The sequence below is a fragment of the Hypanus sabinus genome, chromosome 14 (assembly GCF_030144855.1).
Source record: "Hypanus sabinus isolate sHypSab1 chromosome 14, sHypSab1.hap1, whole genome shotgun sequence".
Lineage (NCBI taxonomy): Eukaryota > Metazoa > Chordata > Chondrichthyes > Myliobatiformes > Dasyatidae > Hypanus > Hypanus sabinus.
Window position 1 is genome coordinate 53696119 of NC_082719.1, and position 144179 is coordinate 53840297.

The 144179-nt window shown below is 40.4% G+C and overlaps 1 protein-coding gene across 3 annotated transcripts; it reads right to left on the minus strand.

Moving 5' to 3' along the window:
* Nucleotides 1-25651: 25651 nt before the first annotated feature.
* Nucleotides 25652-99353, minus strand: kdr (kinase insert domain receptor (a type III receptor tyrosine kinase)). 3 transcript variants are annotated; one of them, XM_059989219.1, is made up of 30 exons: nt 99111-99353; nt 83304-83385; nt 80466-80671; nt 77195-77316; nt 76676-76844; nt 72085-72224; nt 69801-69972; nt 68983-69100; nt 68166-68335; nt 66436-66592; nt 62357-62489; nt 61974-62082; nt 55909-56259; nt 54124-54270; nt 51996-52127; nt 50656-50762; nt 50066-50201; nt 49466-49570; nt 44931-45044; nt 42602-42690; nt 38869-39025; nt 38501-38598; nt 37731-37853; nt 35340-35451; nt 35115-35214; nt 34104-34209; nt 33863-34008; nt 32199-32292; nt 30885-30970; nt 25652-28306 (listed from the first exon to the last, which is right to left on the minus strand). In XM_059989219.1, exons 3-30 carry the CDS (start codon nt 80623-80625, stop codon nt 28108-28110), a joined length of 3852 nt encoding a protein of 1283 aa, XP_059845202.1. In that variant the 5' UTR covers nt 80626-80671; nt 83304-83385; nt 99111-99353; the 3' UTR covers nt 25652-28107. The 3 variants fall into 3 exon arrangements, with proteins under 3 accessions (XP_059845202.1, XP_059845201.1, XP_059845200.1); XM_059989218.1 differs by lacking the exon at nt 99111-99353 and adding an exon at nt 87959-88497 and having other exon boundaries at nt 69801-69969; XM_059989217.1 differs by lacking the exon at nt 99111-99353 and adding an exon at nt 87959-88497.
* Nucleotides 99354-144179: the final 44826 nt, after the last annotated feature.

The following is a 144179-nucleotide window of genomic DNA, read 5'->3' on the forward strand; positions in this document are numbered from 1 at the left end:
TGGAAGGACTGTTTGGGGCCCGGAATTGTGGTAAGAGAGGAGGTGGAGGGACAGGTGTAGCACTTACGGTTGCAGGGGTAAGTACCAGGTGGGAGATCTGTGGGGAGGGACGTGTGGACCAGGCAGTCGCAGAGGGAACGATCCCTGTGAAAAGCAGAGAGGGGTAGAGAGGGAAAGACATTCTTAGTGGTGGGGTCCTGTTGAAGGTGGTGGAAGTTGCAAAAGATAATAAGCTGGATTCAGAGGCTGGTGGGGTGGTAGGTGAGGACAAGGGGAACACGGTCCCTGTTGTGGTGATGGGAGGATGGGGTGAGGGCAGAAGTGCGGGAAATGGAGGAGATGCGGGTGAGGGCATCATTGATGACGGCAGAAGGGAAACCACGATCCTTAAAGAAAGAGGATACTTGAGATGTCCTGGAACAGAAAGCCTCATCCTGGGAGCAGATGTGGCGGAGATGAAGGAACTGGGAACAGGGAATAGCATTTTTACATTTGGCAGGGTGGGAAGAGGGATAGTTGAGGTAGTTATGGGAGTCAGTGGGTTTATTGAAGATGTCAGTGGACAGTCTGTCTCCAGAAATGGAGACCGAAAGGTGGAGACAGGGGATAGAAGTGTCCGAGATGGACCAAGTGAATTTGAAGGCTGGGTGAAATTTAGAGGCAAAGTCGATGAAATTGATGAGCTCAGCATGGGTGCAGGAAGCAGCACCAATGTAGTCGTCAATGTAGCGAAGCGCAGCATGGGTGCAGGAAGCAGCACCAATGCAGTCGTCAATGTAGCGAAGCGCAGCATGGGTGCAGGAAGCAGCACCAATGTAGTCGTCAATGTAGCGAAGCGCAGCATGGGTGATATAACACAGAATGATCGCAGGTACTGCAGACTTAACCCTAAAAGGATGGCACTACAGTTTTAATTTTAATATAAACTGTGCTTTCTGTTGTGTGATTAATGACAAATTAAAGCTAGGCCATGCATCACCTTGAATGCAGAAATTTGATATTGGGTGATTTATAGAAATTTGAAACACTAGTTCAGAGAACTGTAACAGAATGATATCTGAGAAAAAAAATTTATCAGAAAGGATAATGCTCCCAAAACCCCAGACCTCTAAAGAAGATGTGAAACTGAGGTTGTACATATCATTCCCTCCAAAATCCAGATTCAGTGTACCCTGTATTAAACGTACAGTTGACCAGCCTAACAGAGAATCGGAAGTTTCCACAGCCCCTTAGATACTAAATTAAGATAAATGAATTAACCCAAAAGTGCATTGCCAGTAATCCAAAGAGTTATAACCCAGTTTAAATGGGTTGCATGATATTCACAGGTCCTCTCTACAAAAGACAAACTGTCTGCATCCAGTCTGAATGTCCATTTATGAGATGTGCTACAACTGACATGGCAAGTTGAGACCTTTTCACAAACTGCTGCTGTGAAATTATTTCCAAATTAATTTTTTTTAAGTAGGGTGTTCCAAAAGTGAAAGAACAGAAATATATTTCCAGTCTGGAAACCATATGAAGGAGGTGAGGCTGCATATGGTGGTGGCCAAAGTTACTTGCTGTCCTTGTCCTACTAGTCGGTAAGATTCACGTTTTCTAGATGCCATCGACAAAGCCTTGGTGAATGGCTGTCATGTATTTTGGAAAACTGGGCACTACTGATGAATCGGTTGAATGTTTAGGATGGAGAATGTGGCTGTTACCAAGGTGGCTGTTTTAAACCGAATAGCATCAAGCTTATTTATTGTTATTGTATGAATGCTATGTTCTGAAGCTTTTTGCTTACTAGAACTGATACACCTTTTTAGAGTTTAGTCAAACATCTCTTAAACTCAGCCAAACTCTTTCTTCTGAAGTTAATAATATACCAGTAAAGAATCATAAGTAATCAAGAATATGTTACTAAAAATTAAGCTCCAGACCAAGGGGCACTTTAGTGGTGGGGAATAGTATGCTGGGTTAATGTCTGTGAGAGTATAACATTCAAGTATAGTAGGGATGGGTACAGATCCGTGGCTGTATAACATTGGAGTCCCGTACAGGTAAGGCTCAGGTCTGAGACTGTGTCACATTGGGATACTGTTTGGTTGGGTACAATACTGTCATTGTATAGCATTGAGGTACTGTACTGTTAGAAGTAAGGTTGTGATCCACCTCTCCACCTGCCATCTTCTAGATGAAATGCCGCACAAGGGCATTGTTTCCTGTTCAAGTAAAAGTCCAATATGACTATTTCAAGACTCCCCTCCCAGCAAAATTCACTGAATATCTATGCATTCATTTATTTGAGGTTAATGGGAATTTGTCATATACTCTTACATTTTTCGAAGTATCAAGCTCAGGTAAAGGGAATATTCACAATATGGTAGCCTTAGAATGTGAAAGATGTTACATGAATGCAAGGTGTTTTTTATCTATTCATTAGTTATAATTTAAAAAACCTGGAGTAAATTTAAAATAAATTGCACAGTAAACATATCATATATTTTAAATTTCAATAAAAGCTTTGTTATATTTCAGTAGGTTTGATCCCACACTGACCCAAGTAATTTATCTTTATTTTCCACACCTAGCTTTAGTAGCCTGAGTTATATGACTTGTTGACTGAAGGAACACATGGAGTTAATTCTGAGTTTGTCGGTGTCTGAGTGCAGTACGATGACATCCTTTGTGCACAGATTTTAAAATAATCTCCTCATGAGAGTGATAAGGTGTTTACACAACCCTATCTCGAACATGCCAAGAAGTACTTAGTGGCCTTTACTGCTCGTTAACATTGTTCCCACTGAAAAGCTGAAGGAAAAATTTATATTCCTGTTCTGTGTCAATGGGTACAATCAACTCGGCAGATTATCGTACATTGAAGTGATACAGAAAAGTGTAAAGAATTGGCAATTAGCCTCAAACAGGGTGATAACATAAATCATTTTCAAGTTCTCCATTTGAATTCTAAAGGTGGAAGTTATCTGAACTGTTGTGTAGGATGTGGTGGAATAATAAAGTTGTCCAAAGCTATCTCTTGATCAGGTGAAAATGTTTACTTCAATGTGGATTTGACATATGCTGACATATGACAAAATCTCAAAGAATTTTCAAAGACACAGAACATTATGTTAACTATCTGTTAGAATGCCTTGAATTTCATATAAACATCTATCAGCCATAGAGACCTATTGAAAGACTTGTATAACCTTGAAAAATATAGCATTTCCAATGTACAGGAAAAAATAAGAGCAAGATGGATTGTTATTCCCAGATCAAACTTCGGACGTGGATTGAAAAACATGGGGTAAATAAGAATAGAATAGAATATAGTACAGCACATTACAGGCACTTTGGCCAACAATGTTGTGCCGACCCTCAAACCCTGCCTCCCATATAACCCCCCACCTTTAATTCCTCCGTATACCTGTCTAGTAGTCTCTTAAATTTCACTAGTGTATCTGCCTCCACCACTGACTCAGGCAGTGCATTCCACGCACCAACTACTCTCTGAGTGAAAAACCTTCTTCTAATATCCCCCTTGAACTTCCCTCCTCTTACCTTAAAGCCATGTCCTCTTGTACTGAGCAGTGGTGCCCTGGGGAAGAGGCGCTGGCTGTCCACTCTGTCTATTCCTCTTAATATCTTGTATACCTCTATCATGTCTCCTCTCATCCTCCTTCTCTCCAAAGAGTAAAGCCCTAGCTCCCTTAATCTCTGATCATAATCCATACTCTCTAAACCAAGCAGCATTCTGGTAAATCTCCTCTGTACCCTTTCCAATGCTTCCACACCCTTCCTATAGAGAGGCGACCAGAACTGGACACAGTACTCCAAGTGTGGCCTAACTAGAGTTTTATAGAGCTGCATCATTACATCGCGTCTCTTAAACTCTATCCCTTGGCTTATGAAAGCTAACACCCCATAAGCTTTCTTAACTACCCTATCTACCTGTGAGGCAACTTTCAGGGATCTGTGGACATGTACCCCCAGATCCCTCTGCTCCTCCACACTACCAAGTGTCCTGCCATTTACTTTGTACTCTGCCTTGGAGTTTGGCCTTCCAAAGCGTACCACCTCACACTTCTCCGGGTTGAACTCCATCTGCCACATCACAGCCCACTTCTGCATCCTATCAAAGTCTTTCTGCAATCTTCGACAATCCTCTACACTATCTACAACACCCCCAACCTTTGTGTCATCTCCAAACTTGCCAAGCCACCCTTCTACCCCCACATCCAGGTCGTTAATAAAAATCACGAAAAGTAGAGGTCCCAGAACAGATCCTTGTGGGACACCACTAGTCACAACCATCCAGTCTGAATGTACTCCCTCCACCATGACCCTCTGTCTTCTGCAGGCAAGCCAATTCTGAATCCACCTGGCCAAACTTCCCTGGATCCCATGCCTTCTGACTTTCTGAATAAGCCTACCATGTGGAATCTTGTCAAATGTCTTACTGAAATCACATCCACTGCACTACCCTCATCTATATGCCTGGTCACCTCCTCAAAGAACTCTATCAGGCTTGTTAGGCATGATCTGCCCTTCACAAAGCCATGCTGACTGTCCCTGATCAGATTATGATTCTCTAAATGCCCATAGATCCTATCTCTAAGAATCTTTTCCAACAGCTTTCCCCCCCACAGACGTAAGGCTCACTGGTCTGTAATTAACTGGACTATCCCTACTACCTTTTTAGAACAAGGGGACAACATTCACCTCCCTCCAGTCCTCCGGTACCATTCCCGTGGACAACGAGGACATAAAGATCCTAGCCAGAGTTTCATCAATCTCTTCCCTTGCCTCTTGGAGCAGCCTGGGGAATATTCCGTCAGGCCCCGGGGACTTATCCATCCTAATGTATTTTAACAACTCCAACACCTCCTCTCCCTTAATATCAACATGCTCCAGAACATCAACCTCACTCATATTGTCCTCACCGTCATCAAGTTCCCACTCATTGGTAAATACTGAAGAGAAGTATTCATTGAGGACCTCGCTCACTTCCATAGCCTCCAGGCACATTTTTCCACTTTTATCTCTAATCGGTCCTACCTTCACTCCTGTCATCCTTTTGTTCTTCACTTAACTGAAGAATGCCTTGGGGTTTTCCTTTACCATACTTGCCAAGGCCTTCTCATGCCCCCTTCTTGCTCTTCTCAGCCTCTTCTTAAGCTCCTTTCTTGCTACCCTATATTCCTCAATAGACCCATCTGATCCTTGCTTCCTAAACCTCATGTATGCTGTCTTCTTCCACCTGACTAGATTTTTCACTTCACTTGTCACCCATGGTTCCTTCACCCTACCATTCTTTATCTTCCTCACCGGGAAGTTTTACTGACGGTTCTTCAAATGGATCCTCTAATGACTTTATATGCAGCTGAACTAAGTTTGATACTGCGAGCACATCGAAGTTCAAAGTTAATGTATTATCAAAGTACAAATATGTCACCACATACAACCCTGAGGTTTTTTTTCTTGCAGGCATACACAGTAAATGCAAGAAACACAATAGAATCAATGTAAGGTAGAGTGAACTTGGCCTTTTCTCCTTGGAGCAACAGAAGATGAGAGTTGACCTGATAGAGGTGTACAAGATGATGAGAGCCATTGATCGTGTGGATAGTCAGAGGCTTTTTCCCAGGGCTGAAATGGCTAGCATGAGAGGGCACAGTTTTGAGGTGTTTGGAAGTAGGTACAGAGGAGATATGGATAAGCCTAGGCAGATCTAAGGTAAGGACATATTCAGCATAGCTTTGTGGGCCAAAGGGCCTGTATTGCGCTGTAGGTTTTCTATATTTCTACGAGAGGTGATTGACAAGTTCCTGGCCTAAAGTAGCAGGAGTCAATTTTAGAAAACCTAGCACATTATTTTTCAACATAGTCCCCCACTACATTTACACACTTAGTCCAGTGGTCATGGAGCATACGGATCTTGGACCTCCAGAAAGTGTCTCCAGGGGTGATTGATAAGTTTGTGGCCTAAGGTAGAAGGAGATGAGTTATACAGCTCTCGTTACATGCACATGCAGTTCAACTCTTTGAGTGATTATGCAGAAAATTTAAAGTTTATAACCCATCAGTTAATAACACATCAGGGTGATTGATAAGTTTGTGGCCTAAGGTAGAAGTAGATGAGTTAATAACTTCAAACTTTCTGCATAATCACACAAAGAGTTGACCTGCATGTGCATGTAACGAGAGCTGTATAACTCATCTCCTCTACCTTAGGCTACGAACTTATCAATCACTCCTGCTGTGGTCACATAGGTTCTATTACTGGGCAGTCAATATACGGAATCTTACATTTTGGTTATATTATATTAATCAAGAGAACTGGGTTTCTTTAGAAGCTAATTCTGTCAATAAATTTTCTATCATTTCTCTTCTCGGATCCTCAATTCCTTTATTTTTAAGTAATTTAACATAATTTTGTAGCTAAACACACTTTGAGGATTTGGGTACAATTCAGAAAATATTTTGGTTTATTGAGTTTTTCACTTTCAAGTCCCATTTTTTCTAATTATTTTTTAAACCTTCTTTGACTTATGTAGTTTTCAAAGAATGGAATAGATAGGGTATTAAATGTTTTCAGGATTTGTTTGTTGGAGATAGTCTCTCTTCATCTGAACAACTGTCAGCTAAGTCCAGCCTACCCAAAACCCACTTTTTTCGATATTTACAAATTAGAGACTTTTTGCATTCTCAAGGACATACATTTCCTAAAAGCCCAGATAAGAATTTTCTTGATACAGTTTTTAATTTGAAACCCTTCCATAATTGATCTATATCTAATATTTATGGTTTGTTGTTAAGGATGAGAAATATTCCTTTAGACAGAATTAATAATCTCTGGGAACAAGATCTACAGATTCCAATTTTTGAGATTACTTGGAATGAAACTTTTAAATTGGTTAACATTTCAATTATGTGCCCATCATTCCCTTCTACAACTTAAAGTGGTTCATAGGGCCCACATGACTACAGATAAGCTGTCTTATTTTTATTCTGATATATCTCCCTATTGTGATAGATGTAACATTGGAGAAGCTTCACTAATCCTTATGTTTTGGACTTGTCCGAGCCTTGAAAAATATTGGAAGGCAGTATTCCAAACTTTATTGGTGTTTTTTAAAGTAAATTTTAAACCTAATCCTTTGACAGCCTTATTTGGTGTTGTTGGAGGAAAAGATATTATCTTGGAGACACCTAATTTGCACATTTTGGCTTTTATTTCTCTTACAGCCAGGAGGGCATTGTTGCTTAGGTGGAAGGATGCCACTCCACCTACTCATACTCATTGGCTACATGACGCTATGTCTTGCTTAAATTTAGAGAAGATTCACTGTTCAGTTTCTGAACCTAGACAAGATTCTTTAACATTGTGGGGACCTTTTTTGAATATTTTAAGCACAGATGTTGGCTAATTATACATTTTACTATATGTTAAGGATTTTTTCCATTCCTTTTTTTTTAACCAAACAGCTGTTTTTTTCTGGTAGTGGGTTTAGATTTTTTTGTATAATAAAATTACCTTTTTTTCACTATTATGTTTAAATTGATATGGATATGGGGTAATGAGATTATATTTGTGATTCCAATATATTGTAATTGATATATATTATATATCCCACTGTACTCTGTATTCTTTTATGTAAGAAATCAATAAAAATATTGAAAAAGAAAAGTATTTTGTAGTCACACTTCGTTTAAGTAATTGTTTGCTTTTATCATTTTTTGATTTTTCTTCTAAAATAGATAACCAAACATTTTTCACATTACACTTCATCTGTCAGCTTTGTTTGCACTCATATAGCCTATCTTTGAGTACTTTTCCAATTTGCTAACTCAACTATGTTTACATTATCAGCAGATTTTGTTGCTTTGCATTTAATCCCTTCAACAAAGTCAAACTAGAGGAAGCCCCTGCACTGACCTCTGCAGCTCACTAGTTATTGACTACCACTCCAGAAATGATGCACTTATCCCAACTCACTTCATTAGCTGCTCTATTACTCATGTCAATATTTTGCCTCCTATTCTTATCTTGCGCAGTAACCTTTTATGTAGCATCTTACCAAGCACCGCCTGGAAATCCAAATACACTACAACTATTGTTTCCACCCAATTTTTTTTGCATCTTCAAATTCTAGTGAATTTGTCAAATATGACTTGCTTTTCATAAAACTATGTTGATACTGTGTGTGATTGCCCTATGATTTCTTACGTCCTTTCTGCCCACCATTGAGGACTCCTTCAAGAGCCAGTGTCCTGCTTGGTTGTTGCTTCCTGCTTGGCATTGCTGTCTGCCACACTTCCAGCAGCGCCCTTCAGTCTGCTGCAGGGTCATTAGCCCGGACCACTCCTCATTGATGCTTTGCTCCCTTAGCCCCGGTATATCTCCTGGTGGCAGTGCCACACTCTGCAGTTTCTAGTGGGGTTAGATGGTCCCCCAATTTCTGTCTTTCCTCCTCAGCCACAGCCCTTTTCTGCCTCTCTCTGGTGGTCCTCCTGAACCTCGCTCCAGTCTCTGCCATATTACAGAGTAACCCTGTTGTCAATGTGCCAATGAAGCCCCGTTATCCTATCTCCACAGGGCAGATGATGGTCCTCCGCCAGCTTCATTACACTCAGATGCCAGGTCTGAGTACTTCTGCTTCTTCCACTCATTTCCGCTCTTTCCTACCATGGGATGGTAAACTCAATGAAGAGAACTGTCTTGGTGGCCGTGTACCACAGTACTATATCTGGGGAGAGAGATGTGGTGGCGATTTCCTTGGGGAACTGTAGCTGTCTGCCGAGATCTGCCCTCAGGTTCCACTCGTTGCTTGTGGAGTGGAGTCTTGCCTATGCAGAAGTTATATCTGTGTGTTATTTCATTATTGGTTAGTATATTCTCATACTCTACCTTCTTGCTCTTCATAATATTTTTGCCATTATTTACTGATGCATAAAAATTTCCATCACTTTGGCCTACCACTAACGTTAGCAGTATGGTGTGCTTGTTCTTTCACCACCCCTAACTTTCTTAGTTTGTCACAGATAATTGCATTATCTCAGGGATGGCTTCCTTCCACATTGAGTTAAAACAGAATCCGGCATACATCGTGAAATTTGTTGTTTTGCTGCAGCAGTAAATTGCAATACACAGTAATAAAAGCCATAAATTATAATAAGTATATATAAATTTATAATAAAGTAAATTAAATAATTAGTGCAAAAAGGGTGGGAGAGGGGAAGTCCTGAGGAAGTGTTTATGGGTTCATTGTCCATTCAGAAATCTGATGATGGAGGGGAAGAAGCTGTTCCTTGAACATTGAGTGTGTGTATTCATGATCCTGTGCTGTGAGACGGGGGTCCTTAATGATGGATGTTGCTATTTTGAGTCATCCCTTTTTGAAAGTGTCCAAGCTGGGGAGGCTGCTGCCCACGATGAAAATGACTGAGTTTACAACATTCTGCAACTTTTTCCAATCCTGTGCAGCTGCCCCTCCATAACAGATGGTGATGCAGCCAGTTAGAACGCTCTCCATGGTACATCTGTGGAAATTTGGAAATATCTTTAGTGACCTACTAAATATGCTCAAACACCTCAAGAAATATAGTCTCTGACGTGCCTTCTTTATAATTGCATCAATACGTTGGGCTTATGATAAATCTCAAAGATGTTGGCACCCAGGGAACTTGAAGCCCACAATCAATTGCTGGTTCTTACTGACAATGAAGGAAAGGCTATGCTTTGAAATATTCCTTGGTGAAATTCATGAACTTCACAGGTCTGCACTAATTTGTTATCTTGCCCATCATATCAGGTTTGTTTGCATGAGGTGGTAACGTAGGGAATTTGGTACAAGGCAGAAGTTTAAAATAATTGGAAAAAGTATTCATGATTCAAAGAAGATCCAAATGCAGAAAAAGATTAGAAATTTTTGCACTAATCTATTGCAGATTAATAGGTTTCAATAGGTACATTTACTGTCAGAGAAATATGTACAATATACATCTTGAAATTCTTTTTCTTTGCAAGCAACCATGAAAACATAAAGAGTATCCCAAAGAATGAATGACAGTTAAAAGACCCCCTAGCTCCCCCCTCCTATGCACAAGCAGTAGCAAGACAACAAACCCCAACCCCACACCCACCAGCAAAAAGCATCCGTACCCTCCACCAAGCACTCAAGCATGCAGCAAGCATCAATATAGACACAGGACTTGCAATACCCCAAAGACTACTTAATCACCCAGTAATTTGGCATACCACAGGTTCTCTCTCCCTAATAAGGGGAAAAGTGTCCCTGTTTCACAGCGAAAAAACAAACAATTCGGTGATTTATGATGTTAAAAGTCCGTTGAATCACTTTTTCTGAGCCTACAGAGTCGGCCCCAGAAAGGCCCAGGTCTCTGGACACACAACCAATGGCAGCTAACTCTCTGCTCCCGATGTTCTGTTTCTCTCGTGACGCCTTAGTCAGGGGCACTGGCCTAGAATCAGCATGTCTCCAGAGCCACGAAAATCTGGAACCCTAAAGGTGCACTAATCTTCCAGGCCTCGTTCTTGGGATATCAAAAAGCAGCCGGTCGTGAGGCCCTGAGAACGGGTCCTATTCTCACAAAGAACTGAAGTCAGAGCATAACTCCAAATAGGGTCTTCAAGAGAACCTTGAAAAAAGGAAAGAAAGATAAATCAAAGATAGAAATAGAGCTGTTTCCAAAGATGCAAGCAAAGGAATCACCATTTAGTGCCATCTTGACTTTGGTCCACCCTTCTGAGTCTGTAATTTCTTATGGAAGTTGCTTAGAAACATGAAAAGAGGAAGGTATAAAGGACATAGGGAGTCAGTTGGAGAAGTCAATCAAACTTGAAGATTCAGGAAAACAAATATTGATTCAGATTTAGATTTTTTTTAACTGTGGTTCAGTATCCCAAGTATTAAGTTCAATCCTTGCTTTGCCATGAATTAGGTAATTTCATACAAGATGGCATAGATAAGAACTTGATACTAAATTGTTGGACTGATGAAGTGCTAAGCAATGCAGAAACATTCCTGTAGTATGCTTTGCAGTAGACCAGCAAGAGTCAAACCTTCTTGATACCTCAAAGCAAACAAACAGCTTTATAGATCGCAAAGGAAATTGTTTTCCTTGAGAAAAACTATTTTTAACTGACATTAATTAAAAACTTCCTCTTGCTTCTTCGTGACTGGATTCACTATGCAACAGATCATTCCAAAGGAAGTCACAGGCTGGAAAGGAAGGTAAACTGGGGTCGAAAAATACTGAAGCTCTGTTATTTATGTAAAATTCTTGACTGTTCACACGGATATCTAACTAAATTGCTAATCTTGCCAATCTAAGAAAGATTGCATCAATTCATTGAACATGTTTGAAAATCCCAAAGTGCACCTATTATATATTGTATTAATGCAACTTTTGTTAATTCCTGCTCAAAATCAATTTGTTGTTTCTTATACTCCACATGATCCTCTTCTCACCTAACTTCAACTTATAAATATCAGAATATTTCCAAATTTTCTGAAGCCTCTACAGGGCAGAAAATAGTTGTTGGGTAACATTGCAGATCAGTAGTGCTGACATTTAAAGAAATAATTCTCTGAAGTATACTTCAAAGTGGAAAATGTCTGCATCACCCGTAGCCAGCTAAGAAAATTAGGGACGGTGTTAGATTGAAACCGGAAGGCACATGATATTGCAAAGGTTTGCAGAGGCCAACTTAAGGAGGGTGATGTTACAGGATGGACTTCTGAGAGACAGGTCCTGTCTACATTTGGAAAGACAAGGACAGATGAAGGATAGTCACAGTTTATTGCATGGGAAACCATGATTCACAAAGTTGGTTGAGTCTTTGAAGAGATTACCAAGAGGATTGATGAGGTTAAGGTGCTAGGTGTTGCTTGCAAGGGCAAGGTCCCACATGATAGGTTGATCCCGTTGGTAAGATGACATGTGCTTGGTGAAGGCTGGAAGGGGAAGATAGTTTTCCAGGTTGGAAGCCTGTAAGTCATAGTGTCCTGCGGAGATCAGTTCTGCATCCCTTGTTTGGCTTAGGAACGTGTGGCATAATTAGTAAACTTGTGGACTACTGCAACAGGACAATGAAGTAGTTTGTCTCAGGCTACAATGGGATCTACCATATTTCAACTGGGAAAATGGACTAAGGGATGCAAGAGGGAAGTTAAAACAGATACGTTCAAAGTGATGCACTTTGTGAAGTTAAACCAGGGCAGGACATATACAGTGGATGACAGGCTTCTGAGGAATATTACACAGCAGAGGGGAGTACAAATCCATAGTTGAAAGTAGTGACAAAGTTAATCAGGCTGATGAAGAAGGTGAATAAGGCCATAGGAGATCATAAGATATATGAACAGAATTAGGTCATTTGGCTGATCGAGTCTGCTCCACCATTTCATCAATGGCTGATCCATTTCCCTTTCAGCCCCAATCTCCTGCCTTCTCCCCATATCCCTTCATGCCCTGACTAATCAAGAATCTATCAACCTCTTCCTGAAATATACCCAATGGCTCGGCCTCCACTATCTCCTGTGGCAATGAATTCCACAGATTCGCCATGCTCTGGCTAAAGAAATTCATCCTCATCTCTGTATCAAACTCAGGGAATTATGGGCTTTGATAACTGGCCAGGCATTGGATGGGAAACTGGCTTAGCCAGATTTATCAAGTGACTGAAGATATATCAGCGGCTGTTTGGTGGCCTCCTGCTTCTATTTCTCCTACTGTATGTTCTTGTATCAGTAAAAAAAAATAATTTAACTGAGACATTTACTGAATTCCTTCCCATAGATACTGCCGAGTTGCTGAATTATTCCAGCATTTTATGGTTTTATTGTCAAACTGCATTTGCCATCAAGCCATGTTAGGTTCATAGCCAAGTTTAATTGAGGAACTAGGTTTTAAGCAATAACATAAAGGAGGAAATAGAGCTGGCAATGAGGAAAGCTTTACAAAGGGAATTTCAGACCATAAGTTTTGGCAGCTGAAGCATGATCACCAAATGTGGAACCATCCAATTATACAGCCAACTTCTATTGCTCATTATCAATATCTGGTTTCATTGTTTTATACATTCTCTTTATACATCCTCTTAGCATTCCAAAACATAACTCCTACACAATGGAAAGTGGCCAAGCCATAATTTTTGTGTTAAGGTGCAAAGCAGAGAACAATATAAAGTAGAACATTCTGATTGCCTCCTGAACTTCTCTCCTAATCAAGAAAATCACTTTTGGGATGACCTAGGTGTCCATCTCATTCTCCTACCCATCCCCATAATTCTTGTTTCCCCCATACGTAGTCCAAAAATATATCTCAGCCTTGAATAAAAGTCCTCTGAAAGAAGAAATTCCTTCTTATCTCAGCCATAGGTGACCAATTCCTTGTCGTGAGATTATACGCAACAGGTGCCATTTTTAATATTCAAGACCAACAGAGATATTACCAGATTGAAGTTTACTATTAAAAAGGTGGCTGGGGGAGGTGTGTTTGCAGGGGTAATTTTGTCATGAGGATTTGGATCTCATCACAAGCCCGAAATTCCTGGTACAAATAAGGTTCCATGCCACCACTAAAGTCTGGGTAAAAGGCTTATAAGCTTGCACATATGTTTGCAATGATCACTTCAATGGACAGACAAAATAGATCTGCAAGTAACAAAGATTAAGTTGAACTTCTGGCCAAAGCTTTTCAGTACTCTTACAAAAATGTTCTGCACTCCAATTCATTTTGAAATATTTTGTGCATATTTTAAGTATTTTTAAAATTTTAAATTAGGTCACCAATTAATGGCAAATGAGCACTGATTTAAATTTCATCTCTTCTGCTAAGAACTATTTCCAGTCATTTTAGTCAAATATTATTCTGTTACCACTTGCAAACATTTCTAGTTTCTTTTATTTAGCATTTTCTTTAAGTGTTACCTTCTAAAACACCATATATTTAGATATAATAGACTGTTTTGCAGTCAGTGATGTTCAAATAAAATTTGAACAGTAATTAGGGATTAAGATTCACTCTTCAAACAAGGCCATTTTTGAATCAATTTGTTTTAGGATTACTAATTCTTTTCAATACACCATTACCTTGGCATTTTACTGTTGACCTATCTTAAATTTTCATGTAGGGAAAGGGTATGTACATCTTCACTATTCTTTTATATTTAAGCAGAGGGTCAAACTCTGAAGTGTGATTATAACTGTGTTAACAACCACAAGTCAAAAAATTCTGCCACAGTTTCAAACTATCCATGACAAACCAATAACTCATAATCAATGCACCACGTCGTGGTACTATCAATATTAATTTGAATAAATATGATAATTTTAAAATTAGAGGCTTGCAGCACCTTATCTGAAAATCCTACTGATGAAATAAAGCCAAGAACAGGAACAATGGTGTTTTTGTGGTGGCGCAGTACAATAAATGCTTAAATCTCCCTTAGTTCTAACAGATAAGATATGGGTGCCACTGATAAATGCAGGGTAATTTATTTTAATTAGTAAATGGTGGTAGTATTAGCTACAAGAATTCTACCTCCGTATCTTATCCAGCCACTAATATCCTTCAGCCATTTAGGAGCCATTTCGCACTGCTTCTAATCACTGATCAGGAAAGCAACCACTTACTTTAAACTTGCAGACTCTAGTTCAAGAAGGTGGATATAGATGTTAATGTAGTGTTGAAGAAGTACTCAGGCCAAACTGAAAAAGAAAACTGAAGTTTCTGTTATAAAACTGCAAAATTAACTTTGTTGGCATTGTCAAATCTTATGAGGGCATGGTATTATTTGCCAAAGCCTCCTAATCACAGAAGAAGGTTAAATCACAAATAATTCGGTTGGCTCTGGGTTGAGATTTGTTTGAAGTGTCTTTTTCTGGCTTCAGCACACTAGCTGTCCAGATCAAACTAATGTTGACTTAGCCAATTTGCTGTTGTCAATAAATCTGCTCCTATGCCAAGTCAAGGTCCAGCAATGGGGACACAATTGGAGTAGACACACTCAAGGGTTTCCCCTACAAAATGGAAGAGCAGTTTCAGACCTGTTGACAAAGCAGCCTTACCTCATTAACCGCAGCAGCAGCAAATGCGGCTGAATCATTTGCTGACTTGTCTCTTGGGGCCCAAGACCCAATAATGCACTAAAGCCAGCTATCTAGTATGTCTACTCCTCACAGATAAAACTCTTGGAACATTTTGTAGAGCAAGGATTGGATGATGCAGAAGATATGGCCATTCTAAAATAAAGAGCTGGACAAAAAGAACATCATGCGGGCTAATTCCAACATCCTTGTGCTGATGTCATTCCTGGTGGAATTGCCTTTGCATGGAAGGTACATGGAGACACACAGTATCTGTCTTACTTTGTACTCACCTCAGTAGTTTGATTACACATAGCATTGTATTTTATATGCCATTTACAAAGACTATATCCTGAGGCAGGTTCAATCAATGCTAGAATACCAGTCTTTAGTGAACGCTTGGTGATTTTCGGCAAAAACAAGTATCCATGACTTAGTGTTTCTAACCAACACTTTCAACATCCAGGCATACTGTACGTGTTTTCCAGGGGAAGACTAGTTTGGAATATCACCTTAGCAAAGCTCCTATGTAAACATATATAATGTCTGAGAAGCCAAAGTTCAGGTGGTCTCCTCTAAAATAAAATTAGTCAACTCTATGTAAGACTTTTAATGTGTAAATGTAGTGCATTAAGGGTATACAAATGCATATACACATTTGTTCGTGGTCTTCTGCTGCTGTAGCCCATCCACTTCAAGGTTTGATGTGTTGTGTATTCAGAGATGTTCTTCTGCATGCTATTGTTGTAGTGGCTGGCTGTTTCAATTACTGTCACTTCCCTGTCAGCTTGAAGCAGTCTGGCCATCCTCCTCTGACCTCTCTCATTAACAAGGCATTTTCATCCACAGAACCGCCACTCACTGGATGTTTTATGTACCATTCTCTGTAAACTCTGGAGAATGTGCGTGAAAATCCTGGGAGATCAGCAACTTCTGAGACATTCAAACCATCCTGCCCGGCATGAACAATCATCCCATGGTCAAAGTCACTTAGATTACATTTCTGCCCCATTCTGATATTAGGTTTGACCAACAACTGAACCTGTTGACCATGTCTGCATGCTTTTGCATTGAGTTGCTGCCATGTGATTGGCTGAATAGATATTTGCATTACAAGATGTACAGATGTACCTAATAAAGTGGTCACTGAGTATATATTTTTCTGTGGAGGTATTGTCTTTGCAACAAAGTATTGCTTTAAGAAATATATAAGAAATGCAGATGCTATCCATTCAGAGTTCCTGCTTTTATGTTATTTTTGTCACCAGGTTTGGATATGGCCCAAGTGCAAAGTGAGAGACACTGACGCTGGTCGATAGTTTAGATTTTAATGTGAACGGTGTTATGGGGAAAGAACACAATAAACATTAAGCCAAACGGGGCCATTAACTAAAACTCTCAAATGGAAAATGAAGCCTGCACTGCGGCTGAAAAGAACAGCTAAATATAAAGCGAATACCGCTAGTCTTCAGTCAGTTGACTCAACAGTCCAGTTCCTCAGGCCAAATGCAAGCAGGCAGCGAAGCGTTGCTGTGTTCAAGTCTCGACAAATACTATAACGGAATGAATGGAATTAAATACTATCACAATGAAATAATTAGCTGACATGTGCATATGAACAAGTTCAATTGCCATATCTACCATGCTGCTGACTCCGTGGTTGTGACAAGGCCCCCCCCCTCTAGGCACAGCCCCTGAGGCGCCACAGACCCTTGTCCAACTGGGTCATGGTGCCATGGTGTGCACCGCCAATATCAGAGCCAAAGACTTTCATGTAGAGACGGAAACAAGAGTAGCTCGACCAAGTGACACCATGCGACAAATCATTCTCAAAAATGAGGACCCTCCAATTGGAGCTGATCAGGCATCTGTTTCAATAATAGAACTAACTCAGAATCCCTAAGCCTATCAAGCTAAACTTCAACAACTTAGAAAGCACCGGGGAAACTGCATTACAAAGAGTGAGTCGCTCGAAAAAAAACACAGGGAGCTCTTAACCATTAACACCTTGTTAATCAACAATTAATCAATTCAGGTGCTCTAAAAACCTCAGCGCCCAATGCTCTCTGGTGCCTCACACAGGCCTGAAGAAGTTACTACAGCACTCCGCCCCTCCCTATAGCTCGCATGTGATGGCCCAGGAAGACCTGAAAATTCAAGATCCAGGGATGACTTGAGAGACCTGGGGAGCTTGAAAGAGAGGTATGGGGAACTCGAGAGGCAGGTAGACAGGGATCCAGAGAGACTGAGAGACCAGGGAACCTTGAGTGAGATCAAAAAACCTCAGGTGGGACTGGGAGGGAGGCTTGGGAGTCCTCAAGATGGCGAGGGTATTGAAAAATCCTAAACACATTTAATAAGCCTTGGAAACGATTGGGGGAAAAAATCTTGGGAACAGAGAAAAGTCCTTGGCAACCTTGAAACCATGAAACTTGAAAATCAGGGAAGGAACCTTTTCAAATCTTGCTCAGTGTTTTATCTTTCAGAACTTTTCCAGAGGCAATTAGGAGATACTCTCGATTTTACAGATCAAGGCAGCATAGACATGTTCCTTTCATCTCTAAACCAGCTGGTTCTCTGTGGATCTGTTTAATTTGCTACATGAAAGTTCAATTTTCCCAGTCTGTACCATGAATTTCATCAAGAGGTTAAAAATACTCTTGATAGGGCCACCCCACCCATACACCTGCACACTCCAGCCAGGGAATCAGCTTTTGGAGGAGGGCTATTCCAGAATTTACAATGTTGAATGATGATTTGTTGAATCAATTGATAAGCTTGCTTGAAGTGCTCATTAGTTATGCAGACCTGAGTCACGGGACCACAATGCTGGGAACCTGTGTACTTGTGACTTGAAAACCTTGGAATGGATACTGGAGAAACTCAATGTAGACTAGAAAATTTCGGTATATAGACTCGGGACTCTCAGAATGTAGAGTCAGGACATGCACTGGGAATAGAAGACACCCTCTCCTCAAGCCACCAATGTCAAAACGTCACACACAACACGCTGGAGGAACTCAGCAGGTCGGGCAACATCTGTGGAAATGAGCAGTCAATGTTTCAGGCCGAGACCCTTCATCAGGACTGAAGAGGGAGGGGGCGGGGGCCCTATAAAGAAGGTGTGGGGAGGGTGGGAATGAGAAGGCTCGCAGGTGCCAGATGTGATTAAGTTGGAGAGGGTGTGAGAAGATTCACAAGCATGTTGTCTGAGATGCAGGATAGACTGGGCGTGTTTCTCCTGGAGCACAGGAGGCTGAAGGGTGACATGATCGAGGTCGTATACACTTTTTAAAGGCACAGACATCCAGAGTTTGTTTCCCAGCTGAAGGGCGGAATTTAAGATGGGAGAGAGGAAGTTTAGAGGGATCTGAAGGGTAATTTTTTTCACACAAAGAATAGCTGGTTTCTGGATTGAGCAGCCCAGAGGAGATGGTGGAGGCAGGAACATTAACAAAATGTCAGAGTATGGAATATGGAAGTGGGATTAGTATAGATGCGGCATGAAGATCAGCATATACCCAGTTGGCCAAAGAATCCGTCTCTATGCTATTCAACTTGAAGACTTAGCAAACTTCTGCCTTGTTACTTTCTAAGTTGACTTCCATTGATAGCATTACTTTCAATGCACTAATGTACATAATTATCACTTAATGTGAGCCAGCTCCATGTTCTCTGTGTCTAATTAGTAACCTCTGAAATGTGATACACTTTTAGCTGGAATCTATAATGAATCACTAATGATTTATTGGATAACATCTGCTTTTCCAACTGACAGCCGGCATTATGGTTATTGCTAATACGCGGTTACAACAGTAGTATATTAGGTGAATAAGCACATGTTTAACCATCTTTTTCTATTCTGGACGCAGCTATCAAGAATTTTTGTTTTGCAAATGAAAATGGCTTTTTGTCATTTCAAAAGAACTTGGATTGTACTGCGACCATAAGCTGTTACATTAAAATAAATTTATAGGGTAGATATATATGAGGAATGTGTCCACCTTCTGCTTTTTGAATGAGTTTAAAAGCAAAGCCTTAAAGCAGGGAAGGATGTTACATTCTGAACGGAGTGTATGAGTCAAGACTATGCCTACAGTTCCCCTGGGAAGTTCCTCACTGGAAAATGCTTGCTACCATGCAAGATGAACTGAAGCCAGACTTAAAGCATTGACTGCTTATTGCTCATTACTAGATCTCTTTTCTTTTTAATCTCTGGTTCCACTTCACCTCCCTGAGGTATATCAATGGCATCAGCCAATTTACAGTCCAGGTGCAGACAATTGATCCCTTGTCTGGGGAATTCATTTCTCCCCTACTACATCTGGAACTTGAAATATAAGGCCCCGTAGCTCATAGGATAAAGGATTCCCAATGTTATTCACACCAATATCCAAGGAATGCTGCAATCAGCATTGTCTCAAAGACATAAGTTCTATGTGATGGCAGGCATGCATTACTCATGTATTCCTGTTTACCTGAATGACCTCTATGTACATGAGACACGATACATACAGCATGTGTTGGCACATTGTTGCTAAGAGCACAGTGCAGATGAGGAATAAGACGGACACAAAAGGATTTCCTGATTACACTGAAGAAGGATCTTCTTCTGTCAGCTATGGTCTTACTGTAGCGATGTGCTACACGCAGCGCTGAAATAACGACACGCAGTCGGTAAGTCATTTCGAGACTAATTTATTCAAACTTCGCGGCGCTGGCAGTTAATCCCTAGCGCCCACCCTCTCCAGGCGGAAATGACATCAGAGGTGCATTATCAAAGTCTCCCCCCGCGCGCTGGCTATTTGTGAGCCGGTTCGCCTGCGCAGAAAGTGGGTTGCCACATAACACCCCCCCCTAGAACCAGCGATACACCCCCCCCCCCCAATGTTCACAGTCTGGATCAGCCTCTGTTTGGGAGGTCTGCTTCTGCGCCACAGTGCCTGAACCTCGACCGGCTGCGCCAAGTCCACATGGGCTGGTTTGAGTCGGTCCACCGTGAAAACCTCCTCTTTCCCCCCCAATGTCCAGAATGTACGTGGACCCGCTGTTGTTGATTACCTTGAATGGCCCCTCGTACCGCCGCTGTAGCGATGCCCAGTGTCCGCCCATTCGTACAAACACAAACTTACAGTTCTTCAGGTCTTTGGGTACATGGGTCGGGGTCTGTCCATGCTGTGAAGTTGGTACGGGGGCCAGGTTGCCGAGCCTTTCGCATAGTCTGTCCAGGACTGCTGCGGGTTCTTCCTCTTGCCCCCTTGGGGCTGGTATGAGTTCTCCTGGGATGGCCAGGGGCGTGCCGTACACCAACTTGGCCGATGAGGCGTGCAGATCCTCTTTGAGCACTGTACGGATTCCAAGCAGGACCCAGGGAAGCTCGTCCACCCAGTTAGATCCTCTCAGGTGGGCCATGAGAGCCGACTTCAAGTGACGGTGGAAGCGTTCCACCAGTCTGTTCGACGGTGGGTGGTAGGCAGTTGTGTGGTGTAGCTGCGTTCCCAACAGGCTGGCCACAGCCGACCACAGGCTGGAGGTAAACTGGGAGCCTCTGTCAGAGGTAATGTGGGCCGGTACCCCAAAGCGTGTTACCCAGGTTGCGATCAGTGCTCGGGCGCAGGAATCGGCAGATGTGTCAGTGAGCGGGACTGCCTCTGGCCACCTCGTGAACTGGTCTACCATAGTTAGGAGGTACTGCTAACACTGGTAGGGGGCCCACGATATCCACATGAATGTGGTCGAATCTCCGGTGGGTGGGTTCGAACTGCTGTGGTGGGGCTTTAGTGTGCTGCTGCACCTTGGCTGTTTGGCACTGCGCGCACGTTCTGGCCCATTCACTGACCTGCTTGCAAAGTCCGTGCCACGCGAACTTGCTGGAGACCAGCTAGATGGTTGTCCTGATAGATGGGTGCGCCAAACCATGTATGGAGTCAAAAACTCGCTGCCTCCAGGCTGCCAGGACGATGGGGCGAGGTTCGCTGGTAGCCACGTCGCACAGGAGGGTCCTCTCACCTGGGCCTACGAGAAAGTCCTGCAGCTGCAAACCCGAGACTGCGGTCCTGTAGCTGGGCATCTCGTCGTCTGCCTGCTGCGCCTCTGCCAGTGCTGCATATTCCACCCCAAGGGACAGGGCCTGGACAGCTGGTCTGGAGAGTGCGTCCGCCATGACGTCGTCCTTTCCCAAGACATGCTGGATGTCCATCGTGTACTCGGAGATGTAGGACAGACGTTGCTGCTGGCAAGCTGACCAGGGATCGGACACCTTCGTGAATGCAAAGGTCAACGGTTTGTGGTCTGTGAACGCGGTGAATCTAAGAAGTACCTGAAATGCCAGATTGCCAGATACAGTGCCAACAGCTCCCGGTCGAAAGCACTGTACTTGAGATCGGGTGGTCGTAAGTGCTTGCTGAAGAATGCCAGGGGTTGCCAGCGCCCCTTGATGAGCTGCTCCAGCACCCCACCGACTGCTGTGTCAGATGCATCCACCATGAGTGCAGTCGGAACGTCCGTTTTGGGGTGCACCAGCATCGCAGCATCTCCCAAGGCTTCCTTGGCTTTAACGAAAGCCGCCGTGGCCTCCTCATCCCAAGTAATGTCCTTGCCTTTACCCAACATCAGGGTGTACAAAAGGCGCATGATATGGGCTGCTGAGGGAGGAAATGGTTGTAGAAGTTCACCATACCAACGAACTCCTGCAGGCCTTTGACCGTGTTGGGCCGGTCAAAGTGGCGGATCACATCTACCTTGGCGTGCAGAGGTGTTGCCCTGTCTTTGGTAATCCTGTGTCCCAGGAAGTCGATGGTGTCAAGTCTGAACTGGCATTTGGCCGGGTTGATCGTGAGGCCGAAATCACTCAGGCGTGAGTAGAGCTGACGGAGGTGGGACAGATGCTCCTGATGACAACTGCTGGCTATAAGGATGTCGACCAAGTAGATGAACGCAAAGTCCAGGTCGCGTCCCACCACGTCCATTAGCCGCTGGAACGTCTGTGCGGCATTCTTCAGGCTGAATGGTATTTGGAGGAACTTGAACAGGCCAAACGGGGTGATGAGTGCTGTTTTGGGGATGTCTTCAGGGTGTACCGGGATTTGATTGTATCCCTGGACGAGGTCTACTTTGGAAAAGATTCTTGCCCCATGCAGGTTTGCTGCAAAGTCCTGTATGTGCGGCACAGGGTAGTGGTCTGGAGTGGTAGCCTCGTTCAGTCTGCGGTAGTCGCCACATGGTCTCCAACCCCCGGCTGCTTTGGGCACCATGTGCAGGGGGGAGGCCCATGGGCTGTAGGACCTCCGTACGATCCCCAATTCCTCCATCCTCTTGTACTCCTCCTTCACAAGGTGGAGCATTTCTGGGGGGAGCCTTTGTGCGCGGGCGTGGAGGGGTGGTCCCTGGATCGGAATGTGGTGCTGTACCCCGTGTCTGGGCATGGCTACCGTGAACTGCGGTGCCAGAATCGATGGACATTCGCCAGGATCCTGGTGAATTCGTTGTCCGACAGCGTGATGGAGTCCAGGTGTGGGGCCGGCAACTTGGCTTCACCCAGGGAGAATGTCTGGAAAGTCTCGGCATGTACCAGTCTTTTCCCTTGAAAGTCGACCAGCAGGCTGTGAGCTCGCAAGAAGTCCGCCCCCAGGAGTGGTTGGGCCACCGTGGCCAGTGTGAAGTCCCACGTGAACCGGCTGGCGCCGAACTGCAGCTGCACTGTGCGGGTGCCATAGGTCTGTATCGTGCTGCCGTTTGCGGCCCTCAGGGTGGGTGCTGGCTTCCTGTTGCGTGTGTCGTACCCCATCGAGGGCAAGATGCTGATTTCCGCTCTGGTGTCGACCAAGAAGTGGCGTCCCGATTTTTTGTCCCAGACGTACAAGAGACTCTCCTGGTGGCCAGCCACCATAGTCATTAGTGGCAGCTGGCCCTTGCAGGGTGGGTGACAACAGTGGGCTTTTGTGCCCTACCGCTGGTGGTAGAAACACCACTGTTCACTGGCCTCCTCACTCCTGCCTCTGTGTTGTGTGTGCCTCCCTGCCGGGCCTGGTCTGGTAATCTGACCGACGGACGCCACGCTCTCCCTCTTGGCTTTCCACAGCATGTCTGCCCGGGACACCACCTTCCGGGGGTCGCTGAAATCTGTGTTGGCCAGCAGCAGATGTATGTCCTCGGGCAGTCACTCTAGGAACGCTTGCTTGAACATGAGGCAGGGCTTGTGTCCGTCAGCCAGGGACAGCATCTCGTTCATCAATGCTGATGGCAGTCTGTCTCCCAAACCGTCCAGGTGAAGCAGGCGGGCACCCCGCTCACGCCGTGAGAGGCCAAAGGACCCAATGAGCAGCGGTTTGAATGCTTCATATTTGCCTTCTTCCGGGGGCGACTGTATGAAATCTGCAACCTGGGTGGCCGTCTCCTGGTCAAGGGCGCTCACCACATGGTAGTAACGCATGGAATCAGAGGATATCTGCCGAATCTGGAACTGGGCTTCTGCTTGGCTAAACCACACGCATGGTTGCAGCGTCCAGAAAGTCGGCAGTTTTAGCAAAACTGCGTGAACAGATGAACAGTCGGTCATCTTTGGTCCAAATCCCGTTTGGCCCGTCGGGGTCACCAATGTAGCGATGTGCTACACACAGCGCTGAAATAACGACACGCAGTCGGTAAGTCATTTGGAGACTAGTTTATTCAAACTTCACGGTGCTGGCATTTAATCCCTAGCGCCCGCCCTTTCTGGGTGGAAATGGCGTCAGAGGTGGATTAACAAAGTCTCCCCCCTGCGCACTGGCTACTTGTGAGACGGTTCGCCTGCGCAGAAAGTGGGTCACCACATTACTATGTTTAAAATGGTAAGAATGGAAGAAGATAACTGTAGGAAGTCATGTTGGTGGGAAGATTCAATGCTGTCAAGACATCAAGTAGGACAAAGAGGAATGATGACTTGATCATAGTCACAGTGAACATCATATTATGAACAGGCATTTCACTTGGAACGCAAACACGAGGAAATCTGCAGATGCTGGAAATTCAAGCAACACGCAGAAAATGCTGGTGGAACGCAGCAGGCCAGGCAGCATCTATAGGAAGTACAGTCGACGTTTCGGGTTGAGATGCTTCGTCAGGACTAACTGAGAGAAAAGATAGTAAGAGATTTGAAAGAGGGAGGGGGAGGAGGAGATCGGAAATGATAGGAGAAGACAGCAGGGGGCGGGATGAAGCTAAGAGCTGTAAAGTTGATTGGCAAAAGGGATACAGAGCTGGAGAAGGGAAAGGATCATGGGACAGGAGGCCTAGGGAGAAAGAAAGGTGGAGGAGAGCACCAGAGGGAGATGGAGAGCAGGCAAGAAGTGATTGTGAGAGGGACAGAGAGAGAAAAGAAAAGGAAAATAATAAATAAATAAACAAACAAATAACTAGATAGATATAGATAGATAGATAAATAAATAAAAGGATGGGGTAAGAAGGGGAGGGGGGCATTAACAGAAGCTAGAGAACTCAATGTTCTTGCAATCAAGTTGGAGGCTACCCAGCCGGTATATAAGGTGTTGTTTCTCCAACCTGATTGTGGATTCATCTTGATGGTAGAGGAGGCCAGGGATAGACGTATCAGAATGGGAATGGGACGTGGAATTAAAATGTATGGCCACTGGGAGATCCTTCTTTCTTTAGTAGACAGAGCATAGGTGTTCAGCGAAACGGTCTCCCAGTCTGTGTCAGGTCTCACCAATATATAGAAGGCCGCACCGGAAGCACTGGACATAGTATATCACACCAGCCGACTCACAGGTGAAGTGGAAGCAATTGTAACAACAAAGTAGTTTCCTCTCACCTATTACCTGTCTCAACCTGTCTCCTACTAACCATTGTCTCTCAACTCCACCTGACCACTCCTGCAGCTGCACTCATCAAGGCCCAGGCAGGCCACCAGGGTAATAAGGCCTAACATATTATGGAAGAAAACTGGAGGATGTTCTTTAAAACACCCAAGTAAAATATGCAAATTGGACCGCAGCTTCTGTTGTCCATATTCAAACAGTTAATATGGAAACCAGGAAGCTTGGTTTCAAATTATTCTGTTCCAAAAATCTTGCTCTTTCAAATTCGTTACTCATATGCATAGCGACGTGCTAAGTAATCATTAGATCCTAGTGAACAAGACAGAGAGTTCATCACAACTCAAGTGTAAGTCAATTTAATTGCATGATTATAATTAGTACTGCCAAACACCTTCTTAGGCATTGATTATTTACTCTGAAAGAGTATTGGAGAATTTTGAAAATTAACTTTATTTTCTACATTCTTTTTTTCTTGCTTTCTTTGCTTACGTGTTGTGAACTAAGTATTTTAGTTTGTACTTCTGGACCTGAACTAAATTGATTAACAATTGAATGAATATTTGGAATTCTATTCACAGGAGGAAAGGACATATACCATTTCCATTCAAGCAGTTTGGGCTGTTTGACTGTCATATCTTTGAGAGTATTTAATATGTGTACTGGGATTCAATTTTTTAAATGTAAACCCAAAACTGAAAATGCAGGAATAAGTCCATAACCACAAAAAGATACATGAAAAACATTTATTAAAAATGAATTAAATCTTTAATACATAGTAATTTCTAAGAACTCTAAAATGAATTAGATATAGATTTATCTTACATTCAACGTACATTCATATTTGAGATTTGAGTTGCATTTAGTGTGAAAATATTCATCAGCCATGATACTGTTATCCTTCAAGGATGAGATCAGTAAATGATCATGGACATAAATTTTAAAAGATGTGTCCATTAGCCCCAAAAATTTCAATGGTAGACCAAAAGTTGGTGAGAATGGTCAGCTGCCCATTGTGCACCTGCCAGAACTCCCTTACCACGGAGGTCATTGTGCAGCGTCTAACAGGGGGTCAAGAGACACATTACTTCAACAAAACAACTGAAATAATTATTCATTAAATGTCAGTATTTTTATGGAAGTGTTCATTATTAGATTTGTTTCCTAGGCAGTGACACCTTAATGTTAAATTTAGATTTGTGTTCAAGCAAAAATACTCAAGGATATGAGGCCTCCAAACTACAGTTGCTTTCCTCAATACTGTTTAGCTTAATTGATTTCTTTTTGGGATACCCTCATTGAAGACAAGTAGACATATATTACAAAATGGGTTAGATGGAAAAAAATGAACCCATGAGCATACAATTTCAGCTACTGATGGATGTGCAGTAGCACCCTAAAAAGATATATATCCTTCACTATCTCATCCGTCTGATGATGGAAACACTGTCCTAACAGTCTGCCTGGATGAGGGGTGCAGATAACAATCTGATTTGCTTAGTTCTCTGAATTTAAGGGCCTGGCCAGCAAGCAAATTTTCTTTAATAGTGACTAATTTTTTCATGACCATATATTGATTTTCTATAAAATTATTCTTGACAAACTGGATACAAAGCTAACAAAGTACAAAAGCTATATTAGTGGTGGCATTCATCGGTCTCGAGAGACCATGGATCTGCGCCTGGAGTTTCCAGGGCGCAGGCCTGGGCAGGGTTGTATGGGAGACCAGCAGTTGCCCAAGCTGCAGGCCTTCCCCTCTCCACGCCACCGATGTTGTCCAAGGGAAGGCACTAGGACCCATGCAGCTTGCAGCTGGCATTGGTGACGTCACAGAGCAATGTGTTGTTAAGTGCCTTGCTCAAGGACACAAACACGCTGCCTCAGCTGAGGCTTGAACCAGTGACCTTCAGGTTACTAGTCTGATGCCTTGCCCACTAGGCCACGCGGCAACACAACAAAAGCTATATATATATAAATTACATATACAGCATGAGCTACCTTGCAAAACTGTTTATTAACTTATAACATCATATGTCTTTTAAAATAATTCACCTTTTGAAAGACAAAAGGCAGAATCAGAGAATTAAACTGAACAGCTCAAACATTCTCACTAAACAATGTAACTTTGTAATAAAGTGTTGTATTGTTCATTTATGAAATATTACATTGATCTCTTTGAGGTCTTTTCTATTTGATTGTACAGCTCATAACTAAAACTCTGTAGACTCACATTCAAAAATAATAAAGAGATGAATTTGATCAACATATATTATATACAGCACATTACAATCTTTATAAACTTCCAGTTAGATGCTTACATACATTTGTGTGGAAGTGATTTTATTGTTGCTGAAGAGAAAGAGTATGTACCAGCTGATAAGCGGGTCAATCCAAGATTCCTTTAACCATGGCAGTGAAAACTGCTCTGTTTACAGTATTCTCATTCAATGAAAATGTTTATACCTGTGTTCAATATATTAGATGTATTAGTGAATCTGCAGACATTCAACATTCAGCTGCTATAAATAGATGCCTACCTATACGTCCTTTCTCACACTTCCTCTGCACACACTCTGATGTCTAGAATCTGGAAAGGTATCCATTGGAGAGGTTGAAATGTACTTTGCAATATGCGATATATACATGCAGATGGCTTTGTCCTGTGTCTGGATCCAAGTCTTAGATGTCAAGTAATTTTCATTGTACAGTATTTCAGTCAACATTACTTCTGCCTAGAGATGCTTGAAATAGGCAACTTGATGGAATGCCTGATTGTGAAGAAATGTTGGCCACCTACACAACAATTGATGCTAGCCACTATTTTTCCAGACAGTGTTCTGACTTCCTTGTTTCTTCTTTGTATGCTGCATGATAGAGCTTATACGTTGGACAATCAAGGCCACTGGATCTGAACTCAGAATGTAGAAGACAGAAATCAGTTCAACCCTGACAAATTCATCATCAATAGGTTAAAGAGCAGATAATGGATTCACTGTGAATTATTCCAGGGCCATCTTCAGCCATATGAAGATATATATATATATATATTGTCAATGTTCATAATGGTTCTATTATCTAGAACAGTTAAAGTTCATTTTTGACAATATTTTACAAAATATATGTGGTAACTTTATACAATTGTGGCTTAGATGAAGCTGCTACAGGGTGGCGTCCACTGCCTTCGGTTTGGATTCCTAAACAGGTGGCGCACTGTATCGACTCACGTGGTTGTAATCAGCTGGTGAGTTGCAGTGGTTTTCCTTTGGCTGTGCTTCCTCATTGCTGTAAGGAGCTGTGTCTGTGTCGTCAGAATGGTATCCCGACTGGTAGCCACTCGTCTGGTTAGAGACTTCAGATGACACAGATTCTTTGCTCTTGCTTGGAATTAAGGCACTGTTGATGACAATAGAGCAAATGTTTAAATTCTTCCGGAAATACTGTAGATAGGAAATTGCATTTAATTTTTGTGTGGCAAGTCACTTTGCATGCAGACCAACCTGATGGGATAAAAGAGTCATCTATCTAATGGTCATAAGAGCCATGTGAGTAATGGGTTTAGTGAATATCAAGGATCTGCCTAATCTTGTGTTGCTAAGTGTGAAGCTAGCTTTGTTAATTAAACTATTAAGAAAATTCATATCAGTGATGCTAGTTTCTTTGCTCTAATGCAAATAAGTCATCCAAAGATTTACATTCATATATTTGCTGTTTGTGCGTTTAAACAAATATACAGTGCGCACCTTAATTCTTATTGGCTGCAAATTGTCTAGGTATGCTTAAATGATGCATTATGTTATTGATAAGATATTTGCTAGTCCCTTAGGACCGTGGAAAACATCTTCTTTTAATCGAAGATCCTTGGTGTTCACGACAAAGGTGATGATACCAAAGGGGTTACAAGCACATGTACTATCCTTGATGAAGTGAATTTGTATTGTCTGGGTAGGTGAATGGATGTGGTTTCTGCAGCTTATTAAATAAAACTGGACAATCTAAATGATCACTGGGACATCCTACAATCCAGCAGCATCTACCTCTGGTTTCCACACCTTGCTTCCCACAAGGGCAAACAGTTCACCTGCTCTCTACAGATTGCCTTAGATGTCTACAAAGTGAAACTTAAATTCAAACAACCCAAGAAAGATAAGTTAAATATCCAGTGAAAAGAAAGTATGGAACCAAAACTACAATAGAAATCGATAAAAGGTTCAAAATCATAGCTATTAAACTACTCCAAAATGTCTGACAGCAGAGTTTAGGAATTATTCTGGGGGTTGAACACATTGCTTTTGGTAAGTCTAGACAGGATATAGCAAGCCAAAATAGTTACATTCAAACAAAATTTCAAGGGAAGGAAAACAATTATGGTAGAAGTTATAGAAGGGAAGTTTATTCAACATTGTGATGAATGAGCAGAGCAGTTTCTATAGTAAGTATACCATTAATGTTGACAAGACTGTTGATATCAAAACTAAATCAAGGATCAATAATTGAGACATAGATATAGTACGTCAGAGGAAATGAAGATATAACAAGTGCCACTAGTGAAAAGTACTTCAAAGTTACAAGCATACGTTGCTGAGAGCATGCAGCATTTGAGCAAATGAAATATGTGGATCTTTATAATAGGCAGAAGGCAGGTTCACCGATTGTGGTGGCTGATTATGTTAACAGAATGACCTTGCAAAGAAGAGGCTAGTTGTAACAATTGGTTACGGATTATAAACACGCGTGGTAAAGGAGGGTATGGAATTTCAATTAAGCACAACAATAAATTTTGGCCTGTAGTATTTCTCTGAGCTGTTAAATCATATCTCACTCCACGCAGGGTATATTCTTGCTGAGCCTTATCAAGTGAACTTTGGGGTGGGGAGCAAGGAGTGGCAGAGATGAAATCAGAATGGAAGCTAAGTAGGCATCATGACTCAAGGTGCAAGGAGAAGATGGTAAGTTTGGCTGATGGAAATTATGCTTTGCAACCTCACTGCAACTCAGCGAAGCAAAGATAAGATATCTGAGAGATAGTTGTGTACTAGGAGCATTGGTGCATCTAGGGAGATTTGGCAATGAATTCCACAAAACTTATGTTAACCATTTAGTCCTGGTGAACAAAATCTGACAGAATAGCAAGAAGGACTTTCTGATCAAAGATGTTTCTGAAATAAGTTCGTTAAGTGCTCAAGAGATAACAGATGAAACCAAGTGAGGAGAGAGATGAAGGGCATGTGGAGCCAGGTGGAGGAGATGTTGGTAGACAGTAAAATTATGAAAACAGTGGTGGGTAGCCCATAGGTAGAATCTGATAAGAAGGGAGACGTTTTGCAGGATTTTAAGTAACACACTTAACAGGTCAAGTCTATGAAATATATAGAAGCTTGTTTGTACAAAAATATCACAGTCGTACTGTTTCTAACAAAAAGCTGGTCTAAGATAGAGAAGTATTCTCAAAGTACTAGAAGATACCGATGTTTCTTATGTTTAGTTCATTAAGGGTAGAAGTTAGTCAGTGATATTACCAGATAAACTTAAAAAAAAATTGCTGTCAGCTCATAATGGGCTGATGATTTGCCTTCACTTGATCTTTTTCCTGTTGAAAAATGCTGAAGTTAATTTTAATGGGGGTAGAACTGAAATGAAATTTTAAAAATGAAATTACGGGGTACTCAATGCTTTGTCTATCAGTTTGACCCTCAAGCAGTGGAAGTGAAAATCACCAGTTGCAATCAAAAGTAAACATGGCATAGGCAAGCTCCATCCCCAAAGTCAGTAATACTACCCAAGGGCAAGATCAAGATAAATTTTGGGATCAGTGAGGACCAATATTCTTTAGTGTGTGCAGTCTGTAAAAAAAAATCTCATTTTCAAGTGTATCTAGTGGCAAAATCAATTAAGTCTCTTTGAAGTATCTTCTCTCCAGCTAAAGAAAATATTTTTTTAAAATACCTATCACCTTTACTTATCTTAAACTTACCTAAATGCCATTGACTGACTCTGTCTGGAATCCAATGTCTTAAGTTCCTCTGATGCAAGTATCATGCCACTGTCAGTCTGGTTATCCTAGTTAAAGAGAAGAACTCAATGAAGGCAAGTAATACATTCTTTTGAACTCTTTCCTATAATAGCATACTGTACAATAAGGAACAACCAAATCATTTGTCAAGCCCACTGTTATCATAGATTGGAGAACACCATAATGGTCATTAACTCTATTTCACTAATTAACTACCATTAAATGTATCTTGATTTACAAAGGTAGTTAAGAAAAACCACATATTGCAATGTATTAACATCTCTAGTACAAAATTCTAACGATATTACTATAATTTCCTATTAATTCCCTTGAATATCAGTTCTCCACAGTTTATATTGCTTTGACATTTCAAGCATCAATTTAGGCAGCTTGTTCCACACCCTGTTTAATACAAGTTGTTCAGACAAGATGGTGCACATTCTCCTTGATATATTGGAGTCACTGTGTTGACAACACTGAATGAATGGTGTCAAGTTTGTTCATTTTGAAACTGCCTCTCATTTCAATGTTCAAAATTTAGTTTCAATGTGTCTGCTTAGTTCGGAATGAACTGTTTTATCTTAAGCCACTTAAACAATCAAATGATGGCCTCAATTTTGCACACAGTGTGCTGATGATCTATGAATGAAATTCAGAACTCTCAGATGCACATCCCTGAGTAGCAAAGGTCTCTGTGAGTAAGATGGTCACGCCAGGCAGGCCAAATCAAGCTCCGCTCACAAAGCAGCTAAGACAGTTGGCAAATGCCAAAAGCAGTCTAATTACTTCAAAAGTTTCTAAATACTTCTGATGATCCAAAACAAACATGCAGAAAATGTGATCAGCTGTGAAAGATTAATTAAACTATGGAAATATTGAAAGAACCATTTCAAAAATTAAGAAAAGATTACTTGAAATCTTTAAAACATTCAAACTAACTCAAAATGTGTGATCCTTCATCTTGCATAAATTATCTCTTTTATTGTAATGAAAGGATTAAATCTGTCTTTGCTATCTGACCCAGCAAAGTTTGTTTGAGCAAATTTCCCCACGTGTGTATAATATCTATAGCCAAATGCTCCTGCTCTGACATTTATGAGGTATGTTGGGGCATTTATATTTGCACAATTATACATGGATGTACTAAACTTCCTGATATTTCTGTAAGAAATTACCTACAGTCACATTGGAGACTGCTGGTAGCTCCCTTAAAATAGGACTCAGTTATGGCTGACTGTATTCTGCCTGGAAAAGTAACACTTCATCTATACAGACCTCTTGCACATTGATAGTTGCTTTTTGTACTGTTTCTTCATCAAATGTCTTAACACCTTCCGGTCTGCCTCGATTTTTGCTTCCATTAATGTATCTAAAGAAAAAAGCAGTCATGCCATGCAGCATTAAATAACGATCTCCAAAAGGCTGTAAAGAATGAATCATATCAAAGTGATTGCTTAGGCAATATTCCTCCATAAACTTACTCAAGTAAGGAATGATTTTAGAATCTTGTACTATGGCAAGATATGGAATTCAAAATAATTTTAAAAGAAAATGGATATGACTCTCAATATACAAACACATGGGCCTCAAATTTCTTAAGGTTCTGTCATTTGCTATCCAATGGAACACCAAATCACTTTATGAATCATAAAAGTTTCATGTCATTATATTTGTATGATTATAGGTATTAGTAATTAGTGGAATGCTCATAGAAGAAACCAAAGCAAAATGATTTCACCAATCTATGTGGCTAATACTTGGAAAAAAAAAAGAAAATGTTACTTATCTACAAAACCTATTTGTTACAACATTCCATGGAACGCAGTGGGGTAACTACAGGAAGTCCAGTTATTTAGAACCAGGAATTCCTTAGTTGGAACTTCCTTAGGCCCAGACTCCAGATTATAAAACACCTGAGAGGCACACTAAAGCTGGCCCGCTGGCTTGGCAAGTGTTGAAAGTAGGGTCCATCAGGGGCGGAAAACTATTGGAATTCTTCTATAATGGTGACTGTTTCACGCCTACAGCCCTATTACTAGCCTCCCTCTGTGGCTGGATCCAGTTTCTGCTGCCTTCGTCTAATTTTTGCACAAAGCATCACAGGCATCCACTAGTTGCATTCAAAACCAACAGCTCCACCTGATCTTGAATGCTCCTCTGAGTCGTGGTAAATGTCTCTTTCACTGGTGAAAGGTGGCTGAAGATTTTCCACACCTTGACACTTTATGATATCTGTGCCAAATGTTGAAATGCCTACATAGAGTTGGCGTGGAGTGGGGGAGTTCAGGACCAGAGGGAACAGCCTCAGAATAGAAGGAAGTCCCTTTAGAATGGAGATGAGGAGGAATTTCTTTAGGCAAAGGGTGGTGGATTTGTGGAAGTCATTGCCACATACAGCTATGGTGACCAAGTCATTTGCTATATTTAAAGTGTATGTTCATAGGTTGTTGATTAGTAAGGGTGTTAAAGATTATGGAGAGAAGGCAAGAGAATGGAGTTTAGAGGGAAAACTGATCAGCCGTGACTGAATCGCTGAGCAGTCCTGATAGACTGAATGGCCTAATCATGCTCCCATGACATTTGAGTAGTCATCTCATACTTCTGAAATTTTTTGAGTATTCATTTTGTAGATTTTTTTATTAGCTATACCAGTGAAATATTTTATTATTTATTGCCAGCTATAGTGACAAAATTGTCATCTGGTGCATGGCTTTATTTCTCTGACACTTTCAAGTTTAAATTTTATCCACTGCTAGATTTTTCTGACAAGCTTCCAATTCATTGTCACACCCCTGCAAGTTTGAAGTCTAATTGTCTGCTCTAGCTGAAGGCCAGAAGAAGCAGCTGAGCAATATTTCCTTTTATTTCCCTCTGTTCATTCACCTCTTATTCCTCTGCACTACCCTGAGGATTGGTAGGATGTCCATTAGGGTAATTACCGTATTCTGGCCGTGTTGTCATAATGAAACTTTGAATCACTCCCTTCCTCTTCCTCTGTACAGGAAGTAGGTGAAGTTGGCAGAGAGAGTCCAGAATCATCTTCTATAGTCAGTGACATATTAAGTGGAATATAATCCTTGCCATCCTGAGAAATGCAAAATATTTATCTAATTATTACTTATGCTGCTTCAAGAAAAATACTTTGAAACACATTTACATTTTGACAAAGCCCAGCTTTACCTGTTGAGCATTCGTCTGGAGTAAGTTCCCCAAGTGTTCTACTAATTCAGAAAAGATTGGTCTCATTTTGTAGTCTCCGTGCCAACAATCCAACATTGTATGATAACTGACAAGAGAGAACGATTGTCGCGTTCAAAGATTAAATAAATAAAACTTGAAGCAATTAATTTGAAGCGGAATTTTCACTTTATATGTTTTGGGTACGCATATGCAAACACACATGCCCGCAGGTAGAAAAAGACAAGAAACTGAAAAATAATAGAAGCTGTTTGAGGTGTCAGCCTGGATTTCGTACTGTAGTTAAAAGCATGTGGGTTTGTGTGACCTATATTAATACTGAGGGAGTGCCAGTTTAGGTTTAAACTTCTCAGATGAAAAGTTTCAAAATTTAAATGTGACACTAAAGAATTTGCTAACATGGTCCACTAGTATTTAATGTTTAACACCAAGGATTTCCTCAAACACTCATTGGTTCCAATAATCTCATGAGCAAGATCATACAGTTCATATTGTCTGACCATAGCACCCACTAGGACAGCAACATGCTGTGTTAAAATTCTTAATTGCTTAGTAATGACATATTTTATAAATTATAGTTAACAACCCAAAGAATAATATATGGATTTCCTCTAACATAAAGGCAGTTGCAATTTGGAAGTATTTGACTGTAAATGTGGGGAAGACAAATTCAGTAATAACTTTTAGAAGGGTATTACATATGTACTTAGAGGAAGAGTCTGCAAGGCCAGAATCAAAAGCAGGCACAAGCAAAAATAGAAAAAAAATATTTCCTTCTGTTTTCACCCAATTTTATGAAGAAAATAGTCATGGGAGAATAAATGGTCTTGCAGTTTTCTTATGTATACAAATTTCTGAATTGTTTGCCTGCCTGTAAGGAGATGAATCTCAAAGTTGTATACAATATACATAGTTTAAATATAAAAGTACTTTGTATTTTCCAAGCATTACATTCTATGAAAGGTATTTTATGTGGCATGGAAACTGAATTACATTTCTGTTGTTGCATATTGAGGACATCGCATTCGAGTCCCTTCCTTGAGTCGCTGACAAAACTCTTCATCAATCTGAACACCAGGATATGGAGAGGCACCTGGGAAGTGATTAGAAAAGGGTAAAAACATTGCAGTTATCTGGGAGCTTCACTTCACCTTTTATCAAATCACCCACCAAACAATTTTCTGGCTATTCATTATCAAGGTAACTGAAGATACGTACCTAATGAAAATATTTCCCAAAGTAGAATTCCAAAAGACCAGACATCACTTTGTGTTGTATAAATTTTGTCAAAGATGGTCTCTGGCGCCATCCATTTAAGCGGAAGCAGTGCCTAGAAAAAAATACATTTTAATATACAATACAAACATTTAGCTTTATATATAATTGTGCGACTCAAGGATGTACACTGGATTCCAGCTAACTGGGAAATCGGTTAATTGGAACAGCCACTTCTTTGGGATAACACTTAAAGAATTTGGGACACTGTCACTTAATTGGGGCAGGAGACTGTTACTGAACAGGTTTTAACTAGTGTCAGTCACATGCACTTTCGTTAGACACTACACCGTTCTTAGAGCAAACAGTTTTTATATAGCATCAGTTAAGTCTATTTGTGTTTAAAGAAATAAGGATTTTTGTCACTAATAGTTGAAAAAAACCAGTAAGACAATTCAGAACTGTTTTGCTGACTACAAGTTTGAGCATTCAGGCTTGGAGATACCAGAAACAGCCGGGAGTGAAAATGAAGTAATGTCATTGTTACAGCAAGTTAAGAATTTGAAGATATCAACAATTTGAATGTTACCATGAAAATAAAGATTTGGAGGATGTATTCATTGAAAGCACTGAAGGCAGTGCATTATCTGCACTAGGTGTCTGCACTGAGTTTGTTCATTTACAGTCCATCAAAAGAACATGGCAATGAACACTGGACAAATTCCTCCATTGATAACTATTAAGAACTACTACACAGTTTTATACTACTGTAATAGTGTCGGTAGTGTTCTAATTTGTTCAGTATTTTCAGCTTTTAATAATTTTTTAACTATTTCCACAAAACTTCAGCTGGCTGGGGCACCACTTAATTGGCCAAAATGTACTGATACCAACATCTCCCAATTAACTGGAATCCACTGTATTCTCTTACTTCATAAATGAAAGGCCACAAGATTTAGACACAAATATGTAACATACACAAAGATAATCAATAAATACAAGCAATTTATTTGTTTTTTTCTTTTGACCTGCTATGTATGGGTCAGAGGTTCTGCATTAGCATTTCCAAGAACAATCACAATAAAATATACTTCTCTCTGCCGAAGGGAGAATACATGGTACATTCATGGGCAAATATCCTTGTGCTAAATTTAGAACTAAAATTTCATAAACCATTACAAAGCTTGAGTTTTCTTTAAGTATTCTCTTGGATTTCGCAATGTTGGTTACTGTCTTTGTAGTCAATGGGATAGAATTTAGTTAGACTACAAGACATGGGAGCAGAATTAGGCCATTCGACCCATCAAGTCTGCTCTGTCATTTTACCATGACTGATGCAAATTTCCACCTCAGCCCCAAACTCCTGTCTTCTCCCTGTATCCCTTCATGCCTTGACTAATCTATCAACCTCTGCCTTAAATACACATAAAGACTTGGCATCCATAGCGGCCTGTGGCAATGAATTCCACAAATTTACATATCTCTGGCTAAAGAAATTCCTCTTCATCTCCATTCTGACAGGACTCCCCTCTATTCCGAGGCTGTGTCCTCTGGTCTTAGACTCCCCCACCATAGGAAACATCCTCTCCACATCTACTCCATTGAGGCCTTTCAACATTTGATAGCTTTCATTAGGGTCACCCCTCATTCTTCTAAATTTTAGTGGGTACAGGCCCAAAGACGTAAAACACTCTTCATATGATAAGCCTTTCAATCCCAGAATCATTTTCTTGAACCTACTTTGAGCCTCTCCAATGTCAGAACATCATTTCTTAGTTAAGAAGCCTAAAACCGTTTAGAATATTCCAAGTGAGGCCTCACTGGTGCTTCATAAAGTCTCAAGATTACATACTTGCTTTTACATTCTAGCCCTCTTGAAGTTAGTGCTAGCATCACATTTACCTTCCTCACCAAAGACTCAACCTGCAAACAAAACTTTACAAGAACTCCCAAGTCCCTTTGCACCTCATCTTTTTGAATTTTCTCTCCATTTAGAATATTTTCTAAATGTCTTCCAAAGTGGATGACCCTTCCTGATACTGTGTTCCATCTGTCACTTCTTTGTTCGTACTCCGAGTCTGTCTAAGCCTCTGTCCTTCTGTAGCCTCCCAACTTTCTCACTGCCTGTCCCTCCACCTATCTTCATTTCATCTGAAAACTTTGCAACAAAGCATTCAATTCCATCATTCAAGTCATTGGCATATTTCTCAGCACATAGAAGGCAACGGAGGGATCTTTCCCATTTCAGATTTTCCTCCATTTATTTCAATGGAACTTAAATCAGTCCAGCTCCATTATCATTCAATATCTTAATTTCAACATCTGAGCCCATGATTCACTTTCTGCAGGTTATTGATTAGGAGATTCAAAGCAAATTGATCTGCATGTACTCACATCTCCTTTCCTGACATAATCCGGGTCCTTATAAACGTCTCGAGCCAAACCAAAGTCACATATCTTCACCACATTGTTTTCTGACAAGAGTACATTACGTGCAGCCAGATCCCTATGGATGCACTGAAAAGAGAAAACAGAAAATTATTATTGCAGTTACTTTATTTTATCTTTTTCTTTCAAAATGCATTACTGGATAGATCACATCCTCACATGATACACTGGCAACACATTGTGATTTACATGAGATATGAAAATACCCATAGATGATCACAGATGTACAGTATTTTAGGCAGGAGTCATAGATCCTTTAATTGAAGACAAAGTACCTGATAATAGGTAATAGGTACATAGATAGGAAAGGTTTAGAGGAATTTGGGTCAAACACAGGTAACTGGGATTAGTTTAGATAAGAATCTTGGTTGGTGTAGACCAATTGGGTTGAAGGACCTGTTTCTAAGCTGTATAACTCTGTAACTCTAATAGGTAGATGAGGAAAAGTGTGTGCAACTGGCTGTAGTAAATCTAAGGTAGTAACTGCCTTAATTCTCCCTGCATTTTCATTTCCCATAAATGCAAAATAGAATGCTTATTTACTCTCACCCATTGTCCAAGTTAGAATGTATTCCAGTGTATTTAAGAGAAGCTGACGAGGGTATGTTTCAAAAAGAATATATTTTCAAAATGACTGCATAATTTATGATGTCACATTATTTAGTGATATGTTTAAGATAAAGGTCTCTGCTTAAGATAAAGGTCCGGTCCCTCACCTTGCGTGAGGCCAGGAACTCCATCCCCCTGGCTGTCTGGAAGCTGTAGGAGATAAGGTCCTCCAGTGTCAAACAGTTCTTGTAGAAGTCATCTGCAGCTGTGAAAAGCAAAACGTGTGGAAATACAGAGCTCAGCCAAAGGCATCGGTCACATTTCAGAGTACATTTACTTGCATCTTTTATTACATATTGCAAATCTTCCTTTGTTTTTCACCCCAACATTAGTCCCTACTGGACAACTGATCTATCCAAAATCATGGAAAGAAACAGTTAAATGTGGAATTAAAACATTTTCATTCTTTACCATATTACTCAATTATCCACCAATGATAGCTGTGGAAAGTCAGTGACGTTTGTCATCACATTACCTTCCTCCTCTTCCACATCACTCAGTGATTTGTCTTCTGCAAAGCCAGAACTGGTAGAGCTCTCACTACTTGCAATGCTGTCCAAGCGCCGTTTAAACTCACTGTCCACCTCACCAGGATCCTTCTCTTTAATCTGTTTTAACCTCATTGCTTTATTCTACAGTAATAGAAAAACAAAACCACAAGTAACATTTAATTATATGAAAATATTATGAACAGTAGAGTTGTACAATATATCAGACATGTGATTACATCATCAATTTAGGTGAGTTCCCAGCAGAGTTGATGAGCTCTGATGAACCTGTTCATATAATGAACAGGGAATTTTATGGGGAAATTGAAATGGATTCTGCACAAGCTATTTGTTCTGCTGTCCCGGAACATCACACAGAGACATTACTGATAATACTTTCTGTAAATTTCAGCAGCTGAAATCAACTTTTATGGTGGTGTTAGCAACTTGTCATAATTGTTTTTGTGTCCATAGAATAATAATTTCAATTTCATTGTTTAAGATGACTCATCCACACAGGATTTCTTTTGGCATGGTTTTCATTTTATTAATGCAATAGGTTCAGATGAGGGTCTGAAAGACAGACTTGTGTGGAAACACCTTCCTCTTGTATTCTTCTCTTACTGTTTTCAATGGGACACTGCCAAATGGATTGTTTTACTCTAAATTAATAGCTTGTTAGATTTATATAATAGGCTTCTCTCTTCAAACTTTGCACACCCCATTGCTCATTCTTATTATTAAATCAGACAATGAGACCGGTGTATAATTAGCTTGCATTTATATTGCACCTTGGAAAGCAGGTCAAAGTGGCCGAAGTTCTGAAAGAAGGTGTTTGAAACTGAAAAATTAACCCTCTTCCTCTCTCTCTGTGGTCATTGCCTGTATCTATTGTGTATTGCCAAAATTTTCTTTTTCATTTTGAAGACCTAAGTCACCTTAAAGCAGTAAAAAAAAGGTGAACAAAAGAAGTTTAAGCCTCTGAATGTAGGGCCTTGGCACCTGACCCAGCAATGTCAATTATGGGTTCACAAGAATTCAAGAAAAGGAGGTGCACAGAAATCTTAGAGGAGACGGTAACAGCAGTGGAATACAAGAATGAGAATTTCACTTTCAATATTCAGTAAAATGAAAAGTCTAATATAATTATAGATTGAGTAAGTATATCTTTTATTTGGATCATTATTTGACAGATGCTTCAGCATCCACCCCATTGTAGAGTATCATCAGCAAATCTTATCAACTCAGACTGTTTTAGTCAATTCTAGATCATTTATACAGGTCAAAAGTAAGAGGCAAGTATGATTACCACAGAGTATGTTTATTCAAAACAAGCTCACTCTCCAATTATTAGTTATTGTTACTTATGATACTTTTTATTCTCCAAGACCATGCCTTAATACTTCATTGTGCACTGAACACTTCATTTCTTCATTTGCAGACCACAGTCAGTTCAAATTGGCAACAACATCTCCTCCACATTCACCATCAGCACAGATGCATCACCAGGCTGTGTGCTTAGCCCCCAGCTCTACTCACTTTATACTCCTGACTGTGAGGCTGAGCACAGCTCCAAAGCCATAGTTAAGCTTACCGATGACACCACTGTCATCGTCCGAATCAAAGGTGGTGATGAATCAGCATATGGGAGGGGGATTAAAAATCTGGCTGAGTGGTTTCACAACAACAACCTCTCACTCAAGGTCAGCAAGATCAAGGAGCTGATTATTGACTTCAAGCGGAGGAAACCAGAGATCCATGAGGCAATCCTCATTGGGGAATCAGAGGTGCAAATGGTCAGCAACTTCACATTCCTTGTGTTATCATCTCAGACAACCTGTCCTGGGTCCAGCACATAAATACCATTATAAAGAAAGCATGAGAGCACCTTTATTTTCTGAGAAGTTTGCATAAATTTGGCATGTCATTTAAAACTCAGACAAACTTCTATAGATATGCAGTGGAGAGTATATTGACCGGTTGCAGCACAGCTTGCTAAGAAAATACCAATGCTCTTGAATGAAAAAGCCTACAAAAATTAGTGATACAGCCCCAGTCCATCATGGGTAAAGCCCTCCCCACCACTGAGCACATCTGCATAGAGCACTGTCACAGGAAAGCAGCATCCATCTTCAAGGGAGCCCCCATCCAGGCCATGCTCGCTTCTCTTGGATGCCATCAGGAAGAAGGTACAGGAGCCTCAGGAGCACCAGGTTCAGGCACAGTTACTACCCCTCAACCATCAGGCTCTTAACCAAGAGGGGATAACTTCACTCAGACCAACACTGAACTGAGCACAAGCTATGGACTCATGTTTAAGGACTCTTCATCGCGTTCTCGATATTTATTGCTGATTTATTAATTATTATTCTTTTTCCATTTCTACAGTTTGTTGTCTTTTGCACACTAATTACTTGTCCATTTTGTTGTGAGCAGTCTTCCACTGATTCTATTGTGTTTCTTAATATTTATTGTGAATGCCTGCAAGCAAATGAATCAGTGTTGCTTATGGGTACAAATATGTGCTTTGATAATAAATTCACTTTGAAGTTTGAGCCTTTTAAAGGATTTCAAACAGGATTACAGCCTCATGGTTACCTAGCAGACTTGTAGAGTACTGGTGGTCGATGTGCTATACACACAATTGAGTGGGATCCAGGATCAGTAGACTTAATGGGCTGAATGGCCTAAACCTGCTCCTATGTCTTATGGTCTTGTGTATCAAATGACTTCTTTCTTTCTTCTACTGAACAATGCTGTTTGTGTGAGGCAAAAGGATATCAAATTCAGTTTTCCCTTAAATAATCTTACACAAAGTTCTAAGGAGTATGGTTAAGCAGGACAAAACAGTTTTGAAACTGCGATCGATAATCACTGATTTACTTTCCCACCAGCAGTCTTAAAGAAGATTTAAGGACAAGTCTGCTATATGATTTCCTCCTCTGTGCAACAATCCCTTGGTGAAGACAAAAGAACTGTCCAGTTCAACTTAATTACAATATGGAAGAGATTAAGAGTTAAGTAGGGCTCTGGTATGAGAGAGAGAAATTATCACAGGGCCACTTTTGTTTTATGGTAGATGTAATGGAAAATAAAATCTAGGGTACATATGGGGAATAAAATTACAGAATATGAAAACCATATGAAAAATATTTTCTCCAGTCAGTACATGAACCATAAATTCAAGAGGTGAATGCCATTTACTCAATAATCGGTTCTTACTGCACCAGTAAAAACCTATATTTCACATCTGAATCTGGTTGCCTGGATTAAGCCAGTCAGTGAGGATTTAAATATCAACATAAAGGTCTGGTTCACTCAGTGACAATCCCGTCTCTGAACAAAAAGATGTGGGTTTGCAATGTAGAGTCTTGAGTAACTTTTCAGAGCCAATATGTAATTCAATGGAACAGAAAGGGTACTGCATTCTGTCCTGTCATTTGGATGAGATGCCTTCAATAAGTGTAATAGATATCATGATTACAGCACTGGAAATAGGTGACTGGTTATCTAATGTGGGCAATTTCTATCATGTTTTCCCACATTACCCCAATGGATACTCTGTAAGTATGATTGATTGGCCATGAGGCATTCTGAGACCATGAGAAACTAAGTACATGTACGTTCATTCAATTAATCTCAAATTTTTGTGAATGAGTGAATTGATTTCTCATAGAAAACTTCCTAGAACAGCAAATATAAAAAGGAGTATAAATCTACCTTGTAAGGAACATAGTCATTCCTCTTGCTTCTCAAGTAATTTGACAGGTTACCATACTTGCAATATTCAACAATCACCATCAGTGGACCTGTAGAGAGGAGAGTAGCAGTAACAATATGAAATACAGGATAGAATTGCACAATAACAATAGACATTCTATTCCATCATGCAACACAACACAAATCCAGCCAAACAGTAATATTCCAAGTCCAGTTTAAAATCTATGAAAGAATATTAAATGAAGCAACAATTCATATGAAATTATTAATTTATTGCTGGTTGTCATTGACCAACGCTTTACTAGAATGAAGTTTCAACGTATTTACTTTTTGTTTGCTGATGCTATCTAACCTAAAATATTGAACACTGTCAAGATAAGTATTATCTGACACAGAGGTATGATAAGGGGCACAGGCGAGACAAAAGTATCTCATCTTCTTTCTTAGGAAGGAGGTGCTAAAGACAAGGGGGTATAGACTTAAGATCAGAGGTGAGAGATTTATAAAGGACATCAAAGGCAGCTTCTTAACACAAAGGCTGGTGCCTATTTGGAATGAGCTGTCAGAAATAGTGGTTGAACATTAGCAATATTTAAAAGCCATCTGGATAAGTACTAGTTATGAGAGGTTTGGAGGGCCATAGGCCAAAAGTGGACCAGCTCTCTGAACAACACCGTTAGTACTGATGAGTTGGGCTGAGGGGCCGATTTTAATGCCGTAAACCTATGATAAAGATAATTCTCTTCTCCAATGAACAGGGGAAGTTAAGCAGAGATTTAATGATGGGCTGAAAGTTTTGAAGGGTTTGTCATAGTATAAATTGTTCCAACTGGCAGGCAATTAAACAACCAGTTGGCTTAGATTCAAAATAATTGGAATAAAATCTACAGGGGAGATGACAAGAGTTTTTTGTACTCAGTAAGCTGCACAATCAGAAACATTCTGGCTGAATTTATGCTGGAAGCACATTCAATGATTATTTTCAAAAAAGATTAGCATGATTTATTTGTAATATTTAAATATCAATAATTTCATCACACATATTCATGATGTAAGTAGCATGTGGTGGTTTGAAAAATGTATGCCCCATTTCTGAAGGTTAACAATCTGTACTTTAAAGAAAAGAAACTACCTGCAATGTTGTGGGGAATGGCTGGGGCAGTGGGTCTAAGCATTTGTTTCTAGGAGCTACTATAGGCATGATAGACCAAAGAACCCTTTGAAGATAGAACATAAGATATTACAGCACAGTACAGGCACTTGGGTCCATGAGGCTGTGCCAGCATCTTAAGCTCCTCTAATATCAATCTAACCCTTCCATCAGCCAGTCCATGATGGAGAATCAAAGGTAGACAAGGACAGCAACTTTAAATTCCTTGGTGTTATCATTTCAGAGGGCCCGTCCTGGGCACAGCATGTAAGTGCAATTACAAAGAAAGCACGGAAGCACCTCTACTTCCTTCAGAGTGTACGGAGATCAGAACGTCATCTAAGACTTTGACAAACTTCTACAGATGTGTAGTCGAGAGTATATTGACTGGTTGATTACCTCACAGCCTGGTATAAAAACACCAACATGCTTGAACAGAAAATCCTACAAAAAGTAGTGGATACGGCCCAGACCATCACGGGTAAAAAGTTCCCCACCATTGAGAACATCTACATGAAACACTGTTGCAGGCATTCAGCATCCACCATCGTGGACTCTCCCACCTCCACCACCAATGCTCCTTTCTTTCTGCTGCTATCAGGAAGAAGGTACAAGGGCCTCAGGGCTCATACCAACAGGCTTGGAAACACTTACTATTCTTCTACCATTAAGTTCTTGAACCAAAGGGGATAACTTCATTCAATTTCACTTGCCCCTTCATTGAAATGGTCCCATTACCAATTGACTCACTTACAAGGGCTCTTCATCTTCTGTTCTCGATATTTATTGCTTATTTATTTATTATTATTATAATTATTATTATTATTTCTCTTTGTATTTGCACAGTTGTTTGTCTTTTGTACTCTAGTTGAACACTCAAGTTGGGTGATCTTTTATTGATTCTGTTATGGTTATTATTCTATGGATTTATTGCATATTCCCACAAGAAAACTAATCTCAGGGTTGTATATGGTCACATATACGTACTTTAATAATAAATTTACTTTTAACTTCCACAGGTGGATATGTAAGGTGATCCAACACTACATAGAAAATACTGTAGATATTATTAAGATAGATTAGCTGCTATGATTTATTTATTTATGCTTCATAAGAAAGAACCATAAACAACCTACAATGCCAGAGCGATTTGTCCATGGTGACAGAGCACTGACTCACCTCCCACTTTTGTGCAGGCTCCCAGCAGATTCACTACGTTGAGGTGATGGCCAATGTGAATAAGAATCTTCAGTTCAGACATCAATGCCCTTTGTTCACCGAATGTTGCCCCTTCTAAAACAGTAGTCAGATAAATGAATATTTCCATCTCTGATGCATTGCAGATGATATGCATCCTTCATCAGAGATATGTATGCATTGGCTTTTACAGGTAATGACATACTTCTACAAACTTGAGCAATTAACATGAGTAGAAGTTTAAGAACAATGCCATAATCTTTGATAGTTACAAAGCTGTAGAGTGTTAACTCTGTGTGCAATCTACTGAATTTTACTCATGATAATTGTTCCCCCTTTTGAGATTCCCAAGTAAACCACATGTCATTTTTTATTTTATTATGAAGATTCATTATATATCTTTGAAGCAATTATGATAAGCATCTAGATGTGTGCTCAATTGTTTAAACACACTATATACCAGCCAGTCTTGGACTGGTTGATTATAAAGAATTATAGTGCAGGCAAACAACATTGTTGAAGATTCAAAGAAAGTTAGCGATCAAGTACATGACAGATTACTCAGAAGTTACTATTTGATACTTTGCTGTGACTGTCCTACAGTTATAAACTCTAGCCTTGTTATCTGCACACCAAAATCTTTATCTTAAAGTCTAAGAACTGTGAATTTGAAATAAAATCAGAGAATACCAGAAATACAGCAAATTGGGCAGCTTCTGTGGAAAGTGTGTCAATTAAAATTTAACTGTTGGGGTCTAGGCTGGTCCCCTTTATGAACACATTCATTTGCCTGGTTGAACATTGTTCTCTCATTCAAAAACTTCTTCAACTGCACTCACTTTCTCCAGATCAAAGTACTTCTTGGGGCACTCATATGGACCTAGACCTCACCTGCTTTTCAGTGGAACAGTGTTTTTCAGCCCTTCACAGACTCAGTCCATTAATTCTTTCTCCAGTACCTCAATGACTGTACAGGGCTGCTTCCCACACTCACATAGAACTAATGTTTTTATCACTTTTTCTATCACTTTCTACCTTCACATCGTACATGCTCTACCTTCATCTCATTACTAGGCTAGTTCCAAGCATCCCGTGAATCCTGCTTCCTTTAAGGATTCCATTCTATTTTTCCACTTCTTTCCATCCCTACATTTGCTCCAATTTCACACTGACGTGTTTTTCATCTCCCTAAGTCATTGCTTTCCACATTAGTATAGTGGCAGAGGATGTCAGCACATCTCATCTAGTCCTTTGGCCATTGCTCTCAACACTCTTCTCCTGACCTTCTACCCTGACGGCCTCCACAAATTCAACAGATCAGCCTTAGCAATTTCCACCAGCTCAATAATATTTTTCCACCAGACACCTACTCACCCCACCCCGCAGCATGTTGAAGGATTACCCCTTCGTAATTCATTAATCTATTCTCCACCACTCTTTGCTTTGTTGCACTTTCTCCTGCAACCGCAGGAGCTGCAGGCTTTGCCTTTTCTCCTCTTCCTTTCCTGCCATCAGGTAAAACAAAGACTCACTTGTATTTCTTCTAATCTAGTACAGATTGATGTTATAATGCAGCCTCCTCAACATTATTTATTTTTGCACTATTTATTTATTGTTATAATTTATAGGTTTATGTCTTTACACTGTACTGTAGATGCAAAACAATAAATTTGACATCATATATCAGTGACAGTAAATCTGATTCTGATTCATCCTTCTACATTTCCATCTGTGGCTTCCAACACTATTACAACAAGGCTAAACAACATCTCATTGATCAAATAGTCACATTGAAGCCTTCAATACTTTGTACTGAATTCCATAACTTCTCATCTATTATTTCTGTCTGTCATCATTTCGGCACGGTTACTATTTTTCTTATTTGTGTAGTCTGGCCCGCTGGACATACTCGATTGACTTACTGTCAGCATACATTGCATCCAACAAATCATAATCTGATCTCAACCTTGTTTTCAGACTACAGGCCATGTACTGCAGATGGAAAAAAATGTGCTACACAACATACAGTGAGTTAGTCGGTGTTGATGTACAATCAACACAAATACCTCGAATGCAACATCCATTTTGAGACTTTTTTCTGTTTTTTAAAACTTTAACTGGAAGGATCTTGAACTTTTCTAAAACTTCGATTTATATATCAATAGTAGCTTAAACTCTATCATGCTTGTGCTCATTTGGATTCAGAACTGGCCTGCCCACAGAAGGCAGAGGGTGGTAGCAGATGGAGCACAGTCAGCCTGGTGGCCCGTGACCAGGGATCTGCTCTCGGACATCTGCTCTTTTGTAATTTTTATTAATGACTTGGACAAGTAAGTTTTGTAGATGACACAATGGTTGGTAGTGTTGTGGATGGTGTAGAAGAGTGTCGTAGGTTCCAACAGGACAATGATAGCACGCAGAGCTGGACTGGGAATGGTAGATGGAGCTGAATCTGGAAAAGGGCGAAGTGATTAACTTTGGAAGGTCGAACTTGCAGGCAGAGTACAGGGTTAATGGCAGGGTTCTGTACAGTTTAAAGGAACAAAGGGATGTTGCGGTCCACATCCATTGATACATCACTGTTGCAGCACAAGTTGATAGGGTGGACTAAGAAGGTGTTATCTTTCATTAGTCAGGGTATCGAGTTCAAGAGCCAGGAGGTAATATTGCAGCTCTACAAATTACACTTGAGATATTGTGTTCACTTCCGGTTGCCTCATTATAGGAAGGATATGGAAGCTTTAGAGAGGGTGCAGTGGAGATTCTCTTTGGAGCAAAGGAGGATGAGAGATGACTTGATAGAGGTGTGCAAGATGATAAGAAGGATAGAGAGAGTGGACAGCTAGAGACTATTGCCCAAGGCAGAAATGACTAATACAAAGGGGCATAAGTTTACGGTGTTTGGGGGAAGTATGGGAAGCATGTCAGAGGTAGGTGCTTTACACAGAGATGGGTATGTGGTGAATGCTGGTAGAGGCAAATGCATCAGGGACATTTAATAGACTCTCATGTAGGACCTCGAATGAAAGAAAAATGGAGGGCTATGTGGGAGGAAAGGGTTAAATTGATCCAAGTAGATTAAAAGATGGACAAAACAAAGGGTCTGTATTGTTCTATGCTCATTTCCTACAGTAAGTTGTGATCAGTATCTGGAAATTTGTGCTCCAGTGTTCATCCAAAAACACTCCGGTAGTGAAGTGCAGTCCTCAACATAGAGAAATTCTATGTGGCATCTAAGAATGTGAATAAAAATCTGCACCACCCGCATTATGCCATCCTCTCACAGCTACCCTTGGGTGGGAGGTGCAGAAGGTTATAATCTCCCACCCCCAGTTACAAAAACAGCTAATATCATTCAACAATTTGGTTTTGGGATCAACTAGCATAATTCAAAATCATGAAAGTTTAGCATCACCTTGACCATTTGGATCAATTTGTAATAAAACAGATGTTCTGTTCAATTTGTATTCATTCTTATAATGATTGTTCTTAATTTTGGTTTAATTTATATATTTTTTTCTTGTGAAGCATGGATTTCACTGACAATTTCCCATAAAATCCTAGTCAACATAAGGCAACATTCATTATTGTGTTATTGTTGAATTTCTATGTTTTCTTAACATTATGGAATAATTGTTATGAATTCACACACTCAATACTAAACTTTAGGAATACAGAATATATATTAAGGATTCAAATACAAAGGTCCAGCATAAATTATGAGATTTTAATGAGTAGGAAGTCTTCAAGTGTCTGATGAATTCTCCCCTAATGTTGCACATATGCAAGGAAAGAACATTGTGAAGGAATTTACTTAGTTTTATAGAACTTATAAATCTGTATTCACACAACACTTGGATTCTTGTCTGCATCCATTATCAGAGGGATGTGGAGACTGTGGAAAGGGTGCAGAAGAGGGTGCCTGGATTTGAAGGCATGAGCTATAAGGAAATGTTGGACAAAATTGTGTTGTTCTCTCTCGAGCAGTGGAGCTTGAGGGGACAGATGATAGAGATTTTTTTAAATTCTGAGAAGCATTGATCGCGTAGACAGCCAAAATCTTTTCCGCAGGCTAAGAATTGTCAAATACCCGAGAACATGCTTTTAGAAAAAAATAAATACAAAGTAACATGAAAGTCAAGTTTTATGTGAGGAGAATGGTGGGTACCTGGCGTATTATTGGAAGTAGGCAGTTTACTGTAGTTTAAAAGGCTTTAGATAAACACTTGAAGATGAAGGGAATGGAGGGATACAGGTGACACAGAGGAGGAAAACATTTAGTATAAATTGGCATCAAGATTGGAGGAGTATTATGGGCTGCAAGGCCTGTTCAGCGCTGTTCTGTGCTTTGATTGTTCTATAATTTACCTTCATACATTAGTTACACTAATAAAATGTAAGTAGATTAAAATCTTAAACATAATAAAATCTTAATCATGCTGCAGAAACAGTCACTAGAGGTAGAATGACCTTAAAATTACATACTTTGGAAAGAAATATTTCTCATTTTAATTTACCTTTCAACATCTTGACAGCAACAGTTGTGCATGTAGAGTACTTTTCGATATTAAACGCAGCTGCTTCAATCACTTTGCCAAAAGCTCCACAACCTAATGGTTTTCCTGATTTAAAATATTAAAATAATATGAAACAATTAATTAGGTGTTTTGAATGTTCTTGATAAATGCTGCAAGTAATACAATTTATTCATATAATGGCGCATAGGATTAAGAGAAGATTTGATGACAACAGCCCAGTTGTTGCTTTTTTAATGGTTATCATTCAGTAAATAATTATAGAATTTTAGCACAACTGCAGCAATAAATCTTCTACAAAAGAGCAAGTCTAAACAAATTGAATTGAGTGAAGTATTATTACTGCCCCTGAAATTTGATAAGTAAGAAAAGATGCAGGATGTAAAAGTGCTTTTTCCTATTTCAACCATATACTTTGTGGCTTTCTCTACTAGAAATTTGAGTAGTCACAAAGAAGTTGTAAATTTTATTGCTCCATAATGTTAAGTTCTCCATGCATTGACTATGTTCAAAAGTTTAAATGCAAGTTTATTCTAAAGAGGGGCTAAAACATGACAGCATCATCAAGGTGGGGAATCTCACCCAATTTAAGCCTGTCCCGAGGAAACTCCCATTTACTGGCATCATATGACAGCTGTTCATACTGTTTATCCATGGGTACTTCATCGGGGTCCATGATGATTGACAAGTAGCCTGTTTTCAGTTCTGCATCACTGGGCTGGATAAGAACCACAACTCAAAGTTACTTAACTGCTCTCATTGTATGAACAGAATAACCGTGCTCCTTTTAGTGATTTTTGAGAAATGACACAGAACAGTCAATGATCCAGAATTAAATGTTGCCAAACAAACAAAAGCAGGCAGCGCATGAGCTAAACTGAACATGCCCGCCTCACTCGCAATTACTTCAGATTTCTTTGTAATGCAGTTTGGCGGGCCTGAGCATGTAGGGTGGACAACAAGGGTCTTTCTATCCGTGAATGACAATTCTAATTAACACACATTTAGTCATTCCTTTGTTAAATTATGCAGCAGCATTAATAGAAAGAAATAAAAGCATGTGCACGTTGTTTTAAACACAAAGAAAACAGCAATATGAAAAAGCAATGGTCAGTTTTCATTTGTCATGCAGTGCAAGCTCCCCCAGGACAATGGTGGGATTGTTTCATTACCCGCTTTATTTTTCGAATGATGATTATTAGAAGCAGCCAAAAGAACGTGGCAATTACTCCAGTGCCAATCAAGATAATCAGCTCAACGTTTGTCTTCTCGTCAACTCCTGGCACAGAAGAAAAACATCTTTTCAGTTTTGTACTGGTGCAGGTGGGAGTTTATTGAGAAACAAATAAAGTACACAGATTGATCCTGCACTAGGATTGAAACACCTCAAAGTAGATGAAACAAAGTGAGCTTGAAATCTAAGAAATAGATTGGATATTACTCGATGATATTAGAGGATACTTTGACTGCCACAATACAACGTAGTATATGAATGCACTAATATTGTAAGAAAGTACAGGACACAGTCTTATATAATATATTAAACAAGTAATACATGACAGTCATTTGATTTAAAAATAATACTTAAAAATATTTCCCAAGTATTTCTCAGAGGTAGAGAAGTATGAATAGCCTGGGCAGGAGTTGGGCAAGGGGTTGAGGGGAGGAAGGGTTGTAAGGAGGACATCAGAGAAGTTGGAGATTGTAACCTTGCATGAGCATTTTGAGGGAGTTATAGTTAGCAGATCAGTGCCTGGTGGTAGGTGATCAGAAAATCCTCATATATATTTTTAAAACATTTGGCATAAGTCCTGGTGCCTGAAATGGCTATTTTTAAAAGACTATACTGTGTTTCTTTTTATAACCTATATAACACTTATAATTTTGGAAAATTGCCAATAAATAAATTAATAGTAAAACATACTAAATTTCTACTTACTACCCATTATGCCACTGGCATTTAGGGCAGCAATGAAGATCCTCCATCGCTGTCTATATAGAAGGATTCTTCATCACTGTTTCCATAACAGTTGTTTTTTGACCAGACAGTTGTTAGCCCTGAGCTGAGTCTGCAAATCTGGAGGACGAGTGGGGCACTCTTAATCTGGCCTCTACCCTTTGACCTGTTTGGCATGAGTGACCCTACCAAGAGCACAAGGCCCTGACTCCAGCCAACAGAGATCTCCAAGTCATTGAGGCACACAAGCCTCCAGCTCCTACGAGAAAGTTGTGGTCCCCTTGGAGGAGACGAAATTCAGTGAATAGTTAATTCACTTTAGTTACTGAAATGACTCGGCAATTGATTCATTAAACACTCCAGTTTAATATTATTGCCATTCAAAAATTATTACATTTTGAATTATAAGGGCAAATGGATTTGCATCTTCCTGATAGTATGGCACGACAGTTGCTCTTTTATATAAAATACCGTTCATTGCTGTGTGCTACAGGATATATAGATATTTGCAGTATGCCATGTGGATACAAGGAAGATTGCTTCACTTCTTCTAACCTTCAACAGCAATTGCTGCATACGTTTCTGCACAGCCCTGCATATTACAAGCCTCACACTTGTACGTCCCTTCATCTTCCTTCTTCAGTCTCTGGATAGTCAAGGTCCTGTTCAGCTTGCCAAGAACAATGCCTGGTAGCACAGAGACACAAGGTGTTAATCAATAAAACTCCATTTCCTGCACAACTCACAAAGTTTCAATGCAGTGTTGGCAAAGCTGAAAGGATTTTCTGAGTAAAACAATCGTACAGCCACATTGCCAAGTGTTGCTCTTTCTACTGATACTTACCGTACACTATTTGAAAACTTATACTTAATCATGTATAACTCATGAACAAATCCTTGTTAAAGGAAATCAAAAACAAACCGCAGATGTTAGTCATCCCAAATAACAATGCTGGAGACACTCAGCAGAACAAACGTTTTTTTCTGATAGGTCAACCATAGCAATGGTGTTGCTTCCTTTAATGATACAGAACCTGAAAATTTCATTTATTTTCCTGCCAATTGCCCTATAATCATCTTCACACAGTGTAGCTCATTTCTTTACAGATCTGAAGGGATAGTTTAGTGGTCAACATCCACTATGTGCCTTCATTTGTAAAAGACACCACATCAGGGGCAGTGGATACAACAGACAACCCCAGTAGATTCACAGGTGAAGTGTTGTCTCACCTGGAAAGACTGTTTAGAGCCCTGAATGAAGGTAAGAGAGGAAGTGAAAGGGCAGGTATAGCATTTATATCACTCGCAGGGATATAAGGGGGGAGAGATTAATGGACAAGGGAATTATGGAGGGTGCAATTTCTATGGAAAGTGGAGGGGGGTGGAGGGAATAAAGGTGAGTTCGGCAGTAGGATCCCATTAAAGATGGCAGAAGTTGCGGAGAATGATGTGTTGAATGTGGTGGCTCATGGGGTGGTAGGTGAGGACAAGAGGAATTCTATCCCTGTTAAAGTGGCAGGAAGATAGGGTAAGCGTGGACATCCAGGAAATGAAGAGATGCAGATGAGGCAGCTTCATTGGTGGAGGAAGGGAAATCCCATTCTTTGAACAAGGGGGACATTTCTGATGTCCTGGAAAGGAAAGACTCATCCTGGGAGCAGGTGCAGTGGAGATGAAGGAAATGAGAAAAAGGGAATAGCATTTTCCCGTGACTACCCCTTGAGTTTTGAGAAAGTGGGAGGAGCGAAAGGGAAATGGTTGAGAGTGAGGACCAGTTCTGCTCAACAGAGGAGGGTGGTGGTGGAGGGGAACTGCTTGGAACTTCTGTTGAGAAAGAATAGGAGAGTTTTATTACCTTCTTGATGGGGTGGGGGGGTGGTTAGAAGTGTATTGGGACTGGTCATTCATGGTGAAAACGAGGTGGTCAAAGCCAGGGAATTGAAAGTTGTTGAGGAGATTGAGAGCATGTGAAGTATGGGTGGGAAAGGACTGAACCAAAGGGGATAGAATGGAGTAGAGGTATGCAGATACAAGTTCACTGCTTACACATTACAATACCTTCATAAGCATTCTCTCTTTTGGGCTGCCTAACAACAGCATGTCTTCGCCAACAGCTTATCACCTGAGAAACTATTGCCTGATGTTATTGGAAATACACCCTTTGTCATATCCATCATTCCTTCATCATCCCTACACATAAAATCAACTCATTGTCTCACCTTCTGGCATTGAGAAAGAGTCTCCAACCTGGAGCATTAATTCTGCTTTCCTTCCCCCAATTTTTTTCCTGACCTGATGAGTTTTCCTGGCAGTGTTTGCCTTTATTTGTTGTAAAGTTTCATCTTAATCCTTTGACTTTTAAATGTTTCTCCTATACTTGAATTTTAATCTCAGTCATCGTTTCTTAATATAATTTGGAGGGCATCTCCATGGGACATCGCCAGTGTGAGATAGTGAGCCACATTATTTGGTTGCATGAGTCTCATCTGAAGAGTCAAGTACTATCTTTGGCTAATGTTGTACACATTTCACAAACAGTAATCAAAAACAGAAATAATCTCTTATTAGGCAAGAGGAGTGTGAATTAATGGTGCTACTTCTTATAAGTCTTGATAAAAAGATTATCACAGAAAAATTGACAATAATTTTTGGATATAACATTGAACAACTATGAGCACCCTACCTGATGCCTCCAGAATCTGCTTCTCATTCTTGTACCATATAATGTGTGGCCTTGGGGCACCAGCTACATCACATTTCATTTCAATAGACGAGCTCATGTTCACGGTTTGGTCTGTTAGGTTCTGAAGCACCAAGGGAGCCTGTTGAGCTGCAGTCAAAGCCAGAAGAAACTTCAATCAACCAATGATTTTGATATTTGTCAGAAATAATTTTAGAAATGCTCAATGATAGGATCTGATAACCCTAATTGAATGTTGAATGGAGGTAAATTAATTATAATGATATGCCCCGTCCGAAATGGTGGAAGGACAGTGGCATTGAAGGGTTGTATTACAGACTGGATATCTGCATGAGCTCAGTGGCACAGTGCATGGATTGGTGATGGGTCCACTATTTGTCTTATCTACATGTACATTATTGATTTGCATGAGAATGTAGATCACATGATTAGTAAGTATAAGGAAAAAGTTAAAGGAGATTCTTCCTTGGTATATGCTGAAATATAACAGTGTTAGCTTGGAGTGGGATTGTTTGGAGAAAGTACAAGGGAACCAGCCCACAGCAACGTTTTGAGAAAGTCAAGTCCACAGCAGTAATAGTGGATAACGGTTAAAAGTATGTTTGTCCGGGGAAGGTGAGATCATTGTTCAGGGGCAGTACTAAATGAATGGAAAAGTTCCAGCAGAAGGGGTTTTGAAGGGTATAAAAAGGGGCAATACCTTTGGGAGAGTGAACAGTAGAGTGAGAAAGAGAGAGAGAGAAAGAGAATCCTCTCTTAGGACTAGTGTTAGTGCTAAAGTTGGAGAAGATAGGGACAAATATGTTGTGAGGGTAAGAGTATGTCTAGAAGGTAAGTTAACGTCAAAAGAGAGAGAGAGAAAAGGCTTTATGTAAGTTTGTCAGTATTCTGCAGATCAGTTCATTTAGTGGATGATACGTATTAGTTTGTTTTCTGTACTTTTAATTCATTAACAATTTGTTTTTCTGTCTGCATTGCATGTTTTACATAACTCTAATAAAGCAACTTCCTGTGGTTTTACAGTGTCTCCTTTGTTTGTGAATGCCTCATGCTAAATCAGGAAAGAACACAAAACATATTTCAAAATATTTTTTGTTTCAGTAAGTTTGCAGATGACAGCACAATTGGTGATGGTAGCTGACAGTGAGGAAGGCTATTTAGGATTACAACAATGAGATCTAGTTCAACTGTGCCAATGATCCAAGGAATGGCAGATGGAACTTAACTCAGACAAGAGCAAGTGTTACATTTTGGTACTTATATACACTGGAGAGTGTTGTAGAACAAAGAGACTGAGGCATACAAATACATAGTTCCCTGTAAGTGCAGACATGGGTAGGTAGTGTGATTGAAGAGATACATGGCATCCACAGACCTGAGGTGCAACATTTTCGTTCAGGGGTTGGTGGGCATGTGGAAAGCACCGCCAAAGTAGGTTAATAGACATGTGAACGGGTACTTGGATTGGAAAGGATTAGAGGGATATGGACCAAACTGAGGCAAATGGGACTTGCTCAAGTAGGCAACCTGGTTGTCATGGTTGCTTCGGGCTGAAAAGCCTGTTTCTGTGCTCTATAGCTCATTGGCTCAATAAGTAAATATGTATCTGAGCAAGGCCACTGTTATTATCATATTGTAAAGATGTTAAAAGTGGATGCCCAAAATAAAAAATAGAAGATCCATTGGCAATGTCTACATTCTTCAACATGACAGACAAAAATGATAGAGTTCCAAAAGTTGCTTCTGATACAACAACTTTTTATTCACCTTCTACTGAGAGAGTCTTCATGACACAGTGTTTTGCACCTGTCTTTTTATTCTGGGCTTCACAAAGATAAACTCCTTGGTCTTGAAGAGATATATTAATGAAGCTCAGCCCAATGGTGATATTTTCAGTCTTGTGTTCAGAACTCATCTTCCAGGCCACCTCCTGAGCGTTGTGTTTGAGGTGCTCACAAGAGAAGATGGCCGGAGTGCCACGGTAGCTTTGGAGGGTTGTTGGATGGAGCTTATACCACTTTAAGTTCTCATATATAAATCGGTCAGCTCTGCACTGAAGAGATACATTGTCCTTTTCTATAGGATGATCAGTAGGGTGCAAGTTCATTTCAAGGCCCTCTGAGAAAAACAGACATGCAACAATTATTTGTGCTCTGTTATGAACCAGTGATTCAAAGTGACTCTAGATGTATGATGCAATCACTTTCAAAGATCAGTAAAGACCTACACACAAACTTTTTGCTGTTTACTAATAGATACATGAGTTGATAATCTTTTGGAAAGCACATTATATAATGCTGAAGGACTGAAGACCTTTCTGAGGCATTCTAAAGCTGCAGGATTAAAGTAGCTTTTAATTATAAATCTATTTTTCATTATTCATATTCAGTCATTTTATTTTAAATGTAGTGAATTCAGTTAAGTTATCCATGGGTCAAACATTGTAATCAGTAACATAGTAAATACAGAGAGCACCAACAATTGGAAGAGAACAAGATATAATATCTGAAGCTGGAAAAAGAATTGGAGACTAAGGAGAGGATGTTCTATTTTTAAAGAGGCCACCACACAGTTGCTTTAATTAATATATTCAATAAACTCTCCAAATAATCTCCAAAAAGGAAACTTCTCCCTTACAATTCACAGAATTATACATATCTATTCCTGTGAAGCATTTTGAGAGCATAAGGCTTGTAGAGTATTCTTAAATTAGAAAAAGGTCAGAAAGTTGCTTTGTATGGATTACTCCTCATTAATACACATTTTACTTAAATGACTGAGAAAATATCTTCAGACTAAACTTTAATAAAGCAGAATTGGCTTTCACTAAAACTAGTTCCTGAAATCTAATGAGGTCACATAAAAATATTTTCATTGCAGGAAGGAATAAGATGTCTAAATTACTCACTCTCTGAATTTTGGCAGAATTAACTCCAATTAGACGTAAATAAAATTAATTCATTAGTAAACTGATTTTATGAAAAAGAAACAAGGTTCATGAAACGCAATGAGCCATTATTTACATGGCTGCATTACTAAGGTATGTACATTTGCATCTTTTGGTTTTAGAGAAATCATTGCACAAGGTTTTGCTAACTAAGTTTCCCTGGAATCAATGGATGCTGCCCTAACCCACTTTTGACAGTGTTTACTTGGTCAACAATCATTGGTCCAAACTCAGAGAAGTCCGAAGTCAGAGGTGCAAAGGAATTTGGGGGTCGTCATGCAGGATTCTTGAAAGGTTAACTTGCAAGTTGAGTTGGTGATAAGGAAGGCAAATACAATGTTTTACCATAAGACCATAAGACATAGGAGCAGAATTAGGCCATTTGGCCCACTGAGTCTACTCCGCCATTCCGTCATGGCTGATTTACCATCACTCTCAACCCTAATCTCCTGCCTTCTTCTTGTAATATTTGATGCCCCGACTGATCGAGAACCTATCAACCTCCACTTTAAATATACCCAATGACATAGCTTCCATTGCCATCCATGGCAATGAATGACAGCATATATTTCAAGAGGACTAGAATATACAAGCAAAGATATAATACTGAGTCTTTATAAGACCATAAGACCAAAAGACATAGGAGAAGAATTAGGCCATTTGCCCCATAGTCTGCTCTGCCATTTCATCACAGCTGATCCAATTTTCCTCTCAGCTCTAAATTTCTTGCCTTCTCCTGTATTCCCCTGACCAACGAAGTTAAATATACATTAGCACTTGAATATACATTAAATATATATAAATATACATTAAATATGCCTTAAATATACATTAGCATTTGACCTCCATAGTTGCTTGTGGCAAAGTATTCCACAGATACACCACTCTCTGTCTAAAGAAATTCCTCCTCATCTCCGTTCTTAAAAGACGCCCCTCTATTCTGAGGCTGTGTCCTCTAGTCTTAGGAAACATCCAATCGACATCCACTCTATCAATACCTTTCATCATTCGATGGCTTTCAATGAGATCACCCTTCATTCTTCTGAATTTTGGTGAATACAGATCCAGAGCCATCAAACCCATTTCATAGGACAAGCCATTCAATCCTGGAATCATTTTTGTGAAACTCCTTTGAACCCTCTCCAGGTTCAGCACATCCTTTCTAAGAAAAGGGGACCAAATCTACTCACTATACCCCTAGTGAGACCTCACAGGTGCCTTATAAAGTCTCAACATTACATCCCTGCTTTTATATTCTAGTCCTCTTGAAACGAATGCTATCGTATTTGCTTTCCTCACCACAGATTCAACCTGTAAATTAACCTTTAGGGAACCCTGCACAAGGACTCCCAAGTCCCCTTGCACTGCTGCTTTTTGTATTTTCTCTCCATTTAGAAAATAATCAATCCTTTCATTTCTTCCACTAAAGAGCATGATCATACACTTCATGATACTGTATTGCATCTGCCACTTCTTTGCCCATTCTCTTAATCTAAATACTTCTGTAGCCTCTCTACTTCCTCAGAATTGCCTGCCCCTCCACCTATCTTCATATTGTCTGCTATCTTTGCAACAAAGCCATCAATTCCATCATCCAAATGATGAACTTATAATGTAAAAAGAATCAATCCTAACAGAGACCCCGTGGAACACCACTGGTCACTGGCAGCCAACCAAAAAAGGCTCCCTTTATTCCCACCCTTGCCACCTGCCAATCAGACCACTGTTTTATCCATGCTGGGATCTTTCCTGCAACACCATAGGCTTGTAGCTTGATAAGCAGTCTCATGTATGGCACCTTGCCAGAGGTCTTCTGAAAATCCAAGTACACAACATCAACTGACTCTCCTTTGTCTATCCTGCTTGTTATTTCTTCAAATAATTCCAACAGATCTGTCAGTCAAGACTTCCCCTTGAGGAAACCATGCTGACTATGCCCATTTTATCATGTGCCTCCAGGTACCTGAGACCTGATCCTTAATAATCCACTCCAGCGTCTTCCCAGCCCAAGGTCAGACTAACTGGGCTCTAATTTCCTTTCCTCTGCCTATCTCCCTTCTTGCAGAGTGGAGTGACGTTTGCAATTTACCAGTCTTCTGGAGCCTTTCCGGAATCTACTGTTTCTTGAAAGATCATTACTAATGCCTCCACAATCTCTTCAGCCACCTCCTTCAAAGCCCTGGTGTGTACACTCTCTGGTACAAGTGACATATCTACCTTCAGACCTTTCAGCTTCCCAAGAACTTTCTCTCTAGAAATGGTAACTTCACACATTTCGTGATTCCTGACACCTGGAACTTGCTCAATACTGCCTTCCACAGTGAAGAACTGATGCAAAATATTTACTCAGTTTGTCTGCATTTCCTTGTCCCCCGTTACCTCTCCAGCATTGTTTTCCAGCCATGCAAAATCCAGTCTTGCCTCTCTTTTACACTTTATATGTCTTAAAAATCTTTTGGTATTCTTTTTAATATTATTGGCAAGCTTACTTTTGTATTCCATCTTTACCTTATTCATGACATTTTTAGTTGTCCTCTATTGGTTTTTCAAAGGATCACAATCTTTTAACTTCCCACTAATTTTTGCTCTGCTTTATGTCCATTCTTTGGCTTTTATGTTGGCTATGACTTTTCCTGTTAGCTACTTTTGGATCATCTTGCCTTCAGAAGACTTACTTCCTCTTTGGGATGTTTATATCCAGTACCTTCTAAATTGCTTCCAGAAATTCCAGCCATTGCTGCTCTGCCGTCATCCCTCCCAATGTTGTTTTCCAGTCAATTCTCGCCAGCTCCCCTCTTTGATCCTCTCTTATTTTTGTAAATCTCTTTACTCCACTGTAATACTGATAATTCTGACTTAAGCATCTCCTTCTCAAATTTAAGGGTGAACTTGATCATATTATGATCACTTTCTCTTCAGGTTTCTTTTACCTTAAGCTCTCGAGTCAATTATGGTTTATTGCACAACACCCAATCCAGAATATCTGAATTCCTTCTGGACTAAACCATGAACTGCTCTAAAAGGCCATCTTATAGTCATTCTAGAAATACCCCTCTTTTAATCCAGCACCAACCTGATTATCCCAATCTACCTGCATATTGAAAACCTCTATGACTATTGTAACATTGCACTTTTTGCATGCATTTTCTGTCTCCCATTGTAATTTGTAGACTATTGTTTTGGAGTCTGTATACAACTCCCATCAAGGTCTTTTTACCCCTGCAGTTCCTTAGCTCGATCCACAATGACTCAACACCTTGCACCCTACGTCAAATTTTTCTGAAGATTAGATTTCATTTTTTACTAACAGAGCAATTTTGCCCTCTGCCTTCCTGCCTGTCCTTTTGATACAATGTGTATCCTTGAACATTGAGTTCCTAGCTATATTCTTCCTTCAGCCATGATTCCGTGATGCCTACAACATCACACATACCAATCTGCAACTGTGCTGCAAGTTCATTACTTTATTTCATATACTGTAAGCATTCAAATATAACACCTTCAGTCCTCCGTTCACCCTTCACAATTTTGTCTGCCTTTTATGTTGCAACTCATCTGGTGAACAGCAATTTTACTCTGTCAACAGCCTCTCCTCACTGCACTGTGCCTCTTCGTAAAGCCGCTACCTCATCTTCAGCATTATCATCCACCTTTTCGATGATACTTCTTGCAGTGAAATATAAGCAGCACATGGAACCAGTCACACCACTTTCAACCTTTTGATTGCAAACTTTGTCTGAGGTCTTAACAACATCTACCTCCACAATCTCTCCACTAACTGTTCTGGCACTTAGGTTTCCATCCTCCTGCAACTCTAGTTTAAATTCCACCATTAACAAACCTTCCCACTAGAATATTAGTACCCCTCTAGTTTAGATGCAAACTGTCCCTTCTGTACAGGTCCCACCTTCCCTGAAAGAGAGCCCAATGATCCAAAACTCTTAAGCCCTCCCTCTCACACCAACTCCTTAGTCATATATTAAACTGTATAATCTTCCTAGTTCTGGCCTTATTAGCACGTGGCACAGTAGCAATCCTAAGATCACAACCCCAGAGCTCGTGCCTTTTAACTTAGCACCTAACTCCCTGAACTCCCTTTGCAGAACCTAGTCACTTGTCCTACCCCTTTCATTGGTACTTCCATGGACCATGGCTTCTGGCTGTTAACCTTCTTCAGGATTCAGTCTGAGATGTCCTGGACCCTGGCACCCGGGAGGCAACATACCATTCAGGAATCTCGTTCTTGCCAACAGAATCTCCTGTCTGTTCCCTTATCTCCCTTTCTCCCCTGCCCCCCTTTCTCTGCAGTGTGCCTCTTCTCCCCCCTTCTCTTCTGATTCACAGAAGACATTGGTCAGACCACACTTGGTTTCGTGAGCACTTTTGGCCCCTTATCTAAGAAAACATATGCTGCCATTGAAGAGGGTCCAGAGGAGGTTCACAAGAATAATTCTGGGTATGATAGGGTTAATATTTGAGGAGAGTTTGATGGCTCTGGACCTATACTCGCTGCAGTTTAGAAGAAAGGTGGGGGGTGTATCATTGAAATCTGTCGAATACTGGAAGGCCTAGACAGAGTGGATGTGGAGAGAATGCTTCCTAGAATGATGAACCTAAGACCAGAGTACACAGCCTCAGAGTACAGGGAAATCCCTTTAGAACATTGATTAGGAGGAATTTCTTTAGCCAGAGGGTGGTGAATCTGGGGAATTCATCATATGGTCTTATGTTTTACTTGCAAAAAACAACTTTGAAATGGACTGCGCAGGGTTTCTGTCATTGTGCACTGTTTAAATTGCTTTCAAGTCTCCAAACGCAAGTCTGCACAGACCTTTCAGATGGGATTTGTTTCAGTGAGATGCTGCTGCAGATATGACATACTTACTGGTTACAGGAAAGAAGATAACCCTCTGATCCTCTCCCACTTTGTTAACAGCCCGACATCTGTACATGGCACAGACTTCTGCTACTTGTATCACAAGAGTACTAACCACCTACAAGATCAGAACAATAGAGCCTTACATGTAATGGATTCAAAATAAGCTCGGATATCAGTATCTCCATTGACAAAAGGAGTATCGTTAGAAATGAACAGTTGTAAAGCAATGAAATCGAAATGTCACATTCAAGATGTTAATTCTTACCTACAATTATTGCTAGGCAACTACTGTTCAACTTGATTTATATACTTATTAATATGTTGTAATCATTGGAGTTAACATTCTTAAATGTTTGTTTAGCTAAAGGTTTTTAAAACTGTTAATTCACCTTATGCTTCCCTTCAAGGAACATGGTTCGAGGTTCTGAACTTTCTATCTTGTTGCTGCCATGATTGTCTGTGATATTCCTCCAGTTTTCATTTTCATTCCATTTATTGGGGGCTCCCAATTCTCTCTGATAACTATTGGAAAGAATTTGACATCATTATTTTCAAATGACATCCCCAAAATAAAAATTTCAGTACGTCTAATGACCCATACAATAATTGAGTTCCTCCATCTCAATGGGAATAAATTCTAAGTAATACAATTCACTGATGTACTTGTGATATTAGCGTATCTGCTAAAGGGATAGAAAGCTCATTTTGAGGTCAGCTTGGACACCAAGTAACTGGAATTATTTTCCTAATAGTCATGCAGAAATTGCAGTCAAAAAAAATTAGATTGAGCTGGGAGTTAACTCCTTAGTTTTCACAGATGCACAGTTCATTAATCCTAAATAACGAACCCAAAAGATGGAAATTCATCCTTAGTCATTAGCATTAAATGGCAGAAGCTGTGCACTGTACTCTCTTTCTGAAGCTGAATTACATTGGCATATTTGGAATCAGTGCTAAAAAATAAGTCTCATTGTTGACACTGAGGTAAATGCTCCATAAGGATCTACCAATTTCTGTTGCGAGAATTGTCTGCCTTATGATGTCTGCAACTACAAAATAACAACTCAGTAGATACATAAATTAGTCCTTTAGAGCCAAATGGTTCATTAAGTAGTGAATTCTGTAGTAAAAACTTACCCAGTAGTAAGTAAGTAAGTAGTAAAAACTTACCCAGACCTCAGTCAAAGTATAGGCCTAGTTTATACTTGCTTTGGGCCTAGTTTATAATTACCTGAAATAAACTTTGGTTCGGTGAAAAAGAAACTACAAAGTGAGCTACCTGAAGAGGTACAGAGAATTCATATTGACAACTTCAGAATTTCTGGAGATACACAAGAACTTGGTTTGCTGTCAAATTCAGACACTAACAGTGGTGAAAGCCAATAGTTCTATGATCATTACCATTATAAAATATGGACATTAACATCAATGGACCCAGATTTCAGAACCAGGAGAACAATGAGCACCAATCACTTTACTTCATGTTTAGCACTAACTACCAAGGAATAATATTTCCCCCATGGAAATTATAGAACAATGGAATTGCAGTTCAAACTGATTGCAGATATAAGAAAGTAAAATAACTATATTTGTATATGTGTGTAATTAAATGTAATGATAGCTAAAATGTGTGTTGCAAGAATCGAATTAATTTTTTTCAACACTTGTTAAGAATTTTCTTTTTCCTACTTGCCTCCTTGATTAAGTATTATTTAAAAATTATTAAATTACAAAAACAGAAGAGATTCTGTGGATACTGGAAATCCAGAATAATTCACACAAAATGCTGGAGGAATTCAGCAGGCCAGGCAGCGTCTATGGAAATGAATAAAGAGTCGATATTTTGGGCCAAGGCCCTTTATCAGGACCTTGCTTTTATTCCTCTCCATAGATGCTGCCTGACCTGCTGAGTTCCTCCAGCATTTTGTGTGTGTGTTATTACATTTCTTTTTTTTAATTAATATTTCTTTAACAAAAATGAGGAAGATTTCAGTATTGAATCGATGACTGTATATACTTTAGTTTGTCTATTTAGAATTTTGTACTTCTCTCACACTGAGGTAATTAGGACAGAACATTAATCTTACTGTTGAAAGGCAACATTTCATCAAAATTGATTTACTAGGGAATGATACAGTAATGTAACTTAAGGCAGACTGCATTGTGGATCAATTATTGCAATAAAAGTGAAATTAGTTTTCTCGATGAAAATCAAACAATTTGTACATCTTTTTGCCATAAAGTCAATGAATCAATCTGTACATATGTATGTGTGTGTATATATATATAAAAATGTGCTCTGTCTATCTCCTGTTATGTTTTACATGTTTGAAGTGAGTTATTAATGGTGTACATACCATTCAATATATAGCACAATCGGTAAATTAGTATACAGCCGCAAGAAAATAAAACAAAATTCAAAATATTAGTCAAGCTCCTTAGGTGACTTCAAATTAGGATGCATCAAAGGAAGTACCTATTTTTGGAAGCACGGCTTTGATAAATGAGTTTTGTTGCCAGAGATAGTTCAAGTTCTAAGGAAGATGAGGAGACAGAGAAACTACTGTAGTTCTCAATAAGGTTCTTGCTTCCGTGATTGGAAAGGGAAAACAATAGGGGAGGTGGAGGAAGGACCTACTGGAAGTGAGTGGTCAAACAAACAACAGGAAAGCAGATTGCCCAGGATTGTCATACAGGAAGTCTACCGGACCTTCTGCTAAGCCAAGATAACAGCCAGTGTGGGAGGCTGTCACTCATTCTAAACATCAATCAATTCACTTCCTCTACAATGAATACATCTTGCAGACACACAAAGTCAGGTTTTTTTTGTCTCCATAACACAGCTGACTCTTTTACAAATTGGTATGCTTGCTGTATGCCTACTGAGATACCAGTAGTTCTCAGATCCCTTTAGAGCTGTTATTAATTTTGTAACTCAGCTTTTGTAACTCATCTACTAAATTTTGTAACTCATCTACTAAATAAAATAAATATCCCATACACAAAAATAACAATATTTCACATCAGAAATTGTTCCCTTTCATAAGAAAGAATAACAGCTGAAGTCCATAAGATCTAGAAGCAGGAGTAAGACACCCAGCCCTGGTGTCTGCTCTGCTAGTGAGCACCTCACTGATTATTTACGTCAATGACACTTTCCTGAACTAACCCCATATCCTGAACCTAAATATTAAAAAAAATCTATTGACCTCTGTCTAAAATGCATTGAATGACTGAGCCCTCGTGGGTAAAGAATTTCACAGACTCATGGAAATTTCTTCTCAAATCTGTCCTAGATGACTGAACCTGATTCTAAGACTGAACATCATTTCAAGGGCAAAAAAAAATCAAACCTCAATCTACCTCATAAACATCAGTAAGAATTTTGTGTTTCAATCAAGTCACCCCCTGTTCTAAATGCAAAAGAATATATGCTCTGTTTATTTAACTCTTCCAAAAAACAAACCTTACATCCCCGGAATCAGTCCTGAGAACTCTCTATCTTTCCTGAAACTGCAAGACCAGATCTTGTACAATAGTATTCAATGCACAGTCTCTCTGTAGCCCAAAATAAATGGAGGCAGGTATCTCTACCCTGTGCTCAAATTCTATTAGAACATAACATTTTCTCTCCTAATTGCTTGTAGTATGGCACGTTAACTTTCAGTGATTCATGTACAAGGATGCCTGTATCTCTCTAAAAGCCAAGACCTCTCAAGCTCTCAATATGTAAAAATCAGCTGTTATCCATAATTTCTGAAACAAATGAAAAATAAATAATCTCTATTGGAATCATAATGAATTAAGTAAAAAAAAATCATAGAACAGTACAACACTGGAGGAGGTCCTTTGGCCCACAATATTGTGCTGAACTAATTAAAAATATAATCAATGGCACAACTAATCTAGTTTTTTCTGCATATGCAAAGTCCATACCCTTCTTCTTGCTGCTCATTTATGTGCCTATCTAAGAGTCTCTTGAACACCTCCGTTAACTTTTCCACCACCACAACCCCACAATCCCTGGCACCACATTCCAGGCACCCACCATTCTCCGTGCAAAAAAAGCTTGCCCACACATGCCCTTTTAATTTACCCCCTCTCATCTTAAATGCATGCACTTTGGTATTAGACATTTCAACCCAGGGGAAAAGATGCTGGCTGTCTATTCTACATATGCCTCTCATAATCTTATAAATCTCTAACAGATCTTCCCTCAGCATCCGCTGCTCAGAAGAAAGCAACCCGAGTTTGTCCAGCCGCTCATTAGTCCCTCTGAGCATCCTGATAAATCACTTCTGCATCCTCTCTAAAGCTTCAACTTTCTTCCTATAAGGGGGATGCCAGAATTGAATGCAATAATGCTTAGCTATTGTTGCATAAAAATGCAAATAGAATCAAATACGCATTTCTTAAAGTTAATCAACTCGATTTCATGACAAATTTCATAATCTTATTTAGTTCTTACTTGTAGGAGAAGCTACAGTTCTCTACGGGCTGCCATTCCCAAATAATGCTGCTAGGAGCAGGAATGCCATATGCTGTGCAGGTCAATGGCTGCCTACTTCCGTAGCTGTGAAAATCAGTATGAGTCGCCACTTCTTTCTCATGAATCTCTGGAGGAACTGTGAAATATTGAAGCACACTTTTAGAAACAGAATGTTTGTGAATAATATCAACAGGGTCACAGGAGATTCTGCAGATGCTAGAAATCTTGAGCAGTACACACAAAATGCAGGAGGAATACAGCAGGTCAGGCAGCATCTATTGAGGAAAATAAATAGTCAATGTTTTAAGCCAAGAGGGATCTCAGCCCAAAACATAGTCTGTCCTTTCTCCTCTTTAGTTCCTCCAGCATCTGATGTGTGTGTTGCTCAACAAGGTAACCTATTGAGATGCAGACTGACATGAGGCTGGATAGATAACCCAAAAAATCCAAGTACTCTTATCTTCTGTTGTCAAAATTAAATGCAATTCAAATCATACATTTGTAGCTTATTTAAAATTATGGACAAAATAGGTATAGTATTTTAATGCCCTGAGAGATGCGCTCAAAATTATTTTTGAATGAACTTAAAAATGGATAGAAGCAGATTGCCCAGTTAACGCAATTATTGGTCCCACTAAAATTTCAAACCTGATACTTTGTAGGAGAAAATATGTTTACAATCAGTAAATCAAGTAGGCTAATCAATTTAAATTGAATTATACAATTGCTATTATTAGAATACCAGAGAACTTTGCTGATATACAGTACAGTCATAGAGTTAGAGAGCAATAGAGCATGGAAACAAAAAAATTGGCCCATTTCTCCATGCCAGTCAAGATGTCCATCTCTCATCCTAAACACAAAGTACACTGCAGATGCTGCGGTCAAATCAACACGTACAAACAAGCTGAATGAACTCAGCAGGTCGGGCAGCATCTGTTGAAAGGAGCAGTCAACGTTTCGGGCCGAGACCCTTCGTCTGAAGAAGGAGGAGGGGGCAGGGGCCCTATATATATATATAGTCCAGTCCGAAACATTGACAGCTCTTTTCAACGGATGCTGCCCAACCTGCTGAGTTTATCCAGCTTGTTTGTATGTGTTGATAAGCTCATCCTATTTGGCCCATATCCCTGAACCTTTCCTATTAATGCACCATCGTGTCTTTGGTGATTGAAAAGATCAGCCCAACCTAATCCAATATTCCAACACTTGGTCCACAATTTTGCATATCACATGTCTTCAAGGACACATTTAAATACTTTTGCTTCTATTGCCCTTTCAGATTGCAAGTTCCAAGCCCTTACCAAAGGAAAAAACATTCCAGCTCATCTTCACACTGATTTTGCTGTAAATTATTTCATTGCCCTCTTTAAGTAATAAAGTCAGTACACTTGTTAAATTGTCTTCTATTACAGCTCTTCTGTAATGCATATTTGAATTTATCTATGCCAAAGAAAGACTTAATTATACGTACAATGAAATGACTGTGCCATATTGATTTGGAATGAGTTCTTTATATAATGAACTAAATGCAATTAAATCATGCTGAGAAATAGTTCAGCATATCTTCTTTAGTCAATCTCAATTGTTGGCTACTTTACATACAGTTTATGATTTTTGCCAACCATATTCTCTTTCATTGAATGATCTTCACCATTCACCTGAGATACTTCCGCAAAGAAAGAGCCTGTGATTACAGAAGTGCTTACCATTTACTAGGAGTTGAACTGTGTGTTGTTGCTCTTCATTTGACATTGGATTTCTAAGTATAATTGTGTAATTCCCAGCATCCTTCTCTGTCACACCGCTGATCATCAATGTATATCCGAGCTGCTTTATTTTGTAGTGATCCTTACTTATTGGTCTTCCATTCTTGGTCCTTTAAAAAAGAATCTATTGGTAATTCTTCTGAAACACTTCAGGGAGTTTGTTAGACTGTGTTCAAACCAACATAAAAGTTGGTCCTTTTGTGTATTTTCCTTTACAGAGCAACCCTAAGAAAATGCTTGATATGTGTATAGCAAAATATTAGAAATATACATTGAAGGATGTTTGATATGGAACAAAGAACTGTTGATTAAATTAACTTCTAATAGAAAATACAGAAGGTTTTATAGCTTTCTTTTTAAAGCATTTTTTAGCATGACTTCAGCAGATCAGGTCACCTGATTCATTCAAATTACCTAACAAAGAAAAACTGCATGTTTATATGATATCAAGAAGATACTAATATATTTGATATTAAACATATGAAATTCTTACAAAGCATGGTTTGATTGGTTTATCCATTTTGATGCATTATAACAAAATTGTCTTAAGTCTTAGAAACAAAATATTCACCATAAAGTTCAATACATTCCATTTGTTTAAAGGCATTCATCATTTCATGTAAACATGTCAAAATGAATCATAAAACTGATAACTTCATTTAGTCATAAATATATATATATATATATGGAATGCTTTAGTATACATCTCTGAAAATTAACTGTCATTAATTACTTGTGTCATTTATTTAGCAATTACCATTTCACTTCTGGTTGGGGATAGCCTGTGACCTTCACAGGAATTTTGACATTCCTTTCTTTCAACACTGTCTCAATTATTGACCTGGCTCTGTGATCTATGAAGATGAAGGGTTTCTCTGAAAGCACAAAATGAAAACAAAGTCAGATCCACAATGGTAATGTTCTTATTGAAAACATTGGGCTAGGGAATTTTTGAGCTGCAGAAGACATGACACTGTTTATGTAAGACAGCATTCTTCATTATGTTTGTGTGAGCGCGTTGGGAAAACAAATGCTAACGTGTAGTGAGAGTTTTTGAAGGCTGGGCTTCTCGCCCTGTAAAAATGATGTGAAGATTGCTCAGTTGTCAAGAAAACGCACATTTATTTTTGTAGGAATGCTATTCTCCAAACAAACTACAGATGCCTTACTTGATGACCCAAAAGCACATTTTTCAGCTAACATTAGAGCACTGTCAGCTCATTCCTTACATTGTCAAAAGAATTTCTGAATTGTGGTGCTTTGTAGAAACTCTTGATTCAGCCTAACTTTTGTCAGTCATAAGACTATAAGAAGATAAAGCACAGGAGCAGAATTGGTCTATTTAGTTCATCAAGTCTGCTCCACCATTTATCGGCATAGCTGACTTATTACCCCTCTCAACCCCATTCGGCTGCCTTGATGCCCTTAATAATCAACAAGCTATCACCCTCCACTTTAAGTATACCCAATGACTTGTTTTTTTAATTGTTAATAGTGCTTTACTTTAAAAATATTTTAAAAGCATTTCCACATAGTGGATGTATTTCAAAGCATATGATACAGAATGTATCTTACCATGGATAATAACATCAATGCTGTGCTCCATTGACATCATTCCACTGGAAGCATGGCATATATATCTGCCTTCATCTCTTTTTTTCACGTTATCTATAATCAGAATGCTTGAGAGTTCCAGGCCTTGCGGTAATTCTTGCTTCTGATTTTTGAAGAATAATTGGGGATTCTGCTATAATAAACAGAAGTCATGTTTATGAAAGGTCCAATATAATTAAGTTCAAATTTGCTGAATAAATTCTGGTTTACATAGATGTAGATTCTCCTATTGCAGTAACACCAGTATCATGCTAGGTTGGTTCACTTGACAGCAGTCTTATACCCAAAAGTTTGAATTTTAGTGTCATCTCCAGGCTTAATTTGCATAACTAGAACAGGTTAAGTACCCCCTTATGCGAAATTCCATAATCCAAAAACCTCTGAAGTCCAAATTTTTTCAAGCGATGACCTGACTTCACAAAGGAAATTCCCATAAGGCACTGGGAAAGTTCCCAGACGATGCACAGGTCTCCGTGCATCACAGACAGTTCTGAGAAATAACCTCACATATGTAATGAATTGAAGTTAATGAAAAATAGAAAAATGCTGCATAAAGCGAAAAATAATCTCGATCACGCATTGAAAGAATGGATTCGTCAGCGCTGGAATGAACATATGCCGTGTAATTGTATGCTGATCATGAAACAAGTAAAGATATATACACCAAACCGAAAATTGAAGGTAATTGTAATTGTGAATATTCAGCAGGCTGGTTACAGAACTATATGAAAAGGTGCGGCTTAAATTTTTAGATTTTTTAAATTTTAAAGATAAAGCATCCGCTGATCACAAAGTATTGATGAGTTAGTGAAGATCACTGCTGATGAAAATCTAACATCAGAACAAGTCTGCTATGTTTTTATACTTTTCATAAAACCTAAAAGAAGTAAAATACAAATGCAGTCCACAGTAACTAATTAATCAAAATACAGCATCACAGATGAAAGCCTGTTGCTGTTGTTCTTCTTCAACAGTTGATTCAGATGTTCACCTGATGCTGTTGTGCCGATTTTGTTACCCTGTACACATTATATTTTCATCATATTAATGGTATGTAATCACTCTTGCTGTGTTGAACAAGGGTAAGACAAAGACTGCTTACCAGTAACATATACATTCAGAGTCAGGAATGATCGTTATCCCAATCCATCTCATTATATTTTCCAAAATCCGAAATACTTCCAGCCCCAAGTATTTCGGATAAGGGGCTCTCAACCTGTATTTATTTATGATGATGTTGAGAAAGTGCTCTACTATATTGTCTTGGTATTAAACTAAGGGACTGTCTATATGTTGCATTGTATTAACAAATCCTTCACCAACATTATTACTTATTTCAATAGTTATATGTGGTTTGCTATTTTATTTTTCTGCTGTTCAACACATAGCAAAAAAGTACAGTGAAATCTGGTTAATTGGGACACTTGGGATACGCATTGATGGAGGAATTCATCCACATTGCATTTTTTTCACTGTAAGTGAATAAAATCAACACAGACTCCTAGTGTAGATAATGGACGCCCTTCATACAATGCTGTCAACGACTGCATTCTCTAAATCTTCATTTTCATTGTAACATTCAAGATGATTGTCGATACTTTCAAATTCCTCATTGTTAACTTAAAGTTCTTGTTGAAGGAGTAAAATTGTTACATTCACATTCTTGGCTGTTTTTGGAATCTCCAAGACTGAATGCTTGTAAACACGTGAGAAGAACAGTTCTGAACTGTCTTAATGCTTATTTCTTGCCAACTATCAGTCTCAAAAATTGCTGCTTTTTGGACACAAGCACAAAATGATATTTTAAAACTGTTCACTCGAATAGCCACACTAGTACATGCAACTGACACTAGTCAGAAATTGTTCGGTACCAGACTCCTGCCCCAGTTAAGCAGCATAGTGTTCCAAATAAACAAAGGGAAGCCCAGCTTTTATCTCATTAGGTTTTGTTCTTAAAGAGATGACCTAGATAAGCAGCTACCCTGATTAACTGATGGCCCAATTAACTAGAATCCACTGTACTTCCAGGTAAACATACAAAATTTATATATTTGTGACCATCATAAGATCACTTAGTCCAATGCAATTTTCCTCCCTTCTATCTCTTTCATTCTAAAGTCAATAAACCCAAGCATGAAGACACAGAGACTGAACAAAGAATCTTTCTGGTTCACTTGGATTTGTCCAATAGAAAAATCTTTTACCTTTTTTAACCAAAAAAAAGTAAAATTTTCATATGCTGTACCTTCTCTCCGGGATAGTCCCAATCAAAGTTCAGCCGTACATTCAGCTCGGTTCTGGCAGTACAATTTAGCATCAAGCGCTCTCCCACTGACAATTCCACTGGAGATGGTTTATTCAGTGTGAGGTTATAAATCATGTATCCTGCAGAAAAAGATAATAAGTAAAGGCTAATGATGTAGCTTGGCTGGCTTTTTGAACCTAATATTTCCAGACTAATGGGAAAACTCAAAGATCATCCATAATAAAACAATGTTACAGATTGACAAAGGGGTTGCAGTGAAGATGAGAACTTGTCCTTACATTATGTGTAATAGGAAAATATTTACCTTTTCAGTCAAAACAGAAAACACTGGAAACAGTTAACAGGTGACACACAATTTGAGGAAAGAGAAACAGAGTTAATGTTTTAGATCTACAACCATTCTTCAAAACTGCTAAGCGCTTTCAGAATTTTCCATTTTTATCTCAGATTTCCAACATCTGCAGTATTTTAGTTTTGGACCCCTGTAATATTGTTACATGAGGTACAGATATGAGGGAGACATCTCCCCATATTATCAGATGCCATTGCAATCTCTGTCTGCCACGGTGTTGACCTAGAATTGCGTTAACGGGAAAGTTTAACAACTGCTTTTAATGGCTGCAGGAGCAGTGTAGCAATAACTGTTCTAGCTCTGGGTGAGCTGCTGCCAATAAAGGCTGTTATAAAAATATGCTACCCAGGAAAATGGTGGGATGGGCAAGTGGACAAAGAAAATAAGAAGGGTCTTGGTTTTAGAAATCTTGAATAGGATGTGATAGAGGTACAGAGGGATACAATGAGGAACTGGGGTGAAGCTTTCCACAAAGACATTGGAGATGAGAGTCACTTAACCACTGACCACAAATCCTAGGTTATTGTCTTTCTGAGTTAGCATTTTATAGAACATTTTAAGTAATGTGTCTATTAAATTTCAATAACTTGTTAGTTGCTTTTTGAGACCAGACTAGAATAACCTAGTAAAAAAATATAGTCCTTCTAAAAGTAAGTTAAGTCAATTATTTCATTGAGGTGTACCCACCCCCACATTATTGCATGCATTTACAAATATATCTCCCTGAGGATGCCTTAAATTTCTTGGTATGGCAACTTAATTTAGAACTTAAAAACAGTAATTGATGTCAATAACTGTGTAGATATTTTTACAACTAATTGTTATTCATGAACATTAAACACATGAAACAAATATGTAATAATCAAGGATTCCATTAAAGTACTGATTCAAAATTATGCAGAAATTAAAGGCTGGTTGTTTGGTCCAACTGCTCCACATTAAGAAATACTCTCCCAAATGAATACATGTCCAATCAGTTCCAACATTCTTTTATCCCCCACCCCCTCACTTTCCTTCAATTACTGATCTTACATTGTTGAATGTAAACATGTGGTTCACATGAGTCTAAAACATTTGGATACATATTTTAATGGCCATTATTTATTTCTATTGATTTAAATTACAGCTAAAGCCCCGTGTTTTCAATGATGATGCTCCAATTCTCTTCCTAAGACCGTCACTGTAGCTTGTGATGTAGGATAGAAAAGTTCAGTAGCATACATACTGATGGAGTTCAGGGAGGAAGAAGTCATTGCAACTCCTCAGATGGCAAAGTCCCTTTCCTGACATGTTATCATCTTTAGAAGCAGCACAAAGAGAAAATGAAGAGAAAGCAAAGAATGAGCCGAGTTCATGCACATCCTGTCAAGGAATTGCAGGTCATGTGGACATTCCAGTTTTGGCAAACAGGCTGCTACCCGACTGCAGCCAAATTAAACACCTTAGAAAAGTTACAAACTCCTTGAGTATAGATTCAACTAATTAAAGTATCAGCCTCATGTTGAGTGAAATTAATGTGGATTAAATTCTATAATGAATTGATTATATAAAGAAAAACTATTAAAGTATTCATTGGAGGAAAACTAGGTTCCCTGTTGGGAAAACCAGGGATACAATAAAGGAAACATCACCAACTCACACCTCGCTCTCAGCAGGCGAGGAGCAAGAAGGGACTAGTTGCACTCAACTTAATCAGTCAGAACCGTAGTCCTACTGTGAGAAGCAGTATAAACTATGCAGTTCTGATTAGCTATAGTCTCAGGACACACATTGCACTGTAGCTCTTTTAAACGGAGATACCAACGAGCCACAAGAGAGGCAATTCATTTTTCGGATGGAAAAGCATCCATACTATTTTCTAAAGGGAACTATGCCTGACCCCAGTTCAGAAAACTGCATTCTCCCTGTAATCATGCTGACACTTTAGCTTCTAGAATGGAATGATCTTGCTTGGCTCTCATGCTCAGAACACAGCATTTACAGTACAAAATCAACATCACTCCTTAAATTTCTTCCTGGCTGCTCCGATCTTCAGATATATCTAAATCTAAAAGCTGATGTTTCATTCAGAAAGCGGGATGAATCATATGCAAAAACAGGGTGGGTATTGCACAGGACAATGAGCTTGAGGCTGTAATCTTACAGAAACAGTTTAGGATTGGGCCTTTATAAATTATATCTTCATGACATGCCTCTACCTTCTTGAATTATCACTGATTTTTGATTTTACCCATCGAGTATAGGCAGTAGGAATTATCAGAGCAGGATCTGAATGCACACATAAATGATATTTAAATACATATTAAAGAGAATGTTAAAGGAATAAGAATCTAGCTTACCAAGTTTTCTTTTATGCCCTCATGCCTGTGAGTTCTCAGTTTTTAGTAATTTCAGTACTAATGTACATAAGAAGATAGAAGCAGGAGTAAGTCACCCCACCTCTCAAGCCTATCTCACTGTTCAATATAATCATGGTTTATCTATGCTGGCCTCATCTCCTTTCTGTCAGTTCCTGATAACCCATAATTCCTTTTCTTTGAAATATTTATCTATCTCCATTTTAAATATACTTAATGATCTATTCTCCAGCATCCCCGGAGTAGAAAATTCCACAAAGTTAGTGCCTACTGAGAAAACAAACTTCTACACATCTTGGTTTCAAATGATCAGCTCCTTATTCTGTAGCTGTGCTGCCTTGCTCATGGCTGTCCCACTTGTGAAAACATTTCACCATCTACCCTGTCAAGTGCCCTTAGGATCTTACAAATTTAAATAAGATCACACCTCCATTCTATACAGAACAAATCTATCTAGCTTCTTTTGATGGAACAACCTGTCATCCCCAGAATTAGTCTGATGGATCTCCTCTGGGCTGCCTATAGGTAAGAACATTATAGCTATGCATAGTATTCCAGATGTGGTTTTACCAACACCCTGTATAACTCGAATAACATCCCCTTAACCTTTCACTTGAAGGTCAATGTGGTTTTTGCCATAGGAACTACCCGTTCGATATGCTTCCTAACTTTTTTGTGATTCATTTTGAACATCTGCATCCTCCTGAAGTTTACTCATTTTAAGTCTCTCTCTAATTAAATGTTAATCCACATTTTGATCCTTGCAAAGTGTACAACCTCACACTTCCTTATATTAATCTCCTCTCAGGATATCACTCAACTACTGAATCTACCTACAGTATACGCCACTGCAAAATCACAATATCATCGTGATAACTTCCACCTATTTCCATATTGTTGACAAATGTACAAACCTTACATTTCATCCCTTTCTCCAGTTCATAAAAGCAATCGAGAGCGAAGATCCTTTCCTGGAGTACTCCACTTGTCATATCCCTCTAGTTTGAAAATAACCCATTTATTTCAACTCTTTGGTTTCCAAGGGACAGGTAACTTTCAACCCACGCTAACACACTTTCTTCAATACCCTGAGCCCTTAATTTATTCACCAGTCTCTCCTGAGGCACCTTGCCTTTTGGAAATCTAAAAATATTACATCTACAGGATCCCCTTTATCAATTTTCATGGTCACATCCTCAATAACTCAATTTACTTCTCATAAAACCATGTTCACCTGTTTTGATTACATTCATCTTTCTTTAATGATTAGTTATTTCCTCATTGATTATTGACTTCAACATCTTGCCAAAAGTAGATATTAAACTAAACGGGCTGAAGAATTCTTCCATGCATCTTCCTTTTCCTTCCAACAAGGGAGTCACGGTGGCTGTTTGTCAGTCCTTCAACTCCACTTTCTTTGGAACCATTCTGTTACAACCCAGTGATCTGTTTGCCTTTAGCCCCATGAGTTTAAACTGTCATGCCTATAAACCACATGACAGATGTAACAAATCTGCATAATCTGCAGATAGGACCACTCCTCAATGATGAATTCCTCATGACATTCCTGATATTTTTCGACATTTCTCTAAGCAAGCTGTTACTATTATTTGAAAACAAAATATCCCACCAGCATTTTAACAAACTGAATGTAGAAAGCACTCATTTCACACAGATACCATAACGTAAAGTAAATGAGGTAAAAGCCAGAATTAATATGACACAAGCCTCTCAATTTCAACTTCATATGGACACAGTATAAACACTATCTCATCAATACTTTTGTCATCCTTTAAACCAAATAATATTTTATATATTTCAGATTTAGTCACTTCATTGTAAATGTAAAAAATGTTCTTACCAACAACTACCAGCACATAGATGTTAGAATGATAGGCTTTTCCATTCACCGTGGTCTCACACTGGACCAATCCTGCATCTCTGATTCTCTGACTCAAGACAATGAAACCATTCTTATTATCCCACAATATTGTTGTTCCGTCAGGGACTATATAATTCTCTGGATATTTCTGTTCACATATTAAAGAGAATTAATTTTCAAATAAAAAAGTAATGCTAAAATAGAATTTATAACTTGTAATAAAGCTACATGCAATAGTTAAGTATATTATAAATTATGTTTTATGATGCATTTTCTACAATATGTTCAATTAGATTTAACATGACATTAAAACTGTACAAAATTATGTTTGCAGACATACACAACGTTTTTCAGCAAATGTTAAAGATAAACAGTCTATTTACATATTTGGCATTTATATGCATTTATAATTTTAAAAATATCATTATATTGAAGTAAACTGTACATTAATTAGACATTGTAGATGTTCTGGTAACTAGAAAAAGCAATTATACTTACCGTATGTAAGGTGACATTAAGATTTGGGATGGAAACCTTGCATGGAACGACAAGCTTCTTACTTTCAGTTATGAGCAGTGCTTCTGGCTTGTCAGAGGGATTCACAAAAGGCATTTGATCATCTAAAGTGAAATAAGATATTAATGTAAAGTGATTAGTTACATTTCCACATTCTTTTTAAAACATATCGGGATATCAACGGCAGCTGGTGAGTTGGACTACATTCTTGCAACAATATTCTTGAACAGACCTTTTAAAATCTTGATTTCATTGGATTACGCTTTAGAAATTATCTCGCATGAAGTTAAAATTAAGGGTACCTGATTTCACTTCAGGGTGTCAACAATTCTTGCCTGTTCTAGCAGATGTGGGTTGGGTAAGTGGAAATAACTTTGTTCTCATTTTTGAAGGAGAGTATCATAAATGTGCAAAATGGAGATTAAAAAAATGCAAAGGGTCTGTGGATTTGAAATTATGCTGGGAATTACACACCCACTTGGAACTGATGAAAATTCACATCAGAAAATGCCTGTTCCAAAAACAATGTAGCTGCCTCCCCAATTCTTTCACCCTGCAAATTTTGTTTTGCTCTAACATTGGTAATGTTTGGATTAGCTCAATCTTCCAAAACCCCACTCTGTAACATCTCAGCCCCATCTGAGGAAGATCCATAAGATTTGTTACATTTTTACATTCCATTCCTCCCTTTTCTAATGAGGGATCATCTTCTGAGGTCCGCATTAGCATATCTGGAAGCCAAAATGCCCCTTGCTTTTTTGCATATTGGCTTCTAGTCCTATTTCAGGTCTCATCTCAGCACAGAATCAAGCTGAGGAAGCTCCCACGCAGGACAACTTTTGCCAACAATGGCATACTGTTGCACACTTTACAAGGTCATGAGGAAACTCATGGGAAGATGAGAAAAGTGACTTGATAAATTCCTTCAGAAGTTCTGATGGGCTGCATGAAGATCCCTATGGAAATTAAAGGCTTATTAAAACAAGAGATGCTGCAGATGCTGGAAATCAAAGTAATACACACAAAATGCTGGAGGAACACAGCAGGCCGGGCAACATCTTGGGAAAGAAGTAAATATTTGATGTTTTGGGCTGAGATCCTTCACTGGGACTGGAAAAAAAGAGATAAGAAGTCAGAAAAAGGTGGGGGAGGGGAGGAAGATATGCAAGGAAGAAGGTGATAGATGCAACTGGGAGGTGGTAAGAGTGAAGTAAAGAGCTGGGAAGTGAATTGAAGAAAGAGATAAAGGTCTGGAGTAGGGGGTATCTGAGAGGACAGTACAGAAGGTCATGGAAGAAAGGGAAAGGGAAACAGCACTGAAGGGAGATGATGAGCAGTTAAGGAGAGAAGGTGAGAGAGGGAAATGGGAATAGAGAATGGTGAAATGGGGGGGGGGGGTAATTACTGGGTTTGAGAAATCGATGTTCATGCCATCAGATTGGAGGCTACCCAGATTGAATGTGAGGTGTTCTTCTTTCAAACTAAGTGCGGCCTCATTGCAACAATAGAGAAGGCCAGAGACTGACATGTCAGAATGGGAATGGGAAGTAGAATTGGGATGGGTGGAAACTGGGAGACCCTGCTTTTTCTGGTAGACAGAGCACAGGTGCTCAGCGAAGCGGTCTCCCAATCTACGTCGGGTCTCACCGATATACAGGAGGCCACACCGGGATTATCAGGTACAGTAGGTGACCCCAACAAAATCGCAGGTGAAGTGTCACCTCATCTGGAAGGACTGTTTGAGGCCCTAAATGCTAGTAAAGGAGGAGGTGCAGGGCCCAATGTTCCACTTGCAAGGATAAGTACCAGGAGGGAGATCAGTGAGGAGGGACGATGGACAATTTTTTGATTGGTTGCATTTTTCTGTTACAGAACAATTTCCACATAAACCTGGAGTAATAATGAGGCTATTTGAACTCTGACCTCAGTATGTTTTTCCTTTTGTTTGATGAATGTTTTCTTGTCTTGTTCCAATATTGATAAAGATTTAATATACATTGCACACATACAGTGGAGTAAGCTTTCTCAAAGTTCTGCAAGCCACTGGATCTTATTAGCCTGAAGTGATTCAGTGACAAGGCAAATTTGTGAAAAATATCTGGCATATGTTAGTGTCAACCGAACACCAACAACCCCATTTTATTGCTATTCTTGGAAAATAATTCATGGGGCATGGGCTATTCAGAAATGGCGAAATGTGGGCCATTCTCCCATCAGTATCTTTGCCAATTTATCAGTTGCATTAGAGCAACTGGCCACCCACCAAAGGTATAAACTAAAAGCCTATCAATTCAAGCTGAAGATCATTGTTAAAGCATTCTTTCCGACTCTCTATACTTAATGACTATTAGAGTGCACAAAGGTTTTCATCAATGTTTGTTACCTGAATGTTTTTAAAATAAGTGAACTTGCAAAAAAATTGCAATGACAGTTGCAGCAGGAATGAATGTAGCTGGCTGCAAATGATATGCACAGCTATTTTCTGATAAATTCCTTGTGGGCATGTAAATATGTTAAATAATACAATTCTAGATGACTCATAATCATTGATTAAGAATGTTATGTTTTTCATGTTGATTTGCAATTCTCCCAAGTGTAATTGCAGTGAAAAAAACACACTAAATGCATGGAGTCATGAATGCCAATCAGGAAATTGGTTTGTTGTCTTATTATAATCCCTTCTGATCAGTAAGACAGAAGGAAGTGCTGCAGGCAATCTGCATTTAACCACATTGCAATGGAAGTCAGTAAACAGGAGCCCTATGGAGGTTAACCCCAGCATGTGGTGGACTTTAATGTGCCACACTACTACTGCTGCTGAAGCCAAGGTGATGGTTTGTATGGTCTCTGATAAGAATCAGTATCTACTACCACAAAACAGGCATTGCTGTTAGATCAAAGACTAAAAGAGACTGAGACACATCATGCAGGAAATACAGGCTTAAACTGAAATCTTGTTCACTCCATGAAATATAACGTTAAAATTGAGCTCTGGTTGTTCTTCTTTGAATATGATAAAATCAAATATGTTAAGATAAAAAATGTCAATGGAGAAATTTTTTCTTCATTTCTTTAATTCTTTCAAATACTTCCATTGACATATTTAAAATGCACTGAACAGACAGAGAAGAATGAGCCACAAGGGAAGTATTGACAAACAGTAGTGCAATCAAGATATTTGGCACTGTTCTAAATATCATTAGAAATCATCCTAAAGACCAGATATCAAACAACTTTAAAAAGGTTTTCTTACCCTGAACGAAGACATAGATGCTTGCTGCTACGTGGATTGGTGATTGTGTGTGGTAACACCGGTACATTCCAGTATCATTTGCATTGGTCTTTGTCAGAATGAGAGTTTTGCAAAACCAATTCCCTTTGCTGCAGTTAGTCAGTGATATCCTGTGTTCCATGCTGCTGTGGTTTCTGGGCCATGACCATTCCACCGGTCCATGTCCACTACAGCAAATATTCAAAAACAACATGTTAGAAATGTAGAACTAGTTAAAACAATCTATTTTTTTTAAAAAGCCACAACCAGAAATAACAATAAAATATTTTTAAATGTAAAGAGCATTATTTTTATAATTACATTTCCTAAAAGCAATGAAAACAAAATTCAAACATTATTTAATCAGAGTTATTAAGCATTTACAGATATTCTTCTCCTCTGGGAGGTAATGATCATTTAAATTATAAATAAAAAATGATTAAAATATATTTTGAGCTCAAAGTGTTTAATGTAAAAGAGGCATCATTTATGCAATCACATTTACACTCCTTTTAAATACATGCATTCCAATAAAGAGGGCCTAAAACATATTGTTTTGTATGGCTGATTTGAATTTGTGAAACATTGAAGTTGGTATTTACTCTCAGTGAGAAAACTAAAAGTCAACACTTTGTATTTACATGCTTCGGTTACCTTAATCCTTTGCAGAAGTAAGTATTCAAAATGTTACACCATTGCACAGAGTAGATTTTAAGGAGAGAGACAGGGATTATGGGAGAGAACTGCAGAGCCCAGGGCTTTGATAGCCAAGAATATACCCCTTTTGACTGCACATAATCCATTTCTCTCCATTCCCTGCAGATTCATGTGTCTATCTAAAAGCAACTTGAACACCTCTTTAGTATCTGCTTCAGGCACCTACCATCCTTACTCTTCTTCAGGGAGATTCCAATACATGATGGCTAAGAGCTGAGAATGAGGTACGGATTAAAACAAGTTGTATAGGAGGTTTCCTATATCAAGGAAGTATGTGTTCATCTGGCACTTCAGGATGTTTATTGCATGTGATCTATCTATCTTTGCTAGACAAATGTTAATATACATCAGGATATACTAATATATACAAGGTCATAGGTAACAGCATGATCACCCATGTCAATACAACTCAGGACATAATGATGATACTAGGATATTCATTTATATGAGGTAAATTTTTTGAAGCTAGTATGAAGGCGAAATGGAAGTAAAATTCTATCACTACATCAAGAGTGAATTTTGAGATTGCTTGCAAAAGGTCCTGGTGACAATTTAAGCAGAAAATGTATACATAAAATGTGATGGCACCTCTGTTACCAAAAACCCATGCATTTGAAATTGCGTATTTTTATTTCATTAAAGTGAAAGGTGACTAGTTATTATAAATTGTAACTTTGCGTTTGTTGAATTCTATGTTTGAAATATTGTAGCTGATCAATTGATTTTAATACAACTTTAGATTATGGATAAATATGGACTTCAACAGACTTATAGATAATTGTGGATGTAGATACTGCATAGATACATAACCCTGGGAATTTCTCAGATGTATAAAAGTTGTCACCATTTTTGCAGGTGTACACTTAATATGTGTTCATTTAAATTCATTGAGTCAAATAGTGCAGAATCAGGCTCTTTGGTCCATCAAATATCTATTTCTACTGATACCATTTACCAGCACAACCCAGAGTCTGCTATGTCAGCTGAATCAAATGCTCTTTTAGATGCTTCTTAAATTTTATGGAAGCACCTGCCTCCACCAGAGGCAGAGATCATCCCATCTCTCCTTTGAACTTTGAACTCATAACTGAAATCTCCATACCGGGCAACACCCTGGCAAATCTTGCCTGGAACCTTTCTAGTTTAATCACCAGAACTGTACACAATTATCCAGCTGTGGCCAAACCAACATGAGAAGATCATCGGGGTCTCTCTTCCCGCCATTACAGACATTTACACTACACGCTGCATCCGCAAAGCAAGCAGCATTATGAAGGACCCCACACACCCCTCATACAAACTCTTCTCCCTCTTGCCGTCTGGGAAAAGGCACCAAAGCATTCGAGCTCTCACGACCAGACTATGTAACAGTTTCTTCCCCCAAGCTGTCAGACTCCTCAATACCTAGATCTTGGACTGACACCTTGCCCTATTGTCTTGTTTATTATTTATTGTAATGCCTGCACTGTTTTGGGCATTTTATGCAGTCCTGGGTAGGTCTGTAGTCTAGTGTAGTTGATTTTTCTGTGTTGTTGTTTTACGTAGTTCAGTGTAGTTTTTGTGCTGTTTCATGTAGCACTATGATCCTGAAAAACGTTGTCTCGTTTTTACTGTGTACTGTACCAGCAGTTATGATCAAAATGACAATAATAAGTGACTTGACTTGAACATTTTATAAGCTTGTATCAGAGCCTCGCTGCTCTTATTTTCTCTGCCTCAGCTAATGAAAGAAGGCTTCAGCATCATTCTATTTACTTGTGCTGCTCTCTTCAAGTATCTTTGGACTTATACGTCAACTTCCCTTTGTCCCTTAATATTCCCATTCATGCTGACCGTCTTTCCCTCATTTGGGATACCAGGATTAGATTCCAGTTTAATTTTATGTTTATGGCATGAGCTTCAACAACAAAATGGAATACCATACAATCTCATTAATCACATCATCTGGATAATACTGTCAAAAGCTAATAGAAATATATTTACTATAAACAGATTTACAAAGGAAAATTCATTAAACCATATATATTTTCAAACCTGTAAAGCAAGGTCAAGGTTAACTGATGTTTAATGCATTTAAAGGTAATAATTCTTGTAATCTCTTACCTGCAATTAATTATTAAAGTGTCATTAGCATTAATTACATGCTCTTTATTCTGGATGCTAAGGTGTGGCAAAGAGAAGAAACCTATAAATGAAAACATGAGATAAATAGTAAGGAAAAATCATTGATAAGATTGAATATATCAGTGTCTAGTCATTTAATAATTATAGATTTGTCATATTGAACGTCAGCACTGAAAGATTCAGAATTACAAGGAAATGATATGAGAATAGGTTTTTGAAAAATACATTGCAGTTGATTTGTAATCCATGTTTGCCACCTCACAGTTTTATTTATGTAACTAAAACAAGATTCTCAAGAATAGCTTGGGTATAACAGTCTACATCAGTTTATGTGTAACATACATGGGTGTAGTTAGGTCTAGAAAAAGTATAGCAACTGGTTTACAGAGATAGGAAGGAAATTTTGTTTGGGTAGGTCCCAGGACAGTTTCTTCTGAAATCTTATGAAGTAACATATTCAGACTGGTTCTGACTTTAGGCACCATTCAAGAACTGCTATAATTTATTTTTAGAACATTAAGCTCCAGTAAAGAAATATTCAGACATAGGGTATGGCAGGTTTTCCTGTAAAAATGAACTAATGTATGTCAAGTATCTTTTCTGCTCCACAATTATTTCAAATGCATGTATCAGAAAAAAATGTACAAAATTCACCAGTTCTGTACTCAGCTTTCTCAAGAACGTACAACAAAGTGTGTATGTTCTTCATCCACTCCACAGAAACACTGCATTCAAATGCTCGAATAACAGGAAGATGGGCTTGTCAATGTTCAAGTACTGATGGACATGCAGAATTTGTTTTTATTTTGTTATGCTGTCACTTTGAAATAATTCCCCAAACAAAATAAAGGAACTTTGCCTCATGAAAAGGCAGTGGTTTGTTCAGCACTCTGTTGCTAGAGGATGAAGGGCAGATTGCTCAGCGTGAGATAGCTGGTTAGGACCTCCAAACTCTGGGAATGATTCTGATTTCCTCATGATTTCCATAAGGAGTGGAATATTAGAACGATCAGCAAACCATCTCATCCTTTGGAGAATTTCATGTTTCTTTCCTCTATTTCTCTTAAATTACAACATAGAACATTAAAAATGTCAACAATCTTTAGGATAACTAAGTCCATTAGAAAGTGACTTGCAACCTAATGCAATTTAAGAGATTGTCTTTACTTGATTCCTTATAGTTTAGTTTGCAATCTGTTTCTAACTGTTTACACAAGCATATTAAGCCATTTCTTAACAACTGTTTATCAATAAGCATGAAAATATCGACAACATAATACAATAGAACATAATATAAATATTCTATTCATATCGTCTTGCAGTTTTGGAAAGGTATGGGAGAAGCTATTCCTCAATGTAATTTAGAGTCAAAAGCTGAGTTCAACCATGCATGCGGATTCACCTCATTAGACCTGCCCAAATTCTTAGGCATAGGTTGTGTATAACTATCTACATCAATTTATGTGTAATACATATGGGCGTAGCTAGTTCTAGAAAAAGTACAGCAACACTTTTACAGAGATAGGAAGGAAATTCTGTTTGGGTGGGTCCAAGGACAGTTTCTTCTAACGACTGTAACCTTGTACTTTAGAATATATATATTTGTTTATTTTGTCTGCTGTAATATTTTGAAGTTTTAACTTTAGGCTCAATAAAAATCTGACTATACATGATTTAGAAGTAATAAGAAGGTAAAGCAATTTGTCAATTTAATTACAGAAAACCATGGTGACTCATTTTGAGCATTACTAGTGCTGAAAGGATTTTAACATACGTTAGCAACATACTTATTGAATGAACTATTGGAATGCTAACAGGAAGAATATTTTCAGAAAATGCTTTTCACTTCATGACGAATTGGGCCTGCTGAATATGTCCATATTCACAGTAATTAGTTATTGCATTCGTAGATTGACTATATTTCATTTAAAGATTAGCTTTATTTATCATATGTGCATCAAAATATTTGTGAATTCTTCATTGACATAATTGAAGAACTATGTAAGTCCCACTGACTTACATTCAACTAACATTGCCAGCACTTTGAATTCTATGTGGTAAGCTTATAGAACATAGAACATAGAACAATACGACACAGCACAGGCCCTTCAGCCCTCAATGTTGCACTGACCCTTAACCCTGCCACCCATATAACCGCCCCTCACCTTAAATTCCTCCATATACCTGTCTAGTAGTCCCTTAAGCTTCACTAGTGTATCTGCCTCCACCACTGACTCAGGCAGTGCATTCCACGCACCAAACACTCTCTGAGTAAAAAAAAAACCTTCCTCTAATATCCCCCTTGAACTTTCCACCCCTTACCTTAAAGCCATGTCCTCTTGTGTTGAGGAGTGGTGCCCTTATGAGGTAATATGGTGGTCAGATCCTTACCTAAATCATACCCCACTAAACAAAGGGATACCCTAAATGAAGTTGAAGATTCTGAATACCACACATTGAGAACAGGTGGGTGAAGCCTACTGCTGTGATGGTAGGAAGATGGGCAATTCTTTCCTTGTGAACACTGCACGTTCTCTGGGAGATGCAGGGAGCTGACACATTGGAAGCATCACAAAGCAAGAACAGCTATTAAACGGGATGCTGAGTGTAAGTGAAGAGGCAGCTTGTTGCTCCCTTAAAGACTGCCCGAGTAAGCCTGCTTACTATTTGCTTATTTTCACAGCATCGCCTGGTAACGAGCCTTCATTACGCTGGTAACACACAGTCACAGAGGGAAATCTTACTTATTTTTCTGTTGCAGTCTGACTGATTTTGGGTTACTGGCGCTAATTGTGCCGCAGGTCTGACGCCTCCTGTCTGTCCGTCAGGAGCTCCTTCAGCCAAACAATCCGCGTTGACAGCAGACTTCAACAACTTCATTGCCCGCAAATGATTATCCGCTCGCCGTTAATCAGCTACTGGATAACAGCAGTGCGTTAAAGTGAATGATTCCGCAGACTGCTCCAACGCCTTTTGGCGCAGGACAGGTTTTACTTTTAAGTTTTTTGAGAGCAGACCAGTGATTTTAATAAGTTATTTTGTTTTTCTCTATTCCCCTTCGGCAACAGGGAAAATTGCGAGTAACAAATAATCTGCTGGGGCACTCAGCGGGTCGAGCAGGATGGGGGTTATCCGTTTTTGTGTCGTGTGAGTCTGAAACACGAGAGAAACCGAGTGACCTGACGGAATCGAAATGTGGGAGCGACATTCAGAAAACAGTCGTGCTTCTAGCATACACATGGCACAATGTCAGTCCAGGCGCACGGACCAGTGATGCACGATGGCGTAATTTGTGTTTTGAAGGAATGTGACTCCCTTAGTATTGATAACTCCCACCCCACCTCCTTTCCATTGATTGCTTTAGCTCGAAACATTGAACCTTGATTCCTGGATAGGCTGTGTTGAGATATCATAGCGTAAAGTACAACGATTTAATAAAGTACAATTAAGTGCAAGCTCCATCATCTCTTCAGGTCCTGATGAGTGTCCCCGTTCTGCTTCCGGAGATATGGCAGGTTTGAACAGATGATGGAGAAAGGGCTTCACTTCCAGTTCCGAACCGCGGTGATCTGGAATGGCCAGCAACCTATCTCTCTCCCCCGTCAGTGCACCTTCCCCTTGGGCATGTACCCCGCAGCAGTGAACGGCAGCCACTCAGTCCAGATTCACACCCCCTGAGTACGCTTCATTGCCCCTCTGAACGTTCTCCCAATTAATATCTGCGTCAATTCGGTCTAGAAAATCCACAGCGTGAAACTGCTTTCTTGGTCGATTTACCGTATTAGAGGAAAGTAAAGGGGGAAAAAAATGCACATGCTGGAAATCTGGAGCAGAGAAGGGTGGAAGTGCTCAGCATCAGGCAGATGTTGTCTGACCAGCTGAATGTTTCCAGCATTATCTGGTCCTATTCGGACTTTCCTATTAGACAATCCTATTGCACTGAACAGCGGAACCCGGAGGGAGACATGTAAAGTTGCAAAGTACTTTAGTTTAAAGAGCTTTTTAAACTCTCGGTTGTAAATGTCAGTTCTCCATAAACAATATATTAATGTTAGAGATTCCCTGTGAATGTAATCGAAATATTACAGTTTCCGCCATCACAGATAAAAGACTTGATTTCTTTCTAAGACCCCACGTTTTAACTATGTTTTCATATGATTTCAAAGAACGTGGCAATGCTTCATTACAACCGAACTAATCAGATCACTTTCAGAAGCGACAACAGGTCGGCCAGAAGATGGACTACTCGGCTAAGCAAGTGGAGCACTGTTCCAGCGCGATTTCGAAGCGGTCGAATTCTCTTCAACTGTACGAAATGAAACAATTTCCACAATCGGTTTATATAACCAAAAATCGGCTTCAGGTCGTACAAAGCGCACGGTCTATGTACGGCATCAAATAAAAGTAAACACGGGATGGATTTACATTATATTACAAAGCAAAAATTAAATAAAAATCAATTGCAAACCATGTTCACTCGTTTACAACAAACTTAAATGTTCACTATGAATTAATGTTTTAAACTATGCATGTGACCTTTCTGCAATTCTATTGGATTCGCGCGCTTAATTGCTATAATGTGGAGCCTTCTTAAATACTGCATAACAAGAACATTCGCTTGGAGATACCCTCACCGGCTGAATCAGAAATCCCAAACCATAGCCACAGCAGCGCGAAAACCGGATTCTCCGACATGTCACAGTGGGTATTCCCCGAACCCAGAACAACGCGATCTCTGGTCTAATCCAGCAGTTTTCTCGATAAATGTCGAATGATTCACAGCCTCACTCTACCACATTCCCTTGTTCCCAATACAATCGAACAACATTAAAGTCACATTTGATTCATTAAAGGTTGAATGAAGTCTTCAAAACAATCCAGGGATTATAATCTTGTATCGTTTTTTTACTAGATCGTCCTGTAGGAGAAGATTAGGCTTGGCTGGACAAAGATCAGCTTTGGTTTGAACGGACATAGCAATTTGCTGGTTATATGCGGGAGGAGGTCCCAAGCCTCGAAAATTGAACTATGCGTCACGTGCCATGAGGATGCTGCTAATTCCATCAAAAATAATGGAAACTAGAACGAACTTTCTTACGAGTTTAACCACAAAAAGTGGAATAAATCTATACTGACCGTGTCTACAAAATATCATAGAAATTGCTCACTGAAAAAAATTACAGAAACAAGATCAGTACTCTCAATAGTTCCAGATATAAACACAGTTTCACGTATAAACACAGCCATTATAAGACACGAAAGTCAAACTTTCTAAGAGATGTAAATATACAGGAAGGCATCTGTTTAATCTTACTATCTTTTTACGAGTTTGGTTATCTGAAACAATAGTACAAATACAGCATAAACATAAATTAAATATCGAACAGCGTATTTTACTTTTTATCTGAAAGTGCCGATATCTAGAAATTACTTAATGTTTGCTACAAAAGAAATGCCATCAAAGGATTTCAGTCTGGTGTCACAGTGAGCCTTTATTGTGAGTCTTTTCTTTATCAATAACAGTGTGATATTAAATCTGGTTGTTGAGTTTCCAGTGAGTTTATTCATAAGGTGGGTTGACGATTTATCTGGTTTTCTGCCAAGCAGTTTCGAAAGGCCAGTTGGATATAAATCTACCCAGTCTTAGTCTGTTTCCACGTGGATGTTAATCGACAGTAGTAAGCGACAATAAATTGGCATTATGATGGATTTCTCAAAGTCCACAGAATGGCATTGTTATTATTGCAGTTGGGTGTCATTTAGGTTCAGCTTTGCTGAGGAAAGGCGCTCGCTTCGCATTACCCGTGCGAGTGGATTCACCGGTTACAGACGCAGGAGTACCTGGAGTATTCATTATGAAGTACATCGGGGTTATCCCTGGTGCCTTCTCCAAAGCTGATCCCTGAAGTGACATGACAAAAATAGACTACCCTGTCCTTAACGCATTGGTGAATGGTGGAGCTTGCTAGCACAAAGTGGCTGCAGTGTTTCCTCATTAGAAAATTATTACATTTCAAAAGAACATCCTTGCCTGTGAAATGAATCAGGACAACTTGAGGGTGCAAAAGATGTAATTTAAATATGTCTTTCCATTCTTTAATCATTGGCAGAAACAGTTTGGTATTTACTAGCAAAGGAGCCATCAAACAAATAAGACAAATTCTGCTACAAACATTATATCCATCTGCTTTCAACAAAGTTATCTTTTCAGTGTTAAATATTAGTTGCTCTGTGTTCAGTTCAGAAATGTTGATGAGTGTGTATGGTTCATCAATATTTTGCAGTTTTTGAGAAAAATACACACAAAATGTAGGAGGAGTTCAGCAAGTCAAGCATGATCTATGGAGGGGAATAAACAGTCAAAGTCTTGGGTGGAGATCCTTCACTGAAACTGGAAAGGAAGAGATCAGAGACCAGAATAAAATGATGGGAGGAGGAGACAGAGTAAAAGGTGGCAGATGATAGGTGAGACCAGGTAAGGGTGGGTGCTTAGGTGGGGTGGGGGCATGAAGTAAGAAGCACAGAGAGGATAAGAGAGTCCTGAAACATCGACGGTTTATTTCTTTCCCTAAATGCTGAGTTTCTCCTGTATTGTGGGTGTTGTTCAAGATTTCCAGCATTTGCAGAATCTTTCATATTTATATTTCATATTTTTCCCCACGTTGATGACTTGTTTCCTCCATTCTGACTTCCCATTGTGAATAACATTGAATTCATCTGAATCCACTGTACTTTCAAGTTATATTTGATGATTATTGCTAAGATTATGAGAAACTTATTATTTTCAATATTTCACTGCCGAATCAAATGCCACTGACTGCTAAGACGTCATGTGAGTAGGGCAAGGTCTTCTGTGTTGACAAAGAGCTTACCTCAAGTGAGCTTCAACACTAATTGGTGAACACATTCATTCTAGCCGGAGGAAAACAAAATAGGAGAAGAATATTGGTGTGGAGTGGCAAGACAGAAAAATTGTGCTGTTTATCTAACATGGGGCATTAATGCTGATACTGAGTGCCTTAAATTTGCACTTGATCCATTCCACATCAACAAATCAATGCCTCACCAACTAATCAGCTGATTATTGACTTAAGGAGGAGGAAACCAGTCCTCATCAGAGGATCAGAGGGTCAGCAACTTCAAATTCCTTGGTGTTATTATTTCAGAGGATCCACCCTAGCCCCACACATAAGGACAATACAAAGAAAGTATGGAAGCACATCTACTTCCTTAGGAATTTCCAAAGATTCAGTGTGACATCCAAATCTTTGACAAACTTCTATAAATGTCTAATGGAGAGTATGTTCACTGGCTGCATCACTGCCTGGTATAGAAACATCAATGCCCTTGAATGAAAGATCCTACAAAAAATGGACCAATCCATCATGGGTACAGCCCTCCCCACCATTCAGCACTAATACACGAAGAGCTGTCACAGGAAAGCAGCATCGATCATCACGGAACTCACCACCCAGGTCATTTTCTCTTCTCTTTTTCTTTTTCAATCTTTTTATTGAATTTCATATATAAAAAAAACATAACGTAATAATGAATAGGTTATAAGTGCACTAGACTTGAAGTTGAATTAATAATAAGATAACAATATCCTATTAAAATATCAAGAAAAAAAGTACATTAATCAATCAAGCCTATAATAATTATACATGAAAAAAAAGTAAGAATAATCATCAAAAGAAAAAAAAATTAAAAAATACAAGAAAAAATATATATTGAAAAAAAAACTAAACTAAACTAACATGGGCAATAATAACAGTTTATATGTATATGATAGTGTCAAAAACTCCGGAACTCCATACCAGAACAAGAATAAACAGAGAGAAGGTCTGGAAGAGGCCAAATTAATTCATATGAAAGTGTCGAATGAACGGTCCCCAAGTTTCTTCAAATTTAATTGATGAGTCAAAAATAGTGCTTCTAATTTTTTCTAAGCTCAGATAAGAAATAGTTTGAGAGAACCACTGAAATGTGGTAGGAGGATTTACTTCTTTCCAATTTTGTAATATAGACCTTCTGGCCATTAATGTTACAAAGGCGATCATTCGTCTGATTGAAGGGGAAAACCGATTACCATCCTCATTTGGTATACCAAAAATTGCAGTAATAAAATGTTGTAAATCAATATTCCAAATTGAGGAAATGGTAGCAAATATGTCCTTCCAATAGTTATATAAGGTGGGACATGACCGAAACATGTGGGTCAATGAAGCCACATCTGAATGACATCTGTCACATTGAGGGTTAATATGAGAGTAGAATCGAGCAAGTTTATCTTTAGACATATGAGCTCTATGTACAACTTTAAATTGTATTAAAGCATGTTTAGCACATATAGAAGAAGAATTAACCATTTGTAAAATTTTTTCCCATTTTTCTGTTGATATATTATATTGAAGTTCTTTTTCCCATTCTTGTTTAATTCTACCTGATATTTCTGGTTGTATCTTCATAATCATATTATAAATAAGAGCCACTAATCCCTTCTGACAAGGATTTAAGGTAAAAATCAAATCTGAAGAACCTTTTCAAAGTTGAGGAAGGATGGTAGAACTTTATGTAAAAAATTTCTGATTTGTAGATATCTAAAAAAATTAGATTTAGGTAACTTAAATTTGTTGGAAAGTTGGTCGAAAGACATCAAACTACCTTCAAAAAAAAGATCACGAAAACATTTTATAACTTTCCTTTTCCATATGCTAAAAGCTTGGTCTGTCAAAGAAGGTTTGAAAAAGAAGTTAAAGTAAGATAGGGCTATCAAGAACAAAGTTTTTCAGAGTAAAAAACTTACGAAATTGAAACCAAATCTCTTCTCGCTGATGCCATCAGGTGGAAGGTACAGGAGCCTCAGGACTCTCACTACCAGGTTCAGGAACCGTTAGTACCCCTTAACCATTAAGCTCCTGAACCAAATAGGATATTTTCATTCAACTTCACTTGCCCTATCATTGAAATGTTCCCACAATCTATGGACTCACTTTCACAGACTCTTCATGTTCTCAATATTTATTGCTTATTTATTTACTATTATTATTTCTTCTTTCTGTGTATATGCAGAGAGTTGTCTTTTGCATACTGGTTGAACATCCAGGCTGGTGCAGTCTTCCATTGATTCTATTGTGGTTATTATTGTATTATGGATTTATTGAATATGCCTGCAAGAAATTGAATCTCAGGGTTGTATGTGCTAACTTTGATAATAAATTTACTTTGGACTTTGAAAGCATTCCTACAACGGCAAAATCAGAAAGCCCTAACTTTTTCCCAACAAAAATGGGCTTTTCAACCCAGTTATTTAGATTTTCTTTAACAGCAAAAATCTGGATGAACTGGGTTTGTTGATCAGCATGTGTGTGAGGAAAGGAATTATCGATGTTGCAGGTTGAAACCCTGCACCAGGCCAGAACTGATACAGGGTTTGGACGGTAATGTCAACAATTCCCTTCATCCCACAGATGCTGCTCAACAGTTCATCCAGCAGATTGTCTGTGGCTTCAGATTCCAACATCAGCACTTTCTTATATCTGAATATTTTTCTTAATTTGCTTGGACATTGCGAAATATAACATTTGTTTGGGCTTTGGTTATGACAGCTACGCCCCAGTGAATAACATCCTTCTTTCAGAAGCTACCAGTTTCAGTCAACATTGCTAAGTCTTTGCTAACATTGTAGCGCAACATCGAGAGGCTGCAGTACTACATGTCACACTTTGCTTTGGATGAGGTCCTCTTTCTTTTGGGGGTGGGGAGGATAGCAGTGAAATATTTTATGGCTTTTTTTTGGCCAAATTATTCCCTAGTAGTGGGCAGAATATATCCGCTATTCAATAATACGGAAAAAAATTACTATTACTAAAATTACTTTGCCGTTTATGGGTGTTTTCTATCCCACCTTGAAATAATGATTAATTTAATACCCATTATATTGCCTGGAAAGCATTTTGAGATGAATGGTCTGAAACACTGCCTTATTTTCTCACTCCACAGATACTGCCTGACCTACTGTATTTCATTTGGATTTTTAGCATCTGCTGTTTGTTGCTCCAAAATGAATAAAGGCCTTTGAATTATTTATTTTTTAACCAAAACAGAAATGCTGAAGCATCAGGCAGCATCCATGGAAATAGAAACCATTAAAAAAGATTGCAGATTCAAAATACTAACCGTTTCTTTTTCCATGGATTATCTTTGATTTGTTGAATCATCACCACACCCCCTCCAGTATTTTCTGTTTTAATTGCAGATTTCTTGCACCTGTCATTTTATGGTTGATTTCCGTTCATATTTTTAAGTTGTTTTTGAAGTGGCCAAACGAATACCTCATACAGATTTCATTGACAGCATTGATCCCAATGGCATAGGCTTGATGGAGGACTACAGAGTGAATCCGGGCAGTTGGTTGCCGGGTTAAGACAGGACCTCCAGGGTAGTGATCCCAGGACTGCTACCCCTGCCTTGTGCTAGTGAGGCAAGGAGTAGGAAGACAGTGCAGTTTAACACTTGGCTAAGGTACATGAGGTACATGAGGTAGGGCTTCATATTCTTGGATTATTTGGCTCTCTCTCAGGCCACTGGACCTGTACAAACAAGATAGTTTGCACCTGATCTGGATGAAGGACCAATATCCATGTGGGAAATTTTGCCAGTGCCGCTTATTGGCGGGAGGTGTTCTAAACTAGTGTGGTTGGGGTGTGCGAACTTAAGTGGGAGGGCAGCAAATGGAATGGCTGTGGGGAAAGTAAATGTTAGCCTACAAGCAAAGGCAGAAATTGACTGGTTTATGAGCATGGTGTGGTTAATGTTCTAAAATCAGTCTATTTCACCGCAAGATGTAGGTAAGGCAGATGAACTTGCAGCATGGATCAGATGTTGTTATCATTAGCAAGCCTTGGTTACAGAAGAGGCAGGACTGGTAGCATGATAGAAGTAAAGGTATTAATAGGAGAGGGGTGGAAATATTCATCACAGAAAATCTCATGGCAACGCTCAGAGGACATTGGAGGGCTTCTCTAGTGAAGCAGTATCGGTAGAATTGAGTAATAAAAAATTATGGCCATGTTAATGGGACTTTATTCTAGATCTCCCAATAGTGGGATTTAGAGAGACAGCAGGCAGTTGTAAGAAATATAAGGGAACACACACAAAATGCTGGTGGAATGCAACAGGCCAGGCAGCCTCTATAGAAAGAAGTACAGTCGACATTTTGGGCTGAGACCCTTTGTCAGGACTAACTGAAAGAAGAGATAGTAAGAGATTTGAAAGGGGGAGGGAGAAGGGGAGATCTGAAATGATAGGAGAAGAGAGGAAGGAGAGGGATGAAGCTAAGAGCTGGAAAGTTGATTGGCAAAAGGGACACAGAGAAGGGAAAGGATCATGTCAACTCTACTTCTTCCTATAGATGCTGCCTGGCCTGCTGTGTTCCACCGGCATTTTGTGTGTGTTGCTTGAATTTCCAGCATCTGCAGATTTCCTCGTGTTTGTGTAAGAAATATAAAGATGTGATAGTAGCTGATTTCAGCTTTCCAAATATTGACTGGATTTCCCATACCGTATATGGATTGAATGGGATAGAGTTTGTCAAATGTATCTCCTCTTAAGGAATGAGACAGGGTAGGTGATTAGTGTCTATAGTGGAACACTTTGGACCTAGTGATCATGATTCCATTATTTTCAAGACAATTATTGAGAAAGATAGGATTGGTCCTCAGTTTGAGATTCTAAACTAGAGTATAGCCAATTCTGATGGCATCAGAAGGGATCAGGCAGATATGGATTGGGATACACTGTTCTCTAGCAGAGAGATGCTTGGTAGGAGGGAAGCCTTCAAAAATGAAATCTGAATGTTCCTGTAATAAAAAAAAATGCTAACAGGATTAGGGAACCTTAGCTATCGAAGGGTATTGAGACCCTGCTAAAGAGAAAAGTGATGCATATCAGGTATAGGCAGACAGGAAGCACTTGAGATGTATAAGAATTGCATGAAAACTCTTGTGAGAAATCAGAAGGGCCAAAAATAAGCCAAAATTGCTCTGGCAGACAAGGTAAAAGAGAATCATAGGAGTTGTCATCGCTTAGTTAAGAGAAGAAAGACAGCAAGGAACAAACTTGGTCCTTCTTAAAGATCAGCATGGTCATCTATGTATGGAGCCGAATGGGATGGGGAAGATCTTATGTGAAATTTTTCCATCCACATTTCCTCAAGAGATATAAACAGACTATACAACTGAGGCAAAAGTGTAGTGAAGTTATGGACTATATCCAGATTATGGAAAAGGAGGTGCTGGATGTCTTAAGGCAAATGAGGGTGGATTAATCTACAGGACCTAATAATGTGTCTCCTCAGACCTTGTGAGCGGCTAGTGCAAAAATTGCAGGGGCCCTGACCGAGATAATTAAAATGTCCTTAGCTGGAGAATGACAAATGTTGTTCCATTGTTCAAGAAAAGCTGTAAGAAAAAGCTGGAAAATTATCAGCCAGTGAGCCTAATGTCAGTCATAGGCAAGTTATTGAAAGGCATTCTATGGGTCAGGACATATGAGTATTTGGATAGACAGAACCTGAAACCAGTAGTACTTACATCCACAGTGATGAAGTGTTTTGAGAAGTTGGTGATGAAACCTATCAACTACTGCCTGAGAAGTGACTCAGATTTTCTTTAATTTGCCTAACAGAGCAACAGGTCCATAATAGATGCCATCTCATTCGCTCTTCACTCAACCCTGGAACATCTAGGCAGCAAAGATGCATACATCAACTACAGCTCAACATTCAACACTATCATCCCCTCAAGACTAATCAGTAGGGTCAGTAGTTACTAATCAGTAGTATTGGCATCAGTACCTCCTTGTGTAATTGGATCCTTGATTTCCACACTTGCAGACCCCAGTCAGTTCAGATTGGCAACAACATCTCCTCCACAAGATCCATCAGCATAGTACATCACAAGGCTGTGTACTTAGCCCCCTGTTCTACTCACTTTACACTTATGACTGTACGGCTAAGCATACATAGCTCCAATACCAAACTCAAGTTTGCTGATGGTGTCATAGGCTAAATCAAAGGTGGTGATGAATCAGCATACAGGATGAAAATGAAAATCTGGCTGACTGGTGCCATAACAACAACCTCTTACTCAATATCAGCAAGACCAAGGAGCTAATTATACACTTCAGAAGAAGGAAACCAGAGGACAATGAGCCAGACCTCAATGGAGGATCGAAGGTGGAGAGTGTCAGCAATTTTAAATTCCTCAGTGTTATTATTTGGACAACCTGTCCTGGGCCTAGCATGAAAGTGTAATTATGGAGAAAGCATGGTAGCACCTTTACTTCTTTCTGCATTGACAAACTTGTATAAATGTGTAGTGGAAAGAATATTTTTTGTGGCTGCATCAGAGCCTGGTATGGAAACATTGCTGTCCTTGCATGAAAAATCCTACAAAAAGTAGTAAATACAGCTTATTCCAACATGGTTAAAGCCCACTGCACCATTGAACACATTTACAAGAATTGCTGTTCTTGGAAAGCAGCACACATCATCAAGGACCCTCACCACTCACAACATGTTCCCTTCTCACTGCTACCATCAGGAAGAAGGTACAGAGGCCTCAGAGCTCACACCACCAGGCTCAGGGACAGTTACAATTCCTCAATCATCAGACTCTTGAACCAATGAAAATAATTTCACTCAACTTCACTTGCCCCATCATTGAAATGCTTCCACAACTAGTAGACTCATGTTGAAGGACTCTTCATCTTATGTTCTTGATATTTATTGCTTGCTTATTTATTATTATTATTACTATTATTATCTATTTATTTTTGAATTTGGACATCTTGCTGTCTTTTGCACACTGGTTGAATGCCCGAGTTGGTGTAGTCTTTCATCGATTCGGTTGTGGTTATTACTCCCTAGATTTATTGCACATGCTAACAGAAACATGAATCTCAGGGTTGTATATGATGATATATATGTACTTTGGTTATAAATTTATTTTGAACTTTGACTAGGGCATGGTAGGCCATGTGTAACCAGTATTAGAGTTTCTCATGGAGGTCATTAAGAAGGTTGATGAAGGAAATGTAGTTGATGTTATCTACATGGACTTTAAGGAAGGTCTTTGACAATGTCTCACATAGGAGGCTGGTCCAGAAGATTTAGTTAAAGTAGCTCATTGGATTCAACATTGGCTTAGTAGGAGAAGCCAGAGAGTGGTAATAGATGGTTATCTCTCTGAGTAGAGTCCTGTGGCTAGTGGTATGTGGCAAGGATTAGTGATAACATGAGTGGGGTGTTGTGGACAATGAGGAAGGCTACCACATTCTGATCTTGACCACCTGGGAAAATGACCTGTAAAATTGCAAATGGAATTTAATGCAGATAGTGAGGTGTTACACTTTGGGAGGACAAGCCAGCTTAAGGCATACAATGAATGGTAGGGCTCTAACGTGTACTGTAGAATAAAATGATCTAGGAATACAGATCATTAATTCCTTGAAAGTGTCATTACAAGTAAATAGGATTTTATTTTCGGCAGTTTCTAGAGTAGGTTACATGGTCGGCACAACATTGTGGGCTGAAAGGGCTGTAATGTGCTGTAGATTTCTATGTTCTATGTTCTAAAGAGAGCTTTTAAAACAGTGGCCTTCATATATTAGGATATTGAATACAGGAGTTGGGATGTTATGTTTAAGTTATACAAGATATAGGTGAGGCCGATATTAGAATATTGTGTGCATTTCTAGTCACCTATCTACAGGAAAGGTATCAAGATTGAAAGTGTGCGGAGAAAATCTGCAAGGACTTGACTGGGACCTTAATGTCTGAGTTATACAGAAAAGTTGAATAGGTTAGGACTTTATTCCCTGGAGTGCAGGTGAGTGAAGTCTACAAAGTTATGAGTGGTGTAGAGGAAGTGAACACATGCAGTCTTTCCCCCCTCAGGTTGGGTGGGACTAGAACTCAAGGTCAGAAGTTTATGGTGAAAAGTGAAATATTTCAGAGAATCTGAAGGCAGACCAGTGGGTGAGAAAAGAGTGGAATTAGCAGCCAGGGAAAGTAGTAGATGGGCGTTCAGTTGTAATATTAAAGAGAAATTTAGATAGATACATGGATGGGAGGGATTTAGGTGACATGACTAGACAGAAGATCAGGTTGGCTTGGACTTGATGGGCCGAAGGATCGGTTTCTGTTTTGTATGTATCTAGATTCTGTGATGGTTTATGCACGTAGTGAAATCTGTTTGAAGTGGCAGCAGTAACCATGCTTTTTTACAGACCTTGATGACGGAAATGATCGAACCTTCTTTATACATTATCTGGTAAATCGGCGAAGTCATGGGTTGAGACAGTATTTGTGCGGCGCTTATCTATGCAACACACCAGTATCGGCAATCAACAACTAAAGCAGCGGAAGTCGTTCCCGGTTGATAAGGGCAAACACGAAGGATTAATTCCAAAAACAAATGCGTTCTCTGCCTCTTCATTCTGAAGACGGAAAGCAAGCTGAACTCAAATTGGCGGGCATTTTGGACGATTTGAAATACTTGGGATTTTCCCCAAAAGATATAAATACTGTTATGAAACGTTTCTCCGATTAATACTCTTATTATAAAATATCAAAAAACAAGATTAGTCACCAATTTCCCCATTGATGTTTGTCAGTCACGTATTGCTGGTTTGCGAATTAGCTTTTTAGATTCAGCAACACCATTTAAGAACTACAGTAAAAATAGCAGAACTTTATGTAACCGCGAGAAGCATATGCCTCACCAATTTACACAGATCCTGCTTCATGCCAATTGATAAAACAAGCTGCTGCAGCACATCGGAAAAGCTCCCTTCTCTTAAAGTGCTTTCTTTCCACAATGGGCCAAGATTTCCTGCTGCATGGAATGTTTTGTTTTCCTTACAGACGATCTCCTGCAGTCACGCCTGCCGAGTCGCTGTCACGATTTCCAGTTTAGAAACAAAGCCTTTGGGTTTCTGGCTCTCCGGTAGATAACACGAAGGGTGCTGCGTTTCGTCTGGGCACCCTTCGCGCTTTTTGCCTGTCGTATGTCAGCCTAAAGAAAATAAACTTCTAGTTCACTTGAAGGCCAAGGTGGCAGTATTGCAACGGTGTAGGCGCTCGGTCAGTTCCGTTAAGTGTTTGCCCAAACTCTCACAGGGGATCATGTTCTGCCTTTGACGGTGAATGGCCTTGTTCAGTCCCCAGTGGAAGTTATCTTGGAAAGCAGAACAGATCTCATTTTATTTTAATTGACCATTCATTTAAACGATTTGAAAAATCACATGTACAGTAGTATCATCTGAAAGGCTGAAGAGTTAAAATTCATATCAGATGTCTGGGTGTCCTGAGTTTTCCTGTTGGCTCTGTTAGCAAATGGCCGGTTTACAACCCTGGTTGAGTGAGCATCCTCTGGTTCCCTGGCTGAACCAAAGGATAGACACTTGCTAGTCTTGATTAGGACTTCTCATCCTTTCCCCAGTCCTGATGAAGGGTCCCAGACCAAAACATTGAATGTTTACTCTTTTCCATAGATGCTGCCTGACCTGCTAAGTGAGTTCCTCCAGTATTTTGTGCGTGTTGCTTTGGATTTCCAGCATCTGCAGATTTTCTCGTATTCCTGAGACGGCTGTTTGCTCAACAATGTGGCAAACAGCAAATAACAATGATGCACTGAAATAGTGTTATTGAAATAGCAGTCATGGAGATGGGACTCTGAAGCCAATGGTGGGCTCTGTGGTAAACTGTGGAATACGTGACAATAGACAATAGGTGCAGAAGTAGACCATTCGGCCCTTCGAGCCTGCACCGCCATTTTGAGATCATGGCTGATCATCTACTATCAATACCCGGTTCCTGCCTTGTCCCCATATCCCTTGATTCCCCTATCCATAAGATACCTATCTAGCTCCTTCTTGAAAGCATCCAGAGAATTGGCCTCCACTACCTTCCGAGGCAGTGCATTCCAGACCCCCACAACTCTCTGGGAGAAGGTTTTTCCTTAACTCTGTCCTAAATGACCAACCCTTATCCTCAAACCATGCCCTCTGGTACTGGACTCTCCCAGCATCTGGAACATATTTCCTGCCTCTATCTTGTCCAATCCCTTAATAATCTGATATGTTGCAATCAGATCCCCTCTCAATCTCCTTAATTCCAGCATGTACAAGCCCGGTCTCTCTAACCTCTCTGCGTAAGACAGTCCAGACATCCCAGGAATTAACCTCGTGAATCTACGCTGCACTTCCTCTACAGCCAGGATGTCCTTCCTTAACCCTGGAGACCAAAACTGTACACAATACTACAGTTGTGGTCTCACCAGAGCTCTGTACAAATGCAAGAGGATTTCCTTGCTTTTGTACTCAATTCCCTTTGTAATAAAGGCCAACATTACATTAGCCTTCTTCACTGCCTGCTGCACTTGCTCATTCACCTTCAGTGACTGATGAACAAGGACTCCTAGATCTCTTTGTATTTCTCCCTTACCTAACTCTACACTGTTCAGATAATAATCTGCCTTCCTGTTCTTACTCCAAAAGTGGATAACCTCACACTTATTCATATTAAACGTCATCTGCCAAGTATCTGCCCACTCACTCAGCCTATCCAAGTCACCCTGAATTCTCCTAACATCCTCATCACATGTCACACTGCCACCCAGCTTAGTATCATCAGCAAATTTGCTGATGTTATTCTCAATGCCTTCATCTAAATCGTTGATGTAAATTGTAAATAGCTGTGGTCCCAATGCCGAGCCCTGTGGCACCCCACTAGTCACCACCTGCCATTCCGAGAAACACCCATTCACCGCTACCCTCTGCTTTCTATCTGCCAACCAGTTTTCTATTCATGTCAATGTCTTCCCCCTGATGCCCTGAGCTTTGATTTTACCCACCAATCTCCAATGTGGGACCTTATCAAATGCCTTCTGAAAATCGAGGTACACTACATCCACTGGATCTCTCCCGTCTAACTTCCTGGTTACATCCTCGAAAAACTCCAACAGATTAGTCAAGCATGATTTACCCTTGGAAATCCATGCCAGCGCGGCCCAATCCTATCACTGCTATCTAGATATGCCACTATTTCATCTTTAATAATGGACTCTAGCATCTTCCCCACCAACGATGTCAGGCTGACAGGTCAATAGTTCTCTGTTTTCTCCCTCCCTCCTTTCTTAAAAAGTGTGATAACATTAGCCATTCTCCAATCCTCAGGAACTGATCCTGAATCTAAGGAACGTTGGAAAATGATTACCAATGCATCCGCAATTTCCAGGGCCACCTCCTTTAGTACCCTAGGATGCAGACCATCTGGACCTGGGGATTTGTCAGCCTTCAGTCACATCAGTCTGCTCATCACTGTTTCCTTCCTAATGTCAATCTGTTTCATTTCCTCTGTTACCCTATGTCCTTGGCCCATCCGTACATCTGGGAGATTGCTTGTGTCTTCCTTAGAGAAAACAGATCTAAAGTACTCATTAAATTCTTCTGCCATTTCTCTGTTTCCCATAACAATTTCACCCAATTCTTTCTTCAAGGGCCCAACAGTGATCTTAGCTATCTTCTTCCTCTTCACATACCTAAAAAAAGCTTTTGCTATCTTCCTTTATATTCCTGGCTAGCTTGCGTTTGTACCTCATTTTTTTTCTCCCCGTATTGCCTTTTTAGTTAAGTTCTGTTGTTCCTTAAAAACTTCCCAATCATCTGTCTTCCCACTCACCTTAGCTCTGTCATATTTCCTTTTTTTTAATGCTATGCAGTCTCTGACTTTCTTTGTCAACCACTGTGGCAATATGTTCCTGTTTCAGTACTTGCTTGCTTTAGAGATGATACTCAGGGAAGCAGAACTAGGTAGACTTACTCTTTCGGAATCCGTCGCTGAAGTTTGCACACATTCTGAAATAACCTGGCCTAATTTGATCACATTGGATCAAACGATTCAGATGGTCATTAGACCACTATTAGTTATTCTTCGCACCTACCCCCATCACCACCCTATTGCGACCGCAGTTTTTCCTGGAGGTGTTCTCAGGAAGTTTTGGATCACAATAGAAGCATGGACTTTTGGAAATACATCTGCCTGATGATCTCAGTGAAGAAAACTTCATGCCAGAACAGAAAATAAATTTCCCTTTATTTGTTATATAACCAAAAGCGTACATTAAAGCAAAATATTAGTTTCAAACATGAAGTGCACAAAAGTTTACACATTTTGGTTTGTACGTTTCCAGTATTTAGTAATTTAGAATGAACAAGACAAAATCCAGGATGGATGAAAAATTTGCTGACTTTTGCTGGAAGGAATAGATCTCAACAAACAAGCAAACACTGGAGAAAAATAACGGGCAGATTTACAACTTTAACCAAAAAAAATACTGTCTGGCCAAAACTATAGAGTCTTCTCAGCAACCTTCTCTCTACTTTCTCCACTTTTCAGCTAGCTCCTTGGAATGCACAAACATTTGGTCTCAGAGCCTTCCCAATCACAACAAACAGGCTTTGACCCTCTCCTCCCTGATGTCAATCAATCATTTTTCAACCTTTGCAATTAATGTCAATCTGGTACATCAGCCTTTGATAGTGTTAGTCCAATACATCACAATCCCTGTTCATTCCCTCTCACATTCTATCCTTACTGTCCTTCCCACTGATGCCATGGTTCCTTACCTTTATCCTACCAGGTTTTCTCTACTCACCACTCCACTTTATCCCTTCCTCTTCCTCTTTGAATAACTTTTCTCTTCCTTGCACTGTCAACCTTTCTCTCACTTTCCTTTCAAAGCACTCTTTCCATTAGGTCAGGTGATGGAAATAGCATTGACAGGGTATGAATTTATGAATAGATATCTTGAAAATTGCTGGAATTAAATTCTTAATTCGTGGTTATGCAAAGTTCTAATCATTTGTTAAAAACACTGTGCAATGCAACGGAGGAAATTGAATTTAGCACCACTCCTAATATTACAATGATAAGTGTTAATATTGTTTAGTTTCTTTCATCCTGCACTGGAATTTGAAAATATAATTTCAAATAGGAAAATCCTAAAGGACTAATGAAGAGATAAAATTAGTAAATCCTGAAATCTGCTGTGGAATATATAAGGTTATCTCACCAAGTTTTTTGTGTTTTGCTTCCATGTTACTTCATACACACAAACTTAACATTTCTCTTTCAAAGAAAAAACTCTAGCCTTAATGGTTCTCTGCAATGGTGGAATTCACTGATAGGAACACCTTCTGAAAGTTTTATTTGTTTTGTGCATCCTGCCAGTTATCTTGTAAATAGAAATACTCTGAATATCAAATCTGGAAACAAAAAAATTAGCCTATTTCAAACTGGGAAAGAATACATTTTTAGTTCAAATCTGTAAAATTTTGTTCAACTCATTAGTCTAGGACCCTTTGTCTGGACAGGAATGTTGGCTGTCCACTGATCCATCCATAGATCCAGCATTTTGTGTGCTCTTGACTTCAGCATTTGCAGTATGCTGTGTCTCCAAGGAACTCAATAGATGAAAGATTGTTCACCCTAATTAACCTTTTCAGTAGCTATAAAACTGACTTTTCATGAAAAGTTATACAATTTCTTAACTTCACAAAGAGAGAGTAATAAAAATCTGCAGATGCTGGAAATCTAAAGTAAGAGGAGAAAATGCTGGAAGGACACATCGGGTTAGTCAACGTTGGTGGGAACAGAAATGGTTAATGGCTCATTTATGTCTGAGATCCTTTGTCAGAAATGAGAAAGAGAAGTCAAGGCAACACACACAAAATGTTGGTGGAACTCAGTAGGCCAGGAAGCATCTATGGAAAGGAGTAAACAGTCGACGTTTCAAGAGAAGTCAAATTTGTTTTCAACAACAGAGAATGATTAACATTTAACCATGACAATGGAGGTTGCTTGGCCCATCAAGCCTATGCCGTTCTCCGTACAATTTCCCCCAATGTCCCTGTAACTTATTCTCCCTTACATCTCCTTTACATTGATGCTCTGATACACATCTTTATACTGGTATCTACAATAGCCAATATAACTGCTTTCCAGCATGCCTTTGGGGTGTGGGAGGAAACTAGAGCACATGGGGAAGCCCAGATGTTCACATGAAACCTCCACGTATTCAGCAGTCCTTATCAGGACTGAACCTGGATCCTTGGAGCTGAAAGACAACAGCACAACTCCAACTGTAACACCATTGTGTTCCCAGCCCTAATTATATTTTGTTGAATTAAGTTCCTAAAAGATCCCAGCCAAATGTTTTATACTGTTACGAAAATATTCAGTATTTTAATTTGTTTGCCAATAACTTTGGTTTAGTTGAATGTTCAGGCACTATCAGCAGTGTCAGATTTATTGTATATCCCTAATTGTCTTGGAAAAGATGAGTTGCCTCTTTAAAATGCTGCAGTCTGCTCTTGGGTGTTCTCACTGCCTTGGCTATTTCTATAGGAAAATTTACAGACTACAAACTGAAGTCTTATCCACGCTTCTGGATTAGCAAAGCTGTAACACAATCATTAGACCATTCTTAGTCCGGGACAATGTTCTGAGCATTGAAAATATTGCTAAGTTTGTGTGGATAGCCATTCTGCAGAAAGATCACTCTTCACAGAAATATGAAATTCCTACTTTCTGAAGCTGTCTCTTGGGAATGAGAACAACCTGTTTCTCTTCCAATTTTGTTGCTCTGTGGTGGTTGATAGGAACAATATGGGAGTCACAGGCCCTTCAGCTCAGCAAATTGCAGATTTACAAATGGATTGATCTTCCAAAAAATTAATAACATTGCTGCCACTAGTGAATGTCTATTTACTATCTGAATATAGGGATGGACTTATTGTATTGGGACAAGGTCTGTTTATCATGCTTTTTGGGACAGATTGATTGGACTTTTTCTGGAGACAGTCTTTCCACTGATAATGCAGTCTTCATTTCAATATAGTTCTCAGTGCAGATTGGTTAGAAGACAAACTTCCCATCTCCAGTATATCTCTGAGCTCTCAGTTGCATGGCTTTTCTGTTCCACTCCTAGTCAGATCTCATTTTCACCCTTCCAGGTGGTTCAAAGTACTGCATCAGAGTTTCGAAATCCAAGAGCTGTCTCAGCAAAAGAAACATTTTCCCCTGTGCACTGCACTGAAAAGTTTCTCTGTGCATGCGGTAATACTGCAGGAAATACAAAGGAAACGGCAAGGGTGGGTGCAAGAATCAAGCTCATTATTGATGTTGGGAGGGTATGCACTATGTTTGTGTTAGGGAAGGAGTAGCATTTAGTACCAGGGAGTTGTTGATGGGCTTAAGGAAAAAAATCATTTCTTAGGGAAAGCGTACAGGTTAAAACAGGACTAGCCTGAAGGGGGCTATATTCAAAAAATCCGGAGCTCACTCAGACAGAACCCTTAGAGTAAGAACAAAACTGCCCTCATATGAGTTGTGAAGGATTCATCTATCAATGTGCCCCACAGGCCCTGTGTGTCACCCTGTTGATTGAGGTCGGCATGGACGTTGCATCCTAGCTATCTACGTTGTTGCTGCAATGCTGTCCGTAGGGGATGAGATCAATGAGAGTGGCATTTTCTATTGCAAAAGTCGCATCTATAAGTGGCCTCAGCTCTGCTGTAGATTCAGGCTTTTTATGGGGCCTTTTTGTCTTCTGCAGCTCTCAGGAATATTTCCTTGACTGACAGAAAGTGCTCTTTCAGGGTGCTTCGCCATCTGGTGTGGTCGGCTACAGGTTCCTCTCAGGACTCAGTGTTAATGTCCACCGTGCCTTCATGTTCTGCTTGCCAACATCCTTGTAGAGCAGTTGCTGATAGCCAGTGCTTCTCTTGCCCAAAGCCACCTCACCATGGATGCCTTTTGGGATGTGGCCATCCTGCATGTGGCAGGCATAGTCCAGTGAGCCCAGCCTACGCAGCCTGAGCAGGGTCTAAATGCTAGGGAGGGTGGCTTGAAAGGGAACCTCAACATCTGTCTCTCCAGGAGATGCCCAAGGTGTGTGAAGGCACCTTAAGTGGAAGGTGTTGAGCCTTCTCTCCAGGTTATGGTATGTTGTACAGGTCTTGCTGTTGTACAGCAGTGTACTGGTAAAACAAGCTTTTACACTGCCATCTTTGTTTTGACTGCGAGTTTGGAGTTCTCCCAGACTCATGTGGTGAGGCAGGCTAGAGTTGCTGCAGACTTCCCAATGCGCTTGTCAACTTCTGCAAGAAAGGAGAGGTGATGATGAATGAATGATGATGAATCCCAGATATGAGAACTGATTAACAACATCAAGTTTGTAGTTATCAATGTTAATGAATGGAGGTGCCTCCATATCTTGTCCCTAGGCATTGGTCTTTTTCAGGCTGATAGACTAAATTCCTTGCAGGCCTGGGAGAAGCAATTCATCAAGCTCTGGAGATGCTGCAGAAAGGCCTGATGCAGAGAAAATGAAGAGATGTCGGTGATGTTATCTCACTGGACCCATTACACATGTCCTGCTATTTCCATGTGATGATCAAAAATGAATAAAAAAGAATCCAGACTTGTCAATAACAACCCAATTGCCTTTCACCATTAATCTTTGTTGTTATTTAATCTCTATTGCTTTCCACTTTACACAGGCCTTCTGATTTGTTTTCTTCTCCATTCCCTATTTGCTTTCCTCCAGCTTAACTTGAACAGTCATCAACCAAAACATTAACAGTTTCTGTCTTCATTGGTGATCCCTAATACCTACTGAGAATTTTTACCAACACACTCAAAATGCTGGAGGAACTCAGTAGGCCAGGCAGCATCCATGGAAAAGAGTAACCAGTCCATGTTCCCTTCATCAGGACTGGAGAAAAAAGATGAGAAGTCAGAAGGGGGGGGGGGGGGGAGTGAAGGAAGAAGCACAAGGTGGCAGGTGATAGGTGAAGCCAGGAGAGGGGGAAGGGTGAAGTAAAGAGCTGGGAAGTCCATTGGTGAAAGAGATAAATGGCTGGAGAAGGAAGAATCTGATAGGAGAGGACAGTAGGTCATGGAAAAAAGGGATGGGGGAGGAACACCTGAGGGAGGTGATAGGCAGGTAAAGAGATAAGGTGAGAGAGGGAAATGGGAATGGGGGATGGTGAGGGAGAGGCGGGCAGGGCATTACATGAAGTTCCAGAAATCGATGTTCATGTCATCAGGTTGGTGGCTACCCAAATGGAATATAAGGTGTTGCTCCTTCAGACTGAGTGTGATCTCATTGCAGCAGTATTGACATGTTGGAATGGGAATGGGAAGAAGAATTAAAATGAGTGGCCACTGAGGGATTCTGTTTTTTTCTGGTGGAGTGTAGGTGCTCAGTGAAGCAGTCTCCTTGGATCTCATTGATACGCAGGAGGCCATACCTGGAGTATCGGATACAATAGATGACCCCAACAGACTCACAGGTGAAGTCACCTCACCTGGAAGGATTGTTTGGGGCAGTGTTAATGGTGGAGAAAGGGAAGCCCTTTCTTTGAAGAAAGAGGTCATCCCCTTAGTTCTGAAATGAAAAGCCTCATCCTGAGGGCAGATGCAGTGGAGACAGAGGAATTGAGAGAAGGGGATGGCATTTTTACAAGTAACAGGGTGGGAAGAGGTATAATCCAGGTAGCTGTGAAAATCAGTGGGTTTATCAAAGATATCAGTAAAAAAGCTGTCTCCTACCTACAACATCCATGACACTTCACACGCTCTTGATCTTTTCAATGATTTAAAGTTTCCATCTTACTTTCACTATGGATGACCAGTCCCTAAACCAGGAAGGCCTCAAAGCTCTCCATTTCTTTCTGGACACCAGAACCAACAAGCTTCCTCTACCACCACTCTTCTCCCTCTGGTGGAACTGGTTCTCATTCTCAATAATTTCTCCTTCAGCTCCTCCCACTTCCTTCAAACAAAAGATGTAGCCATGCACTCTCACATGGATCCCAGCTATGCCTACCTTTTTGTCAGCTATGTGCAACAGTCTATGTTCCAAGCCAACACTGATATCACTCCCCAACTTTTCCTATGCTACCGCTTTATCCACTTTGCCTCCAGCTTCCACCATGCCCTCAAATTTACTTGGTCCATTTCCAACAACCCCCACTCCCAGAGATGGAGGCAGAGTTAAGATGGTGCTAAACGGTGATTCCTTTGCTTGCATCTTTAGAAACAGCTCTATCTCCATCTTCAATATCTTTATTTTTCCCTTTCTGGGTTCTTTTGAAGCCCCTGACTTGGAGTTACACGCTGACTTTGGTTCTTTGCAGGAACGGGACCCGTTCTCGGGGTTTCAGGACCAGCCGATGTTTGGCACGTGAAGGGGTCAGCCTGAGAGGCATCCTAGTGTTTGGAAGCCTGAGATCTCGAGGCTCTGGAGGTGGACAGATCGAGGGTCGGTGTCACGACAGGAGACTCCTGTGTCGTCGGGGGAGGACAGAAAATCTTTCACTCTGGGCCCGAAGACCCAAGATCTTTGCGATCTTTGGGCACAGAGCTCATTAAAAGTGATGAAACAGACTTTTTTAACATTGTAAAGCAACGGGTTGTCGTTATGTCTCCCGCTCACTGTGAAAATGGGGGACAGCTTGCTCTTCCTTACGAGGGAGAGAGAGAACCTGTGGGTTCCCGAATGCCGGATGAATTGCGATAGTTTTTGGAAGGTCTGTGTCTTTGCTACCACTTAGCCCTTGCTTGTGCTCGGTAGCGGGTGCGCTTTTTGTTTTGCCAGTGGGGGGAGGAGGGGTTTGCTGCTCACTGCCAGTTACGCACAGGAGGGGGAGCTGAGGGGGGACTTTGGGGTTCTCACGTTTAACTGTCGTTCATTCTTTGGGGCACATCTCTGTTTTCGCAGATGTTTTATGCAGGAAAAGCATTTCAGGATTTATATTGTATACATTTGTCTGACATTAAATTGAACCTTTGAACCTTTTGAACCCCTTTTTGATCTCTGTCTCTATCTCTGGAGATAGCTGATCTACTGACATCTTTTACAAACCTACAGACTCTCCGGGCTACCTGGACTATATCTCTTCCCACCCTGTTACTTGTAAAAAGGCCATCCCCTTCTCTCAATTCCTTTGTCCATTCCCTCCTCAGCATTCCCCATTCCCGTTTCTTTGTATTTCTTCATCTCTTCCCCCTACATTCTTATTCTGACTTCTCACCCTTTTTCTCCTGCCCCAGTGAAGCATCTCAGCCCTCAATGTCAGCTGTTTACTCTTTTTCATAGACCCTGCCTGGCCTGCTGAGTTCCTGTAGCATGTTGTGTGTGTTGTTTGGATTTTCAGCATCTGCAGATTTTCTCTTGTTGAGAATTTTCATGATATATTTGACATTTGCAACGACTGAAGACGTTTTCTTTATTTGATACTGCTGGCAAAGGTATTCCTTAATGTGTGCTTTTGGGAAGAGTCCTCACTGCTACCAAAGTTATTATTTCATTATTTCATGTCCTATAGCTTTGACAGAGAACGCCTCCAGTGGTCATTCGCTGTGGGCCCGAAGACCCGAGATCTTTGTGATCTTTGGGCACAGAGTTCATTAATCCACAATTCATGAGTATATCTGGAGCTTATTCACGGCCTCTGTGTGAGCTCCTGTTCATTCTCGCAGCGTGTGAAAATCAAAAACTGCAGATGAAGTAAACACAGTGTCTCACACCTGAAGTATTAACTCGATTTCTCTTCCACAGCTGTTGGTTGACTGGCTAAATCTTTCTAGCATTTTCTGTTTTGTTTCTCACAGCTGTGATTTTAAGACAAAATCTCAAAAAGCACTGGCCTCTTTCCATTCCCTGTGATGTAAATTTTTGTGACCCTTATTTTAACAGGAAGTGTTGTTGAATGCCTACTTTCCAGGATGGAAGAAAGCATGGTCTAAGAGTCATCAACTGGCTTTTTGAGGGGCGGGTCATGTCTCACAAGCCTGATTGGATTCTTCAAGGATGTGACAGATCAAATTGATGGAGTTAGAGCACTAAATGTGGATATTAGTAAGGAATTCGACAAGGGTCTCCATGGTGGGCTCATACAGAAAGTCAGGGGGCATCGCATCCAAACAAAATTCAGCTGCATGGATTCAGGCAACATACACAAAATGCTGGAGGAACTCAGCAGGCTAGGCAGTACCTCTAGAAAAATGTACAGTTAACTTTGAGGAGCTTACAAGTAGGATAGTTAAAGGGGATGTAGTTGATGTTGTATATTTGGACTTTCAGAAGGCCTTTGACAAGGTGCCACACATGAGGCTGCTTACCAAGTTAAGAGCCCATGGCATTACAGGAAAGTTACCAATATGATTAGAGCATTGGCTGATTGGTAGGAGGCAGCGAGTAGGAATAAAAGGATCCTTTTCTGGTTGGATCCCATGACTAGTGATGTTTCCCAGGGGTTGGTGTTGGGACCACTTCTTTTATGCTGTATATCAATGATTTAGATAATGGAAGAGATGGCTTTGTTGTGAAGTTTGCAGTTAATACGAAGATTGGTGGATGGGCAGGTAGTGTTGAGGAACAGGTAGGATGCAGAAGGACTTAGACAAGCTAGGAGAATGGGCAAGAGATTTTCATTTCTTGCATGGTCATGCACTTTGGCAGTAGAAATAAATGTGCAGAATATTTTCTGAACAGGGGAGAAAATCCAGGTATTTTAGATGCAGAGGGACTTGGGAGTCCTTGTGCAGAACACTCTAAAGCTTAACTTGTAGGTTGAGTCGGTGGTGAGGAAGGCAAATACCATGTTAGCATTCATTTCAAGAGGTCTAGAATACAAGAGCAGGGATGTGATGCTGAGGCTTCATAAGGCACTGGTGAGGCCTCACCTTGAGTATTGTGAACAGTTTTGGGCTCCTCATCTTAGAAAAGATGTGCTGGCATTGGAGAGGGTCCAGAGAAGGTTCACAAGGGTGATTCCAGGAATGAAAGGGTTGTCATACGAGGAATGTTCGATGGCTCTGGATCTGTACTCGCTGGAATTCATAAGGATGAGGGAGAACCTCATAGAAATCTTTTGAATGCTGAAAGACCTAGACAGAGTAGATGTGGAAAGGATGTTTCCTATGGTAGGAGAGTCTAGGACAAGAGGGCACAGCCTCAGGATAGAGGGGCACCCTTTCAAAACAGAAAGGGAGAAATTTCTTTAGCTAAAGGGTGATGAATCTGTGGAATTTGTTGCCACATGCAGCTGTGGAGTCCAGGTCGTTGGGTGTATTTAAGGCAGAGATTGATAGGTTCTTGTTTGGACATGGCATCAAAAGTTACAGGGAGAAGGTCAGGAAGTGGGGTTGAGGAGGAGATTTTAGAAAATGGATCAGCTGTGGCGGAGCAGTCTCGATGGGCCAGGTGGACTAATTCTGCTCCAGTGTCTTCTGGTCTTCTGGTCGTTGCTGAAAGTGGCATCACAAGTGGATACGATGGTGAAAAAGGCATTTAGCACATTGGCCTTGGCTGTAAGTATGAAGAATCTTTGAATTCATCAGTAATCAGAAAGCTCTAATGATGCCTGTGCTTACTGGATGGATATATTCAAGAAAATATTGCAGATCTTTGGAATAAGATGTATCTTATTGCTCTGATTTCTTGCAACATTTTCTTGTTACATTCACAGAAGTGGAAGCCTTTTAAACCCTTAGTGTTATTCTATTATTTGCTATCACAGGTGAGCTGTGATCTAATTCATATCGAAGCCTTTTCTTTAATTTCTCTTCAAGTTTTCAATTCACAAAAATCAAGATTTAGCATTTTTCTAAGACAGAAACAGTTATGATCCAGACAAATTACTTACTTGGTGCTTAAACATGCAGATGAACACATCTTTGAAAATCTGTAATATATTCCATGTTTAATCGCTTCCTGGGGTTAATATTGGAAAACAAGAAACATACATGTTTTTTGCTTTTGCAACTGATCTCACCATTGTAAAAATGAGTTAAATAAGATCTAGTTTACAATTTCAGGAATTACATGCTCTTAGATCATGAACAGAATAACTTTTTCTTAACTTAGTCGACTTCTATTCCATTTAGTACTTTGTTCTTCTTATTCTACATCAAACTGCGCACTGAACTCATGCCCTATTATTGTGGTTTTCATCACTGCAGAATGCAGATAAAATAGTGCAGGTTTGTTCTAGGATCAAAACTCGATGGAAATAAGTTTAGACAGTTTTAGTTTTCCTTTGGCTGCTCCTAATTTCAGGAAGAATGGCATAATCACAGTTCCCCTCTCCACATGTTTCCTGACCTTGGAATCCTCCTAAGAGAAGAATTGCCACCTGCAAGTTAGTCCCATTAATATTATGACATCCTGCTGGTTACCCCAGCAGACTGTTTTAACAGTCAAATATTCACTGGAAAAGCACAGTTCCTCATTAAGCATGAAAGTAGTAACATCCTATATATCAAGGAAGTAGTAATTACTAAACTGTCTAATTAGTTATGACTACAAACAGCTTTTGTGAAGTGTAGAAATATCAGAATGTAGGAAGCATTGGTCTGAGCTGCAGTGTATCATTGGCCAGGCTTCGCTACAGTGGGGTATCTCACAACATGTCTGATCAGTTAAATTTGATTCTGTATCAATACATTCTCCTCTTCACACTTACGAAAGAGCAAGCTGACAACAGCACATTAAGGGCCATTTGACTTCAGGACTTGAGTGAGCAAAGAAATCAGCTCCGAACCAAGAATTTTCTTTCAGGTAATGAGATGAATAATTGAGAAGAAGAGTAAATAAAAAAGGGGAGAGGAGGTAAATTTACTGTCAAATGAGATACAGGTTGTTGGGAAAATTTTTGACAAAGAGAGGCAGAGAAATAAGACAATGAAAGGTAAGCCTCCAGACTGAGAGTTCTTATCCTTTTTTTATGCCATGGATCCCTTTGGCAAACCAGAGAAATCTGAACACCTTCTCAGAATAATGCATTTTATACAAAATAAACTAATTATATTGAAATACAGTTATCAAAATATTTTTAAAATAAACAAATTTGTGATTTAGTAATATATGTGCTTCTTTAAGTAACAAGTAACAAGACTATGCATTTAAAATATAGGCAAGTTAAAATTAAATTTTATTTTTAAAGACATTAAGATGTGAATGCTGTTGTTGTACCAAAAGCTCATTTAATGGCCCTATTGACCTGTGATACCACTTTGAAGGAATTATGAATCTGTGTTCTGAGATCCCTTTGTTCTACCACACATTTCAGACCACAATCAGTCACTATATAAGCTTCAGGCTAGTTTGTCACACAAAGTACAATACCACACACTTGTTCCCATTAAAATCCTACTGTCATTTTTCAGCTCATTTTTCCAGCTGGTTCAAATCCCACTGCAAGCTTTGCTAACCTTCTGCGCTGTCCACTATACCCCCAATCTTGATGTAATCTGCAAATTTGCTGATCCAATCTGTCCACCATGGATCATGGATAAGCTTCTCAGATGAGTGGCGGAACGTCTTCTAGACAACACGGCAAGTCCAGTTGCCTTGATTTACTACTGCTTGATATGCTTAACATCTACTTTCCCCACAGCCATTCAATTTACTGCTCTGCCACACTTTTGACTACACCCTCTCCCTGCAGCTGTAGTTTAGACATCCCCTCCCCCCCAAGGAGAACTGACCTTTCTGCAAGGATAATGCTCCGTCTTTAGAAGCAAATTATTCCATTTCTACAGATCTCAGCTGCCCTGGAAGAAAGCCCAATGATCCAAAAATCTGAAGCCCTCCCCACTGCACCATCTCCTTAGCCACATGTAAATTATATTTCTGGCCTCAGTTGCACATGGCACAGGTAGCAATCCTGAGATCACCACCCTGGAGGTCCTATCGTTTAACTTAGCACCTAACTCCTGAACTCACTTTGCAGGACCTCATTACCTGGTACTCATGAGGACCATGTCTTATGGCCTCTCATTCTTCCCCTGAAGAACTCTGTGCTCTTGATCTACAAACATTTGTAAGACACTGGCATTTGGAAGTCAACCTACCATTTGGGAGTTTTATTCTTGCACACAGAATATCCTGCATGTTTCCCTAGCCAACAAATCTCTTTTCACTACCACATTTCCCACTTCCCTCTAACCTTCTGAGACATAGAGTCAGTCTTATTGCCTGAGACCTGCCATCTGTGGCTTTCCACTGGTAGATTGCTTCCCCCCCCCCCCCACCACCCAACAATATCCAAAGCAGTATACAAAGGAGAATTGTCACAGGACTGATGGGTTAAACCCTTTCCCTCTATTGACAGTTGCCCAGTTATCTAGTTATGATTGTCTCCCTGCAACTCTTGGTTATTAACCATTCAGTTTCTCAAATGATCTGTAGGTCATTCAGCTCTAGTATCAGTTCTCTAATACAGTCTGTAAGGGGCTGCAGCAAATATAGCTATCAGGTGCACCGGAGAACTCCCTGACCTGCATTTCCTGCAAGAGGAGTACACCACTGCTTTAAATGTGCAATAGGATAAGAATCAAGACTTCGCCTGTGTCTTCTTGCATTTCTTCCACTTCTTCTTGCCGAAGATTTCAGAGCCAATGCCTCAATTCCCCACTCTAACACAGGTCCACTTCAACAATGGCCGCTCCACTCATTCAGACTTTTATTTGTTAACTATAGCTCCACTGACTTTTATTTTGAAATTCAGTTGGACCTCAACAGGAGGACAGACATTTTGTTTTTAGTAGAGTTTTCAGTCAGACTCAAGAGCATATATACAATCCTGTGTGATCTTCCTTTTGTTTGCGCCATCAAAATCATCATCTGAAAGTGTTGCTTCAGTTCATAAAAGAGAATATCTGAGCAAGATTTTGTATCATTATTATGTAAAAGTTTATTCCTGATTATTAATATAGTGTTTGACCAGCCTTTGTAATCTAAGGAATGCTTACATGACATTAATCTATTTGCATACTGTGGTGAACTACATATACCTGTCTGGACACGCCCCCTGCTGACTGCTCCTGTGGCTCCTCCCACAGACCCCTGTATAAAGGCGATCAAGGCCTGAGCCCGGCCTCTCAGTCTCCAGGATGTAGTATGGTGGTCACTCACTGCTTGTTCCTTCTTCCAGTCAATAAAAGCCGATAACTCGCCTTTACGTCTCAGAGTGAGTTATTGATGATGCATCACATACTTTAAAACTTTGTTTACCCATGTTGTGTACAATTTTTGGATATTTTACATATAAATCTATCTTCATATATTCCAAATTTCTTATGAATGTGGGACTTAATTGACATAACTTTGCTGCTGTCATGGTCCTGACTGAACAGTGACAGGCATCCAAGTTTCAGTGCTTTAATTCCCTGGAGTATGGTTAGCTGCCACTCTCCTTTTAAGACTCAGACTACCAATTGCTGCCTGCCACATTACTTCATGGAAAGCCTGCACTTAAAAGCATCATCCGAAGCACTTGGTAGTCAATTGTATGACTTTGATTACTGGAGCTGTGTTTGTGTTTGTGTCTGTGTCCTTACTCTGCACTTGGGTTCACCACCATCCATTGCTCTCTAGTCATAGCACAAATGAGCCATCATGAGTATGAATGTATGCAAACCGCATTGGCCTACTAGGGAGGAACTGTAGGCAGACACAATAACGTGCTTCAGGAGATTCTCACCACTCTTCAGACGCTCTCCAACTCCAGGAGGCAGGATCCAGGATCAGCCAGAATGGATGTAACTTTTGGGCATGTTCAAGCAGGAGAATCCATCAATGCTCATGAGGGATCGCCATATCTATCAGCTCCCAAGTAGTACAATGGTAATGCAGAAGCACACCAAGGATTTCTGGTACAGTGCTCCTTGGCCTTAAAGTTACAGCCATCCATGTGCCAATCAGAACGCAGTAAATCATCTTACTCCATACTGGAAGAGTCCTTGTCTGAGCCACCATACTCTGGGAGAGGAGTCATCCATTTGAACCTGTGCTGATCTCTTTTCAGAGGCTTTGCGGAGGACACAGGTCTGTGATAAAGTTCCTCACCTTGTGCCGGGAAATTGGTCTGTGGCTGATTATTCCACAGAATTTTGTACCTTGCAATTGGAAAATGGAAGTACTAACCTTTCTATTCCATAAGAGATGGAGTGACAGGCTAAAGGATGTCCTCACTGCCCAAGAACCAGCTGAAGATCTAGAGAGTCTTAAGGAACTGGCAATATGACTCGATAACCAATTAATGGAAGGGAGAAGGCATAGACGAAGATGATTATTCCGAGGGGACTCTACCCCTGTCTATCCTCTGTCCTCTCCTATTCCCCCGGCTAGGACTCCTCCTCGACCACCACCAATCCCATGCAAGCAGGCCCGACCAGGCTCTCTTGAGATGAAAGAGAAAAGGAGGGAGCATTGCTGCATTTACTATGGAGAGGCCGGGCATTATCAGACCTCTTATCCCAAGCTGCCAGGAATTGGCAGAGATGTCCAGCGTAGGGAGGGCTGTGACAGTTGCTAGCCTCTCTCTTGGTTCAGCTCCTTCCAGAATGGAGTTTCCCATGTCGCTTTCATGGGAAGACCAAAAACATTCCCTAGACTCCTTTATTGACTCCAGTGCAGTGGGGAATTTTTTGGACATCGGATTGGCCAAGAGATTGAAAATTCCCTTTTTACATCTCAACCAGCCATGGCCCTGGATAGACGACCTTTGGTGCCCATGGCAGATCAACCACCAAACATTTCCACCCAAGCTCAAGATTGGCCAGCATGTGGATCAATCCAGCTCCATGTCATTCACTTTACATAAATACCTTTCATTCTGAGTCATCCTAAACTGTCATCCCCAAACCTGAGAGTCAATTAGATTATTGCTGTTGTTGTGAGCTGGTCAACCAGTGCAAAAAGAAATAACTCCGAAAGGTGCCCAAGACACCTTCTGACATGTCTTCCAAGTTACCCTTAGAACTTTCCACCTGTAACCCCAGTTCATCTGATTTGTCTGGAGTAGCTCCAGAATATTCAGACCTGCTGGAAGGCTTCAGCAAGGAAAAGGCCACCACCCTCCCACCTCACTGAGACTACGACTGCCCCATCGATCTACAACTGGGTACTTGTCCTCCTTGGAGACAGCTCTGTTCTCTATTGGTCCCAGGGAAAAAAGCCACTGAGGACTACATCCAAGAAGCTCTGGCCCCTGGTTCTATTCACATCTCCCACTGTGGCTGGGTTTTTATTCATCACCAAGAAGGATGGTGGACTAAGGCCTAGCATAGGCTATAGGAGGCTAAGTAAAATCACTGTTAAAAACAGTATCCTCTCTCTCTCATGTACACATCCCTTGAGACTCTCCAGCGAGCTATAATATTTACCAAATTGGGCTTTCGTAACACCTACAACCTTATCCACATTTGTGAGGGAGATGAATGGAAAACAGCATTCAACACACCAACGGGCCACTACGAATATCGTGTCATGCCTTTCAGGTTCACAAATGCTCCAGCAATATTTCAAGCCTTCCTCAATGGTGTGCTCCAGGAGATCTGAAACTACTTTGTCTTTGTCTACCTAGACAATATACTTATTTCCCAGTCCATTCAAGAACATGCCCAGCATGTCTGGCAGAATCTGCAATGGCTTTTCAAAAAACAACAATTCTCAAAAACTCAAGAAGAGCCAATTCCATGTATCTACAGTCTCCTTCCTTGTTTTTTTAAAATATTTAATTGCAGCCTACAAATGGACCCCGTTAAGAGCAAGACCGTGCAGAATTGACAGCAACCCACCTCCATGAGACAACTCCAGCTGTTTCCAAGTTTTGCCAACTTTTACAGATGGTTCACTCAAACTTCAATTCAGTGCTGGCACCACACACCAATCTCACCAAGAAATCTACTGGGCCCTTCCGTTGGACCCCGGTGGATTTTGGAGAAGGTTCACGCCCACACCTATCCTCGTTCCACTGGACCCAGACTTGCCTTCTGTGGTGGAGTTTGACACAATGGAGGTGGGAGTAGGGGCCATATTGTCCTAACAACCCAACAACCCTGCTTCGTACCACAAATTCGAGACCGTGCCTTCTACTCGAGACACCTTTCGCCTGTAGAGGCAGGTCCTGACTTCAGTAATCGGGAAATGTTGTTGGTTAAACTGAGCCTGGAGGAGTGGAGGCACTAGTTGGAGGGATCCACCTGTGGTATGGAACTACCACAAAAACCAAGCCTACATCCAGAATGTGAAGAGGCTGAATTCCAAGCGAGTACATTGGTCCCTATTCTTTAATACATTCAACTTCCTGATTACTTATTGCCCAGGATCAAAAAATCAAAGACCATACTCCTTCACTCAAGGGGGAAAAGAACAGTGAAGAGAACCCATCAGCTATAATTCTCAGCCCATCCACTGGAACATAGACTTGATAGACATGACTAAACATGTCTGGTGTTGTGCCTCAGTGTGTGATGTCAGCACATAAAATAAAGAAACCCAAGCAGCCTCAAGGTCTGCTTCAGCCTCTTCCCATCCCTATATTCCCACAGTTCCATGGGTTTGGCACTGGTCTTCTGGCACCTCAGAGTAATACAGTAATCACGGTCATCATAGGCCGATTCCCCAAAGCCCAGTGTTTTTTATCCCTTCCAAAACTACCATTGACTTCAGAGACTGCCAAGCTATGTTACAGCACATCTTCAGGATTCACAATTTTCTTCAGGATATCATCTTTGATCGTGGTCCATGGCTTGCCTCGAGGTTTTAGAAGGCTTTTTGTGAGCTCATTGGGACCTCTGCCTGACTGTCATCAGGGTTCCATCTGCTGACCAATGGGCAAATGCAGAGGCTCAACCAGAACCAGCGAGAACACTGAGATGTATAGCCTGAGGGAACCCTGCCACCTGGATTGACAGCCTGTCCTGGGCAGAGCTTGTGCACAACACACTTCAGCATTCATCTATCAGGCTGTCCCCTTTCAAATGTTCACAGAACAAAAAGCAGATTTGGGAGTTCCATCAGCAGTCCAAGTGGGCCAGAGATGTTGCCAGAAATGGGTTAAGGGAGAGAGATGTCGTTGGCCTGTTTTCAGCAACTGCAAGACCAGGCCAACTGCCAGAGAGGACAGAAATCAGCACTTCTTCCAGGTCAGCAGTTCTGGCTCTCAACTAGAGATCTCCCCATGTGAGTTGAATACGGAAAGTTGGCCCCTCGTTACATCAGACCGTTCAAAATCCTGCAACTCGTCAACCCAGTTAGCTATCATCACCAATTTCTGAGCACCATGCAGATTTATCCCACATTTCACATATCTCGCCTCAAGCCCTTGAGTGCTCGGCCCTTGGCTCCAGTTCCCAAGCCTCCTCTGCTTCCCAGAGTTGTTGAGGGATAACCCGCCTACACAGTCCGGTGACTTCTGGACGTCTACTGCTTTGTGGATGATTGGGAGAGATATGGTCCAGAAGAAAGAAGAAGGATTCCTTCACAGGGCAATCTGGACCCTACCTTGATTGCAGACTTTCACCAGCACCACTCTGATTGTGCTGGGCCATCAGGAGCCAGCCATGCTGGGGGGTTGCGGGGAAAGGATGAAGGGGAGTTCTGTTATGGTCCCAACTGAACAGCAGCAGGCATCCAAGTTTCAGAAATTTTGGTGCTCCAGTTCTCCAAAGTATGGTCAGTTGCCTCTGTCATTTTCAAACTCAAGCTGCCAATTATTGCCTGGCACATTCCTTCGTGGGAAGTCTGCATGTAAAGGTCCCTGCACTCAGTGCTCAATCATAGGAGTTCCATTTCTAGTACTAATGTTTGTGATTTCACCTTTGGACTGTGTTTGTGTTGCCTTGTTCATTTCGAGTCTGAGTTTAAGTTAATTCTAGGTGTTACTCCGCTCTTGAGTTCACCACCATCCACGGCTCTCTTGTTACATCTGTGTTAAGTACTTGTGGTATTTTTTAGGTTCTATCTCAGTTTTACTCAAATTCAATGGTATATGTGAGAATAAAGCACCTGGGGCTTGGACATTATATCCTGAATGCCATGTTTGAGTGGAGTTTGGTTTACTGCTGAATCGTGTACTTCCTATTTCACAGACAAGGAGAGCAGTACACTGCTTGACACTAATTCCTTTTTATTAGTCTCTGCTGATGAACTAATTAATCAATCAATTTTCAACTAACAATTGTCATATATTCCTCTTTTCACTTCCTGCTCACTGAAATTGCCAAGGTCTCCTGAGGTGCGATACCTAGAATTGAAAGCTATACTTCAAACTTAGTCTGCCCGTCTTTTTCAGAATGAAAACTTTGCCTATGGTTTGTTCACCAGCCACCCGAAATTCATTGCCTAGAAACTTGTCCTCAATTTATCTCTGTATATTTCATTACAGCTAAGAATTGTAAACTTCTTCCATAATTCACGTTTGTGATTTCATAGACTCTGGGACCTATTTTGGGCAGATGTTAACACGTAAAAACAAGCTGGATGAACTCAGCAGGTCGGGCAGCATCCATTGAAATGAGTAGTCTATGTTTCGGGCTGAGACCTTCAGTCCTGCCGAAGGGTCTCGGCCCGAAACGTTGACTGCTCATTTCAACGGATACTGCCTGACCTGCTGAGTTCATCCAGCTTGTTTGTACATGTTGATTTGACCGCAGCATCTGCAGTGTACTTTGTGTTTGGGCAGATGTTAACTGTTGCTCACAAATGTGATAAAGTCTGAAAACCCACTGGAAGTCCTGATGGGCTTATCAGTCACATCTTCCTAAACGGAAATATCATCATTATTCTGCCTGAAAGGGAAGTTGCTGTGCTGGCATTAAAACTTGGCCGCTGTCTTTGTCCATGTAATTGCAAAGATTAGGAGAAGTAGCTTTTAATGGTAGCAGGTTGTAGTCAGAGGATGGACATGTAAGCAAATAGACAAAAGTAACAGTGAGTGGGAGAACAATTTTCAGTGACTTGTAAGACTTGAAGGGATGGTAGAAGTGATTCAGTGCAATTTATATAAAGGAAAAGTGATTTATATACAAAAAGGAAAAAAAATACGCTTGTGAGGAAACAGAGTGGCTAGTTCATTCAACAAGATGGAGAGACTCGGTGGACTGAGTGGCTTTCTTCTCCACTGTAAAACCCTGTAATTCTGTGTCATTAGAATTATAAGACCATAAGACATTGGGGCAGAATTAGGCCACTTGTCCCATATAGTCCGTACCGCCATTCCACCATGGTTGACTTAGTGTCCCCCTCAACCCCATTCTGTTGTCTTCTTCCCATAATCTCTGATGCCCTTGCTAATAAGAACCTGTAGTACATTACAATCCATGCAAAATGAAAAAAAACTTTTCTATTAACTTTACTTTTTAATAACCTAGTTTTAATTAAGCTTATGAGTCTCATCAGGTTTTTTTCTGTGTGTGTTTTTTTCTCATTAGCATTGTGTATTCTTCTTAAGCCCATCACCCCAGCACCAGCTTTCTCAAGTCTTCTATCCTGGGCTGAAAGTTGATTGGCCCTCTCTGCTTTCACCACACAATTTCATACGTTCTTGAGGCAAAGGTCCTTCCTTTCCCAAGGATGAGATCTTTGGAGCTTCTGTTAGCTCTGGATTTTTACAGGATGGGGTTGCTGGCCACATGCCCAACCTTCCTCCTCTTGCAGGTGGGCTTGGGACTGTCCATGGTGGAGTTATTGTATATTACTACGTGCACATTATCTGTAATCTGAACCAGGTTTATTATCATCGGCATGTGTCGGGAAATTTGTTAACTTAGCAGCAGCAGGTCAATGCAATACATAATACAGAAGAAAGGAAAAAAATTAATTAAAGTCTATAAATTAATAGATTAAAAATCATGCAAAAGCAGAAATAACTAATGTTTAAAAAGTGAGGAAGTGTTCATGGGTCCAATGTCCATTTAGGAATCGAATGGCAGGGGGAAGAAGCTCTTTCTGATTCATTCGAGCAAGACAGTGGCTATACTTTATTAGAAGTTTGAAGAGATTTGGCATATAAACAAGTACACTCAAAAACTTCTATAGTTGTACTGTGGAGAGCATTCTGACAGGCTGCATCACTATCTGGTATGGAGGGGCTACTGCACAGGACTGAAAGAAGCAGAGGGCTGTAAATCTAGTCAGCTCCATCTTGGGTACTAGCCTACAAAGTACCCAGGACAGCTTTAGGGAGCAGTGTCTCAGAAAGGCAGCTTCCATTATTAAAGACCTCTAGCACCCAGGGCATGCCCTTTCCTCACTGTTACCATCAGGTAGGAGGTACAGAAGCCTGAAGGCACACACTCAGTGATTCACGAACAACTTCGTCCCCTCTGCCATTTGATTTGTAAATGAACTTTGAAGCTTTGGACACTACCTGACTTTTTTAAATATACTGTATTTCTGACTTTGCATATTTAAAAAAAATAATCTATTCAATATACGTATTTGATTTGCTTGTTTATTTATCATGTTTTATTTTATTATTTTTTCTTTCTCTCTCTACTAGATTATGTATTGCATTGAACTGCTGCTGCTAAGTTAACAAATTTCACATCACAAGCCAGTGATAATAAACTTGATTCTGATTCTCATCTTACCTGATGGGAACAGTGAGAAAAGAGCATGCCCTGGGTGCTGGCTCATGTTATGAGGTAAAACTATCCTGTAATTCTGTGAAGCAAGCTTTTTGCTTACGTACAATACTTCAGGATTAAAAACGCATTAGCTAGAAGGTCTTGATAAGAAGGAAACTAGTGGAACCAACAGGGAAACAATCATGGGAAATGAATTACATTTACTTCCTGTCTGAAAGAAATTAGAGAGACATCAGCAGTTTTTAAAGATAAGTGAAACTCTCCTTGGAAAAAAACACCACCTGCAGATTGGCATGCACAGCGTGATGAAAGTGTGTTCAGTCTCTTTTCAGCACAGTCTGTCGATGGCCCAGCCAGCAATTAAGAGCAGTTCCACCATCTTGAGGTCCAGCCTGTAATATGGATGATAGTTTTAGAGCAATGTCCTTTATAACCTCTCCTCAGTTTTCCAGCCAAAATGCAGTACCTCACATTTCTCCAAATTAACCTTCATCTACCATACATCTTCTCATTCTTCCAGCATGCGTACAGCATATCCCACTGTAATCTACCACTCCCCTCTTCACAGAACAAAATACTGCAAGGATTTGTGCAATCTGAAAATTTAGAAACTGTAGTTTGAATCCCCTAATTTAATTCATCAATATAGAACAAAGCAAGCAATAACCCCAACACTAATCCTGGTGAACAGCCCTATTCAGCTTCTCCTGGATTGATAAGCAACTAATCAGAACATCACTTTGTTATTTATGACTAATGGTAATACATATTTGGTTGTAACAAATTTTGCATGTTCTTGAAGGAGCCCTCATTTGCTGCAGTGCTGGTCAGAATAATGGGGGTACCGCAGTGGGAAGGGACTGGGCCAGAGGAGAAAGGTTACAGTAAATGGAGAAAGAAGTCCCGTGTGACTCGAAGCAGGCTGAAACACTCGGTCTGGGTGTTCCTGCCTGTAAACTTTGGGCATGAGATTGAAGTGGGCTGTGCAGGGCTGAAATGATAGGATGGCACGGTAGCATAGTGGTTAGCACAACTCTTTAGAGAGCCGGCGACTGGGGTTCAATTCCCGCCACTGCCTGTAAGGAGTCTACATTCTCCCCGCGACTGCGTGGGTTTTCTCCAGGAGCTCTGGTTTCTTCCCACAGTCCAAAGTACGTCTTTGTAAATTAGCTGGTCATTGGTCATTAGCTGACTAGGGATAGTTTGAGGTTAAGTGGGCGATGCATCTCAAAGGGTTGGAAGGGCCTATTCTGCGCTGTATCTCAATAAATAAACAAGGACACAAAAGTGGCCTAGTACTCCTGGAAAGAAATGTTCAGGACTATGGCACAGTTCATATTCTAGATCCAGATAACATGACTTCTGTGGATCAGGTGGGCCAAATTCATCAACACCACCAGAAGATCAATCTGGCTCAAGGTGGCTTGAATAATCTGACAGAGGAGGGAGAATATTCTGCTAAATGGATACCATCACAAGTTGCAGTCCTCACAAAACACTGCTTTTTTCAAATATATTTATACAAGCACATGCAAACTCTCTCTCTCTCTCTCTCTCTCTCTCTCTCTCTCTCTCTCTCTCTCTCTCACTCACATATAATTTCCCTTACACGCTCACACACTTATGGAATCTAACATGAAGGTAGGCCAAAGGCTGGGCCAGACTCCACGAACTCAATTGAGGACCACAGTGACAACGCTTACATGCCAACCTAAGTACGCATACACTCAAAGCAGCCTGACGGAACACAGGAGGTGATACAGAATACAAAGAAACCATCTCCATGATTTCACTGAGACAAGCAAACAAGGAACTTGCATCCTGTGGAAATCTGTTTGAGGAAATCCTTTAGAAAAATAAACCAGATAAAAATCGAACTACAAAGTATATAACAGTTTATTCCTCTGTCTCTGACAAGCTGTAGCTAAACACCGGCAAGCAAGAATCAGTATTTTTGAGGGCCTAGAAGTAAATTATTATTATTATTAGTGAACACAGAATGTTTCTGGGCTATTTGTAAGCAGTTCCCAGTAATCATCCTATGGAGCATAAACACAAAGACAAAAAAAAATGGGCCTCGTGCCATGAATCTGCAAGGTCTAAAATGGACAGTCTTCAAAATCAGGAACCAAGGTGTCAGGAAATGTAGAGGGGGTGTGACCCAAAAGCAGAACTGTGGAGATGATTCAGCAGTGAACAATAACTTTGATAATAGACCACAAAACAACAAGCTACGGGGGCCATGTGACAAGAGAGAACAGAAGCTAAACACAACAGGGGACACTCAGGCAGGGAGAGTGGAAGCTAAGAGCTATTGGCTGAGGTTCGATGAGTGAACAAAGATTGTAGATGAGAACTGGGGTTAAATAGGCTGCGGGTGATGAGTCCGTAATGGGTGGCAGGTGAATCAAATCATTAAGACCGGGAAGTGCCTGCATATCCAGGCTGGACGTGTCAGGAGGAACAGACCTGACAGGAAATCCCTCAATGCCAGCCCCAACAACCCAGGATGATCTGGATGGGTAGGGTGGGACTCATCGATGAGTGATTAATGGTACTCAAGACCTCTTCTCTGGGCTGTACCCTTCCCAGTTGAACAAGTACTGCACACCCCATCCACAGTGACATGAATCTGTCAGCCAGCGAACTGTTTACCTTCCATCATCCTGGGTTCCAGAGCTGCCCGCTCAGGTGGATTGAGTAGTCCATAGCCAATGGGCTCGAGGCAGGACACATGGAGGGTAGGTGTGATCCTGAGGGACAGTGAGAGCTGGAGATGGCAAATGACTGGACGGATGCAATGGGTGACCCTGAAGGGACCAATAAGCTGGTGTGAAAGCTTGTGAGTGTTGTTGTGCGGGGGCAGTCAGACATGGTCCCCAGGCTGGAGAGCTCTGGTTTGGAGCTGACAGCAGTTGGCATGGTTGGTGGCAAGGATGGTCCCCTGTGCCCTCCTCCACACATTCCAGTAGCGTCAAACCACGGGCCTGGTGGACGGGGTTCCTCCACGGGAAACAATGGTGGGGGGGGGGGGGTTGGTTGCCATGAAGCATTTCAATCGGGCTAGGAAGCCATAAAACCATTAGCCATAGCAGAGGAGGTGTGTAGACTGAGGAAGACCTCAGCCCAGGGTAGATATGTGAAAGGGCTAGAGGTGGCAAAGTATCGCAGAGTCTTCTCCACTTTCTTATTGGCTCTTTCTGTCCAACTATTGTTCTGCAGATGATAGTCAGAGGACAAACTCAGTGAGGTGTGGAGGAGGGAGCAGAAAGATCACCAGAAGCAGGAGACAAATTGTGGGCCCAAGTCCAGAGCAGTATCCTAAGGGAAGCAGTGGAGGCAACCTACATGTTTGAGAACCAGGTCCACTACCTCAGTGGCTGATAGAAACTTGGGGAGGGAAAATAAGTGGGGCTGCCTTGGAGAACTGGTCCACCACTGTGGCCCCATTGGAAGGTGGCAAAGCTGTGATGAAATTTAGGGCAGTGTGGGACCATGAACAGCAATGAACTGGCGTACATCTGCGATCATGGTGGGCCAAGAGAGACAGAGTCATGGAGAATACAGGGTCTGTCATGTGCCTGGATGGATGAAGATGGGTGAGGAGTGGGCCTACTGGAGTGTGTCAGAAAGCATGGTCACCACCACATACTCATGGTTGTCATGTGTGTTGCTCCAAAGCAGGTTTGTGCTATAGGGCCTGGGGAATCTGATTCTCAAGGTCTCAGATGATCAGGGTAAGGATCTAAGAGGATGGACTGATGGGCCAAGGTTTGTTCTCTGTTTCAGCTGGGGTAGGCTGTCAGGGTGTCTACCTTTGTGTTCTTAGAATCAGGTTGGTAGGAGATGGTGAGGTTGAATTGTTTTAGGAAGAGGACCAGTGAGCCTGATGTGGGTAGAGTTGGCGGGTCTGTTGAATGGATATGAGGTTCTGGTGGTCAGTCTAGATCAGAAAGGGCTCAGTGTTTCCCATTCCCAGGCAATGTCTCCATTTCCCCTGTATTGTACTCCTGTCAGGCCTGCTTCCGCTGACGCCTGCCAGCCTGCACATGTAGGTACGTCCCAGTCTCCATCCAGCTAATAGTGTTGTAATGTGAGTATTATTAAAAGTAAGTTAATACTAATCGGGAAGCTGTTGGTAGCAAGAGGCGGGATCTGGGGTTGGCAGGGTCTTTACTTCCGCTCTTTTTACTCCTAGTATGCACTGTGTATAGTTCCTCCACCCAGGCCGCACGAGGTACCTGGAAGCCTCTGTATTGGAAATATCATTTGCCGTCCCAGATAAAGATGCTCTTTTGGCCATCAAGTTGTCGAGTGGTCTTTTTGTAAAGTGGAAGTTACCACATATTTTTGGTGATGAGGTAAACTGGTTTTGTGGATGGGTCAGCCCCGTTTTCGATCAGGAGCTGTGAGCAGGCAAGGAACCTCGTGTTCGGGTGGCGACGCTCGGAACGGTTGGTGTGTTCAATGAGCAAATCAAGTGGCCGGAGTACGAGGAAAGGTTGGGCCACTTTTTCTGCGCTAATGGAATTACTGAGGAGGCTAAGAAGCACTCTATTCTCCTGAGTGTGTGTGGGGCAAAGACGTACAAGCTGATACAGAACTTAGCTACGTCGCGGAAACCGGGAGAAATTCCATACGATGAACTGGGCCAGCTTGTGGGGAACCACCACAATCCAAAGCCTTCGGTGATAGTCCAATGGTTCAAGTTTCACAGCCACGTCTGGAAGCTAGGTCAGTCTGTGGGTGGTTTTGTGGCCGAGCTTCGGCAGCTGTCGGAGCATTGCAATTTCGGAGCCGTGTTGGATGACATGCTCCGTGACAGGTTAGTATGCGGCGTTAATAATGATGCTGTACAACGCCGCTTGTTGGGGGAAACCCCACCGTTGACTTTCAAGACAGCCCTAGAGATTGCCCAAGGCATGGAGATGGCTGCTGATAATGCCAAGGATATACAGAAAGGATATGGGAGGTCGCAGTCGACAGCAGTGCTCCAAGTCAGGCGGGAGACTAGTAGACAGGAAAAGTGGGTGGAATGTTTTCGGTGTAGAGGAACGCACTGTCCAAATGTTTGTAAATTCAAAGATACTGGCTGCCATGCTTGTAGCAAGAAGGGACATTTGGTTAAAAAGTGCAGGAGCATAAAGGGTCAGGTTAAGCCGGGGCAGGGGAAAGCTCAACAGGCTCAGGCAGCCATACACCACCTAGGAGAAGCAGACGGAGAGGCAGCGTGTGCCTACAACATGTTTGGGGTGGAAACGGATGAGAGACCACCTGAACCATATTATGCCACTGTCAAGGGAAAGGACATTAAGTTCGAGATTGATCCAGGGGCTACTGCATCGGTCATTAGTGAAGAAACCTACAGGAGGACATGGGGATCGAACCTGCCTCCCATCAGACCATCTAAGCTCCAACTCAGGACCGATACGGGGCAGCCCATACTTCATTTAGGGGTGTTATATGTGGATATTTCAGCCGGGGGCCAGAAGACTGAAGCCAGGCTGGTGATAGCTAAGGGCAGCGGTCCCAGTCTTTTGGGCCGTGATTGGCTTTGCAAAATCCAGCTCAGCTGGCATGAAATTAAGTGTACACACACAACGGAGGACATTCTGCAGCGGTATAGTGACATTTTCAGGGACGAGCTGGGCACACTGAAGGGCGTGACCGTGAAACTCCATGTCGACCCTGAGGCCGCACCACATTTTTTTAAGCGCAGGTCAGTGCCCTTTGCCACGAAAGGCAAAGCTGAGGTGGAGCTGGTACATTTACAGGGGCTGGGCATCATTGAGCCCATCCAGTTTTCAAGGTGGGCTGCTCCTATTGTTCCAGTTTTGAAGGCAGTGGGGACTACAAGCTTACGGTGAATCAGGTCTCTAAGCTGGAGGAGTACCCATTGCCATGGATAGATGACCTGCTTGTGAGCCTGTCAGTGGGTAAGTTGTTCACAAAGCTGGACATGAGCCACGCCTACCAACAGCTGCTGCTCGATAAGGGTTCAAAGGAGTACGTCATCATCAATACGCACAAGGGATTATTCAAATACAATCGCCTGGAGTTTGGAGTGGCGTCTAGCCCCACCATTTTCCAAAGGACAATGGACTCTTTGCTGCAGGGGATTCCACACGTAGCAGTGTATCTTGATGATATCTTGATCACGGGAGCCACGGAGGGGGAGCATCTGGCTAACTTAGAACAGGTGCTGAAGAGACTCTCAGATGCAGGGCTGCGGTTGAAACGTGGAAAATGTGTGTTCGTGGCTCCGAGTGTGACCTACCTAGGACAGAAGATTACAGCTGAGGGGCTTTGCCCAGTGGAGGAAAAAGTAAGAGCTATCAAGGAGGACCCAAGCCCCAAGAGCGTCACTGAACTCAGATCATTTTTGGGCATGGTGAATTATTATGGCAAGTTTCTTCCAGATCTCTCAAAGGGTTTGGCCCCACTGTACAAGCTGCTTCACAATGACACTAAGTGGCGGTGGGGTGAAGAGCAGGAAGAAGCTTTCAAGAAAGTGAAAGAACTCCTCCACTCAGCAAAGCTGCTCGTACACTATGATCCAGACAAGGAGATCACCCTTTCATGCGACACCTCACCCTATGGAGTCGAGGCAGTTCTTTCACACGTAATGGAAGATCGTTCAGAGAAGACTATTGGTTTTGCTTCACATACCCTGATGGCTGCTGAGAAGGGATATTCACAGCTGGACAAAGAAGATCTGGCAATTGTTTTTGCGGTCAAACGTTTTCATCAATACCTCTATGGACGTGCATTCACAATTTATACGGACCATAAACCACTGATGAGCCTTTTCAGGGAGGCCAGATGCATCCCACCACTAGCCTCAGCCAGGATACAGCATTGGGCTCTCACATTGTCAGCCTACCAGTATACCACAGTGTACAGAGTGGGTGGGGATAATGCAAACGTTGATAAGCTGAGTCGACTCCCTTTACCTGAGACGCCTGTTACTCCAGATGTGCCTCCAGAGACTGTGTTTTCACTGGAGAGACTGTCCGAGACACCTGTAAAAGCAACCCAGGTCAAGCAATGGGCAGAGGGGGAACCCAGTCCTGTCTCAAGTCAAGTCTTTTCTTTTACAAGGTTGGCCCAGAGTCGTGGAAGGAGAGGAACTGAGGCTTTATGCCAAACACAAGACAGAACTGAGTCTGCAGGATGGCTGCATCTTCTGGGGTGGGGGGGGGATGAGGGTCATTGTGCCTCCCCCTGGCCATTCACAGATTGTGGAGGAAATTCATGAGACTCATCCAGGGGTGTCTCAAATGAAAAGCCTTGCAAGATTCTACGTCTGGTGGCCAAGAATGGATCAGGATCTAGAGAACAAGGTAAAATCATGCACACAATGTCAGACCAATCAGAACATGCCACCACCAGCTCCTTTGCACCCATGGGAGTGGCCAGGCTACCCCTGGTCTAGGCTACATTTGGACTTTGCTGGCCCCTTTATGGGACAGATGTTTCTTGTAATGGTAGATACGCATTCCAAATGGATCGAAGCTCACATCATGAGCAACATCACAGCCCCCTCAACCATAGACAAACTCAGGCAAGTGTTTGCAGTCCACCGGTTGCCTGACACTCTGGTCACTGATAATGGCCCGACATTCCCCGGTGAGCTGTTTGGTGAGTTCATGCGGCAGAATGGCATTCGTCACATTCGGATGGCCCCTTTCCACCCAGCCTCAAATGGTTTGGCTGAGCCAGCTGTCCAGACAGCAAAGGAAGGCCTGAAGCGGATGACAGGGGACTCTCTTAGTACCCGGCATTCACATTTCCTATTTCAATACCACCTCACTCCACAGACTACAAATGCACACACTCCAGCAGAGATGCTGTTGGGGCGTAGGCCTAAGTCAAGATTGGACCTGCTGCACCCGGACATGAAGGCAAAAGTGGAGAGAAAGCAGGAAAAGCAGAAGGAGGGACATGATCAACATGCGCGAGACAGACAGTTAGAACCGGATGACAATGTCTATGTGAGAAACAATCAGCAATGGCTACCTGGGGTTACTCTTGAATAGAGTGGTCCAGTCTCCTACGTTGTTAAGCTGACTGATGGGCGTGTTTTCTGCAGACATCAGGACCATGTGCGCCTGCGTCATGATTCCGGCTCAGAGGTAGACAGTTCCATGGAGTTTCCAATGGTGAGACAGACTACAGGGGAAACTTGTCCACCAGTGACTTTGCTAGAGGGAGTGACACTGGCAGAGGGGGCAGAGTCCCCTGAAGAGGATGGACATTCTCACGCGGACACACAGACCCCTCTCATGACCCCAACACTAGATCCACCCAAAACATCCTCACCAGCTGTGCCTGCTGGGTCACCGGGGGTAGTGCATAGATCACAGTGCCCTCGCAAACCTCCTGACAGACTGAATCTTTGATTGGATAGTTTCTTTTGTTGTTAGATTGAATGTTGAATTTGCCATGTTTTTTTTAGGTGTTTTTGTATTGGTAACCTGTTGCTAATGATACCATTGTTTTTATTTCCCAGTTCTTCTATATTTGAAATGTTGGATGTTGGATTTTAAAGGTGGAGAAGTGTTGTAATGTGAGTATTATTGAAAGTAAGTTAATACTAATCTGGAAGCTGTTGGTAGCAAGAGGCAGGATCCAGGGTTGGCGGGGTCTTTACTTCCGCTCATTTTACTCCCAGTATGCATTGTATATAGTTCCTCTACCCAGGCTGCACGAGGTACCTGGAAGCCTCTGTACTGTAAATATCATTTGCCGTCCCAGATAAAGATGCTCTTTTGGTCATCAAGTTGTCGAGTGGTCTTTTTGTAAAATAGAAGTTACCACAAATAGGATTCACAAGATGCTCATTCCAGACCCATCACTTGCAGCCTATTTAGCCCCAGTTATCCACGTCCTTGTTCATTCATCGAACCAGTCAGCCTCAACCAGTTTCTCTTAGCTTTCACTCTCCCAGCCTAAATTTTACCTTGTTGCCTGTCATGTTTCGTTTCCGTCCTCTCTTGTTTTGTGGCCCCTCTTGGTTTGTTATTTTGTGGTCTCTTATTAAAGTTATTGTTCATCACTGAATCGCCCCCAATGCTCTGCTTTTGGGTCAAACCTCCTCTTCATTTCCTGACGGATGAGTGAACCCTTGGCAGGAAATGTAGAGGAGGCTTCATCCAAAAGCAGAGCAGTGGAGATGATTCACTGGCAGATCATTTGTATAAATGTAATGATTAAGTAAGATCTGAGTTCAGCATTGGTGTGTCCTTGGGATGAATAGCCTTCCAGGTTAATATGCAACAGCTGGAATATCATGTTCAAGCAGATAGTGCCATCCTCTTCTATGAGGAAGTTGGTAATCCTCAAAGACATTTTTGCTTGTGGCAAAACAGTCCACAATAATCATCCTCTTTTTCCATTTTTAATACAATTTACCATTGGTGAACACTCAATATTTATTCTTCAGAAAAGGGAAATAATCTTTCACTACTGATTCTTTTATTATTTTCAGGCCTTCTATGAAATTTCTTTTCACTTTTCCTGTTCTATTACTTTACTACCTATTACTCATTACCAGTGGCATGCAATATGTCCCCATAATTCCCATTAACAACTTAATAACTTTTTCTAAAACCTTTGTATCTTTATTAAACTAATAAAATACCACATCAAAGTATATACAAATAAAACAGTAGTAGTTTACTGAAGCATCAGCCTAGATTTTTGTACTCCATGTCCAAAGTGGTTGGACATGTTATCTTCTGATTCAGGTATGTTCAAAGGTGTGTCAGAAAGAGGGCTGAAGCAATGAGAAATACTCCTAGAGGGCACAGGAAACTGAGACGTGAAAGGCGATGCTGAAGGAGGAGATTTATTGGAAAGCCATGGAGGCAACAAAGAGAAGTAATCAAACTTTGGAAAAAGTAGCCTGCAACCATGATAGACAGTGAGACAATCATTCAGGCAAGACAGGTGTTACGCGACTGGAAACCAAAAAGAGCTGGAGTCTCTAAACAGCAGCTAAGTAGCAGTTGGGAAATAATTATTGTAACTAGAGCTAAATCATGAATAAGAATGGTATTTTTCAGACATTACCAATTGGTTTAAGAATTGAAAGATCAATAACATTTGTGGGTTTGGAAGGGCAAGAAAGTTTGCAATGTAACTCCTGAAATCCCAAACAGGTAAGATTGAATGCTCTTTTTTTAAGCAGATACACAAGGAAAATGCCTGCGTAACAATATTGTTATAATATATTGTTCAACTCTTACCTCAATTAGCTCTTAAACAGACTAATCTTAGAATCAAGAAATTTCATTTGAATAGGATGCAGGTTGCAATTAAATGATCCAAAGAAAAAGAAATTCTTTGGTTGAGCAATGGAATTTTTTTTTTGGAACTATTACAGCTTCATGTGTTGTTTCTAGACTTAATAAATGATTAAAGTCAATGACAGTTAATTAGTTGATTCATCATCAGTAGGATGTCGACAAAAAGTCCATGGGGAAAATGTATCATTCAGCCTTGCTATAATAGATTCAGTAATTTCTACATCTGCACGAGTCCTGATGTTGTATCAGCTGGAGCTGTGATTTACAATAGAGGCCCCAAGAGAGTGAAATATTATTTGAGAGCAAAGAAAGACTGAGTGAGTCAGAACGGTAGTTTACTCAATTAAGCACCAAGAAAAAAAACTCTCCACTGAAAGCTTGGACATGAGAAATTGTTCAATTCTACTGAGCAGTAAAAGATCATTAACATAGCATTACCTCTTATCTAACCTGGATCTTGGAATTAGCATGAATCCGATCTAGAGTAAATTAGAAATAGGAAATTGCAACATCTGCAGAAACAACATTTCTCTGCCATTCATTCATGTGTAAATATTCACGTTAACCCTTCACTAGAAATAGTTACACATTCTTCTCTCATTGCTGACCAACTACTGATCAGTTAGTGCTCTTCCTATTCCTCATCTGATGTCTGTCAACTTACATACGGGCTTACTGGTTGAATCTCCCTGTTGAAGGAAATCCAGTGATGTAGGCTTAGTGTAGGAAGGTGGAGCTGAGGTAAACAATTAAGCATAATCTGTTAAATGGTGAGCAATATAAGGACTGAAAGGAGTATTTCTGTTACCATTTCTTGTGTTCTTGTGATCCCTAGATATCAACATACTTCCCAGTCCCCAGACAATTCCCATCCAATTTCCCAATTTCACATCCTTATTCTCCAGATTCCCCTTTTACCTTTACTCTTTCTACAATGAAAGGCAATGCTTTTGATTGTTCAAGGCCTCTTCAGTAAAAAAAGGAGATCTCAACCCCACTGAACTCTGCAGATGAAAAACATTTTTTTCAAATTGACTCTGACTCCAGGAAGCAGTACCAATTCTGTCATTGGCTTTAGGAGAAAAAGCTTGGCAGAGGTTTCCAAATTAGACTGAAACCAGGACTGTTCCACATATTCTGTAGAAAGATGGGCACAGCTTGGGGCCATGTGAGTTCACATTGCTGCATTATGATCTAGAGATGTGAGTGCAATTGAAGAAGCTGCTTTATGTGGCAAAGATTGTAGCTGGGTAAATGAGAGTATTGGTAGGGAGAGGATGATGGGGGCTTTGCTCATGACACAGAGTGTCCTCAAATCCGTCCTGGTTTGGGAAGGAGATCTCCAGAGATTGTGTACCCATGATAAAGATGAGCCAGACAGAAGCAAGAAACTAGAGACTGTGTCAAAACGGAAGTGGACATCAGGCACAGTATGCATTTAAGTGGAAAGGTACTTGGCCAAGGGAGCAAAGATGAAATCAAGTTGGAAGGGATAATTTTAATGACACAAGGGCAGGCTGAAACAATGGGACTACCTGAACAGTTTTACTTTTGGATCTTAGCCAAGTGATAAAAAGCAAACCATTAAGAATAGGGAGACTATAAGGGTGGAGAATGTAGAGTTAATATTTCCTCATGGAGTTAGGTCCATTGGTGACAAGGACACAATAGCCTGATGTTCAAGTGATGGAGTTATGTTTCAGAGGGAGGTATGATAAAGTGGCTAAAAGTTGACACTGTCCTCTGTACAATTAAACTAAGTTTATCAACCCATAACAGCATCACCCTTGCTGGTGGGTTATTCCTCCCTGAGCAGAAGCTCCATGTTCAGTGGGAGATAGGTTAGCATGAGTAAGAGGAAAGGAAAAATCGAGGCAGTCAATGTTCCATCAGAATAATTTGGAATACTGGAGACGGGACAAGACTCCATAGTCTAGAATAAAAACCAATGACTAAATAAATGGATATGAAGGCTGAAGAGGTTGAAGAAATGTTCAACAACATTCAGGACTGGGAATTCGTCTAACACAAGGCTGCAGGGGATAAAGCTGATGGTTCTACTCGGAACTGACCACTCTGCATTGGAGAGGGAAAGAGCAAAATGCTTTCTGAAAACACGGTAGTGAGTGAAACGGGGAGATAAAGGGTCAGAGGAATGTGAAGGGGAGGAAATTCCAAAGGACTATTGGAATTTAAAAGCAGCTAAATCTTGTGATCTGTAACATCTGCTAGGATTTTGCAGGACTGAAATCACAAGTTTAACAATGCCATTCCGTTTTTAAGCAATTGAATCCGCATACAGGTAAAATTATGTATAATGTGGGGAAATACAAGGATGTTCAGCTTGGTTAAGAGAACAAAGTAACATAATTTCACAAATATTCAATGTTATAGCATTGAATAAGTAAAAATAGAAAGTATGCTTAAAATCAAATAAGCCTTTTGTTGCAATACTCTGTGTGAAGCTGTGTATCACTCTGTCTTTACATCTAAAAAATGATAATACACCCTTGAAAGCAGTTCAGTGTAGATTTACTCATTGAGTTCTGAGTTGATGGGGCTGTCCAAGAGAATAAACGTATACTAACTCTAATTTATCAGAATGACAGTTGATCGGATCCGGTGCTGAAGGCACTTGGCTTGTTGCCTTCATCGTTGATAAAGAAGGCACTTGGCATATTTGCTTTATCACTCAGGGCATTAAGTACAAGAATTGGAAAGTTATGTTGTAACTGTACAAGACATTGGCAAGACTGCATTTAAAATGTCATGTGCTGATCTGGTACTTATTATATTTATGGGAAGGAGAGAACATAGAACAACACAGAACAGAGACAGGTCTTCTGCCCACATAGTCTATGCTAAACATGATGCCAAATTAAATTATAGCTCTTTTGTCTGTACATGATCCCGCCATTCCCTGTACTTTCATGTGTCTATCTAACCAGCCTCCTAAATGCTGCCATTGTATCTGCTTCCACCACTACAACAGCAGCCTGTTCGAGGTACCAACTACCCTCTGCATAAAAAACACATCTCCTGTAGAACGTGGGAGGAAACCGGAACACCAGGGGAAATGCACTGGGGGAGCATGCAAACTCCTTACAGACAGCAGCAGGAATTGAACCCAGGTGACTGGCACTGTAAAGCATTGCACTAACCACTACAGGACCAAGCCACCCCTTAGAAGTATTTTAGACTATGACTGCTGTTTGTCCACGGTTATAAGTCATAATCGGGAAACCAAGAGCATCCCAGTAAATCTCTTCTGCACCTTCTCCAAAGCTTCCACTTTCCTTTAAAATCAATCAATAATCGGGCAGGAGGATGGTCGCATGACTCAGTCCCAGTATGAAGCATAAGTATGAAACTTTAATGAGCTTTGGTGAAGGGTAGCTATTGGCATAATTTACGTGAGTTTTATTCAGTTATTGAAGAAAGGACATCACCCAAGCACCAAATGACCCAACACACTTAATCTTTGCCACACCACCATCAAGAATGCCTACTGTTCCATCCTTAGACCAGATTTTGGGAAATCTGATCATCTAGCTGCCCTCTTCCAACCTGCATACAGGCAGAGGTTAGAGAGAGATACCAGAAGCGGTAATAGGAGACAGAGGAGTGGCTATAGGATTACTTTGATCCAATAGACTGGGCCATGTTCAAGGACTCATCAGATGTTCTAAATGAATATGCCATGGTTGTCACGAACTGTATAAAGACAGTCATGCATAGGTCATGTATTTCTTTATTCAACTGTGAATGCTGGTAAGAAAATGAATCTCAGGATAGTATATGGTGAGATATGTATACTTCGATAATAAATTTACCTTCAGCTTTGAATTTTGAAGTATACAAATAGATGCTTATATACCAAACTCTGTAAACTGAGAGTTGCTTTTGGCAACCTTCTTCTTGGTTTCTCCCTGAATGTCACATCCAGCAGAACGTCGTTGATTTTGGGTATGGGGGGAGTTTATACATTGCAATACACAAAGTATCACTGTTTATGATGGGCCTTCAGATAGCTTCCAGTCTTCCATAGTTTGTATGAGTGACCATTTACTTCGAATTTTTGTTGATGTTGCACCTCTTTCCTTTGTGACTCAAATCTTAACATACCTAACTCAGGTCCAACTCACAGATTCACAGTCTGTTCACCTTAGATTGGAATTGCATACATTTAGAGGAGTCTATTGTTTACAAATATTAATAAATATTATTAATGAATCAAAACATATGAAAAAGTATTTGACCATTTCATGAGTCATATACATTAATTCTGGAAGTCACATGCAATGTGTGATCTTCCCTATATGATGTCTCTTGAAGAATAAGGTTCTTGCAAAGATAGCTCTCAAATGGAACTGTTGGTTGAAGGTGTGGGTTCAGTGGTTAAGTTGATACAAAGAATAGTACAGAAGCAGCCACTTTTCTAATGCTCAACTAAATACTATGGTAGCAGAGGTGGAGACATGGAAGAATGGAGCTGGGGCACCCCATCCTCTTAAAAGGTAGAAGACCTTGACTATAAGGTTATGAGAAAATGATCCATTATTGAATCAAATATCTACCTTCATCTTCTGTAATGGACTCTGCAAAACAATTTTCAGGACCAACACACACAAAATGTTAGACAAACTCAGTAGGCCAGACATCATCTATTGAAGGAATAAACATTTGATGTTTTGGGCAAGACCCTTCGTTAGGTTCTTTCCAGTGCAGAATCTCTTGTGTTTATAACTTGGAAGGACTTTTCATTTAAGGACCATTTGAGTGTTCTTGATCTGGGGATCTGGTTCAAGAGCACCAAGGCGTGTCCACACGCTAGTAGGCCTGAGGGCAGATGCCAGACCTCCTCCCTGTCCTCTGTAGTTCAGTCTGAGTTCGAATGGAGTTCAGTTTCTGTGTGTTGCCAGCAAGGAGGCACTACACGAGGCTTGCTGTTGGAGAGGCTGTGTACTGGCAGGGAGAAAACTGCACATTCAGCTCTCCTTTTCGCAAGACTGCTAGCTAACAGTGGAAACTGAAAGAGAGAGCAACAAGGTCTACACACTACAGTCCCACACTAGACACATCATGACAACCATTTTGACACCTCAGTAATACACTGAAGCTTCAGTCTGGATTTTACTTTCAGATTTCTGGAATGGAACTTTTTAAACTCAGAGGTGAAAGGTTACCACAAATCTCTGACTGCCAAAGATCATTGTCATGTAAACAGTGCTGACACAGTAAAGGCAAGGGTCAGAGTAGATTGCTTAGTAAGATGTTAGACCGCTGAGGAAAAATATGGGAGCACATTTTAACAGAGAAGTTAAATATTTAACAAATATAGATTCCTTTTAGGTGTTTCTAGGTTCATAATTCACCCATCAGGATATCAATGCTTTCTGCTTTTATTTTGAAACACAATTATTGTGTGAAGGTCGAAGAACTACACATCCTTTCTTAGGATTTTTGCATCAGTTTCATTCTTGGGCCCTGAAAAATAGTATTAACTAGCAAATTTTATCCAATTAACTTGCAGCAAAAGACCAAGTCAATCTTGCAGTCCAGAAGTTTTTTTTCCAATTCTATAGACTTGAACTAGCCATCATTTTCACCCAGAGCTGACATCAATAGCACAGATCCACACTTATTTAGCACATATCCCGACAAACATTTTTAGTTCAAAAGGATATTTTAAATCTAATTTCAGATTGGTATTCAATTTGCAGTTGTAGATAAATTAGTTTTACTTTCACATATTTGATTTTTGTAATGGTCAGTCAGCTTTTGCATTTTCATTAATCATTCATGTTATATCTATTGTACTTTCAAACATTTATTTTTAAGTTATTACAAATTATTAAATCAAGGTCTTGGACTTTAGAACTACTGAAACAGGAGTCAAAAATTGTCAACAGTCTCATTATCATTCTTTCCACAACTAACTCAACATATTAGCTTACACCTTATTTCCTGTTGTTGTTTAGAGAGGTCAAACAGTTGGAGGACATGACTCCGTAATGATTGGGATGTATCCATGGAAGGATGATCCATCAATTAACAGCTGGCTGTCAGTAGATACTGTAGATCATTAAAGCAGGAAGCAAACAATGGAACAACTGTGATGAACAGAGCTTAAATTGACATAACTGCTACATCCACCAAAAGATTCCTGCTATCATTCATGAATCACAGAAGATGTTCCCATGAAAGTTAGTTAGCTTCAAGTGAAACTTCAATTGTATCCAGCAGTCAAATGATAGACTACTCAACTATTGCAAACCATTGAAATTTCCCTAAAATAAACTTTCTTATCTAGAAGCCAACCTGGGACTAACACTGATCACCATGACCTCCACCTTTTTAGCCAAATGTGCATACTGATATTGTGGTTGTTTGTAAATAGCATTTGCATCACGTTGAATTGACACATTCTTGTTTATGGAGACTACAGATGCTGGAGCAACAAACAAACTGCTCAAAAAACTTGATGGGTCGAGCAGCTTCTGTGGGAGAAAAGGAATTGTCAGTGATGGTGATGCAGGATTTGGATCTGAAATATCAACAACTCTCTTCCTCCCACCAATGCAGTTCAGCCGCTGACTTCTTCCAGTAGAATGCTTGTTGCTCTACATTCTTTTTTATAATTACTGTAACAAAATAACCACAATTCTTATGACAGCATTGTTGAGTCAAGTTAAGCCAAAGCTGGAAATGGTAGCGTAGTTAATTTGCTGAAATAGTAATTGTAGTGTATTTAATATTTCAGTAATATTTGAGTAATATTGCAAATACATTGTTTGATTAAGCATTCTATGTTCACACATTTCATTATGTAATTATGTGCCGCACTGAAGAAAAACTAAATATGAAAAATATCTCAGTTCCTGTTTTTTTTCCAGTTAGTTTTTGGAGTCACAAAACATAACTGTGCTACAAGGAAGTTTTAAAACAAATCCAAGATGACTACCTACCTGTTGAAGTGCAACATGTGTTTCTTCAGAAGGGGAGAGAGAAATATTCGAGTTTAGAAAAGGCAGAAAATGGACAAAACTAACAAGCAATGTGTACAGCCAAGTGTTCATGAACAATGAGTACAGGGTGATAGTAATAAAAAAATAAAAAGAAAAAGCAGAAATGGCTAGAGACATTGGAAAGATTGGTGTGTTAGATTGCTCAACAGATAACTGGATGGTGTACATCAAGTGAATTGAGCAGTATTTTGAAGCAAATGAAGTAGCTGATGAAAAACAAATGCCAGCGTTGTTGAGTGCAATGGGTAGAAAAGAATAAAATATGCTTAGAAGCTTAACTGCTCCGACCAAACCAGCCAAAGTGAGCTTTGCTGATATCATGAACATACTCCAGGAACACTTAGAATCATTGCTGATTGCAGACAATTTAAATTTTATATGCAGAATCAAAAGAAAGGGGAAGTACTTCACTTAAGTGGCTGAATTGAAGATGCTGTCTAAGCATTGTCAGTTCAGTGATGGGCTTAATGATGCCCTGAGAGATTGTTCAGTTTGTGGAATGTTACAAGAAAGCATTCAAAACTGCCTCCTAACTGAAGCACAACTCACATGTAAAAGAGCAGTTGAAATCACTGCATCGATGGAAGCAATAGAGTCACGGTCAGGAATAAAACTGAGAGTGAACAAAATTGCAACTCTAAACAGAATGTTGTCTGGCTGAACAAATTGGGTTACCATTGTGGTAGGAGCTCGCATAGACCAGACCAGTGCAGATTTGAAGGCAAAACTTGCAGAAAGTGCAAAAAAAGTAGGACACACACAAAGAGCCTGTTGGACAGACAAATTAAATTGACTGCACAGGGAAGAGAAAAAGATTTTTTTAAGAAAGTCAGCTTGCAGTTTCAAAAAGAGCATTAATCAGCAGGCTCATGATGACAAACTTGATACTGATGAGAGAGACACAGGACTGAGTAGCCTTGAGATTTAAGTGTCAAAATTAACAAGAGACAAGAAATATGGCTTACACCAGCAGTGAATAGTTCATTTGTTATGTGCCATGTCATATGGCACAGGCGATCATGGTCTTTATATGACATTGATTGTTCTTGGCAATTTTATCTACAGAAGTGGCTTGCCATTGCCTTCCACTGGGCTGTCTTTCCAACATACGTGCCCCCCCCAACCATTCTGAAAACTCTTCAGTGATTGACTACCTGGCATCATTGTTTGCATAACCAGGACTTGCGATATATACCAGCTGCTCATGAGACCATCTACAACCTGCTCCCATGGCTTTGTGGGACCCTGATTGAGGGGCTAAGTGGGTGCTACACCTTGCCCAAGGGTGATCTGCAGTCTACCAGAGGGAAGGAGCACCTTACACCTCCTCTGGCAGAGACGTATCTCAACACTGTCACCCAAGAAGTGAATGACAAATTAATTAAAGTTAGTTAAAATGAATAGCTCAGCTATTTCAATCATCCCAGAAAATGAGTTTCAACAGCCTTTCAAAATATTGAATGTGAGCCTGCAGATATCCAATTAATAACTTATAATGGAGGAAAAATAACTTCTCCAGGAATGACATTGGACTTGTAAGGGGTTACGAAAAAAGGAAAGCTAGCATTGTTGGGCCACGATTGGTTGAGACCTCTACAACTTGATTGGCGGTCCATCCACTGTAGGCACCTTACATCCCCTGAAATAGTCAACTGAAAGTAAGTTATGAAATGTAATTGGTGATGCCACAGCAGTGTTCAAGGATGGCATTGGAGAACTCAAACATATCAAGGGTAAATGCCACACACATGTTTTACAAACTTATCCAGTTCCTTGTAGCATCCATTATAAAGTAGCTAGTGAGCTAGATTGCATGGGGGCAAATTCTTTCCAGGTTTGAATGGAGCCCATCAGCAACACCAGTGGTCCTGGTAGCCAAGAAAGATGGGTCTGTCAGGATCTGAGGTGATGTTAAGGTGACCATTAACCCAGTACTGAAACTAGATCAATACACTCTGCCCAGGATAGAGGATATATTTACAACCTTTTATGGAGGAAAACACTTCAGTGAAGTGCATTTAACTGAGGCCTACCTACAGAGTAAGAGGGAAGAAGAGTCCAAAGTGTTTCTCACCATAAACACTCACAAAGGACTTTATCACTATAATAGGCTTATCTTGGAGTAGCACCTGCACCTGCACTCTGGCAGAAAACCATGGACCAAGTGTTCAGGCACTCAGTGTTACCTGGATGACATCATTGTTACTGGTAACAATGACAAGGAACGTCTCCAAAATCTCACATATTGTTAAAAATATTAGAAAGTATGGGCTCAGTGCACGACCTGACGAATGTGCGTTCTTTAAGCCAAGCACCACATACTGTGGTCACATCATTGATGCACAAGTATTAGACAAGGGTGCTGAGAAAATTTAAGCAGTGGTGAATGCCTCAAGGACAAAGGACATGTCACATTTATGGTCCCTTTTAGGATTTGTCAATTACTGTAACAAGTTCCTGCCAAATCTGGCTACTGTGCTCCATCCCTTGAACAGATTACTACAGATTGGGAAGAAACAGCAATGGACAAAATAATGTGAGGTTGATTTCCAAAAAGCAAAGGAAATGGTGATGCCAGACACTGCACTCACACATTATGATCCATGTCATCCAGTAAAGCTTACCCTGTGATGCCTTGCTTTATGGTTTAGGCATAGTCATAAGTGATGGGAGTGAACACTCCATAGCCTTTGCATTAAGTTCCTTTACCACTGCAAAGAAAAATTACACATAGATAGATAGAGAGGCCTTGAGTCTGGTCTAGGGTCTAAAACATTTCAACCAGTACCTGTATGGGAGAGAATTTTCCCTCATTATTGATGATCAACCACAGAAGAGTGTTCAACCAACAGCGGCAGCATGAATGCAGAATTGGGCTCTGTTTCTTGGAGGACACAATTACAAGATTGAATTTGAGAGGATAACTAATCATGGAAATGCTGGTGAATTGTCCTGTTTATTCTTGGGAAAGGAAATACTGTACCTAAAAAAAAATCACAAAAGAAGACACTCCTCTTGATGTGTTCTCCCTAATACCAATTGAAAGTCTCCCTATTACTGCAAAGATGATCTAAACTGAAACCTGAAAACACTGCACACTGTCTCAGGGCGAATGGCCACCAAAATGACTGGAATGTGTAGTTGAAATTCCAGTTCCCCCACTTTTACCAGCGCTGGGATGAAGTTCCCTTGACGAGTTTGCCTTATGTGGGGATTGATCATTGTTGTACCATCCAAGCTGAGAGCGAAGGTGTTGAAGGAGCCACATGCCAGTCGTCTAGGCATTGTCAAAATGAAAGCAATGGCTTCAACTTTGTCTGGTAGCCTGGGATAGATTAACAGATAGAGCGTTGTTCAAGATACCAACACATCCTGAAGATGCCAAGAGCAGTGCCTCTCCATCTCTGGGAATAGCCTGGATTGCCTGGATTCATGGGTACAAATTATTTGGTAGTAGTGGATGCAGCTACAAAATGGCCACAAGTTCTCAACAGCCTCCACTCCAGCCTTGCACACTGTTGATGTGTTGTGAAGTCTTTTCTCAAGGACTGGTGTTCCAGAACACTTAATCAGTGGCAATGGTCCACAGTTTGTTACATAACAGTCTCAGTCATTCCTGAAAATGAATGGAATATGACATATTACACCCCCAACTACAAGTGGCTTGGTAGAAGGTTTTGCCATTTTCCACTTTGCATATCACAATGCAGCACACTGCACAAACAACAGCTCACTAGCTGTGCTGTTCCTTGCACTCACACTTGAATCTCTTCAAACCCACTCTCAGAAGGAGTATTCAGGGCAAGCAACTAAGACAAACTGAGGGCTCCTCAAACAAGGAGGTTTGATGTTTCACTCCTGGACAAGCAGTCCTTGTGAGGAACTCCAGAGATGATCAAAAGTAGGTTCTTGGAAGAATGAAGGACAGAACTGGACCATTCTCCTACACAGTGGAGATTGTGTCTGATGTCACCTGGAGCCGGCACGTCAATCAATTGAGGAG

Coding starts and splice junctions, on each gene's coding strand:
- kdr (XM_059989217.1), bottom strand. CDS start 88,019: ATGTCGGAGAATCCGGTTTTCGCGCTGCTGTGGCTATGGTTTGGGATT. Junction 34,210..35,114: donor CAATATGCAACAACAGAAAT/GTAATTCAGTTT, acceptor CTCTCTTGTCAG/TTATCATACAATGTTGGATT. Junction 30,971..32,198: donor CAACTATCAATGTGCAAGAG/GTCTGTATAGAT, acceptor CTCTTTAACTAG/GATAACCAGACTGACAGTGG.